General features: G+C 43.0%; 3 protein-coding genes and 1 long non-coding RNA gene across 12 annotated transcripts; 3 read left to right on the top strand and 1 right to left on the bottom strand.

The window, feature by feature from the left end:
* Positions 1 to 32498: 32498 nt before the first annotated feature.
* On the bottom strand, positions 32499 to 48697 carry LOC144261070 (uncharacterized). Of its 3 annotated transcripts, none has more exons than XR_013345136.1 (3): positions 48565 to 48697; positions 33919 to 34112; positions 32499 to 33061 (listed from the first exon to the last, which is right to left on the bottom strand). It is a non-coding gene; the product is annotated as an uncharacterized LOC144261070 (long non-coding RNA). The 3 variants fall into 3 exon arrangements; XR_013345138.1 differs by having other exon boundaries at positions 48513 to 48621; XR_013345137.1 differs by lacking the exon at positions 48565 to 48697 and adding an exon at positions 48287 to 48395.
* On the top strand, positions 48537 to 50166 carry RRS1 (regulator of ribosome synthesis 1). The gene is made up of 2 exons (XM_077810200.1): positions 48537 to 48654; positions 48780 to 50166. The coding sequence occupies exon 2, from the start codon at positions 48832 to 48834 to the stop codon at positions 49882 to 49884; it is 1053 nt and encodes a 350-aa protein (XP_077666326.1). The 5' UTR covers positions 48537 to 48654; positions 48780 to 48831; the 3' UTR covers positions 49885 to 50166.
* A 4275-nt stretch (positions 50167 to 54441) lies between these two features.
* Positions 54442 to 92222, top strand: ADHFE1 (alcohol dehydrogenase iron containing 1). Of its 7 annotated transcripts, XM_077810195.1 has the most exons (15): positions 54442 to 54500; positions 56702 to 56739; positions 60648 to 60691; positions 60870 to 60923; positions 63556 to 63710; positions 65068 to 65264; positions 66617 to 66694; positions 69148 to 69253; positions 70367 to 70519; positions 71751 to 71849; positions 73029 to 73107; positions 73260 to 73356; positions 76031 to 76188; positions 87942 to 88060; positions 92136 to 92222. In XM_077810195.1, the coding sequence occupies exons 1-15, from the start codon at positions 54445 to 54447 to the stop codon at positions 92143 to 92145; spliced, it is 1443 nt and encodes a 480-aa protein (XP_077666321.1). In that variant the 5' UTR covers positions 54442 to 54444; the 3' UTR covers positions 92146 to 92222. The 7 variants fall into 7 exon arrangements, 5 of the variants coding, with proteins under 5 accessions (XP_077666321.1, XP_077666323.1, XP_077666324.1 ...); XM_077810197.1 differs by lacking the exon at positions 69148 to 69253 and having other exon boundaries at positions 70351 to 70519; XM_077810198.1 differs by lacking the exon at positions 71751 to 71849.
* A 150-nt stretch (positions 92223 to 92372) lies between these two features.
* VXN (vexin) lies at positions 92373 to 124365 on the top strand. Its single transcript, XM_077808980.1, has 7 exons — positions 92373 to 92442; positions 100590 to 100762; positions 106812 to 106867; positions 113253 to 113400; positions 116233 to 116294; positions 117566 to 117654; positions 120271 to 124365. The coding sequence occupies exons 2-7, from the start codon at positions 100696 to 100698 to the stop codon at positions 120455 to 120457; spliced, it is 609 nt and encodes a 202-aa protein (XP_077665106.1). The 5' UTR covers positions 92373 to 92442; positions 100590 to 100695; the 3' UTR covers positions 120458 to 124365.
* The last annotated feature ends 19814 nt before the right edge of the window (positions 124366 to 144179 follow it).

Here is a 144179-nt window from a genome sequence, read left to right as displayed (position 1 = left end):
GAATCTGCGAAAGGCGGAAAGGAAATAACCCCAGGGGCGGCATTAACATTGCAGGAGGAGGGGACTTGGGCAGGGGCAGGGGTGGGGGCAGGGGCAGGGGTAAGGCTCTGGGGTTCAGGAGGCAAGCAGCTAAAGGAAAGTGCCTCCTGAGCAGAGTCAAGGGTTAAGGGGTAAGGGAGGGGGCTCCCAATAATGCTAGGCGCTGGCTCCATGGTGGTCTTAGCGGCCATGGCATCAGGTGGTGGACCACCTTCTGCAGGGTGCTCCCCTGGTAAGGCAATTAGGGGGAGGGAGCATGGGGAAAGGGAGGCTGGGGTAAGGTTGCCCAGCTCGAGGCCAGCCGGCAGCATATCATCCCCTCCCTGGGTGACCGGGGTCAAATCTAGGGCCTCAATCTCCGCATACACGGGGGAGAGGCCAGCTCCTGCCACCCTGGGGGCCTCTCCTCTAGGGCCCGCCTCAACGGTCGCCTCGGGGTCCGCGGGGGGTTCGGGTGGTATCCAGGCAGAAGGGGCGTCCTCAGAAGTCTCGGAGGGGAGGGTCTCCCGTGGAGGGGGGATTCTGCCCTCCAATGCCAGTCCGTCTTCCCCTCCCGACACCAGCAGATGGATCTCGCTCGTGGCCGTGGCGGGAAGCTCGATAGCAGTGCCCCCTTTCCTGGTCTTCCGGGGGGCTTCCGTATCAGATGGATGCAGTGGAGCTCGAGCCTTCCGCTTGCCTCGCTTCCCCTGGACTAGGGTCCAGCCCTCCATAGCATCATCTGGGGGCTGGTTAGCCGGGGTCGTGTCGGGGGGCGGAGGCGATGGTTCACGGGTTCGGGGGGGTAGTGGTGAGGCAGCATGAGGGGTGGGGGTTTCTCCTTGGGGCGGGCCCTTTCCTATACCCGGTAATATCCTTGCCACACCCTCCTCCATGGGCTCTGCTGGATTGGTACTAGCAAGGGTGGAACTCCCTTGCTCGTCCGGGCGTTGTAGGGAAGGTATTTCTTGGGCCCGGACGGGAGCAGTGATGGGTCGAGTAGGAGGAGGGTTGGTTTCAGGTGCCGGGCAGCCAGGGTCCTGCCGGGTCTCGGGGGTTTCGGTGCCCCTCCCCCCGGGACAAAGGGCAGTCTCTGCGGACATGCCCCGCTGAACGGCAGAGGTAGCACTGGGCCTCTCCGGTGGAGTAAAAGACCCGATAGCGGGCTCCCTGGTAGGGGACTAGAAAAGACCCCTCGAGTGCCTCTTCGTCACACGCCCCTGCTGGTGGTAGAAGCTGCACTCGCCGGCGGAACAAAAAAATGTGACGGAGGGTGGGGTCTTTGCAGCCCAACGGGAGAGGGCTGATGACAGAGACAAGTTTCCCCAGAGTGGAGAGAGCAGGTTACAGGGCAGCATTGGGTAAGAAGGGAGGAACGGAGGTGAGGACGAGGCGAACGCCCAGGTCTTCTAACGGTTCTAGGGGGACAAACACCCCCTCCCACCGTCAGGCCCTTCTCCATCGACTCCTGGGCGGCAGTCTCCGAAGCTAAGAAAAAAACGACCTTCCCATACATCTTGGAGGCCACCACAATAGCATTGGGTCCTACCACCTTCGCCAACGCCTGCACGTATGTCTCCACATGGGGCGAGGCGGGCACCAGGAGGCAACGGACACCGTGCCTCCTGGTCAAGGTGGGGAAGGGGTCCTGGCCGCTGGTGATGGTAGCGGAGGCAGTGGGTGGGCGAGATGACGAGGTGGCAAGCAGGGGGGAGCCTGCCACCGCCCGGGCATACGTCCTGGGGGCCGGGGGAGGGACGTTCGCAGAGCTGGTGGAGGGAACAGCGGGGGGGGCGCCACGGTCGATGACAAGGCCACAGCGGTGGGGGCAGCCCCTGCCATGGAGGGCCTAGTGGTTTTAGTGGGGCCCTTTCCTTTCTTCCCACCCTGGCCTTTTCGGCCAGCTGGGGGGGGTTCCTAGAATCTGTGGGGGCGGTGGATGTAGCAGTGGCAGTAATCGCCCCGGTGCCTCCTGCTGCCGGTGCCCCAGCGGGGGCGGTGGCAGGAGTTTTGACAGTGGTGGTGGTGGGGGGGGCTCAGGGGTTGAGTGTGGGGGAGGTGGGGGAGGAACAACTGATATTGGTAGAGGGGCCTCGCCCCTCTCATTCCCCGCCATTGTGAGCAGGGAGAGACGGGGAGACACTGGAAGGAGGAAAGGGGAGGGGAAGCAGATTAACCGCTCCTCCCTGCTGGGCTGCAGGCGGGGGGCGGGTACCAAATGGGTTGGACTGGAAGCGGGGAAAAACAGGAATCGGGGTCCGGTGATAGGGGCAAGCTGTGGGATAAACAGTCCGGGGAGGGGGTGTGGACCCACGCACGTTTGTCCAAAGAGTCTCGTTTGGTCGGCTGTTATGTCCGGTCCGAAAGGCAAAGTTCAAAGCAAACAGCTGGATCCAAGGCAGATGGCAGGTTGCCAGCAGGGACGGACGGCGGGGGGGCCGTGACAGTTGTAATAATGTTGCGGGGGAGGCACCGATGGATCGGGGGGCAGCTCCATGCCACACCTCCTGTGCCGCCACAAACGCAATTAAGCCACAGTCAAACTCCCCCCCACGAGAGTATAATTCAAAAAATTACTCAGTCTTACGGCCCCCTCCACGATGATTTGTAGCTTCCCTAGGTGATTTCTTCTGTTTGCTATCTTCTTCTTCTCCAGCTGTGTTGGCTGTGTTCCAAGGCTTTCGGCAGGCCGAGAAAAATTACAGAAATAAGCTGACAGCAAAATGGCTGGGTCTGGGGGCTTCCACTCCCCCCTCCGGATAGCAGGTCGGCAATCTTCCCCCCCTCCTCCGGGGGTTTCAGCTAAGGCAAATAGCTGCACCCGGGAACAGGCGTGGTGGTGGGGGTGCTGGCGGTACGTTGGCAGCTGACCAGCACTCAGCAACAGCAAAGAAATAGCAGAAAGACGAAACGAAACAAAAAAGCGTCTGGCCCGGTCGGAGGGGGGAACTAAGGCAGGTGCAAAAAGTAAGAAAAATCCAGGCCAGGGGGCTTTAGGAAAGAATAGAAAGCAGATAGCTGAGGAGCAAGCAAAGGACGTTCTGTTTCCCAACAGGGAAGGCTCCAGAACAATCAGGAACCTTCTGGAGACAATTAAGACAGGCTGATTAGAACACCTGCAGCCAATCAAGAAGCTGCTAGAATCAATTAAGGCAGGCTAATCAGGGCATCTGGGTTTTAAAAAGGAGCTCACTTCAGTTTGTGGTGTGCGTGTGAGGAGCTGGGAACAAGAGGCCCTAGGAGCTGAGAGTGTGGACTTTTGGAGGACTGAGGTGTACAAGCATTATCAGACACCAGGAGGAAGGTCCTATGGTGAGGATAAAGAAGGTGTTGGGAGGAGACCATGGGGAAGTAGCCCAGGGAGTTGTAGCTGTCGCACAGCCGTTCCAGGAGGCACTCTAGACAGCTGCATTCCACAGGGCCCTGGGCTGGAACCCAGAGTAGAGGGTGGGCCCGGGTTCCCCCCAAATCCTCCCAACTCCTGGTCAGACACAGGAGGAGTCGACCTGGACTGTGGGCTCAGAAAAACGGCCAATCTGAGGGCTGCCGTGAAGCTCCAAGGTGAGCAAATCCACCAATAAGTGCAAGACCCACCCAAGGTAGAGGAGGAACTTTGTCACACTATCTAAAGGTTTATTAACTAGGAAGAAGAAATAAGTTATTTACGGGTTAAAGCAAGGAAACATATATACAAACAAATGAGTTATCTAAATCCTAAGTAACAGAGTTGTAATGATCTGTTAATTCAAAGGTTCCTTCAGGGTAGATCTAGGGGTAGCCCCTGGGGATCTCTACCTTGGTTTAGAGTCTCTGGCCCTGTCAAAGTTCAAACTACAAAAAGAGATGGAAAAATTTCCTATGACTTTGTTTTATTTCCTTTCTTCGGCTTCCAAGTCCACAGAACAAGCTTCCTTCTACATAGCATTTCTAAGGTGCAATGGGGCCATTGACTAATCCATTGTGTTGCAATGTTCCTTCATGGCCCATGTGATTTTGACAGCCCTTCTGGTTGGGTGGTGATGGATGATTCCCATGTCTGGGCTCACAAGTTCAGAGCAAACATTTTCAAAGTTATAAAGCAAAACTTACATATTTTCTTATAGCATGGAATACAGACATTGGAAGTGAGACTGATACGTGCAGCAACGTATAAACATTTCATAGTCTAAATGCTAAATACATTCTTGTAAGACTAATACCTATTTTGAGCAAAACTAACATAACACAGGTGATCTGGTCTGGTCTCCAGCTATGAGTTTGTCAGTTCTTAGCTAATGCCTGTCACTTGGGCTAGAGCTGGCATCTGGCCTGCCAGTGGCACAATCAGAGTCCCTACCCATTTTTGACTGAACTGCAATGCTTCTTTGCTGCGACTTGACCAATTAAGCAAAATAAATCTTGACCAACAAAGCACAATTGTTTTTTATACTTATAACCCCCACCAGGCTAGTCTTTTTGTGGAAATATTCAGACGTCATGGGCATATTGTTGAAGAAATATAAGTCTGAAACCATCTCTGGATGAGAATTGCAAAGATCATTCATAGGAGGCAAATAGCCTCGTGTGAGACATGGGAGAAATAGACACTACAGGATCTGAGCACTTCCAAGTATTTTAGAGAGTTTGATGGATCTTTTCCCATCCTCTGATTAATAGCACAAGCTATTTAATCTCTAAGCAGTTTGCTTGAGGAAGCTTTGATTTGAAAAATGAGACAAGTGCTGTCACTGATAGGAAATTAGGTGATAAAAGAGAGCACATTTAAATGGCTCTTAAATATTCATAATTAGGACTGTCAAATTACTCCACTGTCCCCTCTCTCTTCTGCCGCTCTCCCCAAACTTCCTGTCAGGAATAATGAAAACCACAAAACCAGGGATGTGACAGTGCTAATACATTTCAGAAACAAGAGTAGCAGGACAAACAGATTTTTCTGATCTAGGCCACACCATGGACATGATCACCTAGGCAGACTCCAGATGCATCTGGTAATTAACTTGCTACCGTATGGGGTTTTTTTTAATACTGTGCCTACATATGAGATTCTGGTCCTGTCGTCACGTCCTCTCTTCCTGTAAATCACAGTCCAACAAACTTCTTGTCAAGCTGACTTTTTTTTTTCTCCTAAAACTAGATCCCAAGATGTTTTTACTCTGGCTTGTTTAAAAAAAATTTTTCTTTTAAACAATGTAACTATACATATAAAATATGATGTGTTATGCTATTTAATAACAATAGTGATAACTTATATTTATGTATCTCCTTTTATGCTAAAGCATATTACAGCCCGTAGGAACATTGGGGCAATGACCTACTCAGAAAAATGAGGGAATAAAATTAGAGTAAAACTCCTTTACCTTCATCCCCTTTCTCTCTGCCAGTCACAGCCGCAAATTTAACAGAATAGCTCTTTTAATTTAACAGACTACCTCCACCATTACTCCATTGGTCTAGACTGTACCATTCACATTGCAGTAAGTGTCTCCCAAGCTGCAGGACTTCATTGACCTGCCTGGCAACCACAGCAAAGCACTGTGGGAATGTCTACACCGCAGTTAGATACCTGTGGATGGCCTGTTCCAGCTGACTTATGCTCATAGGACTCAGGGTAAGGAGCTGCTTAATTGTAGTGTAGGTGTTTTGGCTTGGGCTGGAAACTGGGTTCTAGGACCCTACAAGATTAAAGGGTCCCACAGCTTAGTCTGAGCTCCAAGAGCCCAAGTGAGCTAGCAGGGGCCAGGCGCATGTGTCTAATGGCATAGTTAACATACCCTGAGTGTCCCTTTCAGGATTGCACCTACTTGAGAGCCTGGTCTCAAGCACATTGAAATTTTTAGGGCACTTTGCATGGACTTCAGTGGGCTTGGATTGGCTCTTAATGAGCACATGTGCAGCAAAGGCAAGTTACAGTTCTTCACCTAAATCTGTACCTCCAGCTGTTTCTAAATGTGAACTGAGGTATTAGGCCTGTTTCAAACACCTCTGAAATGCAGCCTCCTTTGGGGTGAAACAAAACAGTTACTTACCAGTACATAGCAACACTACACAGCAGTTTTGGTAGAGGAACTTGTGACAGTCTGCACCCTTATATTCATCCTTTTTAAAAGACCATGATAAATTTTGTATAAAGTATGCCTTGTGAGATATCATTTGAAAATTCATAATTTACTAAACACTATTGTCTGGGTAAAATGTGTATCAATATTGTATGTAAAGTTATAAGATTCTACTGTATAATATTACTGTAACATGCTCCAAGTTTAGAAAAGCAGGCACAAACCAGTTCCTCAGCCAGGTATCAACAAAGTCAAGTGGAGCATCACCTAGCTATTCTTCAGCTGGAAGAAGGGTTTAAGCAAGAACTTTACGTATTGACAATAGAAGAGTTGGGGGTTCCTGTGTAAACAGACTGGCTGTCACCTGAAACCTAGCTGGAGATAATCCACAAGGAGGAGAGAGTGGTATGAGAATAAAGAACATGCACAACACAAATTACTCTCTACTCCACTTCTCTCTGCTTATGGCAGCAACAGCACCTGAAGAAACATTGAACTGGGGGAGGGGTCCTGGTCTGGAGGTTCCAGCCAATAAAGACTGTAAAGAACAAATGGTGAGAAAAACCTTTGTTTGAATCTGTTTTGGCTTGCAAAGTTTGATATCAGTCTGTTTACTTTTATTTTCTTTGTAATGAAATCTAACTTTTATGCCTCATTACTTGGAATAACTTAAAATCTGTCTTTCTGTAGTTAATAAACTTGTTTTATTGTTTCATCTAAACCAGTGTGTTTGGATTGAAGTGTTTGGGAACCTCCATTTGAGATAAAGTTTGTGCACATCATGTTTCCATTCATAAAATGATGCACTTTATATGAGCTTGCATCGTCTAGTAGAGAGCTGGGCAGTGCAAGATACATTTCTGGGGGAAAGTCTGGTACTGGGAGTTTGCTGGTGTCGCCCTGTATGTAATTCATGAATGGATGGCCGGAGCATTCATTGTAATTCAGCTGGTAGTGATTTTGCATGCTAGAAGCTGTGTGGGAATTGACCAGGAGTGGTTGCTCTCATCGCAAAGCAGTGTAAAAGGCACCCCACATTGAAAATTGAGGGGACACAGCTCTTCAACAGTCCAGGTTAGGCTAGCAAGGAGCCAGATGGCAGGTTAAAACCTTCCTGGCAAAGAGGTTCTATCAGAACTTTAGTGAAATCAAACCATCTCTGCGAAACATTTCAATTTCCGCTAATTGGCAAAGTCCAACAAAATGGTGTTTCATCAGAATTTTTCCTACCAGCTCTAGCTATGGCTGCTGGACTAGTGGTCCTGACCTATGTGTAATGGGTGACATGACAGACTAAAAGACTGTGGTCTCTTCTAGGGAACCAAGTATATGGAACTCAAGCTGTCAGCCAGCCACTCAAATGGGAAGAGAGGTTTCTTCCGTGGAAGAGAATGCATAGTGAATGTGGGCTGTACATTTATTTGCAAATGCAAGTGGGTTAACTGCATACACTAACAGATATCTGCACATGCAATGAACCAGTTGGGAAAAATAGATGCAGGTGCCTCTATGTACATTTTTGGCATTTGGCCCTCATCCTCTATTCTTGAAAGTTTACCTCTAGTAGCCCAATCCAGTGTTTTCATTGAATGCAATGGGAAAACTCCCTTTGCTTTCAATAGGAGTAAGATTGGAGTCCATAGTGTTTTCTGTTCCAACAATAGCATAGATTCCATAGTTCACTGGACTGAATGACACTGTATTGTTTGCAACTCTCTTTACAATCCTATACAATTTACTTGTAGGACTAAAAATACTCAGAGTAGTGAAAAGGGCTGCAAGTAAAAAGAAGAATGGACTTTATAACTGAACATGTTGGATCACTGTCTTTTCTCATCCCCTCCTATCCTTTCACAAGCAGTGAGTGCACTGTACAACATCTCTGGCATATTTATGATTTTATGTTATATGGCTTCATTTGTGCCTTAATTTGTTGTTTTTTATAGCTCAATGCTAACAAATAGACTTGAACACGTACTATAAAAGAATTCTGTGAATATTCATTTGAATTTTTAAACAAATTTGACCATGTTAATTCTCCTTCTGGGATCACTTCCCATAGATCATCTAGTGAATGAGTTGAATTGGAAGGAATGTTCATGGAATCAGTGAATTTTAAACTATTGTAGGATATTCACAAAGGTGAATTTCAAATTTGAAATTGAGTATTTGCACCAGAAATTTGATTCTAAGGATATGTCTACACTGCAAGAAAACACCAGCAGTTGGCCCAGGTCAGCTGACTCAGGCTCATGGAGCTATAAAATTGCAGTGCAGATGTTTGGACTCAGGCTGGAGCCTGGGCTCCGGGACGCCCCTCCCACAGGGAGTTTCAGAGCCCAGGCTCCAGCTTGAGCCAGAACATCTACACTGCAATTTTATAGTCATGCAACCCAAGCCCTGCAAGCCCAAGTCACCTGACCTGGGCCAGCTGAGGGTGTTTTACTGCAGGGTAGCTCTAACACTGACCGATCCCAGTCTGCAGCAGCCAATATCAAATCTGGAACCTTTTGGAGCTTATACGTGAGCTAAAAGGCACCTGTCTCTTAGCTAAGGCTGTAGCAGGCTCATCAGTTTCTAGCTGCTCTAGCCACCACTAGAGAGGACAGAGTGCCACTCTCAGTAGACATGGGTTATACAGACATAGGCTATTCATATTTCTCCAATCATGAAACACAGCTATCACGTGGCCCAATCAGACCAGATTAAATTTTGAATATGAAATACAATGAATTTTTTACAAACAAGCTTCAGAGCAAGAATTATTCAAAAAATAATTTCAAACAACAGATCTTTTTCTGCCCATGAATTGAAACTAAAGAAGGTATGAATGGCCATACTGTGTCAGACCAATGGTCCATCTAGCCCAGTACCACATGCTTTAGAGGGAATGAACAGAACAGGGTAATTGAGTGATCCATCCCCTGGTATCTGCTCCCAGCTGCTACCAGGCAGAGGTTTAGGGACACCCAGAGCATGGGGTTATATCCCTGACCAACTTGGTTAGTAGCCAGTGATGGACCTATCCTTCATGAATTTCTCGTTCTTTTTTTTAACCCTGTTATACTTTAGGCCTTCACAACATCCCCTGACAACGAATGCCACAGGTTGGCTGTGTGTTGTGTGAAGAAGTACTTCCTTATATTTGTTTTAAACCTGCTGCCTATTAATTTCATTAGGTGTCTGCTGGTTCTTGTGTTTATGGAAAGGGGTAAAGAACACTTCCTTGTTCAATTTCTCCACACCGTGATCTTGTAGACCTCTATCGTATCCCACTTAGTTGTCTCTTTTCTAACCTGAACTGTCCCAGTCTTTTTATCTCTCTTCATATGGAAGCTATTCCATACCGCTAATCATTTTTGTTGCCATTCTCTCTACCTTTTCCAATTCGTCATATAAAGTATTTTTTACCAATTATTTGCTCTATCTTTTAACAAACTTGTGGGCAAAGTTCTTCTAATTTGAGTTCTGCTGTAACATGGACAGAAAAAATAAAAGTAAAGTATAAAATGAAAATAATAAACTTGTTTTTGGAGCAATTACATTTTTCTGAAAACAAGTCTGGAATAAAAGACAATGTTACTCAATTTCAACTATTGTGTGATTTGAAATTTAGACATAAGACAGTTTACAGAGGGCTGGTCCCCTCCTTCCCATGCTGTGCTGCCCAGTGCAATAGTAGTGCCTAACCATCCAGTTTTGAACCTTTCAGGAGGGAGGGATAGCTCAGTGGTTTGAGCATTAGCCTGCTAAACCCAGGGTTGTGAGTTCAATCCTTGAGGGGGCCATTTAGGGATCTGGGCCAAAAATTGGGGATTGGTCCTGCTTTGAGCAGTGGGTTGGACTAGATGACCTCCTGAGGTCCCTTCCAACCCTGATATTCTATGAAATAATTTAAAAATATATATATCAACAAAATACTAGGGCTTTTGGAACATTGTCTGCTTTTATAGAGATACTTCCCATTAACTGCCCATAAGGATTTTTTTTTGTACTAAAAATTTTTATTCCACCCTGACAGTAAGCCTTAAGGAAGAAAATCAGAAATTCACAAATCACTTATATATTACTTACTAACTACACTATGCAGCTCTTAGAGTTTATTAACATAATTTTACTCTGATAGCATTAGAACAGCCCAGTACTTGTATAACTGCTAGCTGCATAGATTATTTAACGAGACATGACACATGAAGGACCAAATAATATGCTAATTAATGCTTGTTGAAAAGTAAGTGTTGTTGTGACCTTTTTCAACACAGTATGAACAGGGTCTGAGAAAAGTTATTTGAATGCACCAGGATGGCTACAGAGGGCCTGATCCTTACAAACCTTTACTTACATGAGCAGTGCCATTCATACAATGAGGTCTATGGCCCAGATCCTCAGCAGGTGTAAATTGGTGTAGCACCAATGGTGCTATGCCAGTTTTTACTTACTGAGGCTCTGACCCTACATTTGTGCACAATGAGATTAACCACCTGAGTAAGATTTTGCAGCATCAGACCCTTTATCCTTAATCTCAGAATTTCCAAAAAGAATAGCTTTATTTTATTTATTCTTTTGGGATCTTGATGAAAAAGTGCAGTTGGGATACCCTGTTGGAAAAAACAAAATGGGAAAAATCTTGGAACTAGTGCACACAGTTAAGCCTGGTCTGCACTAGAAAAGGAGGTTGTTTGACAGATCTTACTTAAAGAGTAGTCATCAATGGTTCGCTGTCAAACTGGAAAGGTGTTATCTAGTGAATCACACAGGTGTCAGTCCGGGGTCCAGTATTAGTCAATATTTTCATTAATGACTTGGATAATGGTGTAGAATCTGATTATAAATTTCACAGATGACATCAAGCTGGGAGGGCTTGCAAGCACTTTGTAGGATGAGATTAGAATTCACAAGACCTTGATGAATCGGTCTGAATGCAACAAGATGAAATTCAGTAAACATACATGCAAATGACTTCACTTAGAAAGAAACATTCAAACGAACAACTACAAAATGGGGAATAACTGGCTATGCAGTAGTACTGCTGAAAAGGACCTGGGGGTTATAGTGGATCACAAATTGAATAGAAGTCAACAATGTGATGCAGTTGCAAAAATGACCAATATCATTCAGGGTGTATTAACAGGAATGTTGTATGTAAGACACAGGAGGTAATTATCCTGCTCTACTTGGCACTGGTGAGGACTCAGCTGGAGTATTGTGTCCAACTCTGGACACCAGACTCTAGGAAAGCTGCGGACAAACTGGAGAGAGTCCAAAGGAAAGCAACAAAAATGAAAAAAGATTTAGAAAACCTGACTTATGAGAAAAGGTTTTAAAAAACTGAGTATGTTTAGTTTTGAGAAAAGAAGACTGAAGGGGGACCTGATAAGTCTTCAAATATGTTAAGGGCTATTATAAAGAGGACTGTGACCAATTGTTCTCCATGTCCACTGAAGATAGGGCAAGAAGTAATGGGCTTAATCTGCAACAAGGGAGATTTAGGTTAGATATTAGGGAAAACTTTCTAACTATAACGGTAGTATACTCTGGAATAGGCTTCCACAGGAGACTGTGGAATCCCCATCACTGAAGATTTTTAAGAACAGGTAGGACAAACACCTGTCAGAGATGGTCTAGGTTATATGATCCTGCCTCAGTGTAGGGGGTTGGACTTGATTTCTCAAGGTTACTTATAGCCCTACATTTCTGGGATTCTATAATTCTGCTGTCTGTCTGCATGAAAGTATGGGACAACTGTTAAACTAAACAAAGCGCAGGAGAAGGAGTTGCTCAGTCTTCACACATTGACAGCTGTTTTACTAAGTATATCACATCCTGTTCTTCCAAAAATCTGAACTACTGTGCTCTTTGAATTTTGTTTCCCAGATAGCGACTATCCCATCATGCTTTTGAAAAAGAAACTAATTTAAGTTTAAGAAATTATAAAGAAAGTGTAGTGGGCTTGTGGCAATTGTCTGTATTTCCAACTCACACGATTTTATTGTGAGTTCAGTGGATTTACTCCTTATTTACATTAGTCTAAATGAGATTAGAATCATGCCCTAAACACCAGTTGGGGAAAAAAAGCAGAGAAAGTTTAAAGCTAAAGGACCCTGATTCTCATTTTTAAAAGGCCACTTTACATCTCTATGACTATGTAAAAAGGACCTTTAAGTGAGCATGAATGTAATTTATAACTGCCAGAGAGGTGTAAATGCCGTTTGTGTAAATGAGAATTAACAGTGAAATGTGTTTTCATCCTCAGGACCTGAATAAAGATTGATTTGATTCTCTTCTCACACCAGTGTAAATCAGAAATAACGCCACTGAAATGAGTAGAATTACACTGAGGTAAAACTGGTGTGACCAGAGAATCAAGCCCAGATTGTTCCACATTCATGCATAGCACAATATTTTTCTATTAATTATACTTATCATAATTATTACTGTATAGAACAAGAGCAGGCTTTCCAACTGTATTAAAGAACTATCTTGAGTCTCAATAGTGCATAAATTAATTTATTAAGTAAGCATTTCCCAATAGAGGACTTTAAATATTTTATAATCTGAGTGCAGGGTAGAGTATCATCACATTAGCAAGCTATCAACAATGATGCTACAGGTTAACAAAAGTGCGTCAAACTCATGACCAAGAAGAACTCAAAAGGCTCCCAGTGACATGCCTGGCTTCCATTATCAGGCATAATGCTCCTAATGATTCATTGATCAAATTTTCTCTATTCATCAAAAGTGTCATGAGTTTAAAAGGTTTCACAAACCCATGGGAGATTTTTTTCTAACAGCTCCATTTGACAGCTGACCTTTAATCTTTATTTCACATTAATGAGATATTATTTTAACAAAGAGAATTCAGATGCATTTTTCAGAATGTAATTTTCAAAGAATCCTCCATCCACAGTATAACAGTTAGCAGCTTAAACATACACTAACATTAACCACAGTCCTGTGAATGCCTTGACTGTTAAAAATCTCTGCTCATCTTGAGAGTTCCTAAAACATCAAAGCCGAGAGTTCCAAAGACTCTGCTTTCTAGTGCATGTGGCCTGTTGCATGTTCCAGCAGGGGAGCAGCATGCTTGTGCATTTCAGAACAGACATTTAGTGCTGCTCAAGTCCCCTTGTGCCTTTCTGAGTGCTGATCATTCCAAGATGGTGGGACTAGTGTTTTCAAAAGCACTGAGAGGCCCCCTCAGCAAGCTGCTCTTGACCAGTAGTCACAGAGACCCTACTATGCCAGGGTGCAAGCTAAGCCACTTACACACCAGCCATGCACTGTGTGCTCTCTGTGCAACACACATGAGGGAACCCCATTCCAAACCGATTTTAAAAGAAACCCAAACGTGTAGGAGAACATAAATGTGAGAGAAAGATTCAGAGACTGTTGAGCACAGAGGCAAACAAAGTAAATAATAGCTAAGGGGCTTGGGACCTATGACAGTGCTCCAATAAGGGTACAGTACAAACACTACAGTAATCCCAGACCTACCAGAATGGTCATAACAAGGGCATTTTGCCTTCTTAAAGTAAGATCCAAATGTTTGCACTGGACTGGTGGTAAATTACAATACGTTCCAGAAAGATTAACAAACTATTCCTGGCATGTTGTATGTTCCACAGCATTACCATGAGATGTAGAATGCACTTACCTGTGACTGACATTAATAACGTAATGAACTCTGATAGTCAAGGGGACGAGTAAGAAGAAGAGCAAGAACAAAACCCAGGTGGCAGAACATGAACAACAGACAGCTGTCCCAAGCCCCAGAACCATCAAGAGCAGATTGACAGCCAGCAACTGTGTAGGTAAGCAGTAAAAGAGGAAAGAAAATTATTAAACCTATCAAAAGCCTGGAATTGTTAAAAAAAGGATGTTGCAGATTCTGCAAACACCCTTGGGACACTGCTATTGACATAAATTGAGTTCCTTTTGGTTTATGCCAAATTAAGTGATGTCAGAATAGCCATAATGTGTTTTAAAAGCACTCCAGGGCTTGAACTGGTTCTGCAAACACTAAAATTCTCTAGCGTAGACCAGGTTTTATCAATAAAATCACTGGCCTTAAAAACAAAGTACTAGAAGTTCAATGGGAAATGGGAAAATAATAAAGCATATTGGTTTAAACAAATGAACATTTGTATTGTTTACATTTTAATGTATGTTTTACAGTGTACTTTTGCTATGGCTAAGCAGTATTGTATCCCAATTTGTCAAAACCTGATATTTTACAGTCCCAGAAACGTATATGCATCTGTTATCAGCTTGATATTTTGAAATTATATTAAATTATAAATTTAAAGCAGCCCTGAAATAAGATGGAAGGTCCCTCTCATGGATCAGTAACTGGTTAAAAGACAGAAAACAAAGGGTAGGAATAAATGGTGAGTTTTCAGAATGAAGAGAGATAAGGTGACCAAACGTTCCGTTTTGGCTGGGAGAGTCCCTTTTTTAAGCCCTGTCCCTGCTGTCCCAAATTTTTTTTTTCAAAGGGAGGCATTTATCCCGTTTGTTCTTGGTCACTTGATCACTTGGAAAGAGCAAATGGGACAAATGCCCACTGTTGTCAAAAAAAGTTGGGTGTGGTGTGGAGGAATGTGGTGGGGACAGCGAGGTTCCAGCGACCGGCCGACAGCCTCCTGAGGGCACCCCCTCAGGGTTCCAGCCACTGGCCGACAGCCTCCTGAGGGAGTCCCCACAGGGTTCCAGCAACAGGCTGACAGTGTCCTGAGTGGTTCTAGCCATGGGCTGTAGCCACGGGCAACAGTCTCATGAGCGGGGACCTCTGGCAAGCAGCTGTGTCCTGTTTTCTCTTTGGGAAATATGGTACCCTAGAGAGAGGTAAATAGTGGTGTCCCCCAGGAGTCTGTACTGGGACCAGTACTGTTCAACATATTCATTAATGATCTAGAAAAAGGGGTAAACAGTGAGGTAGCAAAGTTTGCAGATGATACAAAATTATTCAAGATATTTAGTCCAAAACTGACTGCAAAGAATTACAAAGAGATCCCATAAAATTGGGAGACTGGGCAACAAAATGGTAGATGAAATGCAATGTTGATAAATTGAAAGTAATGCACATTGGAAAACATAATCCCAACTATACATATACAATAATGGGGTCTAAATTAGCTGTTACCACTCAAGAAAAAGATCTTGGAGTCATTGGGATAGTTCTCTGAAAACATCCGCTCAATGAGCAGCAGCAGTCAAAAAAGCAAACAGAATGTTAGGAACCATTAGGAAAGGGATAGATAAGAAGACAGAAAATATCAGAATGCCACTATATAAATCCATGGAATGCCCACACCTTGAATACTGCAAGCAGTTCTGGTTGCCTCATCTCAAAAAAAGATATATATATATATATATATATATATATATATAAATGGAAAAGGTACAGAGAAGGGCAACAAAAATTGTTAAGAGTATGGAATAGCTTCCATATCAGGAGAAATTAAAAAGACTGGGACTTTTCAGCTTAGAAAAGAGATGACTAAGGGAGGATATGATAGAGGCCTATGAATCATGAATGGTGTGGAAAAGGCGAATAAGGAAGTGTTATTTACTCCTTCACATAACACAAGAACCCAATGAAATTAATAGGCAGCCGATTTAAAACAAACAAAAGGAAGTATTTCTTCACACAATGCACAGTCAACCTGTGGAACTTGTTGCTAGGGCATGTTGTGAAGGCCAAAACTATAACTGGGTTCCAAAAAGAATTAGATAAGTTCACGGAGGATAGGTCCATCAATGGCTATTAGCCAAGATGGTCAGGGATGCAACCCCATGCTCTGGGTGTCCCTAAACTCTGACTGCCAGAAGCTGGGAGTGGATGGATCACTCCATAATTGGCTTGTTGTGTTAATTCCCTCTGAAGCACCTGGCATTGGTGACTGTCAGAAGACAGGATACTGGCCTAGATGGGCCATTGCTCTGACCCAGTATGGCCATTCTTATGTTCCTATGTTTTTATACTATGATACAGCAGAACTTATGTGACAAACTCATTAAAACAAATAGGACATTTGCATAATCTTACACATATGGGTACAGTAGCAAGAAAATTAATGACCATCATACCGATTTCCTCTTGGCATAAACATTTCAAGAACTTTTCTATAGTTCCAATAAGCCAGAGTCAAATAAAGGCTACAACAACTGAAAATGCATTTAGGAGGTGGAGGGTTTAGTCTATCTGCAGGGCAACTGGTCAAAAATTTTGAGACAGAATAGTTTTCCATGAGCAAGAAAATGCTGATTTGACAACATCAAAATATATATATATAAATAAAGTCAAAATGAAACATTTCAACAAGGTGCTTTGACACTAGTGAAATTAAATATTTCAAAATTTTTGTTTTGTGCTAAATTTCAAAATTTTGACTTATCATTTTGATAAGTGACAAAAGCAAATGTGAAATGTCAAAATTTCCCACAAACAGAAATTCTGAGTTTCAGCCAGCTCCGATCTGCAAATTTTAGAAGAATAATTATGGGAAACCCAATAACAAGGGAAAATGTACTAAGAAGAAAGACCTTGCCATTGCAGGACCCACAAAAGAGGCTACTTGTAACTTTGACTTCAATGGGATAACACAAGGGACAAATATGGCCCATGAAGTTTACACCACTGTGATACAGACACACCTTGGCAAAGGATCACCTACTGTTTGTAAACAGCTCTCACCTCAGGCCTAACAAACTCATTACACTGAACACATATCTTTCAGGGTCTTTATCAATAGGGGATAGCATGTGAGATGTCAACAGAAAGCTCGTAACTTGTCAAGACTCATAATAATTGTGAAATGTACAAAAGGGTCATATGCAAGGAACCAAGTATGCTTTATGAACTTCAAGTAAAAAGTTAAGATTAGTCACCAAGATGTTTTGATTATGGCCCACTTGGGCAAGAGGGAGTTGTCAACCCATGCTGGCTGGCTGGTGATGAAATTAAAGGCTTAATTGTTTAGCCTTGTGCAAACTAAGACTTTGAATGGGAAAACCATCAGAGATGACAAACAGTCGAAATCACTTAAGAAGAAACTTTGATGAGTGGTTCCATGCTGTCTGTGAATGGAAACAAATGACTGTTTTCAGTATAACAGAGTATGGGAAAGGACACTCTGGATCCATTCACTGAGGAAACCCCTTCAGGAGCAGGGAGGCATTCATGAACATCTGGATCCAGGTTTGGCTGGCCAGCCAGCCTGCTCTGCAATAGACTGAGCTTTTTAAAGGGAAAATCTACTTTATTAAATAGGAAAGGTAGCTATTAATACATGTAGACACAGGTTTGCGTTTTATGTTTTGTTTTGTATTGTAACCACTTGTTTCCACCACTCTCTGATTTCTAGTTAAACCTGTATTCTTACTTAAATAAACCTTTTATTAATTATTATTATTATTATTATAAGTGCTCACAAGTACTGTGGGGTTTACAGGAGTGGTGGTTTAAGGTAAAACTGGTAACCTGGGGTACACTGCACCTTTGACATCTAGGCTGAAGATCAGATCCAAGGTATGGGGATTGGACTAAAGATGACCTGTGAAAATCCTAGGTGGCAAATGAAGAGATGAGTTTTGGGACTTTTGCATCTGTGGCCTTGCCTACGTGTATGTTGAAATCTCCCAGGACAAGAAGCCGAGAAGGTGGGAGTGAGCTCCTTTAACAATAATTTAGTCTGTGGTGGTCTGTGAGTGAGTGTAAAATCTATGTTAGCATTGACTTTGGTTTCTTTTGTCAACTGAATTAATTTGAATGAACTTGAACCTGAGGCACCTCTTTTGGATTTGATGTTTGCAGAGAAGATGAATGCAATGCCACCTGCCTTCTTGGCCTGTCTGGGTCTGTGATGTAGCATGCACCCTGTGGGATCAAGATGGGCTAGCACGGGATTTGCAGTGTCTACCAGCCAGGTCTCAATGAGGCAGATTCTATCAGGTTCTTCATAGCTGATGAGGTCATGTATGGTTCAGAAGTGATTGTTGGCTGTCTGGCTGATGTGTGATGTCACATTCCTTATGGGGAAGAAGAAGAGAATATGAATAGGGGAGGATGACTTACTTATGATGTCACAAATCCAAACTTTTCATTCCATAGTTAGCACTCCAGTAATCATCTCACAGTTGCTCGTTAAGCAGAGAGGGACATGAATTCTACCACTTTGCCAATGGGTTTCATGGATATTAGCTGACCTCAAAGGAATTCTGAGTCCATTTTAGTCTCTGCAGGGAATTGTGCTGTTGTGGACAGACACTCTTCTGCCCTTTTCCCCTCTTAAATGTGCCCCTTTCTTTCCAATCTCTCTCTTCCAGTCCTGTCTTTTCCCCTTCTGTCTTTCATCCCATTCCATTCTCCTCAACCAGCCAATTCCAGTCTCCACTTTTCAGGCTTCTCAGCCCAAACCCAGTCTTCTTGCTCAGCAAGTATCGTCTGACCTCTCCAGACTTCCCCCTCCCAAACCCAGGCTCCTTGTCCAGCCATTTCCAGTCCCCACCCTCTCCTGGCTCCTCCAATCAGTCTCTCTTCCCCACCCTGGTTTTCATTTACCTCCTCCCACACATGTTCCCCATACCCACTCCCTTCCAGTCCCAATCACCCTCTCCTGGTTCCTCATCCAATCTCAGAGTCCTCCTTCCTCCCCTCCAGATACCTGTCCCAGTCTCTTAGCCCAACAAATCCCAGTTTCCCCCTGGCACCCTAACTCCTCATCAAATCTGCCTCCTCTCACCAATGCCCTGAAGCCCATTGGTTCTCTGTCTCAATTGCCCCTTTGGCTCCTAATCCTATCTCTGTGTTACCCCCTAAGTGCTCTTTCACAGTACTCCCTGTCTCCCCAGCCTGTCCCAGCCTCCACACACCCCAACTCCCAGTCCCATATTCCTTCTCTCCCACCAGCCTTCAATCTCAGTCTCCTTCCCTCTTGTCCTTGTACCAATCTACCCCTCCCCATACACAGAGGTTCTGTTCTTGTCCCCACATCATTGAATGAGGCAGCTTCCTCCTCCGTGCTGCCTGGGCCCAGCAGAGGAGTCATTGAGGGCACAGGAAAGACAGGCTCCTAGCTTTCAGTTCAGGTGCCTTTACCCTGGCACAGCCCACAGATGCAAGTGCAGGAAATGTCCTGCTCAGACCCAGCCTGGAGCCTGCCCAGTGTGGACAGAATCTTTGGAGATTTTACCTGCAAAAGCCAAAGAAGTCTCTACTGAGCATGTGCAAATGGTGATTTTTTTTTTCAGAGACTGAATTTGGGCAGATTTTCATGGAGATGGCAAAAAAAAAGGCACATCCCTGATATCCTCTGCTACCTTTCAAGTCCCTGGTCCCAAACATCAGGGCACTAGAGGAGTTCAAAGAAAATGCAACCCCAATTCAGGAGAGGTGGAAGCTCCCTAAAAGTGTGGCGGGGGCCACTAGTGCCTGATCCGAGCCTCGCCCCCACACCACCCCTTCCCCTGGGACCCTGCCCCTGCGCTGCCCCATCTCCCCTCACCTTCACCCTGCCCCTTCTCCCAAGGCCCCACCCCCACACTGCCTCTACCCCCCAAGACCCTGCCCCCCATCACTCACCCTTACAGCCAGTAAAAAGTGGGAGATGGAGCCATGGCCTCCTCGTCCCCCCCATTCTGGCACCCCTGTCCCAGTTCACACGACAGTTGACAGGGCCCCAATTCAGGAGGGCACAGAGGCATATGCTTAATTACAAGCATGTGTTTAAATCTGTTGACTTTTGTGAGTTTGCCTGAATCCAGGCCTAACGGCTGCAGGTGCTCAGCACCTTTGAAAATCAGGCAAGGGGGGGCTTGATCTAGGGTTGGCAACTTTCTAATGACACAAAACCCAACAACCTTGCCCCGCCCCTTCTCCGAGGCCCCGCCCCACTCACTCCATCCCCCCTCCCTCCATCACTTGCTCTCCCCCACCCTCACTCACTCACTCATTTTCACCAGGCTGGGGAGGGTCCCTTTTCCACCGGGTATTCTGGCTGAAAACTGGACACCTGGCAACCTGCCCTTAAGCACATACCTAGCCTTAATCTTTGAAGTCACTTAGATTGCTCACGGGCTTAAAGTTAGGCCTGTGCTTGGCATTCTTACAATTAAGGCCGAAGACAACAATTATTTTTCCAGTCAGTTCAGTGGGAGCTGGAGGTAAAACAGAGCTGAGGACAAGGTATTACTGGTTCCTTTAGTTAGCACCAGCCTAGCTTTAGTCATCTTTTATCTTTGCATCAAAAGCCCCAGATTCCCTCCTGGCAGACCATATGGAGAACGGCACCAAATGAGAATGCTCTCGTCATAAATATAAAGGGAAGGCTAACCACCTTTAAATCCCTCCTGGCCAGAAGAAAAAACCCTTTCACCTGTAAAGGGTTAAGAAGCTAAAGATAACCTCGCTGGCACCTGACCAAAATGACCAATAAGGAGACAAGATACTTTCAAAGCTGGAGGGGGGGGGAAACAAAGGGTTCTCTCTGTGTGTCTGTGTGTGTCTTTTGCCAGGACCAGAGCAGGAATGCAGGTCAGAACTCCTGTAAAGGATTAATAAGCAATCTAGTTAGATATGCATTAGATTCTGTTTTGTTTAAATGGCTGATAAAATAAGCTGTGCTGGATGGAATGTATATTCTGGTTTTTGTGTCTTTTTGTAACTTAAGGTTTTGCCTAGAGGGATTCTCTATGTTTTGAATCTGATTACCCTGTAAGGTATTTACCATCCTGATTTTACAGAGGTGATTCTTTTACTTTTTCTTCAATTAAAATTCTTCTTTTAAGAACCTGATTGCTTTTTCCTTATTCTTAAGATCCAAGGGTTTGGGTCTGTGTTCACCTGTGCAAATTGGTGAGGATATTTATCAAGCCTTCCCCAGGAAAGGGGGTGTAGGGCTTGGGGGGATTTTGGGGGGGAAAGATGTTTCCAAGTGGGCTCTTTCCCGGTTATATTTTGTTAGATGCTTGGTGGTGGCAGCAATAAAGCCCAGGAACAAAAGATAAAATAGTTTGTACCTTGGGGAAGTTTTAACCCAAGCTGGTAAAATAAGCTTAGGGGGTTTTTCATGAAGGTCCCCACATCTGTACCCTAGAGTTCAGAGTGGGGAAGGAACCTTGACAGCTCTCGTTTACTCTGAAGTGAAACCCGGCGTAACTACACTCACTTTACTGGGGCTATCCTAGGTACTGGTGTACCTGAAAGCAATATTTGACTCCTGGATCCCATGGGGCAAAGGCTATATCATGCCATTCATTTTTAGGCAGAACTCCTATGCTGATGGGAACTTCTACTTAAAAATTGGTGTTATAATACGGCCCTGGGAAGAGGGCAGAATGAAAGATTTAGGGCAGCTTATTCTGGGACTTGAATATCTCAGACATTTGCATGGAGGGACAGGTTTGTAATAATTTAGTTGAATTTTACAGAATGATAATAAAGAAAATCAAATAAACATCTTGGGCTTTGGTCTGCTCAATTACATCTACATATTTCTATGTCATGAAACACATAATCAGAGTTTCCAAAAGAGACGGATCAAGGCCTTGATTCATTAAGGCATGTAAGCATGTGCTTAACTGTAAACATGTAAATAATCTCTTTGAAATCAAAGGGATTACCCACCTGCTTAAAGTTAAGCATATGCATACGTACCTTGCTGAATGTGGGCCTTAATGGGAAAGCACAGGCTTACAAACATGTTTCCTTAAAAATTTACACTCTACAGCACTATGTTTAATATGATAGGTGGACATCAAATGTGAATGTATAAAACAATACTATAAATTGTTTCCAATGAACCTCAAATTGCAGTGTTCAAGTTTGTAGTGTAGATAAAAATTTCATCTGATGCCTGTGCCTATACAAGCATACATACAGCAGTTCTTTCCTATGAAGCACTGAGGAAAGCTGTTGAATCCATTAAGATTACAAACATGGATCAGTAAATTTCCAATCTGAAACTAAGGTTTTTAGCAAATAAGAAATTGATAGTATCCATTTATTTTTCTCTTTACTCGGGCTATGTCTACACTATGAAATTAGGTCGAATTTATAGAAGTCGGTTTTGGAGAAAGCATTTTTATACAGTCGATTGTGTGCATCCCCACACAAATGTTCTAAGTGCATTTAGTCAGCATTTAGTTGGCGGAGTGCGTCCACAGTACCAAGGCAACCGTCGGCTTCCGGAGCGTTGCACTGTGGGTAGCTATCCCACAGTTCCCGCAGTCTCCGCCGCCCATTGGAATTCTGGATAGAAATCCCAATGCCTGATGGGGCAAAAACATTGTTGCGGGTGGTTCTCAGTACATGTTGTCAGCCCCCCCTCCCCCTTGAAAGCAACAGCAGACAATCATTTTGCGCCTTTTTTCCTGGGTTACCCATGCAGACACCATACCACGGCAAGCATGGAGCCCACTCAGCTCACAGTCACCATATGTCTCCTGGGTGCTGGCAGATGCGGTACTGCATTGCCACACAGCAGCAGTCCATTGCCTTTTGGCAGCAGACAGTGCAGTATGACTGGTAGCCATCGTCGCCATACTCCAGGGTGCTCTTTTAGCCGACCTCAGTGAGGTCAGCCAGGGGCGCCTGGGCAAACATGGGAGTGACTCAGCCAGGTCATTTTCCTTTTAAGTTTCGTCTCATGGCGATTCAGTCCTGTCGGCAGTCCTACTGCACCGTCTTCTAATGAGCAGCCAGGAGACGACGATGGCCAGCAGTCATACTGCACCGTCTGCTGCCAGCAAGATGTATAAAGATAGATGAAGTGGACCAAAACAAGAAATAGACCAGATTTGTTTTGTATTCATTTTCTCCTCCCTCCCTCCATGAAATCAACCGCCTGCTAAACCCAGGGTTTTGAGTTCTACCCTTGAGGGGGCCATTCTGTTTCTCCTTAATATAAAGCCACCCCCTTTGTTGATTTTAATTCCCTTTAAGCCAACCCTGTAAACCATGTTGTCAGTCGCCACTTCCTCCGTCAGACCAATGGCAGACAATCATTTCGCGCCTTTTTTCAGCGCAGATGCCATAGCACTGGGAACATGGAGCCCACTGAGATCACCATGGCAATTATGAGCACAATAAATACTGCACGCATTATCCAGCAGGATATGCAGAACCATAACCTGCAAGAAAAGAGAAACCAGGCGAGGAGGAGGCAACTGCAGCGCGGTGATGAGAGCGATGAGGACATGGACATAGACGTCTCACAAAGTACGGGCCCCTGCAATGTGCACATCATGGTGTTAATTGGGCAGGTTCATGGCGTGGAACGCCAATTCTGGGGCCCGGGAAACAAGCACAGAGTGGTGGGACCGCCCCCTCCCCCCCCCGCCCAGATTCACTCTACTTTCCTGTAAGCTAAGCACCCTCCCCTTCGCCCTTGATCACTGCTTGCAGAGGCAATAAAGTCATTGTTGCTTCACATTCATGCATTCTTTATTTATTCATCACACAAATAGGGGGATAACTGCCAAGGTAGCTCAGGAGGGGTGGGGGAGGAGGGAAGGACAAGGCCACACAGCACTTTAAAACTAAAACTTATTGAATGCCAGCCTTCTGTTGCTTGGGCAATCCTCTGGGGTGGAGTGGCTGGGTGGCCGGAGGCCCCCCCACTGTTTTCTTGGGCGTCTGGGTGAGGAGGCTATGGAACTTGGGGAGGAGGGCGGTTGGTTACACAGGGGCTGTACGGCGGTCTGTGCTCCTGCTGCCTTTCCTGCAGCTCAGCCATATGCTGGAGCATATGAGTTTGATCCTCCTGCAGCCTGAGCATTGACTCCTGCCTTCTTTCAGCAAGCTGACGCCACCCTACCATCTTCAGCCCGCCACCTCTCCTTGCGGTCATATTGTGTTTTCCTGCACTCTGAGATTGTCTGCCTCCATGTATTTTGCTGTGCTCCGTCAGTGTAGGAGGACAGCATGAGGTCAGAGAACATTTCATCACGAGTGCAGTTTTTTTCGCCTTCTAATCTTCGCTAGCCTCTGAGAAGGAGAAACATATGCAGCTGGTGGAGGAAAAAAAAGGAAGAGTGGTAGTTAAAAAGACACTTTTTATAGAACAATGGGTACACTCTTTTACGGTAAACCTTGCTTTCATTACAAGGTCACATTTTGCCTCTTATTGAGGGTATGCCGGTTTGGTGTGAGAGATCACTCACGCAGGGCCGGGCAGCAGAATTCACCTTTCAGGCAGCCATGGTAAGCCCCAGTCTTTTCGCTTCTTTAACCTTCATAACATGTGGGAATGGTTTCAAACAGCAGCACCCTCATTTCCCATACGAAGTAGCCGTTGGGTTGGCCATTTAAAATGTGTTGGCCATTTAAAAGGAGGGGCTGCGGTTTCCGGGTTCACGTGCAGCAGAAACCCAACTAACCCTGCCCCACACACACACACCCAATTCTCTCGGATGATGGTTTCACCCCTCCCCCCACTACATGGTTAACAGTGGGGAAGATTTCTGTACAGCCATAGGCAAACAGCTCAGCAGGAATGGCCACCTCTGAATGTCCACTTACTAAAAAAAACGTATTTCAACCAGGTGACCATGAATGATATCACTCTCCTGAGGGTAACACAGAGAGATAAAGAACGGATGTTGTTTGAATGCCAGCAAACACTGGAACCATACGCTACAATGCTTTGTTCTGCAATGATTCCCGACTATGTGCTACTGGCCTGGCGTGGTAAAGTGTCCTACCATGGAGGACAGAATAAGGCTGCCCTCCCCAGAAACCTTTTGCAAAGGCTTTGGGAGTACATCCAGGAGAGCTTTATAGATATGTCCCTGGAGGATTTCCACTCCATCCCCAGACATGTTAACAGACTTTTCCAGTAGCTGTACTGGCCACAAATGCCAGGGAAAATTAATCATTAAACATGCTTTCTTTTAAACCATGTATAATATTTACAAAGGTACACTCACCAGAGGTCCCTTCTCCACCTTCAGGGTCCGGGAGCCCGGCTTGGGTGGGTTCGGTGGGTACTGGCTCCAGGATAAACAGATCCTGGCTGTTGGGGAAATCGGTTTCTTCACTTTCTTGCTGTGAGCTATCTACAACCTCCTCATCATCATCATCTTCCTTGCCCCCAAAACCCGCTTCCGTGTTGCCTCCCACTCCTTGGAAGGAGTAGCACAGCGTTGGGGTAGTGGTGGCTGCACCCCCTAGAATGGCATGCAGCTCATCATAGAAGCAGCATGTCTGAAGCTCTGACGCCGAGCAGCCGTTTGCCTCTCTGGTTTTTTGGTAGGCTTGCCTGAGCTCCTTAATTTTCACATGGCACTGCTGCAGGTCCCTGTTATAGCCTCTGTCCTTCATGCCATTGGAGATTTTTTCAAATATTTTGGCATTTCGTCTTTTGGAACGGAGTTCTGATAGCACAGATTCGTCCCCCATACAGCGATCAGATCCCGTACCTCCCGTTCGGTCCATGCTGGAGCTTTTTGGCGATTCTGGGACTGCATGGTCTCCTGTGATGATGAGCTCTGCATGGTGACCTGTGCAGGTGAGCTCGCTACGCTGGCCAAACAGGAAGTGAGATTCAAAAGTTCACGGGCCTTTTCCTGTCTACTTGGCCAGTGCATCTGAGTTGAGAGTGCTGTCCAGAGCGGTCACAACTGAGCACTCTGGGACAGCTCCCGGAGGCCAATACCGTCGAATTGCGTCCACAGTACCCCAAATTCGACCCAGCAAGGCCGATTTCAGCGCTAATCCCCTCATTGGGGTGGAGTAAAGAAATTGATTTTAGGAGCCCTTTATGTCGAAAAAAAAGGCTTTGTCATGTGGACGGGTGCAGGGTTAAATCGAGATAACGCTGCTAAATTCAACCTAAATTCATAGTGTAGACCAGGCCTAAGCTGCTTGAGTTTAGAGGATTAATTTAGAAGACCGGGTTATTTTCCCATCAGAATAACCTGTAGTGTGAATAAAACTGCATCCCAAGATTTCAGAATATCCACAACTGCTCCCATACCAACCATGGCTTTTTTTCCCACAGCACTAATCAGCGAAAACATAATGAGAATGTTCTCTAGTTAGGGCTGTTTTGCACAGCTTGAGTAAATTGGAATGAAGGAAACGCTGCAATCATCAAACCGTTCATTTTTAGGAGATGTTGTTCTCCCCCTCCTCCCCTACTGATCCTTTCCAACTCTTGTATAAAGTACTTTTCCATTTAGGGTCCCTTTTCCTTTCCTATATTCTCTATGCCTGGACACTTTTGTGGTGTCATTGATGGTAGCATGAGAAATACAGAAAATCAAGGATTTACCAGGTAAGTAAAAACAACTGCCTTCCATCTATAGCTCTATCCGCACTATGTGTACAACCAGGGCTTTGTACAGGGGTTCTCAAACTGGGGGGTTGGGACCCCTCAGGGGATCACGACATTATTACACGGGGTGGTCGCGAGCTGCCAGCCTCCACCCCAAACCCCGCTTTGCAGCCAGCATTTATAATGGTGTTAAATATATTAAAAAGTGTTTTTAATTTATAAGGGGGGGTCACACTCAGAGGCATGCTGTGTGAAAGGGCTCACCGGTACAAAAGTTTGAGAACCACTGGCTTTGTAACTAGTTTGTGACCCTCTCATCTGATCTGATTGCAATTGTGTCAGAGTGCTGAGACCGAACCTTTGAACCAGCACTCCGGTCACTGTAAATCCAATTATTCCCCCAGAGAAGGCCTGACTGAGGGAAAGAGTGGCTAATTATTAGATCAGCCTGGGTTGGGGACAGCTAAGGAGCTAATTAGGCCATTAGCTGCACTAATAAAAAAGGAGCATGGGAAGGAGGGAAGAAGAAGAGAGATAAAGGCCAGCAGGACCACAGTGAAGGGAGAGATCTTTCCTCTCTTATGATTGCATAACACTGGAAATAAGAATTTCTGCACAGGACTGTAAGAGGGTGGTGGTTGATAAAATACTACGGGTATGTCTACACTACGAAATTAGGTCGAATTTATAGAAGTCAATTTTTTAGAAATTGATTTTATACAGTCGATTGTGTGTGTCCCCACTTAAGACCATTAAGTCGGCAGAGTGTGTCCACAGTACCGAGGCTAGCGTTGACTTCCGGAGCGTTGCACTCTGGGTAGCTATCCCACAGTTCCCATAGTCTCCGCCGCCCATTGGAATTCTGGGTTGAGATCCCAATGCCTGATGGGGCAAAAACATTGTCGCGGGTGGTTCTCGGTACATGTCGTCAGGTGCCCCCTCCTCCCTCCCTCCGTGAAAGCAACAGCAGACAATCGTTTCGCGCATTATTTCCTGGGTTACCCGTGCAGACACCATGCCACGGCAAGCATGGAGCCCGCTCAGCTCACCGTCACCATACGTGTCCTGGGTGCTGGCAGACATGGTACTGCATTGCCACACAGCAGCAGCTCATTGCCTTGTGGCAGCACACGGTGCAGTATGAGTGGTAGCCATCGTCGTCTTGTTGTCTCCTGGGTGCTCTTGGCCGACCTCGGTGAGGTCGGTCGAGGGTGCCTGGGCAGACATGGGTGCTCCTGGCAGACCTCGGTGAGATCTGTCAGGGGCGCCTGGACATAAATAGGAGTGACTCTAGGTCATTCTCTTCTTAAGTTTAGTCTCGTGGAGATTCAGTCTGCCTGGAAACGATGACAGCTACAGTCGTACTGCACCGTCTGCTGGCAAGCACCCAGGAGATGATGACGGCTAGCAGTCGTACTGCACCATCTGCTGCCAGCCTACCCCTTGCTCCCCGCACCCTCCCTCTGTGAAAGTAACGGCCAACAATAGTTTTGCGCCTTTTTCCATGCTGGAGCCATATTGCTGTCAGCATCATCATCCCCCCTCCACTTCCGCTGCCCCTCTGCTCTCCTGCTATCCTGCAGACGCCATACCACGGCAAGCATGGAGCCCACTCAGATCACCGCGGCAGTTCTGAGCATTGTAAACACCATGCATGTTATCCGCAGTATATGCAGTACCAGAACCTGCAAAAGCAGGGGAGGAGGCGACGGCAGCACAGTGACGAGAGTGATGAGAACATGGATACAGACTTCTCTCAAAGTCCGGGCCCCAGCAATTTGAACATCATGGTGGTAATGGGGCAGGTTCATGTCATGGAATGCCAATTCTGGGCCTGGGAAACAAGCACAGACTGGTGGGACCACATTGTGTTGCAGGTCTGGGATGATTCCCAGTGGCTGCGAAATTTTTGCATGCGTAAGGGCACTTTCATGGACCTTTGTGACTTGCTTTCCCCTGCCCTGAAGTGCAAGAAAACCAAGATGAGAGCAGCCCTCACAGTTCACAAGCGAGTGGTAATAGCCCTGTGGAAGCTTGCAACACCAGACAGCTACCAGTCAGTTGGGAATCAATTTGGAGTGGTTTCAGAGTAACAGCCGTGTTAGTCTGTATTCACAAAAAGAAAAGGAGTACTTGTGGCACCTTAGACACTAACCAATTTATTTGAGCATAAGCTTTCGTGAGCTACAGCTCACTTCATCGGATGCATACTGTGGAAACTGCAGAAGACATTATATACACAGAGACCATGAAACAATACCTCCTCCCACCCCACTCTCCTGCTGGTAATAGCTTATCTAAAGTGATTATTCTCCTTACAATGTGTATGATAATCAAGTTGGGCCATTTCCAGCACAAATCCAGGTTTTCTCACCCTCCGCCCCCCTCCCCCACAAACTCACTCTCCTGCTGGTAATAGCCCATCCAAAGTGACCACTCTCTTTACAATGTGTATGATAATCAAAGTGGGCCATTTCCAGCACAAATCCAGGTCTTCTCACCCCCCACCCACCTTTTTCCAAAAACCACACACACAAACTCACTCTCCTGCTGGTAATAGCTTATCCAAAGTGACCACTCTCCTTACAATGTGTATGAAAATCAAGGTGGGCCATTTCCAGCACAAATCCAGGTTTTCTCACCCCCCACCCCCATACACACACAAACTCACTCTCCTGCTGGTAATAGTTCATCCAAAGTGACCATTCTCCTACAATGTGCATGATAATCAAGGTGGGCCATTTCCCGTACAAATCCAGGTTTTCTCACCCCCCCCCCCCACACACACACACACACACAAACTCACTCTCCTGCTGGTAATAGCTCATCCAAACTGACCACTCTCCTTACAATGTGTATGATAATCAAGGTGGGCCATTTCCAGCATAAATCCAGGGTTTAACAAGAACGTCTGGGGGGGGAGGGTAGGAAAAAACAAGGGGAAATAGGTTACCTTGCATAATGACTTAGCCACTCCCAGTCTCTATTTAAGCCTAAATTAATAGTATCCAATTTGCAAATGAATTCCAATTCAGCAGTTTCTCACCGGAGTCTGGATTTGAAGTTTTTCTGTTTTAAGATAGCAACCTTCATGTCTGTAATTGCATGACCAGAGAGATTGAAGTATTCTCCGACTGGTTTATGAATGTTATAATTCTTGACATCTGATTTGTGTCCATTTATTCTTTTACGTAGAGACTGTCTAGTCTGACCAATGTACATGGCAGAGGGGCATTGCTGGCACATGATGGCATATATCACATTGGTGGATGTGCAGGTGAACGAGCCTCTGATAGTGTGGCTGATGTTATTAGGCCCTGTGATGGTGTCCCCTGAATAGATATGTGGGCACAGTTGGCAACGGGCTTTGTTGCAAGGATAGGTTCCTGGGTTAGTGGTTCTGTTGTGCGGTATGTGGTTGTTTGTGAGTATTTGCTTCAGGTTGGGGGGCTGTCTGTAAGCAAGGACTGGCCTGTCTCCCAAGATTTGTGAGAGTGTTGGGTCATCCTTCAGGATAGGTTGTAGATCCTTAATAATGCGTTGGAGGGGTTTTAGTTGGGGGCTGAAGGTGATGGCTAGTGGCATTCTGTTATTTTCTTTGTTAGGCCTGTCCTATAATAGGTGACTTCTGGGAACTCTTCTGGCTCTATCAATCTGTTTCTTCACTTCCGCAGGTGGGTATTGTAGTTGTAAGAATGCTTGATAGAGATCTTGTAGGTGTTTGTCTCTGTCTGAGGGGTTGGAGCAAATGCGGTTGTATCGCAGAGCTTGGCTGTAGACGATGGATCGTGTGGTGTGGCCAGGGTGAAAGCTGGAGGCATGTAGGTAGGAATAGCGGACAGTAGGTTTCCGGTATAGGGTGGTGTTTATGTGACCATTGTTTATTAGCACTGTAGTGTCCAGGAAGTGGATCTCTTGTGTGGACTGGACCAGGCTGAGGTTGATGGTGGGATGGAAATTGTTGAAATCATGGTGGAATTCCTCAAGGGCTTCTTTTCCATGGGTCCAGATGATGAAGATGTCATCAATATAGCGCAAGTAGAGTAGGGGCGTTAGGGGACGAGAGCTGAGGAAGCGTTGTACTAAATCAGCCATAAAAATGTTGGCATACTGTGGGGCCATGCGGGTACCCATAGCAGTGCCGCTGATTTGAAGGTATACATTGTCCCCAAATGTAAAATAGTTATGGGTAAGGACAAAGTCACAAAGTTCAGCCACCAGGTTAGCCGTGACATTATCGGGGATAGTGTTCTTGACGGCTAGTAGTCCATCTTTGTGTGGAATGTTGGTGTAGAGGGCTTCTACATCCATAGTGGCCAGGATGGTGTTATCAGGAAGATCACCATTGGTCAAACTGGACAGTCTCTACGTAAAAGAATAAATGGACACAAATCAGATGTCAAGAATTATAACATTCATAAACCAGTCGGAGAACACTTCAATCTCTCTGGTCACGCAATTACAGACATGAAGGTCGCTATCTTAAAACAAAAAAACTTCAAATCCAGACTCCAGCAAGAAACTGCTGAATTGGAATTCATTTGCAAATTGGATACTATTAATTTAGGCTTAAATAGAGACTGGGAGTGGCTAAGTCGTTATGCAAGGTAGCCTATTTCCCCTTGTTTTTTCCTACCCCCCCCCCAAACGTTCTGGTTAAACTTGGATTTATGCTGGAAATGGCCCACCTTGATTATCATGCACATTGTAGGGAGAGTGGTCACTTTGGATGAACTATTACCAGCAGGAGAGTGAGTCTGTGTGTCTATGGGGGTGGGTGGTGAGAAAACCTGGATTTGTGCTGGAAATGGCCCACCTTGATTTTTATACACATTGTAAGGAGAGTGGTCACTTCGGCTAAGCTATTACCAGCAGGAGAGTGAGTTTGTGTGTGTGGTTTTTGGAAAAGGGGGGGGGGGGTGAGAAAACCTGGATTTGTGCTGGAAATGGCCCACCTTGATTATCATACACATTGTAAAGAGAGTGGTCACTTTAGATAAGCTATTACCAGCAGGAGAGTGGGGTGGGAGGAGGTATTGTTTCATGGTCTCTGTGTATATAATGTCTTCTGCAGTTTCCACAGTATGCATCTGATGAAGTGAGCTGTAGCTCACGAAAGCTTATGCTCAGATAAATTGGTTAGTCTCTAAGGTGCCACAAGTACTCCTTTTCAGTTTGGTGTGGGCAAATCTACTGTGGGGGCTGCTGTGATCCAAGTTGCCAACGCAATCACTGAGCTGCTGCTATCAAGGGTAGTGACCCTGGGAAATGTGCAGGTCATAGTGGATGGCTTTGCTGCAATGGGATTCCCTAACTGTGGTGGGGCCATAGACGGAACCCATATCCCTCTCTTGGCACCGGAGCACCTTGGCAGTGAGTACATAAACCGCAAGGGGTTCTTTTCAATGGTGCTGCAAGCACTGGTGGATCACAAGGGACGTTTCACCAACATCAACGTGGGATGGCCGGGAAAGGTGCATGACGCTCGCATCTTCAGGAACTCTGGACTGTTTCAACAGCTGAAGCAATGGACTTTCTTCCCAGACCAGAAAATAATCGTTGGGGATGTTGAAATGCCTGTAGTTATCCTTGGGGACCCAGCCTACCCCTTGTTCCCATGGCTCATGAAGCCATACACAGGCAGCCTGGACAGTATTCAGGAGCTGTTCAACTACAGGCTGAGCAAGTGCAGAATGGTGGTAGAATGTGCATTTGGATGTTTAAAAGCGCCCTGGTGCAGTTTACTGACTCGGTTAGACCTCAGTGAAACAAATATTCCCATTGTTATTACTGCTTGCTGTGCTCTCCACAATATCTGTGAGATTAAGGGAGAGACGTTTATGGCGGGGTCAGAGGTTGAGGTAAACCGCCTGGCCGCTGATTACATGCAGCCAGACACCAGGGTGGTTAGAAAGTACAGGAGGGCGCGGTGAGCATCAGAGAGGCTTTGAAAACCAGTTTCACGACTGGCCAGTCTACAGTGTAAAAGTTTTATTTGCTTCTCCTTGATGAAAACCTGACCCCTTGGTTCACTCTACTTCCCAGTAAGCTAAGCACCCTCCCCTCCCTCCTTCGATCACCGCTTGCATAGGCAATAAAGTCATTGTTGTTTCAAATTCATGTATTCTTTATTAATTCATCACACAAATAGGGGGATAACTGCCAAGGTAGCTCGGGAGGGGTGGGGGAGGAGGGAAGGACAAGGCCACACTGCACTTTAAAACTTATTTCTGTTGCTTGGGCAATCCTCTGGGGTAGAGTTCTTGGGTGTCCAGAGGCCCCCCCACCGCGTTCTTGGGTGTCTGGGTGAGGATGCTATGGAACTTGGGGAGGAGGGCGGTTGGTTACACAGGGGCTGTAGCAGTGGTCTGTGCTCCTGCCTTTCCTGCACCTGAACCATACGCCAGAGCATATCAGTTTGATCCTCCAGTAGCCTCAGCATTGCCTCCTGCCTTCTGTCAGCAAGCTGACGCCACCTGTCATCTTCAACCCGCTACCTATCATCTTCAACCCGCCACCTGTCCTCGCATTCATATTGTGCTTTCTTGGACTCTGACATCGCTTGCCTCCACGCATTCTGCTGGGATATTTCAGTGTGGGAGGACTGCATGAGCTCAGAGAACATTTAATCGTGAGTGCGGTTTTTTTGCCTTCTAATCTTCGCTAGCCTCTGGGATGGAGATGATAGTGTGAGCGTTGAAACATTTGCAGCTGTGGGAGGGAAAAAAAGGGAGAGTAGTAGTTAAAAAGACACATTTTAGAAAACAACGGGTAGACTCTTTCACGGTGAACCTTGCTGTTAACATTACATAGCACATGTGCTTTTGGTACAAGGTTGCATTTTGCGTCTTATATTGAGGGTCTGCCGGTTTGGTGTGAGAGATCAAACACGCAGGGGCGGGCAACAGAATTCGGCTTGCAGGCAGCCATGGTAAGCCCCAGTCTTTTGGCTTCGTTAACCTTCATAACATGTGGGAATGATTTCAAACAGCAGCACCCTCATTTCCCATACCAAGCAGCCGTTGGGTTGGCCATTTAAAATTTAAAAGGAGGGGCTGCGGTTTTCGGGTTAACGTGCAGCACAAACCCAACTAAACCCCCCTCCACACACCTAATTCTCTGTGATGATCGCTTCATCCCTCCTCCCACCACGTGGCTAACAGCGGGGAAGATTTCTGTTCAACCACAGGCACACAGCCCAGCAGTAACGGCCACCCCCCCACACACCCAATTCTCTGGGATGATCGCTTCACCTCTCCCCCCACCGCGTGGATAACAGCGGGGAATATTTCTTTTCAGCCACAGGCACACAGCCCAGCAGGAATGGCCACCTCTGAATGTCCCCTTAATAAAATTACCCTATTTCAACCAGGTGATCATGAGGAGTGACCATCCAGGATAGCTTTATGGAGATGTCCCTGGAGGATTTCTGCTCCATCCCCAGACACGTTAACAGACTTTTTCAGTAGCTATACTGGCCGTGAATGCACCCCAAGTCTTCAGGGCAAATTAATCATTAAACACACTTGCTTTTAAACCATGTATTATATTTACAAAGGTACACTCACCAGAGATCCCTTCTCCGCCTGGCGGGTCCAGGAGCCCACCTTGGGTGGGTTCGGGGGGTACTGGCTTCAGGTCCAGGGTGAGAAACAGTTCCTGGCTCTCGGGGAAAATGGTTTCTCCGCTTGCTTGCTGTGCGCTATCTTCAACCTCCTCCTCCTCCTCATCATCATCTTCCTCGTACCCAAAATGTGCATTCCTGTTGAGAGATAATTCATTGACGAAGTCAAAACACAGGGGTGGAGTAGTGGTGGCTGCACCCCCTAGAATGGCATGCAGCTCATCATAGAAGCAGCATGTCTGAAGCTCTGACCCCGAGCAGCCGTTTGCCTCTCTGGTTTTTTGGTAGGCTTGCCTGAGCTCCTTAAGTTTCACGTGGCACTGCTGCGGGTCCCTGTTGTAGCCTCTGTCCTTCATGCCCTTGGAGATTTTTTTCAAATGTTTGGGCATTTCGTCTTTTGGAATGGAGTTCTGATAGCACGGATTCGTCTCCCCATACAGCAATCAGATCCCATACCTCCTTTTCAGTCCATGCTGGAGCTCTTTTGCAATTCTGGGACTCCATCATGGTCACCTCTGCTGAGGAGATCTGCACTCACCTGCAGCTTGCCACACTGGCCAAACAGGAAATGAGATTCAAAAGTTTGCGGGCCTTTTCATGTCTACCTGGCCACTGCATCTGACTTGAGAGCGCTGTCCAGAGCAGTCACAATGGAGCACTCTGGGATAACTCCCGGAGGCCAATACTGTCAAATTGCAACCACACTACCCCAAATTCAACCCAGCAAGGTCAATTTCAGCGCTAATCCACTCGTTGGGAGAGGAGTACAGAAATCGATTTTAAGAGCCCTTTAAGTCTAAAAAAATGGCTTCGTCATGTGGATGGGTGCAGGGTTAAATCGATCGGGCACTACTAAATTTGACCTAAACTCATAGTGTAGACCAGGGCTAATAAAGAACACAGCGGTACTGGGGTGGTGAGAGCAATTTATACGAGAAGATAGGAGCAGAGGGCCATGCCCCATCACAGCAACAAAAGTGATTGCGTCATAAGCTTAATTCACAACTCAATCATATTTCAGATGTATTGGTGGATCCACACTTACCACATGACTAACCATGTTCGTATCAGTGCTTTCTGGAAAAATCTGGGCAACTATTGTATAGTGCCTTAGCAGAGAAATCCCTGCAGAAATGCAGGGCCACCTGTATGTTGGGCAACACACTCTTGGATGCTCTTCCGCACAGAGAGCTGGGAGGCAGGAGAACCAGCCCATCCAGTGCATTTGGTAATGACACTTTTTATTCCTGTTCTGCCTTTTATCCAAGAATCTTGAAGTGTTTTACAAACATGAACTAGTTCATTAAGCTTCTGTGCAGTATTATAGCTATTCTATAGCTTGGTAAACCAACGCATGGAGAGGCTAAGCAACTTGCCCAAGATTTCCCAGCAAGTCAGTGCAAGTGATGATAATAGAACCCAGGTTCCCAAACACCTGGGTCAATACCCTATTGAGTTAATTAGGTGACATGCACAGCCAAGTGCTCACTGGGGGATGGAGGGAGATGGATGGGCATAAGATACAGGAGTGGATAAGTAGTGAGGGACTGAGTTGTGAAGGGCCTTGTACACGTGTAAGCAGAGTCTGAATGAGCTCTCCCCTGACATCTAGTGGTGAGCTGTGGAAAAGGAATTCAGGAGTTGGTCTTGTTTGCATGGGCACACCCACCCTGCCTAGGTGCTCAGCATGATGGGATTACTTGTCCAAATGATCACTTGTGGCTGGTGTTGGACAGAGGTGAAAGTAAGCTGGTACAGTCCAGTCTGGCGTGCCGGTAAGAGCTGGTACACAGCTGACCATACCGGCAGCGGCCGAGAGCCTTGGGACAGGGCAGGGCTGCCAATGGGGGCGAGCGAGAGCCAAAAGGGGCAGTGCTTTAGTGTCAACTGCATACGGGCCAGTACCGGCTTCTTACCAGCACACTGTACCAGCCCACACTGGCATACTTTCACCCCAGGAAAAGGATATTGCCCAACTTACTTGGGGGTGGGTCTTTTGCTCATAGTTTATGTTTATGAACCCTAGTTGCAGTGTTTTCCCAAATTAATGCTGAGTTACTCCCCTCCTTTTATTAAAAGCTTTTGCTACACTCAGACTCTGTGCTTGTGAGAGGGAAAGTATTGCCTCTTAGAGGCGCCCAGGGGATGGTGTGTAATTGTCCCAGGTCACTGGGTGGGGGCTCGAGCCAGGTTTGTGATGTATTTTTGAAAAGGAACCCCTAGATACTGAACCCGGCCCTTGTTGCTGCCAACTCTGACTGGCAGAAGGGTTACATGTGAGGACATGAAAATTGAACTGAACACATTGAGGGAGGGATTAAAAGGCAGGAAGGAGTTACAGGATCAGAATGACTGGCTAAGAAGGGTATCTTAGAAGCAGTATTTTGGATGGACCTGATGGGGACAAGGTGGCTGTTGAGAGGGCCCGAGAGAAGAATGTTGCAGTAGTTAAGAGGAGATGGCAAGGAAGAGAAGTTTAGCTATATGGATAGAGAGAAAAGGCCAGATTTTGCAAAAATTATGGAGGTACAAGCAGGAGGTTTGGACATAGCCTAGCTGAGGAAGTTCAGAGGCACAGCTTGAGCAGAGTATTTAGGCATGTTCTAAATCCTTCTCTCTTCAGCAAAGAAGTTAAATACATGCTTAACATTAAGCACATGAGGAAGTGCTTTGCTGAATGGAGATGGATTAGAGATTCAAGGTCTAATAGAGGGCAGAGGGGTAGAGTGTTGACATTCAGGTTATAAACCTGAGTGACTGGAAGATGGTATTATGGACAGAATGAAGGCGCTGTGGTTTTTGACACCTTGAAGATGGAGTTGGTTGTGTTTGTTAAGAAGGAAATATACAGCTGGGTGTTACTGAAGTACTGCTGGTAGGAGAGCCCATGGCATCTCGCAACCTCTCCCAGCGGGCTCAGATGGAAATTGAAAATAATAGGTCTCTGCATGAATTATAGGTGAGGGTCCCGGGGGGCGGAGGCAGGGAGGACCCATCACCAATTGCTGTGTCCTGTCTGTGAAGAATGAATGGAGTCATTGTAATGCTGAGCAATCAGCTCCAACTGTATCCTCAGGAGCTATTGTATTTGTATTCAATGCTGTTGAAAGCTACAAAGAGATTGTATATTACGTATTTATTTATGTATTATTTGTATTGCTATAGCAACCAGGAACTTTAGTCATGGACCCCCTGGTGCTTATGTGTACAATAAGCTGCTGTACAAACACAGAATAAAAAGGCAGTGGCATGTAGGGTATGTGTAGCTACATGCCATGGTGAAAAGCCTGTTGCATCCACACCGTGGTACAAACCTGCCTGTGTCAGTGATAGGCTCTGGCATGAAATGATAAACTGCAATATACTGTTCAGCCACTAAGTGGCACTGTGTATAAAAATACATTATTTAAAGCTAACCTTAGCCAGGGCAGAGCATTAAAGGATTTTATAATGAACACATCTGGTGTGTATAAGCAAGCTTTGTAGCCAGTCCATATCTGGTACAGAAGTACATGGCAGCTTCCTGCTGCTAGAGCTTTTTACTGTGCTGGAGCCTTTTCCAACTGTTGGAAAAAGGCTCCAGCAATGGGGAGGTAGTGGGACACCACATTGATTAAAGTGGCCATCTCAACAGGGAGGCGGGGCTTGGGTAAGTAGAGAGCCCTATAGGGTATGTACTTGGATACATATTCACAGGCTTCAGGTGTGTCTTACTTGCCTAAGCTGTACCTCACCATCTACATTGCTATTTATACATGTATTGTGGGGGACTATCTGAGTATGTACTCTACATGCCACCGGAAGAACCATGCACTGTGGACGTACCTTCTGCCTCCCACAGTCCCCTACTTGTATTGCTCCTTTCACCACTACTCACTGCTTGTGCTTCCTGCCCCTGGACTGAATGAGTCGGTAACTGAGTGAAATGGCTAGAATCCCAATTTCTGAAGCACCAATATATAGCACTTCAGAGACTGAGGTTTTAGTCCATTTTACTGTACTGCCAGCACACTCAGAATGGAGCAGCAGATGAGTACAACGCAAGACGCAAAGGCATGCTACAGGGGAAACATGGAATAAGTACTACTTTGTAGAATAGCTGATGTTGTTATGGCAGAGTCGGGGAGCTGGTTGTTGAGATCAAAGAGTCACCCTTTAAACAGGAAAGCAGAGCACTGAATGCTGATCAGAACAGAGAGTTCCCTGCCGCTTTGAGTGCTGTTAGGTGGCTGTGCAATTTAAAATCAAATAACTTATGTGTTAACACAAACTCTGCTTGTGTTAATGTGGAGAACAACATATGTACTTGGTACCAGAGTGTACAACTGTTCGTAAATGACTCTCATCTTCCATGAGTCACTTGCAGTTGTGTGTGAATGGAAACCCTGCTTGTCTGCTGCCTAATAGCCTGGATTAAACATATAAAGTGCTGCAATACTGTGTGTGAAAAGGTTTAAGCCAAGAGGTTTTTTTCCTTTCATTGATAATTGTCAACAAAAAACAGGTTAGCGAGACCCATGAAGTGACTGTAACTGATGTAATTGAAACATCACATTGGTAACATAGCACTTAGTATCTTTTACATGGACACCTACAGGGTACATTATCAAAGTAGCGTGTGGGAGGTACACTCACACATACGAACATTTTGCTATTTGTGAGCAGGACTTGTGCATGTATTTCCCTGCATGATCACACTGCCTTGAAAGTGTATTCAGTAATTCTGTTTGCAGGGATAGTTTAAATATAAAATAATAACTATAACCTAGCTCTTAGATAGCTTTTCATCAGTAGATCGCAAAATGCTTCACAATCTTTTAATGTATTTATCCTCACAACACTCCCTGTGAAGTAGGGAAGTATTATTATCCTCATTTTTTACAGACCATACTGAGGACCAAATTCTGAACTTACTTATATCCTCTGCAACTAAATCTCTGCAAAATTTGGCCCCAAATGTATTTTGTTGTTTGTGCTGATTTAGGACCTAGTTCTACAGTCCTTTCTCAGGCAAAATCATCATCCAAATAGCAATTGCCCACATTTTTTTGCCTATCAATGTATTTGTATTTTGAGGTTATGGTGGACAGGAAAGGTATCATCTGAAGCCAAATTCATTATTATTATTTATTTGGATTACATTAGCATCTACAGGTGATAGGACCTTACAATGTAGTAAATTAGGATATTTTTGCTACGTAGGACAGAATTTGGCCCACAGATTTCAGCACTTAATCTAGATCCAGATGAGCAAATAATTTTTATAAAGTCTGTCATATAAACGAATCCTTAAAAGTAAACTTTTACTTCAAGCAATATTGAATTAAAATCATAAATCAGTAAAGAGGAATGATTTGTAGAAATATTTCAAGGGCCCCTTTTCTGCTATTTTACCAAATTACTGGTACACTGAGCTTTCCTGAAAAAAATACTTAATACTATTCTCAGAGCAGGCTTAAGAATTGGTTGAATCATCTTGTAACTATATCTACTGCCATCCAGAGGTAACTGCCAAAAGTTTGGAGAGTAAATCTAAGTTAATGGAGTGTCATCAGAGGGGGAAAAAGAATGAACATGAATATTATTATTTATACCAAGAAAAGCCCTATTGTATAGTAACCTTCAAGTTGTAACACAATCCAACAGAAGGAAAGAAATTCATGATTAAGCTATATAATCCCTTCCTTCTCTTCCTCTTTGAGGATAAACATTTTAAAACACAGGAAAACAGATGCTGACATCTTATCATCTTATCCCTTCTTGACCATCGACCCTTGACCTGATCTTGGAGGGTCTATAGTTTTGGGTAAAATAATGATGGAATTATTGTATCTGTAACAGCAAGTAGAAGATTAAAAAGTTATTAAAAAATATGCCTCGGGTATAGGTCTTAAGTATTAAGGCTTTACAGTGAGGCCTAGAAGTTAGTAATATGTATCTTGTGATAGTTTAGCAATGCACTTTGTGATAAATAGGTAAACCATGAACAGATGGTAGCAGAAGGTTTCTGCAATAAGAGCTAACCACACTGACATATCGAAACTACTGGGAAAGGGCCCAATGCAAATGATTGGACTGGCAGTTGGAAATGGAATTATAGTCAATGGGAATAACACATATGGACAACCAGAACCCTAAAATTGGTCTCCTGGAATTCCAAATATAAATAGGGACTCACACTTGATCAAATATGGTCCTAGATGCATGTGGATGGAATGGAAAAAGGTGTATAAAAGGTTGTCAAGACCATCCCCAGCTGGAACATTGGGGTGATAACAGTGGCATGCTGTGGCATTTTTAGTCAAGTAGTGGTATAGCCTATGCGGCATGATCTCGCACTACGCCGTTTTGTTTGGGGAGTGGATGGTATAGTCCCGCAGGCACAGCCTGCACTGAGGCATGTCATCCATGCCTGGCATACACCAATGGTAAGCCACTGGGAGATAAGAAGGCAGAAGCCTGGACTGTCACCTCCACCTATGATGCACTCTCCACTTACTTTATTTCATCTTCACTGGCTTCCCACAGCTTGTAAGCATGTCAACATTGGGGAATTTCTTTATCTTACACCAGCCTAAGCTGTAAGCATGCACAGTGCAATGCTGGGGGCTAAAAGGTGCTTTACAATACCTACATGTTCCTGAACTTCTCTTGCTTTTCTATAGTTTCTTGTATCTAAGTATTAAATAAAAACTTCTTGTCTCTATGTGTGTTTTCACTAGTCTCATAATTAATATCTTACATAGCTGGAAGAGTTACATACCTGTGACTGGTGCACTTTGCTCCCTAGATTAATCCCTGGCTACAACCTAGATGTTGTAGCTCATTTGGAGTTCAGTCCAGTGCAATGCTGAATGCTTCCTACAAGATGCTGAGCATCCTCAATTCCCATTAAAAACCATGGGAGCTGGGGGCATTCAGTATTTCCCAAGATCGGGGCCATGGCGGACCAAACTTTCAAATATGGATGTCTAAGGCAGGGTAGCCAATTCTGCATGTGCATTTTCATTTCAACATCTAGATTCTCAATCTAGTGTAGATGCCTAATTGCCAAATGGGTGCCCAAATCTAAAAACTGGACTTGATATGTGAAATCAGGCTAGAATTTTCAAAGGGACCTAAAGGAGTCAGTTGCCCAACTCCAAATGACTTTCAATGAGAATTGGGTGCCTTACCCCATTAGGTCTGTTGAAAATCCCAGCCTCAGTGACTAGGAAACCACTGCAATACATCCGTATAACATTGTGTGTTTTACAAACTATGATTACACTTTTCATATCTATAGCACTTTCCACCTATCTCATCTGTCTAATTTTGTATGTCTGTGTCTATCTTTGGGTTTTGTACAGGTGTCCAGATATATATCATGGTGATGAGTGAGTAAAAACCTATAAACCAGAATCACCATAGCATCCAAATACTGCCTGAAGATCCCAAAACACTTAGCAAACAATAACAAAGTAAGCTGCACAACACTCTGTGAAGTAGCAATTATTATCCATATGGTATAGATGGAGAAACTCAAGCAGAGAAAGGCCAAATTTTGTAAAGTGTCCATTAATTTTGAGGGCCTCCAATTTTGGGGTGCCCAGTTTGAGATACCAAGGCCTGATTTTCATAAGTGCTGAGTACTTACAACTCCAACTTGCAACTGTCCTCCAGACAGTAGGAGCTATGAGTGCTCGGCGCCTCTGAAAATTAGATCTAGGTTTCTAAAGCTGGGCCCCCAAAATCTGAGACACCTAAAAATAATAGGTACCTTTGAAATTTTCTGCCTAAATAACTTTCCCAAGAAGCAACGTGAGATTAGAATCCACATCTCAGAACTGCCATTTCCATGCTTCAACCACAAGATTATCTGTCCCTCTTTTATAAGAAGCCAGATTCTTCCCTTGGATATGGAGGCCTCTTACACACTTTAAGGGGAGCTATATGTTCATTTTTATGTTATGACCTTAACATTAAAGTGTGGTTGTGGTTAAAAAATGACCATCTCTAAAAATCACATTTCATTGTTTTATATTTTCCCAGGCCGTCATCAATGACTTCCACTCTCCAATTTTTTTTGGTTCACATATCCAGTCAAGCAGTCCAGTCTTTCCAACAGCCATGATTACACTCACATCCTGCTATCACGAAAATTAACTTTTTTCCTGTCTGCATCATCACTGTTAAAACCAATAAAGATTCTGGAGTCAGAGATTTAATAGCTAGCAATTTAGTTGATAATACTTGAATACAGCTTGCTCTTCAGTTACATTATACAGGTTCTTCAGTGCTCGCAGCATTAAAAGTTTGGTTTTGTCAGTAAATTAAGCAGATATATATCCCACACAGAGAGAGCAGGTATGTGCAGTACTAAGGAATCACTATACAAAAATGTATACAGAGGGTGAAATCTGACACCATCATAGCCCCACTGAAGTCAGAGGAAGTTTTGCTATGATTTAACAAATGTTCATTATGTAAAAGATTCAAACAGTTCCTTCAGAGTCTTTATGTAAATACATACATACATATGTAAAAATTGTATTATTACCAAACTATGGGGTGTATTATTTCCACAAAAGATAGTTACAAAACTTTTAGACCTATTTGTGCCACAACTTCAAAGCTCCATATAATGTGCTGGGCATGTAATTTCTTTTTAAATAGAAAAAGGCCTTGTTAAAGGGTCTACAAGTTACCACAAGTGCTTATGATCGTTTCTGTATAATTATGTATTCAGAGACTTACAATTGAACCAGTTCTTTGGTTTTGTCAAAGAAACACAGTACAAACCAGAGGGAGGATGAAAAAGAGGGTGTGAAGGTCACCTTTGCACCCCTGAGCTGTGTGCCAGGTCTGCTCCCCGGCATAAGTTACATTGGCTGCCAACAATCACAGGGGACTGAAATAGGGTTGCCAACCCTCCAGGATCGGCCTGGAGTCTCCTGGAATCTGCATCCATCACCTGGTGACTATTGAAAGCAATCCAGGAGATTTTAATAGGATATTTTAAGAAAATGACATTACATGTTGAGAAAAAAAATCTCCTGGAATAGTTTCAGTCAGAATTGGCAACCCTAGGCTGAAATGATTGTCAGAGGTGTGTGAGACATAGGGAAGCTCGAGCAATAGCCTTGTTTCTCCAGCAATGGAATCATACCAGAGTTAAACTGCTGTAATGAAATGGATAAGCAAGCTTATCGACTTCACTAGATACTGCTCAGAGTAGATAGGTGTGCTGGAATTAAATCCTAAATAGGACTTACCAAAACTGCAGTTTTTGCCTTCAGGATTTCATTTGAATTTTTTTTCCAAACTGATTCTTGCTACCATTCCAAAAAGTAAGCCAAATGCATTGTCATGCTTTCAGTGCTCTGTGCTGTTCCAGCAATACAAAACCATAAACTCGATTAGGTCTATGGCTGCTTTGTGTCATTGGAGCAGAACAAAACAAAGTGTGCCCCTGAATCTGCTCCGATGTTTAATACTTTACAGCATTAGTAAAACAGATGAAAATAAAACATGGCAATGGAACTTTCTTATGCAGGACACAGGTGTAAATATTTCCATTTCTCAAATAGTGCCCACAAGCCTTCAAAAAGATGAGAACAACTCTCTTTAAAGTCTCTTGAATCTGTAATTTTGGCTGAAAACATCAGTTGTCCAGGGAAGTGAACAAAATGTAATATGCAATATAGTGCCTTCTTGTGGTAACTAAAAAAATTGTCCAGAGAGGCGTTGATCTGTTTTTTAAACACCCAGAGCATTTCCTATGTCCATGGTTTTCCTACTTAAGGATAAGATTTTGTCATGGTTATTTTTAGTAAAAGTCATGGACAGATCACGAGCAATAAACAAAAATTCAAGGAGCCTGTGACCTGTCCGTGACTTTACTAAAAATAACCATGGGGGGGAGGGCTAGGTGAGGGAGAGAGGGGTGAATGGAGTCCCATGCGGAGGGGCGGGGGACTAACAGGCCACGTCCCGGCTCCTGCAACCGCAGCGGAGGGCACAGCTACCCACTCCAGAGCTGGCCGCAGTTGCGGGACAGGGGTGTGCAGCAGACATGCCAAACCTGCAGAAAAAATGCAGGAATTGGGCTTGGTTTTGGCTTAATTGGCTTGTGAGTTGCTTGTTGGCTAGTTTTTGGCTCGTAGCTTGTTGCTGGTTTGGCTTGTAGCTTGTTGCTTCTTTTTTTTGATTGGCTCTCGGCAAGCAGGTGGAAGGGGTGGAAAGTGGGACAAGGGGCAAGCAGAGGCAAAGGTGGGAAAGAGTCAGGGATGCACAGCAGGCCCACCACAGTCCCCGACCGCACACCTGGGGGCTCTAGTCACATAGAGTGTTGGGGTTCTTAGGGATTGACTTGTCTTGTTTTGAAATGGGATTAGCTTGATTTTTGGCTTATTGTGAAAGTTGGGGAGCTTATTTACTGCATGAAAGTTGGCAACTGTTGTGTGCGGGTGCCCCTGCCAAGCCCCTGCCACAGTCGGAAGGGGGGGTTCATGGCCCTGGGAAGCTGCAAGGGGGGCGCATGACTCATGGGGCAAGGACGCGTATCCCCAGCTGCAGCCCTTGCCGCAAGCCGCGGGGTAGGAGTTGCAGATTTCTGGTTCCAGCCCCAGTTTCAGGGCAGGGGTGCACAGTCCCGCCTCAAGCCCCAGCTTCAACCCCTTACAGCTGAAGCCAAAGAAGTCATGGAGGTCTGGTAAAGTCATGGAATCTATGACTGCCATGACCTTCGTGACTAAATCGTAGCCTTACTCATACTTGATATGTGAGCTGCAGTCAGCTGGTACATGGGTTGATTTAAAAAGAAAGAAAACTCTATCATAACTTTCAGAGTAACAGCCGTGTTAGTCTGTATTCGCAAAAAGAAAAGGAGTACTTGTGGCACCTTAAATTGGTTAGTCTCTAAGGTGCCACAAGTACTCCTTTTCTATCATAACTACATCATGCCTCTAATAATTTGCATTGCCTATCTTCTGTTTCTTCTATATATTTTCTGAGAACATAGGATAAAAACTCTGTTCTTCAGTAGCAGCGTGTAGGCACTTCCATTATCCTCTACTCACTTTCACAGCAGCAAGACAGAAAGGTGGACAAGAGAGACAAATATGAACTACCTGTCACCAGTCTGAACAACTGCATGCCAGTAGCGGTTATTTTAAAAGATTAAGGAGACTGACCAGGCACTGCCTTTTAATATGAGCAGAGCAGTTTCCTCTAATCTACAAAAAGAAGTGCGTGTGGTGTTTCATGTGTTTGTAGTTCATGTGTAACCTGATTTATTTTCCATGTTCCTTCCCTCGCCCTCCCCATCCTCATTTTGGATCCTGCCATAGATTCTAGGTCCAAAGTCTGCTCTCAGTTACACAATTGCAATGGAATCTTACTTATATAACTCAGAAGAATTTGGCCCTAAGTAAATATGGGCCCACCCACCTGGATAAATTGATAATGTTTTTGCTGTGATACACGGAATTAACGTGTTAAAAATTAAATAAGTGAAGACTTGGTAATTTTAGGTATCTTTAGACAGAAATATTTTGATGCGTATGTGACGCTGGGTCAGTCCTAGCAGACCAGATGCTGTCCTCAGGGAAGCATGCGACAGACACAGTTGCAGCTATAACAGCACACCTGCGTGTGTACTATTGTAGGGTTGCCGAGTGTCCAGGAATTAAAGATTAATCTTTAATTAAAGATTATGTCATGTGATGAACAGGGGCGGCGAGCTGTATGGGCCCGGGGTGCCTGTGCTCCAGCAAATTCAGGACCCTGGGAGCCCAGCTCCACCAATCTTTGGGGCTGGGTCACTCCCCCGGCCCCACCGCATGCCTCCACCAGAGCGTCCCCCGGCCCCGCTTGCTGCCACCGCACACCTCCCCGGAGTGTCTGTGCCTCACCTGTGCCCTGGACAGTGGGTGGCTGCCCCCTGCAGCTCCATGCTGCACTCCCTCACCAGCCGCTCCTGCTAAGGGAGCAGCACTGGCAACAGGCTGACTACTGCGCCTGCAGAGGAAGGAGGGGAGGAGGCGCAACGGCATGGCAGCCCCCTGCAGGCGACTCTGAGAGGGCTTATCCAGTCTGGACCTCCTGAGCAGCAGCCTGGGGCTTGGGTGAGTGTCATGCCGGGGGGAGAAGAGGGGCTCCTCCCCCAGAGCTCGCTGCTTCCAGCAGGGAGAGGGCTGGGAGGAGTCCTCCTCTCCAGCCCCAGTCTCAGGGCAGTCTTGCCTGCTGCACCCCAAAGTTTGAACTCCTCATCCCCAGCCCAGCCCCAGCCAGAGCCCTCACCTCTCGCGACCCCAACCCTCTGCCCCAGCCCTGAGCCCCCTCCTGCACTGTGAACCCCTCATCCCTGGCCCCACCCCGCAGCCCTACCCCTGAGCCCCTCCCACACCCCAAACCCCTCATCCCCAGCCCCACCCCAGAGCCCTCATCCCCCCCCCACAAACCCCAACCCTCTGCCCCAGCCCTGAGCCCCCTCCTGCACTGTGAACCCCTCATCCCTGGCCCCACCCCGCAGCCCTACCCCTGAGCCCCTCCCACACCCCAAACCCCTCATCCCCAGCTCCACCCCAGAGCCCTCACCCCCCCCCCACAAACCCCAACCCTCTGCCCCAGCCCTGAGCCCCCTCCTGCACTGTGAATCTGTCATCCCCAGGCCCATTCTTTGCTTAGGAGTTGGCATTTCTTTCCTTTATTCTTTATACGTGGATCTTAGGGGTGCATTGCTGTGAGTGCTAGACTGTCTGACTTGTAGGCCTTGTTTGCACTGGGCTATTTTACACCAATATAGCTGCATTTGTGCAAGCCCCTGGGGTAGACAATCCATGCCCAGTTAACCATGATTTGTGTTGGCACACTTTGTCTCAGTGTAAAACCCCAGTGTGGACAAGCCCTTAGTAAGGTGATAACTCCACTTTATCTAAAAAATAAGTTTTATAAAAGCAAACCCTTAAGACCCACAGAAAAATGTTCCCCCTGTTATTCTTTTAAATTCCATTGAAAACACTGGTTTTACAGCAAGGACAAATTTCCATCTAGTGTTCGCAACCCAAACGTTACAGCACTGAGAAATTGAAAGCGCCTTAATTGATTTTCATTGTCCAAGATAAGAGATGCGCAGACTGTGAGAGAATCATAAATAGGTAAAGAAATACTTGTTTACAATATATTGCTTTCAGGCTGGCCACATTCCCGATAATAGAGTTTCGCATTTACCACTCTGTGTATAATAATGAAGATTCACCCTTTTAGATTCCTTCCATCTTGGTTACTAGGCTGAAATATTTGTATAATAGTTAAAACAACAAATCCAGTTAAATCAGTGTACATTCCCAGTACTAATACTCTGCACAGCCATGTCAATAATTCAGTTCTGCCTGCCCTCCAGCCTGGGTGAGGAAAGGAATGTCTTACCCTTCATCTCCAGCCCCACCCCAGAGCCCTCACCCTCACACACCCCAACCCTCTGCCCCAGCCCTGAGCCCCCTCCTGCACCATAAATCCCCCATCCCTATCCCCACCCCACAGCCCTCACCACCACACTCCAACCCTCTGCCTGAGTCCCTCCCAAACCCCTCACCCCAAGCCAGAGTCCTCATCCCCCCACACCCCAACCCTCTGCCCTATCCTGAGCCTCCTCGCACACTCCAAACCCCTCAGCCCCACCCCATTAATTTTGTGTAATAATAATCGGCAATGGATAAATTCTTAATAAAGTTACCCAGCAAAAAAGAACAAAAGGGTAATTCATCAAGTGATGGCCTGAGTTCAAAACCCGGCTTGCAAACTGAAGTTATACTAAAGAAAGATGTGGCAAATCTAAAAGATAAGAAAAGGAGATTTCATGAATCTTGGCTATCAAGATTTACATGGTTGGAGTACAACAGCGAATTAGACAGCTTTTTGCTTTTGAGGGTTATTGATCCAAGAGTGCTTGGTTGTTTCCATATTCAAAAATATTAATATAGTTAGTCGGTATGCTGCTACTCTGAAACCTATTAACATAGTTGATATTCTTGGTTAAATATTTTTTCTTACGATAGTGATATTGTGCAATATCGGGAAACTGTTAAACACTTACTGTTTCCAGTCCATTTTTACGTTATTTAAAAAAATATATATCACTTACAAGACAGGGGGGCGGGACTTGGACCCCTTCTGGGCACCACCAAAAATCATACAAACTTGCTGCCATTGCTGATGAAACCTCCAGGAACAAACCCTACCGAGCATAGGGGACACACCAAGGCAGAACAGGGGGGCTGTGGCTCCCCTATCCCCAGGCCTACAAAATGACATTTCCAAGCAGAGCTCACCGGCAGTCTACGGCCACCCCACTTTTCTCAGCACTCTTAGCAGCCACCACAAAGGGGGGTTGGGGCTTGGTCTCCCCTTCACCCAGTAGGAGCCAGTATGGCCCAGGGAGACTACAGGAGCCAGCATGCAAAGCTCTACCAGCTTCCCAGGCTGCGGCTGCGCAGATTGTGCATCCCGTGACGCGCTGCTTTACTAGGCCGAACCCTTAAGGACTACAGGGCCCACCTGGCATCCAGAATAGGCAGTCGAACAACAAATCCCAGCAGGCAATACACACCATTGGCCTCAGTAGCTGGCCGTAGAGCACGACAGCTCCCAGGGGGCAGCGCGGCACCGTGACGCCCGCGGTTAGGCAAAGCAAGAAACGGTGCGTTCTGGGAGTTGTTGTTCTGGGTAGAGAGTGTGTCGCCATTACGGGCGCGCCCATTGGTCCAGACGCACATCCGGTGCGCCCACGCCAGCCGGAAACGAACCTTTTAACCTTTCTTCCAGGCCGGTGAAGCTTGCCGCACGTGGGGAGCGGTTGGCCGGGTGTCTCGCGGCCATGGCGGCGCTGTGCCTGGAGGAGTTGCTGGCTCGCGCGGAGCAGCGCGAGGCGGAGCCGCACCGGAGTGTCGCGGTGCAGAAGGAGCTGGAGCTGGAGTTCGACCTGGGGAACCTGCTGGCGCTGGACCGGAACCCGCCGCCCTCGGTGCCGCGGGCCCAGCGCGAGAGCCGGCTGTGCTCGCTGGCCCGGGACAACACGCAGCTGCTGGTGGCCCAGCTGTGGGGGCTGCCGGCGGGGCGCGCCGAGGGGGCGACGGGCCCGCTGGTGGCGCAGCTGCCCGAACCCTCCTACCGCCTGCCCCGGGAGAAGCCCTTGCCGCGGCCCCGGCCGCCCACCCGCTGGGAGCAGTTCGCCCGGCTGAAGGGCATCCGGCGGCGGAAGCGCACGTCGCTGGTGTGGGACGAGGCGGCCAAGCAGTGGCGGCGGCGCTGGGGCTACGAGCGGGCCGGCGGGGACCCCGCCCGGGACTGGCTCATCGAGGTGCCGGCCGGCGCCGACCCCCACGAGGACCAGTTCGCCAAGCGGCTCCGCGACAAGCGCGAGAAGGTGGCGCGCAACGAGTTCAACCGCCTCCGCAACATCGCCCGGGGCGCCCTGCCCGGCCGCGGCCTCCACCCCACCGGCCACCAGAGCCGCGCCGAGCTGGGCCGCGCCACGCAAGTGGCCCGCGTTTCCACCGCCTCCCTGGGCCGCTTCCAGCCCCGGCTGCCCAAGGAGCCGGCCGCGCCCCCGCCCAGGGGCGGCAAGAAGCGGCACTTCCAGCCGCTGCTCGGTGACCTGGCGGCCGAGAGGAGCCGGCAGCTGGAGCTGCTGCGGGGCCTGGGCAGCAAGAAGCCGCCGCTCGACCTGACCCGCGCCGTCAACAAGCAGCTGCGCGAGGAGGACGCTCAGGCGGCCGCGGGCAAGGGCAAGAAGCGCGGGCAGCGGGGCAAGCGGGGCCGGCAGCGCCCGGGAGGCGGCAAGGGGCCGGCGGGCGGCAAAGGCAAGAAGGGCGGGGCCCCGCGGCGGCGGCAGCAGCAGCAGCGCCTGGCGGGCAGAAAGAGGAGCTGAGCCGGTCGCAGGACTCCTCCTGCCGGACACTGAGCCCGGAGGGACTCGGGGGCTGCCCCGGCCCGTGGGGACGCTGAGCTTGGAGGGAGGTCTCCGGGGAGCTCGCGGGACACTGAGCTGCAGCAGCTGCCTCCATCCGTTCCAAGGGGCTGCACGGGACTGACTTGTGCACTCTGTAGCCGCTAAGGATCCGCGGGGCTTGTTCCCCTGGCCTAGGGGTGTTCCAGGCTGGGGGCGCCCCTTCCCGCCCACCTATTTATCAATAAAACCTGCCTTTGTCTAGCTGTCTGCTCGTCAGTGAGGGGGGGGGTGTACCTTAATGTCATGAGGGAGAGATGGGACTGGGACAGGAGCCCCTGATGACCTGCAGCAGTTCAGCTGGGGTCCTTTACAAGTATAAAACATGTAGCTGTATTGTGTGCTCGTGGCACAACGGGTAGTGCTGCGTATACCAAGAGGATTGGGCTCTGCTCTGCAGAGAGTAAACCGGTATATCACCCAGCTAGATGGAAGTGGCATTCCAATAAGACAAGATAAAAGTTCATCTCCACTTCCCTTCCCCAACTGGTAGGATTTGGATAAGAAGGGGTCTAACCTATATTTAAAATAACAGGTGTACTGCCATTCTGTGGTCTTGACTGAAAGGCAGTGCTTCCCCTCTCTCTGATTTGGACTGTGTAGAAGTTAAACATCTTCACCTAGCTGAAGAGCTCACTCGCAAGCTCTCTCTCTCAGTCTGGAGAAATGTGGGCAATATTTCAAAGAAAAGGAGGACTTGTGGCACCTTAGAGACTAAGATTTATTTGAGCATAAGTGTTCGTGAGCTACAGCTCACTTCAACGGATGCATTCAGTGGGATTCATCCGATGAAGTGAGCTGTAGCTCACAAAAGCTTATGCTCAAATAAATTTTAGTCTCTAAGGTGCCACAAAGTACTCCTTTTCTTTTTGCGAATACAGACTAACACGGCTGCTACTCTGAAACCTATCAATATTTCAAAGGTGATCTGCCAAAAAAAAATTTTTAACTGCATAAAACATTCTCTGGCACTCCTTATCTTAATGTGTATGGGGATTTTACTGTTTTAGCCTTTTTAGAAATAGCAGAAATATTCATCTGATTTCTGTGGAAGGGCTGTAGAAGGTCTTGGATAGTTGTGACATTTAACACCTTTATAAGTTGAAAGGGTGAATCTGTGAACAAAAGCAACTCTTTATCCTGAATGTTCACTAGCCTTTTAAGTTCCATAGCTTTTTACCAAACTGACTATAAATATTTCCCCTCAACTTTCACTCTTGACACTTTACCATTAGTCTTTGAGTTCTGATGGTAGAGGCATTTTAGAGGTTTTTTTTAAGACAGAAATCCTTTTGAAAACCCAGCATGTTGTCTCCTTTATCACAGAGATAAAAATGTACAAGCCCACTGTCTTTTTCTTTTGAAAGTAGAGATGGGCCTGAACCAAAATCTTCAGATCAGTGTTTGCTGTGTGAACTCTGTAGCCCTGGTTTGCTACTAAAACTGAACACAAAGTTATGGCCTTATTAACAGGTTCAGCTACCTGTAGGGAACTATTTTCTGGTGTGTGGGGAGAGACTAGAATTAAGTAATATATTTTAATGTTTAAATGAGGTAATAGGAATTCTAGTTCCCACAACTCCTTTGTTTCCACATGGAATGTTACTTGCTAGTTTTATGAATTTGCTCTTTAATTGAAAAATCAAGTAAAAGCTCATACTGGACGGGTTTACATACTTCAAAATATTAACACTATCTGAAAAAGTTGTTACTCCTAAGATTACAGATTCTCAGTTCACGTGCTTTGGACACAAGCCAGTCAGAAGTTGCTAAGAAACGCTGGGTCTATGTAAAAGTAATGTGGGTGAGGAAAAGAGAGAGTGGGGTTGGAGGGAGCTGAAGTATTGGGATGGGGGTTGGATGACGCTGAGACCTGAAGGCTTGAGTAATGGAGTATCTACTGCATGTAACTCATGTAAACATCACATATACTCATTGGTTTTGCTTTAAGTACCATTATTTTGCTGTCAAGTGGTTGGAACTGAGAGTATCACTACTTTCCAACTTGCCACCTTTTATAGAGCTCATTTGGACAAAGCTATGCAGGACAACAGGTGAGTCAGCACTTGCAGCCATTTAAAAGGCACAACTGTTTCAAACCCAGGTTTAAACTCTAGTCCAGTGGTTCTCAACCAGGGATATGTGCAGAGGTCTTCCAAGGGGTACAACTCATCTAAATATTTGCCTAGTTTTACAGCAAGCTACATAAAAAGCACTAGTGAAGTCAGTAAAAAGTAAAATTTCATACAGACATTGATTTGTTCAAACTGCTCTATATACTATACACTGAAATGTAAGTACAATGTGTATATTCCAATTCATTTATTTTATAATATGGTAAAAATGAGAAAGTAAGGAATTTTTCAGTCATAGTGTGCTGTGACACTTTTGTTTTTATGTCTGATTTTTGTAACCAAATAGCTCTTAAATGAGGTGAAACTTGGGGGTACGCAAGGCAAATCAGACTCCTGAAGTGGGTACAGTCGTCTGGAAAGGTTCAGAACCACTGCTCTGGTGTCTTTGAATTTGATAGGATATGCTACCAGGGTTGCACAACAGCCAGAATGCTACAGTTCTTCTTTGAGAGTCACAAGAATTTTGGAGAGATGATATAGCCATTAATTATTAGCATTGTGGAGCTTAAACGTTCAGGATCTAGCTCTCCGAGAGGCTATACTGGGAAAAGATAAGGAGTGGGCCCCTCCAGGGCTGCTGCTAGTTGTGAAAACTGGAGTGTTTAAAAGATTTCAGAAATAAATGAAGTATTAAGATCTCTTTTTTTCCCCCTACGGAAGATTTTTTTGGCTGAAAGCCTTTAATGCTCCTAATTAAAAGACCTGTTTGATTACTGATATAATGATGAGATTGTGATATTAAAATGGAGGTACCTTTTTGAACAAATGCTCTTATAAGAGGTACAACGCCACTCACTTTTTTTTCTGATATCAGTCTTTAACAGATAATGACTTTAAAAAAAAGGTTATATTTCTGTAACCAACAATGCAACCATATGTACATTATTTTGGGATATCATGTTTTGTTTCTGCAAGGGAATGGAGGGGATATCCAAACCCTAATTGGGTCTAATGTAATGTCTCCATTTGCCCTCTCCCCATTCTACTTTTATAAGTATCTCTCAGTATGAGACCCCTTTGCTTTCTAGAATGCAGAGTACCAGTTGGATTCTGAAAGATACAATACATCTATTTAAAAAAAAATTGTAGGCCCTGGCACCTGGACTAACCAAACTGATGTGTGCTAATTTTAATATTAATATATTGCATTTCTGTGATGCCTTTATTTCTGAAGTACACTCACATTTTGTCTAAGGATCACTCTTCGCTTACTGTCCCCATTGAAATACCACCCATGGTTTTGAAAATTAGTCCATATTTGGAACTAAGGAATTGGCAGTCTTACTGTTCAGGTCAGTCTCCCAAACTGGGAGATTGCTATTTGTCTCACATTGGCTTTTAAATTTTGACTCTGACTAATCTCTTATGGAAGGAAGAGATGCCTATTTTTTAAAAACTGCTTTCTGCCTCATTGCAGTCTAAGGCTTCAAGTCTGCATATGTATGTGCATGTGCTAAATGGAAGTCAATAGAACTAATGCAGGTAGAGTTATGGATGTCCTTCAAGAAAAGGAATACTTGTGGCACCTTAGAGACTAACAGATTTTCAGTTTCTGCAGGATTGGGGCCCATTTTTGGTAATTGGAGTTTGTATAGGTAGGTTTTAGAGGGGAAAAATCAAAACTTTAATTACAGCATCACCAGGTGCTTCCTCATTAGGAAATGAACAATGAGTGAGACAGAGGTATGCAGGAAAAACTAGGGGGGAGAGACTGTTTTGGGGGAGAGATTTTTCTCAGATAAGGGCTGTCCATAAATTACTTAATACATTTTTGGTAGCTTCAGGACCCCTCCCATCCTTCTGTAACATTGAAACAAAATTTAAGGACCTATCCACTACTGAAAGTGACTTATAGTCTTATAACACTGTAAACTTGTTGAAATTATGTAAGTACCCTATTCTGCTAGGGGTGAACAAGCCAGTAGTAAACACCAGTGGTTTTCAACCTCTGGGCTGCGGACACATGAGGGACTGCAGCCTTAAGATTTCCAAAGGGCTCTGCACTTCTATTTGAAATTTTTTTTAGGGGGCCACAAATGAGAAAAGGCTGAAAACCATTGGTATACCCAAATACCTATTGATTCAGTGATTCGGATCTCTGCCTTAGTTCAAATGGACCAAGTAGCCAGAGGCGGGCGTTCAAAGCGATCAGCTAGCCCCTCTGTCCCTGGAGCAGACTTCTGTCATGTGGCGGCTAGATCCAGCGGGGTAGGGGAGAGAGTTTAGCAAAAACTTGCAGTCCGCCCCCTCGCTCCCTCCCATGCGTGCTGTGTACAGCTGAGCTGCTGCCGCTCGCTTTCCCAGCAGGCCCTGCTGGTGCCCTGCCATTCCCCCGGCAGCCGCCGCGATGGCAGGAGGACGGGAGAGAGTCGCTCACTTGCTGAGGCAGCTGCAGCGCGCAGCGTGAGTGTTTGCTTCTGTGCACCAGCTTCTAGTGTGCCCCTGACCCCTAGGCCTGCCGGGCTTGGTTAAAGGTGGGAGGGTATGTGACATGAGATGTGGCTGATCAGTCAACTTTGGCAGCCTCTGTAGTAAGGGGTGTCCTTGCAAGACAACAAATTTGTTGACAACAAGAGAATGTCCTTGCAAGCAACAAATTTCATAGATCTGCAAGCTCCACAGAGGCAGGACTATGTCTGCAACTTAGAAACTTGTACCTTTTGTAGTGTATTTTCTGGGAGCAGAGTGACTGCAGAGGAGAAGATGCCCATCCCCATCCCACCCCCACTTCCAGCAAACCGTGTCTGCCTTCTCTGTCCAGCATTGGGAAATGACTAACCCCCCGGCTGCCTTTTCCCTTTACACCCAGGGCCGGCGCCAGGCACCAGCATGCCGAGCAGGTGCTTGGGGCGGCCGTTAGAAAGGGGCAGCAGTTCCTCGGCAGCCTTTCTGTTTTGCCCGCTGCGGTGGCAAATCGGCAGCAGTTTCTTCGTTTTGCCGTCGGCGGCAGCAGGTTTTTTTCACTGCTTGGGGTAGCAAAAACTGTAGAGCCAGCCCTGTTTCCACCTCTTGCTGTAAAGGGGCAGGAGCAGGAACGCCTGCTGCAGTGAAGGAAGAAAGTCCCTTTCACTGTGTGTAATGGTGCTCTCAATTGACAGAACTAGTCTTGCTGTTTAATCCACATCTGCATCATATCGCTCATCCACCTCAAAATCTTGTGCTCAGGCCTTGCTGCTGACATTAGCCTGTGCACTGCATGTGTCAAAGCAGCAAAATGTAGGGGTGTCAAAATCACCTGAAGAAATACTTTCTCAAAAAAGCCAGGGCAACCAAATCTAGTCTTACTTCTGTCCATTTTGACTGCCTCTCAGTAGTCTAAGCATGGATTTGGGCCAAAGTACATAAGAACGGCCATACTGAGTCAGACCAAAGGTCCATCTAGCCCAGTATCCTGTCTTCTGACAGTGGCAAACAGCTGCTTCAGAGGGAATGAACAGAACAAGTAATCATCAAGTGATCCATCTCTTGTCACCCATTCCCAACTTCTGGCAAGCATAGGGTAGGGACAGCATCCCTGCCCATCCTGGCTAATAGCCAGCCTCCTCAGTGCAGATTATCCAACCTCTATGTACCACGGGTTGCATGTTTCTTAAGACCATGTATTTGATCTGGAGAAGGGCAAGTAACTCAATATTGGACATACTGTGATTTTTTTTTTTTTAAATGCAGTAGCAGTGAAATGGTAAGTGATAGCTGAAACCATATATTTCCCAGTTGTCTGCATCACAAAAACCATAATCTCTAATTGACACTGGCATTGATAGTCTCAGTATATTGTTGGCCACTGTTGGAGTGATTATTTTAATGCTGAGGGGACATCAGTATATTGTCTAATCGTTAGAGCACCTAGAGCTTTGGAAAGGTATCTTTTCATCATTTTAAATCTTCAGATAGGGGATACTCTACTCGTCCCCAGAACTAGCAGCAGGAACTTGCTCAACACAGTACTCTGACCTAACTGTGCCTTGTGGCTGGTCCACAGCAGCCTGACAGAAGTGTTGGGCTTGCTCCAGACCCATCTCCTTAGGGCTCCATCAGCACAACACAGGAAGCTTTTTGCTTAATGCAACTTTCATGCTATTACCATCACATCTCCCTCACCCTCCAGTGGAGCAATTCTTCTTCCCTGGGATCCCCTCCCCCCTAGTAATCTGCCTATTTAGCCTCTTCTGTGGCCTCCATCACTGTGTACTCTGAACGCCTTGACTATATTAATTCATCTTCACAGCACCCCTGTGAGGTAGGGAAGTGTTATCTCTACTTTACGGATGTTCTCTGGTGTTTCCATAGGCACCTATTCTCTTAGTGCAATTTAAGCAATAGATGGTTTGAGGAACTAATTAATTTAAACTGCACCAAAATCAGACCTAAGCCGTACTCAGGCACATTTAAATTAGGATCTAACAATTCAGCATTTGAGTAATAAAGAAACATTGTTACCTATGTGGAACACTAGATGGCAGTCCCTGTTAGTGACAATTCTTGTGAGATATGGTGGCAAGATAAATTACTTATAAGACATGACCATTGCTCTTAGAAGTAGACTTGTTAGTTTTGCTTTCCTATTTCTTTTTGAAATAAACATTTCTTTTTCATTTAATTAGGTGCCGGTGTCCAGCTCATTCCCACACTTACTCTCAAGGTAAGATTATCCTTAATGTGTGTGTCCCAAATGATTCTGCATTTTCTCTTTTTTTCACATTCAGGCTTGCATTCAATAAAAATTACAACAAAGGTAGGGCAAAGTGATAATAAATATAGTATACTTAGAAAGTGTATGTAATCGATACCAAACAGCAGTAAAAACTATTTTAATTAGAGATGTCAAACAATTTTTAAAAATCACAATTAATCATGAGATTAAAAATAGTTGTAATTAATCTCATTGTTAAACAATGAGTGCCAATTTAAATTCATTGTAAATATATTGGATGTTTTTCTACATTTTCAAATATATTGATTTCAGTTACAACACAGAATACAAAGTGTACAGTGCTCATTTTATATTATTTTGTATTACAAATGTTTGCACCGTAAAAAGATAAACAATAGTATTTTTTTAATTCACCTCATACAAGCACGGTAGTGCAATCTTTATTGTGAAAGTAGAATTTACAAATGTTTGAATTTTATTTTATTTTTTACATAACACCACTCAAAAACAAAACAATATACAACTTTAGAGCCTACAAGTCGAAGCATGAAGGGGCATATGAATACTTAGCATATCTGGCATTTAAATACCTTGCAAAGTTGGCTACAACCTAAATTCCCTCTAAGCTGCATGGCCACGCAGCAGGATATCAAGGGCCACGCAGGCTGAATGAGGAGCCCCTTGTCCAGCCCAGCCCCGCTGGAGCTGCCATGGCTGGGGAGAGATGCCCCGGCCCCAAGCTGCTGCAGCAAGAGAGGGCTGGGGGGAGTCCCCTCTCCCTGCCGCAGCCCCGGGGCAGCCTGCACCCCAAACTCCTGGTCCCATCCCAGAGCCCGCACGCCCAGCCAGAGCCCATCACCCCCACACTCTAACTCTCTGCCCTAACCCTGAGCCCCCTCCTGCACCCCAAACCCCTTATCCCCGGCCCCACCCCAGAGCCTGCACTCCCAGCCGGAGCCCTCACATGCCCCCCCACACACCTCTGCCCTAGCCCTGAGCCCCCACCCACACTCCGATCCCCTCAGCCCCTCTCTCGCCACACATCACCTAGTTCTGGGGACAAGTAGAGGATCCCCATATTGGGGCACATAACCAAATTCATTCTGCACGTGGACGTAAAAAATTAGAGGAAACACTGCCTACAACAGTACCTGTTCTCACTTTCAGGTGATATTGTAAATAAGAAGGAGGGTAGCATTATCTCATGTAAATGTAAACAAACTTGTTTGAGTGATTGGCTGAACAAGAAGTAGGACTGAGTGGACTTGTATGAGGTGAATCGAAAAATATTTGTATTCTGTGTTGTAATTAAAAATGTAGGAAAAACATCCAAAAATATTTATAATAAATTTAAATTGGCATTCTATTATTGTTTAACAGTGCGATTAAAACTGCAATTAATCGTGACCTTTTTAACCTAGTTATTTTGATTTGCGTTAATTGCATGCATTAACTGCGATTACTTTACAGCCCTAATTTTAATATGAAATGGGATATTTTTCCCCGATAATGTATAAAGGAACATTATAAACATTGTCGGATGCATACCGTGGAAACTGCAGCAGACTTTATATATACACAGAGAATATGAAACAATTGTTTCATATTCTCTGTGTATATATAAAGTCTGCTGCAGTTTCCACAGTATGCATCCGATGAAGTGAGCTGTAGCTCACGAAAGCTCATGCTCAAATAAATTGGTTAGTCTCTAAGGTGCCACAAGTACTCCTTTTCTTATTATAAACATTATTATTATTACAGCTATATATATATATATATATATATATAGTATAAGTATTAAATCTGCTTTCATCATTTTTATGTATGAAATGTCCTTTCATTATCATTGAATACATCCTGTAAGTTTGTTTTTAAAATGCTGGAAATATGCCAAGAGACTGGAATAGACTTGGCTTATAAATAGAAGTTAAACCTATAGCCTAAATTTTCATAAAGTGATTTTGGATGGCTCGATTTAGAGCTAGGGTCAAGGGTTAGGTAACTCAAGCTGGGTTCTCAAAAATTGAGCCATTCAAAATCATTAGTCACTTATGAAAAGTTGAACCTGCAAGCCTTTACCTTTTAATCTCTAGTGTTAGGCCTTGTTGATCTTGCAATCAGATTCAGTAGAGCAGGCCCTTGTGCCATGGAGTTGCACATGGAAAGTGCTTTTCCAGATACGCCTAGTTGCAGGACTGGGGGCTCTAGAAACTAAACAAACTTATGGGTCATACACTAACTGAAAATAGTGGAATCTGATTATATTTAATACTTACACAATTCACTTCAGTCAGAGATCTCAAAGAGCTTTACAAAGATGCATAGATCCATCACCATTTTGCAGATGAGGAAACTGAAGAACCAAGAGGGTAAACTTATTTGCCCAACATCACACAGCAAGAAAATGGGAGAGCTGGAAGAAGATCTGAGTTCTCCTGACTACCTGTTTGGTGCCCTATTGAGTTACTTCAAGACAGGTCTTAGTGAAAGTGAAGCCTACATGATGTAGGAATCCCACCTGTATACTACACAGCAAAAATTGATGATACAGGGTAGCAAGGCTATTATCCATTCTATAGATCTCTAAAAAGTGGGGAATGACTTAATAGCAACTTCTGTCTGGAAAATGTCTGTGTTTTATGCCAGTGTTCTGCAGAAGCAATACAGTTTTTATGGCACAATAAAGTCCTTAACGGAAGTTAAGCTGTACCAAAGAATACAGCAGCACAACTTCTATTTTACCATCAAAAGGAAATGGATATAAGGGGCTTGGACTTGTCCTCAGACTGACAAATTAATTACTGAAACTGCAACAGACTCCAACACGAGGAAAGGTCAAACGTGTATATTACTGCCCCTCGCCAGGCTGAACGAACTGATTGTAGCAGGCCTGAGCTTGAATACAGCGCACATAAAGGGATCCTAATGTTTGTGGTGTTCTTGCGGATCAGCACTCCAATGCAACGCAAAGCACTTGTAGGCTCATTATGATGGCTTCATTCATTGGATCTGAATCCAAATAGTAAGTTTCCACTTTGTACCATACATATGGAGTGACTTGATCTTTTGCTGGGAGGGCAAACTATTTTATCTTGTTTTGGTTTTTGTCTCTCTGATATTCTCTTTATTCAATTTTGTGGCAAACTTGTGAGTATGGAAAGCTTTCCATAGCTTGTATGAGAAAGATTTGGGAATGGGGAGATGAGATGACGGAACGTGTAGGATTTCTGTACTAGTTCAGAGCAAGGGGCCATTGTAAATCCTGACACCCATCTTTCTTCAGTCTCTTGTGTACAAAGAGTGCCTTTTACCCATATATGTGTTGTGTTATATGTAATGAGTATTGCCCTGGAGTCCAATGTATACCTATCTCCTAGATCTGGATATAACCATATTGTTATGGAATCTAAGTAATGTGCAAATACTCAAGTCTGTATTATCATTAAAATAAATCTTTCATCTTTTTAGATTCTTAGCAAATATTTTAGCTATAAACACATGCAAAATTAAACTTATTCAGAGTATGTAAGAATAAAGAACTAACTTAAAAAAAAATCCACTCATTCAATTGTCAACATCTATCAAACTAGCACAGTTCATAACCTAAACTAGCATGTCAATGGACTACTTATATGGACAGGTTTGCAGGATCAGCAGTGGTCTAAGCCAGTGTTCAGCATGAATAAGGGTTGCAAAATCAGGCTCAAAACAAGGAAATCCCAACCAAAAATGGAGATATAAAGTCAAACAAGGAGCAATATGTAAACACATTTTTTTTAAAAAATCTCACTTTAAAGCCAGGGGAGTTGCTTAGCTGAAACTGTTGAAAATTGTAATAAAGATTTATTTTACATATCAAATTTCCTGCTAACTCTATTATTTAACTTCCATTCCAGCTCCTGAACATGCTGCTTTGAGGAGAACAGACTATGCTTTTGAGGTAGATTTAATAAATGAGTTTATTTCCGTTTAGAGAGAAGATTTAGTATGTTATATAACTTTAAGTATGGCCTTTTAAAAAAGATATTTTAATTATTAAAAAAGTATATTCACAATTGAAGAAATTGTTCTGTGTAGTTATTTTTTCTAACAGAACTATTCTTTAATTTTTTTTGTAGATGGCCGTGTCAAATATCAGATACGGAGAAGGCGTTACTAAAGAAGTAGGCATGGTAAGCTCTTATCTGGTACATCTTTCATCTATGAAATGTTACTTACCAGTAACTGACATTAATTTTAGCTGTATTACAGAAATGTTTGTATCATACATCAAGTTTAAGAGACTTAAGGCTAAATATCCTGTATATGGAATGAAAATATACCTTTTTTGTAACACAAATAGCTATAATGTGAGTTACACATGCTAATATGTAGTAGTAAATACAAGTTTGGTGGTATCATTAATTATTATTTGTCTTGCTGTAGCGCCTAGATAATGGTGTTGAAACTTTCATTCTAAACCATTATACTCTGTTCTTCATTATTAAAAAGAAAAAAACATTTTTGGGCTGAAAATTCCCAGTCTTCATTCAGCCTGAGTGAAATTTTGGAAACCTTTTAAAACCAATAAATAGGAGATTTTCAAATATTTCTGAGCTTTTCAGACCTAGAGAAAAATATATTTTAATATAAAAAATGTAGCACATTCATTTCTCCGGTTAGGTATTTATGAAGCTATTTGAATATACAATGTGCCTGTGAAAAAGGAACCTAAAGGTAAAGACCTTGAGACCATACTAAACATTGCATACTAAGTGTGTATACCCTCTACAGTGTATGGAGTCCCTGCTCAGGGTAAGCCTGCTGAATACACTTTCCCTACAACAATTCTCTTGAACTTTTCAGTTTGCAACCTGCAGAAGATTTTACATAATCTTAAAGTTAATGGTGTGTCAAACTCAAATAATAAAAGATGTATAAACACATTGTGGATGGGATCAATGATGGGAATTGGTATCAGCTGCACTTGCAGGGACAGGGGATAGATGTTGGAAACAGGACAACAAGAGTACTGTCAGTGACAGAAAAAGCCAGATTCACCTGTAGCACAGTATGTAGCCTTACCTTTCCTTTTAGATACAGAGCAATATTTCTATTTGCCCCAGATTAGATTCCTTAAAAATAAGAATTAGGATTAGGGCTCTGTTATGCTAGGTGTAGTATATACTTGTAGTGAGAGACATTCCCTACTCCAAAAAGTTTAGAGTCTAATAGAGAAGACAGACACAGTGGTGGAAAAAGGAAGTGATACCAAGTGGTTTTATAGATGAAAAACCAAGGCTTAGATATAATGGGCCTGATTCTTTGTTGCCTTGCACCACATACAGTCATTTGCACTAGTGCAAAATGGTTGTAAAATACCATCAAATCAGAATAGTAGCATTTTACATCAACTTTGCACTGGTTGTCAGGCAATTGAATTGACTTGCCCAGTGTCACACAGGAAGTCTCGACAAGAGACTGAGAATTAACTCAGGTCTCCTGAATCCCATCTCAGCCTTAACTTCAAGACCTCAGTCACTTAAGACCTAAGCTGATGTTCATGGAAGTGAATGGGAGACTTTCCATTCACTTTATTGGACATTGGTTGAGGCCCTTAATTTTTGTTCACCTTGAGCTCTGATCCTGTGCCATTGAAGTCAGGGCTCCCCACCCCCAGCCTTGCTATCAAAGGTGTAGGATGAGTCAAGTATCATGATTAACTTCTTGTGTTTTGCACCGTCTTTGTTATCAGGTTCTGCAGTTATTACCCCCTTCTTGGCACTTATGCATTGCCAGTTTTAATTTCAATGTAAACATTGTAAATGAAATTGTTTTGTACGTAGCAAGAATAACGGTTAAATATAGCTGCTGTCATTGGACAATAGTATTGAGGACTGAATACCAGGATCACTAAAAACTTCAGAATTTATGTAGGTAGAATTCTATAGCAATAATTGTTGTAGTAAAGGGTGATCTGGTATTCTATCTTCACATTCTTTCCAAACGCTTATTTTTTTAGAAAAAAATATTTTTAAAAATTGCATACAGTGAGCTATATTTTATCAATGCAGTGTTAAATTTTTCGGATTTTAATTTTGCAGAATTAAGGAAAGTCAAGCGTTTGTCTTCATAGCAACCTTAACTTGGCCCCCTTGCAAGTATGTGTTGTAATAGGATCTTCAAATATATTATTGCACAATGCTGAGCAATGTGCCATACTTCTTCACTAATGCTGCAATGCAAAGTTACTGCCATATAGGAGACCTAGCTTCAATTCATAGACCCAGATGATATAGTCCACTTCATTCACATTATGTCAGAAAAATTAGCTTTTACAGTTAGGTACGTACTCCTCTTATTCTGGGCTTTAGTACTTGGTTTATAGGCATTCTTTGAAAATCTAGGCTAGATAAATTCTCTAGTATTGCCCTCTTAGATTTCCTGGGCTGTGTAAATAAATGCAATTGTAAAATACTTTTTGAAATCTAAGATGCATTTTTTTTCTATAAACTTGACTACCACCTATATGGCTTTGGCTTGCTGTCTATTCACTCATGGGGGCAGCTACTAGTGTACTTCCAGTATCTTGCATGTGTCCTCAATTCTACATGCTTGAGTTATGTTTTAAACTACACCTTTTTCTATAACCCTATATGCATATGTGAAACATTTTATTTTACTGTATCGATGTTATATACATTTGTGATGAAAGACCTTATTGCAAATTTTAGTATTTTGTATCAAATAATTCAGTTTAATTGGATTGCGATTTAAATATTGTAGTTTAAGATTTCAGACTTTGTTTTTTAATTGATATTGTAGGATCTGCAGAATCTGGGTGCTAGAAAAGTTTGTGTGATGACAGATAAGAATCTCTGCCAGCTCCCTCCAGTAAAAGCAGTATTGAATTCCTTGACAAAAAATAGAATCACTTTTCAAATGTATGATGATGTCCGGGTGGAGCCAACGGATCAGAGGTACTGTTTCTTTTATATGCTTCCGAAAACTTATATTCTCAGAATATCTATTTAGGCTCTTATACCCATCACTATAGTATCTTTTGGTGCATCAGTATTGCAAAAAAGAACCCGCAGCAGTGAGTCTCAGAGCCAAGGTGAACTGACAGAAGCTCATGGGTTTCATGCTGCAGGGCTAAAAATAGCAGTGTAGACATTCGGGCTGGAGCCCGGGCTCTGAAACCTGTGGAGAAGGGAGGGTCTCGGAGCCTGGGCTCTGAGACTTGCTGCTGCTGCATTTTTTTTTTTTCTTCCGTGTATACATAACCCATAGTGCCTCTGATTTGTCAATGACACGTACATTGATCTTAAGAACATAAGAATGGCCATACTGGGTCAGACCAAAGGTCCATCCAGCCCAGTATCCTGTCTGCTGACAGTGGCCAATGCCAGGTGCCCCAGAGGGAGTGAACCTAACAGGTAATGATCAAGTGATCTCTCTCCTGCCATCCATCTCCACCCTCTGACAAACAGGGGCTAGGGACACCATTTCTTACCCATCCTGGCCAGTAGCCATTAATGGACTTAACCTCCATGAATTGATCCAGTTCTCTTTTAAACCTTGTTATAGTCCTAGCCTTCACAACCTCCTCAGGCAAGGAGTTCCACAGGTTGACTGTGTGCTGTGTGAAGAATTTCCTTTTATTAATTTTAAACCTGTGACCCATTAATTTTATTTGGTGGCCCCTAGTTCTTATATTATGGGAACAAGTAAATAACTTTTCCTTATTCACTTTCTCCATACCACTCATGATTTTATATACCTCTATCATATCCCCTCCCTTAGTCTCCTCTTTTCCAAGCTGAAAAGTCCTAGCCTCTTTAATCTCTCCTCATATGTGACTCGTTCCAAACCCCTAATAATTTTAGTTGCCCTTTTCTGAACCTTTTCTAATGCCAGTATTTCTTTTTTGAAATGAGGGGACCACATCTGTACGCAGTATTCAAGATGTGGGCGTACCATGGATTTATATAAGGGCAATAAGATATTCTCCATCTTATTCTCTATCCCTTTTTTTAATGATTCCTAAAATCCTGTTTGCTTTTTTGACTGCCTCTGCACACTGCATGGATGTCTTCCGAGAACTATCCGCGATGACTCCAAGATCTTTCTCCTGATTAGTTGTAGCTAAATTAGCCCCCATCATATTGTATGTATAGCTGGGGTTATTTTTTCCAATGTGCATTACTTTATATTTATCCACATTAAATTTCATTTGCCATTTTGTTGCCCAATCACCGTGAATCTTAACACATAGCTTAACAGTAAAGTTTGCAAATTGCATGATTAATGACAAAATCTTCTCTTCCTTCTAAGTTTCATGGATGCCATCACATTTGCTAAAAAGGGAGAGTTTGATGCCTATGTTGCCGTGGGCGGTGGCTCTGTAATAGACACTTGTAAAGCTGCCAACCTGTATGCATCCAGTCCTGAATCAGATTTCTTAGATTACGTCAATGCTCCCATTGGAAATGGAAAGTCTGTTACTGTGCCTCTCAAGCCATTCATTGCAGGTAAAGAAGCAGAAGTGTAGTGTTTTTGTTTGTTTTTTTCTTCCTTCAAGGCTCTGTGTAAGTTCTTCCTCTTGAAATAAGTTTACCTTTGACCGTTTAACCCTCCCCTTGGGCCTGCTTCTGCTCTAGTTGAATTCAATTGAAGTTTGATTTAAGTTGGAATGGGATCTTGTTCTTCGTCACCAGCTGCTCTTCTTTGAGTTAAGTTATTTTACTCCTCTGGGGGGGTCAGAGGATAAAATGACTACTTCTGTCTGATCCATTGGACCTAGATCTATTAACTGGTTCTGATATACGATACCAAAGTACATCATGATGGGAGCTATATAAGTATAAAATACTCTGATCTGTACACCCCACTATTAACTATATAATCCTTATGCTATCAGGAATGCATTTTATTGCTTATGTAATTGGACGGTGTTTTCTTTCCTTTTTCGATCACTGTTTTTTTAATGGTACAGTATATCAGAATTTTATTAGCATTGACCTACCTAGTCCCAAATACGATAACTGGCGATACATTTATCTAACCAGTTAATTATCTATTATATCCAGATTTTAGGGCTTGATCCAAAGCCCATTCAAGTTATGGAAGAACTCTCGTTGACTTTAATGGGCTTTGAATCCGCTCTTAGTAATTTACGCATTTCTTTGTTCATACCACCTTTATTATCTTCCATTTAAAACAGCTCTCCCTTTCTTTCACACTTATAAAACCATGTACAATTGATCCCACGAGGTGGATGATTAACAAAGAATGATGATTAGTAAAGTTTAAAAGCTGCTTTGATATAGAACCCAAGGCAGATTAAGCCCAAATCATCATTGTTCCAGCTTCCAAATGCAAAGAGAGCTGCTTTTATTAACAAAATGTGCATTTGCTTCCGCCAATGATGAATACAGCCTGGTTTAAGGTTGGATGCGCAGCAGCAGATGTTAATGGCCATTTAAAAGGTCGGCAGCATCCCTTGTCTTGCTATGCCTTTGTACAGCACATAGCACTATGGGGCCACAATAGTCTTTATGGCTTTGGGTGTTACCACATTACAAATATGTAATAATCCTGGACTTGTGCCTATGCTAGAAAAGCCCTTTCTAAAGTTGATAAAAGAATGCTGTGCTATTCTTTATATAACATTGTGCTTTGTTTTATGCTAAGTTTAAACTTAAAATACTACCTTCGAGTGCATGTTCCTACTCCTGGGATGCGCCCATTGTGCTATCAGCTGCACTGTCAGCAAATCCAAAGAGTGTGACCGTGCAGAGTCCATCTCCAAGAACTCTGCTGACAGGTGAGTAACGCTTATTCTTTTGTTGCATTATTACAATTGTCTGTTCTTCTTTTTAAGTTCCCACAACAGCTGGAACTGGAAGTGAAACCACTGGCATTGCCATTTTTGACTACAAAGAACTAAAAGTAAAAACTGGTAAGACTTTTTGTCTATTACTTATCTAGATTCTTTTCCAAACTTGCATCATTTCCCTCTGCTATAAGATAAAGAAACACCTTCTGCAATTTCAGCTCTCATGTCACTGTATTCAACAGCTACAGACAAATCTCAGCAGATTAAAGCTTTCTCTCTTGAATGAAATTTTAAAGCATGTTAGCAGTGAAATGCGCATTATAATGCAGCAGATCGTGATTTGAAGGCATAATGGGAAAGTAAAATCTTTAAAGTGAAACATGTTAAGTGCACAGGACATTTCTGCTTATATTTGGGTTCAGCCAACTGTTCCTTATTTCTTTCTTTTTTTTTTTTTTTTTTTTGGTCTTTCTGTTTTTAAGACCCCCTAGTTCTTTGTTTGTATAATTGGGTCCAAATGTTTGTTTTCCTGACTTCTCTGGACCTATGCCTGCAAAAGAAAGGAACACTGTCTATTCCTTTGACCTTGTCATCCCTGGAAATAGGATTAAGGCTAAAATGTCATCTTTAAACTTTATAGTTTTTCTTAGAGACTAACCAATTTATTTGAGCCTAAGCTTTCGTGAGCTACAGCTCACTTCATCGGATGCATACTGTGGAAAGTGTAGAAGATCTTATTATATACACACAAAGCATGAAAAAGCTCACGAAAGCTTATGCTCAAATAAATTGGTTAGTCTCTAAGGCGCCACAAGTTCTCCTTTTCTTTTTGCGAATACAGACTAACACGCCTGTTACTCTGAAACCTGTCATAGTTTTTCTGAGGTTTTGCAGTGGTCTTTTAACATTGGGTGGCTTTTATGTACCATGTGTGCTGCTATATATATGGGGCCCAACAGGGCAGATTAAGGAGTTTTAACTCAGATTAGTTGTGATTTCAATCAGTCTAAAGCATGTAAGTATTATTATTAGCATGTCTAAAGAGCCATCACCAAAGTATCAAGACACAGATACCAAATGCAGCAAAACATCAATTCATTCTAGAAAATGAACCAAATATTCCTTCTGCTTGTCTGATGGCTGCTTACTTGTGAGCAGTTAAGTTAAAGATCGGTGTGATTCCATAATCACTTTGACAGTGCAGCTGCTGGGGCATTATGGAGGGTTTCCAGCTGAGAGGCAAAGGGTTGCCCCAGGGAATTCAGTCCAGGCAAGAGTCACCTCTCATGCACGCTCTATGCGGCAGGAAACATTCTAGTCTCCTGTATGGCAGACCCCTTAAGCTCACAGAAAAACTGAGTTTCCAGTTGATAACCATCCTGTGCCCTCAGATTTTTATTTGTGCATGCAAAGTCAGCTGGATTGGGGGTGGGGGGAGGGGGCTTGTAACTCTGAACAAAGCCAATAAATGAGATACATCAGAAATAAAGGCAAAGTTTCCACATTAGCTGGAGAAGGTAAAGGGGTTCTAATAAGCAGATTGTCAAAGATTGGGATGTAGGTGGTCAGGTCCAGTGGTCAGAGTCTGAATTGGGAGCCAGGGGTTGGAGTTGAAGACAGTCAGGAGTCTGGCCAAGGGTCGGAGTCATTACTTGTGGGTGGGGCCCAGAAGCAGAGATCTGGAAAAAGGCAGGAGGGCAGGATTCAGGTGGGAGGGCAGGGTCCAATGTAGCAGCCAGCCAGGGATTCACTTAGTTGCTCAGACAACATCTTGGACCTCCTTCTGGATTAAATAGTGAGTTTGAGCCAATCATAAAAGGACAGATGTCTCCTCCACTCGGGTCCACCAGCCCACATTCCCCTCTGGTACCAGTGAGCTGCTGGGTGTTGGCTGCGGACCCAGGTTCGAGACCTGCAATCCCTGTATAGGTATGCAGAAACTATTGGTAAATCAGCATCTGAATTATTTTCCACTAAGTCTGATTCCTTCCAAACTAAAGTCAATTTCTGTTTCTACTGGTTGACAGTCTCCTCCTTTTCCTATGCTGGGATGGAAAAATGGATCACTGTAGGGCTGAGCAGATCATTCAATTTCTGTGTCCTTTCAGTCTTTGTATTTTCACCCTTTCTGCTGAGTCTGCCATTGAGGGGTCCCATTTTTGTGATGTAGAAACCTGGGACAAGATGAAGAGCATAAGCTCATTTCACTTGAGGGCCCTGATCAGCCAGCATTTAGTAACACCCTTCAGCAACCAACCTTCCTAGGATGGATTTGAATAGTTTAGATGTGAAAAACCTATCCCATTACCTGCATGATTCACTCCCCCAGAAATATTGTCTTTAAGACTGACAAAGTGAATATTTTTGCAGAATCTTGGTCAGTTTTCTCAATAGAATTTGGAGGAATATGCATTTCAGGCTCTCCCTTTTCTTCTCTCTTATCTTTAATGGCAATCATGTGTGTTGAGACTATAACTTTTCTTTTACAATTTGAGGATTAAGGCTTTCTCTTTTCTGTGTTGTTTAGTGACAACAATCCTTTTTATTAACACAGTTTTATAATTCACATGTTCTAGGCATTGCTTCTAGAGCCATTAAGCCCACATTGGGTATGATTGATCCTTTGCATACGCTCCATATGCCAGAGCGAGTAGTAGCCAACAGTGGCTTTGATGTGCTTTGGTAAGTAGTCTATGTGGAGTGCTGGATTTGGGGGGGTCATTTTAACTTAGAAAAACAAATATTTTAGAGGGAGAAAAACACCATTTTCCCTGAAGTGTCCATTTTCAGTCTGTCTCAATCCCACCTTCCTATTTCTTCAATGCACCATTCCCTTCAGTCCTTCTGACCCCTTTTGAAACAAATCAAAGTGCCTCAATTTAAATGTACATTCGATGCATGGGCCGAAATACCAACTATCAGAAGCGTGAATCTTTGAGGCCAGCTATGAAGGTTTAAATGCTTTGCTGGAGCGGACACAACACATGGCAAACCTAATTTAGGCTGTCTGACAGTCATCGGCTTCTCATGAGCAGAGACTAGAATAGCAGAGACTTTAGAGGTCAGGACTGAAGCACATTGACAAAGCTTTTTGTGAAAGTCTGTGAGGTGCAGAGCGCTGCAGAGAAGATCTCAATCTTCCTCAACTCACAAAACTGGCCCAGTTTGCATTATAGCTGCTCCAAACCAGTGCTTTTAGTACGTTGCTTAGCACAAAAATCCTTCAAAGTTTTGAAAGTCACATTGAAACAATCATAGATTAAGGATTTTAACTGCATAAGATATGCAGAAGATTGGATTCATTGATACGGCTGCTTGTTTATGCAGAGACACCTTCAGGAGATGTTAAAATAGGATGACAAATGTATTGAAAGTTGTATTTGTTGTATTTCTCAAACTATTCGCTGACTCTAGCGTATGGAAAAATTCATTATTTTTAATGGAGTTTAGTTATTAAGTTCTAAATGGGTTGGCTACGCTTTTCTATTGGTTAAAAATGTAAATAATTCTTACATTTCATGACTGCCATACCTAGGACACTTGTCCATCCAGTATTCTTGAATATCATTCTTCCAGTTTTTTAAGGTGAAAACCTTTAAAAGAAGGTAGATTTTTATGTTTATAGTCCTGGAGTCTTTAAATCTCTCCTGTCCTGTTAGAAGGGAATGCCCCTTTTGCATGAGCTTCATGTTGTTCAATGGAACTGAGCTTGTAAAATGCCAAATCCCTTGCAGGACAGACTGTGTATAGGAGAAAAATGGAACCCTTCCGTTTTCAAGTATTTCTTTCTTTTAGTCACGCACTAGAAGCGTACACCGCTCTTCCTTACAAGATGCGCAGTCCCTGCCCTTCAAATCCAATCAACCGGCCTGCTTACCAAGGCAGCAACCCTATCAGTGATGTCTGGGCTGTCCATGCACTGCGCATTGTGGCAAAGTATTTGAAAAGGTAATGTATGTCTAGCAACCTTTCACCTTGATAAGTTTGATCATGAACACCTGGCAGGCAGGATGCTGGTGAGGACCTGAGTGCTAGACTCTGAGGGTACGTCTAGACAGCAAATTAAAACCCATGGCTGGCCTGTGCCAGCTGACTCAGGATTTCAGGGTACAGGGCTGTTTCACTGCTGTGTGGATGTTTGGGCTCAGCTGGAGCCCGAGCTCTGGGACCTTGTAGGTCCCAGAGCTCGGGTTGCAGCCCAAGCCTGGAAGTCTACACAGCAATGAAACATCCCTGCAACCTAAGCCCCGCAAATCCAAGTCAGCTGGCATGGGCCAGCCACGGGTTTTTCTTTGCTGTGTAGACATACCGTGAGATGAGGTGAATCACTGTATTAGGACATCATTTTCTATCCTAGACCCTGACTTTGTCCTCAGCAAGGCAGAAAATGTCCAGTAAAATTGGAACTAGGTTAGATTGAGCAAAGTTGATCTTCAGGGGTGACTTTCTAAAGCAATGCATGAGGATTTAGTTGAGAATCCCCAATGTGTAGTCATAAGTTGCACAGCTAAATCCTAGAGCAATGTACCTCTGAATATTCACCTTTCCATACCAACCTTAAACAGAACACAATATAAGGTAACACATCTACTGCTATCATCTGTCTATATGGCTTTCAATATAGTGAAAGAACATTTATACAAAATACTATGTAAGTACATCAAGTAAACGTTCACCTGTGAGGTGTTAAAATTATATGTTTGTTTGAAAGTAGCTCATTTAGGGTATAGCCCAAATGGAGAGGCTTTTGTTAACTTCAGTGGGAGATGAAGATCTAGTCCGTGAGTAACTTTCAGCTGTTCGGTGTTTTATAAAAGGCTTTTATAGTACATAGTTATCCGGATATCCTATTTATTATACCTTTAGGGTGGAAGTTGCCCTTGAGTCCCTCTGCCCCCCGCCCAGGGACGTGGTGCCGGCCACTTCTGAGAACAGCACGGGACCTGCAGCACCACTGAGGGCAGTCCCGCAGGCCAGATCCAAAGCCCTGAGGGGCCGGACCCATCCTGCGGGCCATAGTTTGCCCACCCCTGTTCTATCTGATTCTTTTCCCAGCTCTTTTTCCATTTTTATTTTAGTTCAGATTGTATTACTCACCCCCCCAAATGAGCGTTTTCACCTCTCTCCTGAGTGTGTCAATGCAGCTGTGGATTTCTTAGTGCTCAATGTTTGTGCACAGAGCTGTCAGAATGCCAGGTGATCATGAAGCAAGGGCTAACATGCACCTAGCAAGTGCTTTTGCTGGCATCGGCTTTGGAAATGCTGGTGTTCATCTTTGGTGAGTAGAGGATGTGTGTCAGCCCCTTTCTAAAACCCTGTTTCTTTAGTGTTTGTTTCAAATTGCCAAGGAATCTTTCAGACAAGTAGTCCCTGATCTAGTGATGTGATAAGATACTTTGGGCCAGATTGTTGTACTCTTCTTCATGTGAAAGAGTCCCTTATGTCATGAGTTATCCTACCGAAGTTGATGGGACCCTTTGTGGAGTATGGTACTTCTTGCTGTCATAAGGATAACACAGTTTCTAGAACCAAAATTTGGCCTACTTTACCTTGCTTGTAGGCACAGGTTGCATAATATTTTTTTCTTTAAAAATAAATAAAAAATAAAAAAAATCAAATGTCAGTGTCCACTCTTCTAAAAATAAATAACACGTTTAACTCTCTGTTGTGGAGCCCTGTACTCAGCACCAATAACACCTATAACACCAAGCTAGTGAACATACCCAGAGGAAAGATCTTCTGCCTTTCCTGAATCAAGGCCACATGCAATAAAACTTGTTCCTGGGTTAATTGTTTCTCAGGCTAAAATGAGCTATAATTAACATTTTTGTGGATTAAGTGATGCCCATTGAAATAAGCTAATGACTGTCGCATCTTCAGTTCAGTAAAGTACAGATTAATGTTCCCATTGAGCTCAGTGGCACTACTCCCATGCTCATCGTGTGCTTAATGTGTTGAATCAAGGCCTAGGCCCAAAATTCTTTGAAAAATCATTGCAACTTATAAATATTCATCTATTCCAGACTCGACTCTGCACTCCTTTGGTTTGATCACTTAAAATCCCCTTTGTAAATAAACCTCCAAAACTTTCCCTTAAGCACTGTTAGCATGATAAGAAACTCCCAGATTTTGATAGTAAGGTGAAGAATGTCTGAGGTACTTTGGGCCAACCCCATTACCCCAGTATCTGAACACTTCACAGTCTTTTAATGTGTGAGATAGAGAAGTGCTGTGATCTCCTGTTTATAGATAAGGACCTGAGGCACAGAGCAACTAAGGGCAAGATTTTTGAAGTGTTCCCATTGGCTTCAGTGGGTCTTAGGCTCCTAAATGCATTTAAAAATCTGCCCCTCAGTGACTTGGTCAAGGTCACCCAGGAAGTGTTACAGAGCAAGAAATTGAACGGAGGTCTCCCAGATCCCAGGCTAGTTCCCTGACCACTTCCTTTCTTCTCCAGCCATGGAATGTCTTACCCTATTTCTGGCTTGGTGAAGAGTTACAAAGCAAAGGATTATAATGTTGATCATCCTCTGGTGGTAAGAACTGATTATTTTCATTTTCCTACAGTTATTCCTCGCTCTTGTACTTATCTTACATTAACAAGCTTTAAATTACCTTGGCCTAACAAACTTATTGTAGCAGCAGTGAGAAGTCTAGTTAATGTGCACTGTGTTTTGTTTTTCTCCAGCCACATGGTCTTTCTGTGGTACTCACCTCCCCAGCAGTATTTACTTTCACAGCAGAGATGTGCCCTGAACGGCACTTGGAGGCTGCAGAGATACTGGGTATGAATCTCTCTTCATAAAACCTACTGGTACAACCTACTGCTACCATGGTCCTAATGGGGGCCATAAAATCTACTGCTACCAGGGTCCCAATGGGGACCAGCTATGATCATTCAATTAGGGTGAACTGCAAAGAATAGGACAGCCAAACCCCAAAAAGCTGGTGTATATTCCAATACTTAGATTTACCAAACCAGCATAAAACAGCTTCTTTATTACCTTACTGGTTACTCAGAAGTCCAAACAACGTAGTTCCCTTAAAGTGATCCAGCCTGAGGCTTCCCAACAAGGTACCTAAGTCAAATATGATGAAGATTCCTGAAAATCTTATTTCATCATATAAAAGAAAAGGAACGTACACATTTAAGTACACTTACATCTGCATTTGCTAAAAGGAAGTGATTTATAAAACAAATAAAATTAAACACTTGCAAGCAGGAAACGTTGAAAGAGGAAATATTTTCTTACACAGTGGATAATTAACTTGTACGACTCATTGCCACAAAATATCCAGAGACTAAGAGCTTGGTAGGTTTCAAGAAAAGATTAGCCCTTTAGATGGATTGGGAGAATGTCTATACTTACTTTAAAAAGGATATATACAACATTAGAAGGGATTTAGACCCTTCTGCTTCAGAACATATGCCACCCATTGACTCGTGGAGTTAGAAAGAAACTTCCCCTATTGACAGATGATTCTGTAATTGCTGGATATGGGGTTTCTTGCACCTTCCTCCAAAGCAATTGTTGTTGGCCACACTCAGAGATACTGGACTAGATGGACAAATTGTCTGATTACCTATTGCAATTCCTACATCCCTATAAGAAGCCCTTCAATAGTAACCTCTAACTCAAATGGTAATACTCTGAATGACACATTGGCTGAGAAAATACTAAAAATATATATGCTAGATGGCCAGCCCAGAGTATCTGGAGAATTAGAACTTTGGTTCCTTTATTTTAAGGCTAACTAGTCAAACAGCATCTCCTCTAGTTTTGCTGTATAAGTTGCTGCTAAAAAGCATTGCAATTCTTAGTTACATTTGACTTCCTCAATGGAAATTCAATTGGTTACTGTCTGCTTTGCTGTTATATAAAAGGATTCTGTATAAAATGTATCAAGTGTGTATAAATTAACTCATCTTGGGTATTTACTTTGGGACCATAATTCAGTGTCCAAGTGACTGCAGTAGCTGCTTCAAATACTTTAGGTTGTCAAACACTATGCCTTGCGGTAAAGTAGTAACAAACGGCTATGTTTATGTATATGTACAACTGCAGATTTGAGTACAGCCAAATAAAAGCTTAAGGCCTCTCCTAATGGAAAAAGGGATGTGTGGCCGTAGATTTATTGCAGTAAAGGAAATATAAGTGCAGCCCGAAGAGTGATGCATTATTTAGGTTAGCAGAAGGCCAGTCACTGGAACAATAATAAGTTTTTCATCACTTTTTAGTCTGGCTTTTCAGACCACCTCTTCCTTTCCTCATTCTTTTCTTTCCTTTCCTCCTCTTTTGCTACTATCAGATCATTCCCTGAAGCTCTTATATTCTAACTGCCCTTTATACTGCAACACAGAGAATGGACATTGACTGCGTGGCAGTCATTCCATTAGCATGAAACTTCATACGAGACTCCCTCATGCTTTGTCACCTAATCTCTTCTAGCTGCTGCCATCTTGCTACTTGATACCAAACATCTAAGCCCCCTGAAATGAGTTTGTTGTCCTCCCATTAACTTTAAACTGTTTTGACAGTTGCACTGAGTTCTTAGAAAACCAGAGTGTTTTTTCTTGTAGTTGTTTCACATTTACTCATTTTTCAGTAAACTGCATGAGACAAGTTCAGTTCTGGTGGAATGAATTTGGCCCAATTGGTTAAAAATAAAACTTGGGGTGTTTTTCTTGCCTTTATGCATGTACATATTTCCCATTTCTAATGGAGCTATGGACACACAGGGAGGGAGGATGAATAGCCCTTTATATAAGAAACTTCTGTAGCTTTTCCATAAAAGCTGACTTTCACCTCCTTTCCACAGCGTTCCTAGGACTATAATTCCTCATCTTCTATCTAATCTACCTATTTATTCTAATCTATATTATTATATCATACTAACCAATATATAATGCAAGCACCTGAGCTCCACCCATAGAGGGCCACACACACGCACTTGTCCACTGTTTGAATGCTTGTCAACATAAAATTGAGAAGGGGAAGGGAATCATTAGTCACTGGTTTGCACATCCTCTAGATGTCAGCAAACTCAAGGCTTTGAAAAAATTAGCGTATGGCACTTTGTCCCTAAAAATAAATATTATGGCTATCCACAGACAGTGATCTGCTTTAACTTCCTTTCCAATACTGCTTCCAGCAATTAGTCTGACTGAAAAGTGCTTTTCCAGGCAAGCACAGTGGGGAAGGAAGTTAACTTGACATGGCAGTTAGTCTTTCTAGCAGCAGTGAACTTACCTCTCCTGATTTTGTTTTATTTCATCTCTACAAACTAGTCTAACTGAAAAATGAAGATAGAGATTCCCCTTTTTTATTTGGGGTTGCCTTTAGCAAGTAGGCTGTTATGTGTGGATATATGCCGCTGCTATTATGATTACATTAAATCCAGAACAGCTTCCTCCTCTCTCTCTCTCCACTCTACAGTCAAGGCTTTGTCTTATTTTAGGAGCTGACATCCGCACTGCCAAAATCAAAGATGCTGGGCTTATTTTGGCAGACACACTCCGGAAATTCTTATTTGATCTGAATGTTGATGATGGCTTAGCTGCAATTGGTTATTCTAAAGCAGATATCCCTGCTTTAGTCAGAGGCACTCTCCCTCAGGTAAGACAGAAAGCACAGGCGATTTTTCTTAAAAAGCAAACTTTTAAAATATTTTCTTTTAAAATAAATGTTTCTTTTAGCAGTTTTAAATGGAGAGAATGCTAGATAAAGTCAGTTCTCTTTTCCTAGTACAGTTTGGGTTTTTCCTTGCAGTGAGATAGTGTATATGTTGTTTGGCCTTCATCTGTCATCCATTCATCTTCAAAAGGAAAGGCTAATTATTAGAGCTGGTCAAATCTTCCAACATGCACATTTTTTCAGGTGGGAAAAGGAACATGTTTTTGCAGGGGTTTTTTTGTGAAAAATGTTCCCATTTTTTCATCTAGCTGTCCTAATTATACAGGCAGGTAAGGTTCTATCTGATGCTTTTGTAAGACTGCTATGTGCTAAGAATGATTAAACTTGCTTTGCATTAGGTTTTCCCTACCAAGGAGTTTCAGTACTCTTCTAGATGGCTTTGTTCCACTGCCCTCCATCTGAATTTGAACTAATGTCTTCCTTCAATGAAACAACATACACTTGTAATACCATTTACGTTTTTATACTCTCAAACATTTCAAAGATGAACTGAAATTAGAGGAAAATTCATTAATCTCCAAGTAAATGAGAAAATATTATGAAGGTTTGTCATGCTGAAAAAAATTAAAAATTTTCACTTTTTTTATAACCTCTATAAACCTCAAAGCATGTTACAAAAGAAGATATCCTCATTCCCATTTTACAAGAAGGGAAGTGACTTGATCAAGGTGTCACTCTGATTAGTGGCAACATTTGCAATAAAACCGAGGTCTCTTGCTCCCAATCTGATGCTTTACCAAATGTGTGCGACAGGACTTTTTGACCGTTTTTGTTGATAAATATGTTGGTCCTCTTAATAATCTGTAAAAAGTAATATTTTATAAACACAACATCCCAAAGAGGTATTTTTGTTGTTGCTTTGCTGAGGTTCACCTGTGGCTTGGGGTTTTTTCTCATCTGTAACTGATTATTAATTCAGAAGCCCAACTTAATTTACTGTCCTTTTACAACAGCAGTAATTAGTGATTGCATGTATAATGAGGCGAGCTAGTGTGTTTTCAAACCCTGATTTAGTATATAAAGTATAATGTAGTCCAAATTCATTTGCTGCTGCCTGTGTAATACGTTACCCACAAGCGGATTTCAAACAGTCAACTCTTTGATATTTTTTCTTTTGATCCAGCCATCAGTTTTTTTTGGAACACCAACACCACCTATTAATATTTGCAAAACACCCTGGTGCAGATTGAGACCACAAATAAACAAACACTGCCAAGTGTACTACCATCATAAAATGCATGCTGTAGAGAAATAAAATGAACAGATTTTAGTCAGCCAGTTTGGAGGTTTGAAACCTCCAAAGCATAAATGTTTACACTTGAAATAATCTGTTGAAAATGATCCTGCTTACAACACAGCAAGGAAATCTGGAGAAGTTTGTTCCATGGGCCAAATAATGGCTGGTCCTGTGTGGGTGTTCTGGTTTAGGTGGTGGGTAGGGTGGATTTGAAAGGAGAGGTCAGAAAGGACCTATTCCCTAACCCCACCTCTCCTCCATGTAAACATACAAGAGGCAGCCATAATTTGGCTGCAACCATTGATGAGCACAAGGGGTGTGGATGACTATACCTGGCACCAAAATTTACCAACCAATTTACTAAGAGGCAGACCCACTGTTCCATTCTCTGTGTACTGGCCATATCACCAACGCTGTGTTAAGGGAATGCAAGCTGCATCTATTTAAAGGTATAGTAAAAGCTTCTATTCATTGCACTCTATCCAAAGCCATTGTGAACATTGTGGCCCTTTACAGTTGTCATGTCTCCAGTCATTTGCTTGGACAGGTGTTCTTAGCCCATCTGTGCGCTCCACTGACTGGCAGGAAAATTGGTCTGATAACACCATTGAGCACCTTAAATAACTATTTTTTTTTTTAGTGTTAAACTAGTTTTAAACCTTTGTAGAACCTGAGTTTTTGTCCTAAGTAATGTGAAGCCTTTTTTTAAACACTGCGTGAGGCGGGTTATCTTTTTCTCTGTACTGTAGCTGTTCTCTGCATAACCTGGGAGGAAATCTCATGAAGCTGTTGAATGTGTGAGAGTAGAAATATTGATTTTAACCAGCTATCATAATGACAGAAACTTTGTTTTTCCCACTGGACTCTGAGTGTGTGTTTATAAATAACGTAAACTGAAATACACTTGTTAAAATAACTGATTAAAGTACAGTTGGTGATGCATTAGCCTTGTTTCTTTGATTAAATACATGCTTTACTGGTTTGCAAAATTCTGTGCAATCTATAGTGTGGATTTCAGTCATTAATGCTGAGTAACGTGTGACATTCTACTGTATATTCAACACTGTTTATTTTGCAAAAAGCCTTATGTAATCCAATTTTACTTTAATCTTTCAGGAAAGAGTGACTAAACTATCACCTCGTCCTCAGACGGAAGAAGAGCTATCTGCCCTGTTTGAGGCATCCATGAAACTTTATTAGTTTAAATATTTTACATGTTCTTTAATGATTAAAAACTAACATGAAGGTAATTTCCCACAGACATGGTCTAAACCAGTTCAGATAAGGAAGGAAGATGTACCTCTTATGCTTGTATTTCACTATCCACTACTAAAAGGTCAGATAATTCATGTTCAGTTCAACACTGTTTTGTGATTATGGGGCTGATTGTGTAATCAAAGGGACTACTCTTGTAAAGGTTGTTGGCTCAGATCTTAAGCTTTGCAGAGAGCTCTTGAGAGCTGGACAAAAAATGGAGAGCTCTTTGTCTCTTGAGAGCTGGACAAAAAATGGAGATAATTTGTCATGGAAATTTTTTTGAAAATGTTCAGGGGATGAATTTATCTTGTATTTTAATTTTCTATGACTATTTTTGTCTAAAAAACCCTAAAACTATAAACTGTGTAGGAAAAACAGGCCACTCTTCCTCAGGCAATATTCTCAAACACAAAATTTGAACCTGCTCAATTCAGAAGGTTCACCTTATGATTTTTTTTACCTTCTCATTTAATTTGGAGCCTGATGTAAAGATCATGGGTAAAAAAAATATAACTTTTTTTAACAAGTCTGGAAAAGGCTTCCCAAAAGTTTTTTGTTTCACTATTTATTTTTAAAGTGATTTGCCAGGCATTTTTGTCTTTTCATTCAGAAGTTATGCATGAGAATAAGTTTGCTTGTTCCGACAGGGTAGCTAACTGGTTACCTGTCAACTGAGAAAGCGAACAGGCAGAAGGGGGATAAAATTCAAATGTAAGTATTAAAGTCTTTCCTGGATTTTTCATCCTCTCTTGAGCCCCTTTGGGGTAGTGAGTTTTGCTGCCTACGTAGCGTAGCATTTGCTGCTTCACACAGCAGTCTTATACAGAGAATATTGGAAAACAGGAACATTATTTTGAAGAGATTTTTAAAGTTGTTACTGTTTTGTGGCATTTTAAATTAACCCATTTACTGGTTTTCACAAAAACTATGACTTTAGTATTGCTATTTTAATCTACTTTATCAAACTTTTTATCAAATTTTTATTTATTGAAAGCCATGTTTTCTTACAGAAAGCAGAAAAATATCAATAATTTTGAAAACAATTTTGATAAAAATAGCAATTAAAAATGTTGCCAAAAAATTTTTCTCACAAAATAGAAAATTTTGGTACTGGTGACATTTGGCAGAAAGTTTTTCCAAAAAAGGTTAGTTTTCAAAAAAATTTTAAACAAAAAATATCAACCAGTCTAAAATGTTTCTCTGTACTAGACAGGGCTTTAATGTCCTGGCATATTCAGAGTTTGCTGCAGCAAACTCTGAAAGTTGGCACGTCTGTATCACAGAACAAAAGAGAGAACAGGAAGTGTTTTAATTGAAAATTATTCTATTAGGCACAGATTTCATTGGCATTGTACTGCAACACCGGCAGCAGTATACACAATACTCATACTGTATTCATTTAAAAACAAATTCTGATGTCTTTTAAATTCTGTTCTGGCACCAATTTCATGCAGTGGCCACAGCACAAGTTCAATGTAGGAAAAGCATAACATGCTAGTTAGTTCCTTTACTCAGTTACTTTTACTCTTTGCCTCATTATGATTCTGTTCTGCAGCCACTTCACATGCAACTCTTCCACTGAAGTAGAGGAAGGATGTCTTGTACATTTATGACTATTAATCTTGGCTCAATAAGTCTGATGCCTTCCAACCACATGTTAGGACCTTATGATGGAAGTATATTGGCTGTGGGGTTTTTAGGTCCCTTTAGTGCTTGGATGGGTAGCGATGGGAGGCTGAAGGTCCTCTGCCTTTCCACTGAATAGGTACAGCATGGGCAGTGGTTATACAGACAGATCTGCCAATATCCCTCAGCCTGTTCTGAGAAGCTAATTCATTTTCCCTGTCATTCCATATCCATTACCTCCTTCATTCTAGTGCAAATGCCAACAAGAGCTTCAATTGTGAAAGCTGGTTTCACAATATGTGGATTTTATTTTCTATATTACAGTAAGTTATCTCAACAAAGACTCACCCCACCCTTAACGTTGTGTTGTATCTTTTATATATAATTTCTGTTCTCCCTCTGTGAAGTTTCATCTTTGTGCAATAGCAATGGTATGGTGCACTGAGGAGACAATTGTTGTGGGAATCTATTTTCTAGCCAGATATTTTGGGTTTGGAGGGGATGTAGCTTCTTCCAGTTGAACAGCGGATGAGTTTATTAGGTATGTTGTTTCTCATGAGTGCTTTGATGGATAAAAAGGAAAGGGGGTCTTTCACTCTAGCATGGTTCTTATTTTGCATTTATATTGGTATGCAAGTAAATAGTAGAATAGCTTCACTACTAATAGTACTTTACACTTACATATAACCCCTTGCATTAAAGGAACTCAAAGCAATTTACTAACATTCGTGAATTAAGCCTCACAACAGCCCGGGAGGTGAGCTAATATTATTACCCCTATTGTATAGATGAGGAGACTGAGGAACAGAGCAATTAAGTGACTTGTCTAAGGTCACACAGGAAGCTTGTGGCAGAGTCAGAAACATAACCCAAGTCTCCTGACACCTAGTCTTACGCATTATCTGTAAGACCATCCTTCTACTACTAATTATTAGCCAGTGCTGAAAACTGTGTGAGAAGAATCAAGAGAGATGAATCCATCCCATTCAAATAGTAACAGTTTGACAGTGCTAGTGGTGGTTAAATCCAGAATGGGATCTGGGGTACAAGTATAATTTACTGGCAGTTTTATCTGCCACTGAGTTAGAGGTTTTTAATGTAATAAAATACACTATTCCATACCTGAAGTCCACATTTTCAAACATGTGCACATATCTTTGTGCAGGTCCAGTTTGTACTCCTGAATATGGGACTTGTGCATGTGTGGTTACAACTCGTGAACACCCATTGGTTGAGCATGTGTAGAGAATCTGAGCCACTTGTTCTTCTGATTTATAAAAATGTTAACGCCTCAAACACTAAAGCCTTTCATAATGTATCTTATATAGTTTGGATAGTGCCTTTGGGAGCTATTGCAATACAAACAAGTAATGATGTGTTTCCTACAAATATAAGCTTGTGAAAATGTTTGAGAACTGTGTTTTAACTGTCGTGTTAACTTGAATCTTGAAATGTAATTGTGAATCCAAACCATTCAGAGGAAATAAGCGTTCATTAGCTTCACTGGGCAGTATGGTTATTCCTGATTAGATGCTTACTCAATGAGCTGACAGTATGTTGACAAACCATTGCATTATGGATAATTGAAACGAATGTCCAATTTACAAAAATAAAGAGCATCCTATCTACTGCACTGTCTGAATATTTAAAAAAATCTCATTGAATATTCAATATATAGAGTTTAAGTCCTATTATAAATGGTTACAAAATCAGCATATTTTGAATGTCATATTGTTAGCAGTAGAGCTTGATTGATGTTTACATGGATTCAATGACTTTCTTATGGATAGTTTACATTTAAATCACAGAGTATGTTGAGGATCTAGTTTAAAAACAAGTCCAACACCCAAAGCAGCAAAGGAGTCAAAAATAGATTGAAAAATATTTTATTTAAAAACGCTTAACACAGATTAATCTTTGGCAACTTTTTTGTCTTCTGTTGGTAGCTCATGTGGAAAACACAGGGCAAAATCTAAGGTCAGTTAGCAAATGCACTTAGGGCAAGTCTACACTACAGTGCTTCATTGGCACAGCTATAGTGTGTCTGGTGAAGACGTGTCAAGGTTCCTTCCCCACTCTGAACGCTAGGGTACAGATGTGGGGACCTGCATGAAAACCTCCTAAGCTTACTTTTACTAGCTTAGGTTAAAACTTCCCCAAGGTACAAACTATTTTACCTTTTGCCCTTGGACTTTCGCTGCCACCACCAAATGTCTAACACTGGTTATTGGGAAAGAGTTCGCTTGGAAACGTCTCCCCCCTCCTCCCCCCCCAAAAAATCCTCCCAAATCTTAACCCCCTTTTCCTGGGGAAGGTTTGATAAAAATCCTCACCAATTTGCATAGGTGACCACAGACCCAAACCCTTGGATCTTAAGAACAATGAAAAAGCATTCAGTTTCTTAAAAGAAGAATTTTAATAGCAGAAAAAGTAGAAAGAATCACCTCTGTAAAATCAGGATGGTAAATACCTTAGGTGGTAATTAGATTCAAAACATAGAGAATCCCTCTAGGCAAAACCTTAAGTTACAAAAAGACACAGAAACTGGAATATCCATTCCATTCAGCACAGCTTACTTTCTCAGCCATTTAAAAAAAACAGAATCTAACGCATATCTAGCTAGATTACTTACTAAGTTCTAAGACTCCATTCCTGTTCTGTCCCCAGCAAAAGCATCACAGACAGACACAGACCCTTTGTTTCTCCCCCCCTCCAGCTTTGAAAGTATCTTGTCTCCTCATTGGTCATTTTGGTCAGGTGCCAGCGAGGTTATCTTAGCTTCTTAATCCTTTACAGGTGAAAGGGTTTTTCCTCTGGCCAGGAGGGATTTTAAAGGTGTTTACCCTTCCCTTTATATTTATGACAACATGCTATGATGAGAGAGTACTCTCCTGTCAGCATAATTACTCCTCCTGGGCGAGAAGCATAAGCTATGTTGATGGGAGGGCGTCTCCCACTGACATAGTGCTGGTGTAGACAGCGCAAAACTTGCATCACTTGGGGGAGGGGGCTTTTTCACACCCCTGAGCGAGAAGTTAAATTGACGTAAGCGGTAGCGTAGACCTGCGCTTAGTCACCACAGCATATTTACTTTAATGGGGACTGTTAGCATCTGGCCTGGTGCTGAGTCATTTCTCACATTCCGCAGATCTGAAAAACAAAGGAAGGGGCAGATGTTAATTATAAGACACATAGCAAGGCTAAGTAACCACTCCCCCAACTAAATCTATGTACATCCCCATTGTGCTCCAGCAGTTATGTATATCATCGCCATCCCCCTCGTTTCTCCTGCCCAACGAGCAATAAAACCACTGGGGCCTTGCTACGTTAGGTGGGGCAGGAGGCAGGAACAACTTGCTGCAGGATACTGAAGAACCAAAAGGTATGTCTTCCTAATGGACTCAGCCCATTCCTGGCTCCTAGAGGGAAGTAAACTTAGGTCAGCTACAAAACAAAGCAAACAAAGGCAGAAAACAAATGGCAAAAACATAAACTTACAAACACTATTGAATGAATAAAAGAAAATCAAATCAAACTCCTTAACTCCTCAAGCACTGACAGGCTCTGGCAGCGGTTCAAGAGGAGATGGGTCCCTTTCTGCCATGACGTGCGCTGACAGCGTGCGGAGGGAGCAGTATATGTCCTCTACCCTTTCTGCTGCATACCCAGATGCTTGTACAGGACAGATGCATTTGAAGCATCCCTTAATACAACCCATAAAATATGGTTAGGTGCAAACAGATATTGTATACTTCATAGGCACTATGCACCTGCTTGCATGCTTGATTTTGCAATCTGAACACTCTTTTTAACTTTGTAAAATGTGATTATAACTAATATTGGTTCTGGTCTGCAGGTGACTATCCTGTCTGTGAAACAGAGCTTTTATGGAACCTGACATTTGCTAAGCCATCTTCTATTTTTATGATGTATTTAGTTAACCTATTTGTATGGTGCCTCTCTCTAAGCATCTAAGCCCCATTCAGTACAAAGCAATACTAGTTAAAAATCCTAATGTTGGACTTACAAATGAATTGTGCCTGAGGTAACACTGTCCAATAGTAGGCCCTAAGTCAGGACCTGTTTGGGGCTGCACTTAAGCATGTGCTTACAGTTAAGCAAAGTAATGCTGTCCTGAATAGGGATGTACTTAAGAAAATGCCTAGAGGCTTTCCTGACTCAGGACTGTACATTTTTAAGGAGAAGATTCTATTAAACTAAAACTATCAAACCTGAATCAGGGGGCACTCGATAGTTTCCATTACCACATCTCCCCATCCCCCGCTCTTTATTTTCCCAAATCACCCTGACTGAGGCTGGACGCTTTCAAAGTGAAGTTGCTGGCAGAAATGCTTTTTTTTAATTAAGTTTGAGCAAAGTCCATTCTACAATTTTTGAATCATGGGGCAGAGAACAAATGCAGCTGTCCCATAAGGGACATATGATTAGGTAATATTAACCATGCTATTTTAAAAATAGAGCTATAGCAAAAACTTCTGAAAGATGAAATTAAGCAAGGACATAGGCCTTGCTCAGGGCTAGTCCAGTCACTTGATTTTGGTAAAAAGGTTTAAAAATAAAATGAAAAAAATGATGAACAACTGAAAAATCCCTTATGAGCTTTTGTGATTTTTAGGAAAGCCAGATGACACTCTGCCCCTTTGCCATGTCACTGCACGTGCTCTTGCGAAGAAACTAATTCCACTGTGGCAGGAACAGAGTCTGCTGCTGCAGGGACGCTTAGTGGGAATGAGATTGACACTCTCTGAATATTTGGCTCCAGACAATCTGGCCTCAATTTGCACTTGCAATTTTTGCAGACTATTCCCTAAGAATGCATATGTTGTACAGTGATTCATTTAGACTCACTTTGCTCACACAAAAGTTTGTGTGTGCCTATTTTATCACTTATGTGCCAGGGTATGCAGTGGATCCTCCCACACAGTTGTGCATGTGACTAAGAAGAAGCCACGTTTTGAAAACTTTGTCCTAAATGTCCCAATGAAACACAAGACCATTTTTAAAAAACTGCAATAACAGGAGAAAAACTGCAGTTGGCTAGAAACAAACGTTTCCTGTCAATTTTCTCTATTCTGTATGTTCTAAACTTCCATTAAAAAAAAAAATCCTGTTGTAATGGCCATCACAATATAAACTGGTAAAAAAATTTTTACAGCCAAATTATAACAATAAAAAAGCTAAGAGCCAATCTTCCATGATCCCATTCATCTCAATGTTGTGTTAATTTCAAAGTCTAAATGGAATCATTTTCAGACTAATAGGAGAGAGAGTCAAAAAATATTATTCAAAACTTTTTGAGGAAAAATTACCTTTTTCAATTTTCATAGAAATCTGAGGAGCAGTGTCAACATTTTGTATCTTTTTGGAGGGGAAAAATGAAAAAAAGATTGTTTTCAAAAATGGAAGCTGAAAAAAATTGGTTTTGTTTTCTCAAAAAATGGGAATTTTTATTTAAGAATCTCAAAATATACTTATCTTCTGACCAACTCTAAATGGAATATTAGAGAGCTGCAGGTTTTTCCCATTCTTTCGCTAAATGTGGAAATTAAAGGCAAAAACTGTTCATGCAACATTAAGGTTGCACAGTTAAAAATAAATTGAAAAAAAATTGGAAAGTGCAAAAGTTAAAGTTCCAGGAGCAGGGTTCATGCGGGTACATTGTAAAGACATAGCGCCTGATTCTGCTCTCAGTTACACTGGTGCAAATGTATTAAGGCCTTGTATTAACTTCCATTGAAATCAATAGAGTTACACCAGTGTAACAGACCTATGTCATAGTTCTGTTCCTGTTTTCTGGTTAAAGGTTTAGCTTAATACAATATTTTTGAGTCATAAAATATATATTGGAATATAAACAGAATATGCAGTACAGATTGGAACCTTAACTTTTACACTCTGACCTTTGGTAATTTTCATTTAGCCACCTACATGATGTATCAGTTATAGTTTTGTGCTTTTAGTAGGATGCTTTATATAAATGTTTGACCATAAAGCTGTAAATTACCGCAGCTATTTAACACCGAGATGCTGATTTACATCTGCAATCAAATGGATAACACATTTAAAAGATTGATTGTCAAAGGCCCCAATACATTGCTGCACCATTATGCGGTGGTGTCACTTGTTTCTATGCAATTAAAAGACGCCATTGTGTGGCATTGTTAATGTTGCTGTGGACACAGCTGTAGGGGGTTTACTCTTTGTGTAGACTTTATTATCTCTTCTCAAATGAAAGCTGGACAAAGAATAAATCATCACTGAAAATATGGATGTATGTTTTAAATAGATATTAGGCAAAAAGCTGCTTTTTCTTCCATAAAAACAAAATGACAACATATAGCAAATTTTGCTTTTCTGATCTTTTTCACCTTAGGAAAGATTAATGCTTGTTTAGATTAGAAATCCTACCCTAGCCAAGGGACTGGATGCACTAGTAATGACAAACAAAGCTGTTTTTCACCCCAAGGTCACTAGCACAGATCCTATCTAGGTCTCCAATGACCACCATGGCTTCTGAGTAGCCTATGTGCAGTGGGTTGGTGATCTTAGTCCAGTTCCCAGCAGACAGGACTCTGTATCATAAACGCGGTCTTCACATTTGGTGCCCTTATGGCTAGTCTAGGAGAGAGGTCAAGGAATAAATGGGTACAGAGACTGAACTTCCTTCCTTCTACACCATTAAAACCAATGGAATTATGCCATTGTCTTCAATGGAAACAGGGTCACTCTCCCTTTGAGGTAGTCTGTTGTAATAAATGGAGCCTAGGAGGCCTACTTTAATTATTAGCCTAACCCATGAAAGGTGGGTAAAGGTTTATGAATGGTCGCAGTGAACTGTGTTATAAAATTGTGTAAGGAAAAGATGTAAGAAGACTGACCTCATTTAAAGGGTTTATTAATACCACTCAAGGATTGTGTTAAGACTATGACTGGTAAACAGAGGAGTAGGGGACCAGAAATTAATGGACCAAAATTGGTGCTTCAGAAATTAGGCCTAATTGATGAGCAAAATAATGAGAGGATGGACCATTCCACACATTGCCCTTTTTGGGCACCCTGATGGAAGAGACTTTGGGAAAGACAAAAAAACCTTTTTACCAACACTTCAGGTAGAATTGTTATAGTGACATCAGACCTTGCTACTCCAGTGGGGATGCTTGGACATCATTACTGCACCAGCACGAACGCCAGCCAGATACATAAGGGATCCTGCTCTGTCTTCCCCTCCCTGGTGTGCTCTTTTCCATTCCCGCACTAACTTCCTCCTGTCCAATCTCTCTCTCTCTTGGCTTTTGTGCTGCACAGCACCAGCATGGTGAGATGAGACAGCCCATCCAGCTCTGCTCAGCCTGAGAAGGACTAGTGAAGGAGAAGGACCTGACCAAACTAACCAGAGAAACATGGCTCTCATGGCTCTTCTTCCAGCCTAAAACATCTGTCTGTGACTGACCAGCCACCCCAACAAAAACTGGATTTCCTCCATCCTTACTATCATATCTCTTATCTCCCATCTCTCTGTCTGTTTTATCTAAAGCAGGAACATCAGAACATAAGAAAGGCCATACTGCGTCAGATCAGAGGTCCATCTAGCCAAGTATCCTGTCTTCCAACAGTGGCCAATGCCCAGTGCTTCAGAGGGAATGAACAGAACAGGTAATCACCAAGTGATCCATCCCCTGTCGCCCATTCCCAGCTTCTGGCAAACAGAGGCTAGGGACACCATCCCTGCCCATCCTGGCTAATAGTCATCAATGAACCTATCCTCCATGAACTTATCTAGTTCCTTTTTGAACCCTGTCATAGTCTTGGCCTTCACAACATCCTCTGGCAAGGAGTTCCACAGGTTGACTGTGTGTTATGTGAAGAAATACTTCCTTTTGTTGGTTTTAAACCTGCTATTAATTTTATTTAGTAACCCCTCATTCTTGTGTTATGAGAAGGAGTAAATAACACTTCATTATTTACTTTCTCCACGCCAGTCATGATTTTATAGAACTCTATCATATCCCCACTTAGTTGTCTCTTTTCCAAGCTGAAAAGTCTGTCTTTTTAATCTCTCCTCATATGGAAGCTGTTCCATACTCCTAATCAGTTTTGTTGCCCTTTTCTGTACCTTTTCCAATTCCAATATATCTTTTTTCACATGGGGTGACCAGATCTGCATGCAGTGTTCAAGATGTGGGTGTACCATGGATTTATATAGAGGCAATATGATATTTTCTGTCTTATTATCTATCCCTTTCCTAATGATTCCCAACATTCTGTTCGCTTTTTTGACTGTCACTGCACATTGAGTGAATGTTTTCAGAGAACTATCCACATAACTCCAAGATCTCTTTCTTGAGGGATAACAGCTAATTTAGACCCCATTATTGTATATGTATAGTTGGGATTATGTTTTCAATTTGCATTACTTTGCATTTATCAACATTGAATTTCATCTGCCATTTTGTTGCCCAGTCACCCAGTTTTGTGAAATCCCTTTGTAACTCTTTGCAGTCTGCTTTGGAGTTAACTATCTTGAGTAATTTTGTATCATCTGCATATTTTTCCACCTCACTATTTACCCCATTTTCCAGATCATTTATGAATATGCAAAGCATGGGCTTAAATTGTAGCAAGGGAGGTTTCGGTTGGACATTAGGAAAAATTTCCTAACGGTCAGGGTAGTTAAGCACTGCAATAAATTGCCTAAGGAAGTTATGAAATCTCCATCATTGGAGATTTTTAAGAGCAGGTTAGACAAACACCTGTCAGGAATGGTCTAGATTATACATAGTCCTGCCATGAGTGCAGGGGACTGGACTAGATGACCTCTCAAGGTCCCTTCCATTTCTATGATTCTATGTTAAACAGTACTGGTCCTAGTGCTGACCCCTGTGGGACACCAGTATTTACCTCTCTCTCTCCATTCTGAAAACTGACCATTTATTCCTATCTTTTAACCAGTTACTGAGCCATGAGAAGACCTTACCTCTTATCCCATGACAGCTTATTTTGCTTAAGAGCCTTTGGTGAGGGACCTTGTCAAAGGCTTTCTGAATACCTAAGTACGCTATATCCACTCGATCACTCTTGTCCACATGCTTGTTGATCCCCTCAAAGAATTCTAATAGATTGATGAGGCATGATTTCCCATGCAAAATTTTGATTTTTCCATTACAAAAACCATGTTGACTTTTCCCCAACAAATCATGTTCATCCAGGTGTCTGATAATTCTGTTCTTTACTATAGTTTCAACCAATTTGCCTGATACTGAAGTCAGGCTTACCGGCCTGTAATTGCCAGGATCGCCTCTGGAGCCTTTTAAAAAAATTGGCATCACATTAGCTATTCTCCAGTCATCTGGTACCGAAGCTGATTTGAATGATGGTTACAGACTACAGTTAGTAGTTTTGCAATTTCACATCTGAGTTTCTTCAGAACTCTTGGGTGAATGCCATCCGGTCCTGATGACTTATTACTGTTTAATTTATCAATTTGTTCCAGTCAGGAAAATGACTCAGAATTGAACAACAGAACTCACCCTTTTTTCCTCACCAAGAACTGTTTGACTGAATAAGAGACTATAACGAATATTCACCATCTCCAAAAAGGGACTTTGTTAGGTATTGATTGATTGTTTTGTATAATCACTCAATTTCAGCTTCAGTGCTCTTTGCTTCATTTTGATTCCTCTCCTTTTGTGAGTTTCAATCAATACATTTCTAACCTTTGACATGAATTTCCTAATGTGTTTGCCGTGGTACTATGCAGACTGATGTCTCTGTATACCAAACCTTGTTTGTCTTTGTTTGATATAGGACAGTGACAGCATCTCATTAACACATTTGACTCTGTGTGACTTTATTCCAGCTAAATTAAAGCAACAGGTCCTTCCATAGTGTGATGGAAGCATAAGTATAAATCTGTGTTTGTTCTGTGGATAAACAGAGAAATTTCTATTCAGTTCTTTTAACATCCTCAACATCCTAGTAGCTGAGCACCTTCCAGAAATGCACAAAGTAACCTGACTAGCATTTCTCACATGTGATTCTTTCTCTCATGTCTCCCTTTTTCTCTCCAAAGGGAAAATTTAGTGCACATTTTTTAAAAAACTATTTTATGTGGCCTGTGCTGTGTGTGTGTTGATGTTTGAAGGCAAGGTCAAAGAAATGGCTTTGCATTTTGATTGGAAAATGATGAGTTTGAGGCGGTTCTTAGATCATGTGAGAGCTCATTCCACCATCTTAGACTTGCCCCCCAAGGTCACTTTCTGGTGCTGTCAATCTGGCACATTTCATAAGCACTCCTTTTATATATAATGTATAAGCCCTACCCTTGTGATGTAATTAACAAGGCTATATACAATGATGCAATTGACAAAATATAGCACTAACAGTAAGTGAGATATTTTCAAAGCAAGGTGAGCATGTACTTGCATGTGCATAACATGCATGCGAATATCTGATATACAAATGAGGCATTTGTACAATCAAGTAGTATGCACACACAGATATGTGAGGAATTTTCACAGCTTGAGTGTCTGACCCTAAATATTTAATATGTATCCAAGGGTTCGAAGGGTTTGGTAATAATGGTGGTGAAGCCAGGAGCAATTTACTGATCTGTACCAAATAGTTTTCTTTTATTACCTGATACAGCACCAATTAATGTCGAGGGCAAAACTCTCCTTGACTGCAATGGTGCAAGATTAAACCTTTAGTGATGCTTCTTCTGCAAGAAGAGAGAATCCATTTGGCATTGGTGCATGCAAGTTAAACCACCCATCCCGCTGTTTGGCTGTTGACTCGCAGTGCACTGACCAAGCATTTTCAGTGTTCACCCAAGTTATTGACATGGTTGTTTCATGTCTGTTTGCATGATTAGGAATGTTTTGCTACAGTTTACTTTCATTTAATTTGGATCACAGTTGACAGGTGTAAAATAGTTGCAGTAGGGTTTACAGAGTAACTGACTGGATTACCACAGGGGGGAAAATAAGGATGAGCATTTTAAGTTTAATGATGAATGGGTCAGAAGAAAATGATAAGTAAGGATCATCAGCTCCTTGTAAATCAATAATCTTGGGGGCTAGGAGATTTGAAAGGGACTGACTCACACCCAGATTATGATCTTGGAAATCCTCCTTGGTATGTATTTGCAGCATTAACAAATCTTTCTCTGAGGAGATTTACTTTAATCAGATTCCTAGAAACAAATCACATACTTAAAGTAGTAAGATCTTTGACACCTTTATTGGCAGTATCAGGAGAGAGGCTAATGACTGAATCAGCGAAGAAATCAAATAACCATCTCAGTCCTTTCAGAACAGAGTGTAGGTTCACTAACATCAATGGGAATTCCCCCAAGGTTGATGGCAGTATGTTGTATGGCATTTACATACAAACTATGCAAAAACTACCATAAGAGGCTAACGTTCCAAAGACAAGGAGATTCTCCACCAATCTGTCTTAAATTCAGCCAGTTGTGCCTAGGTATTGCAGGGGTTTGATAACACTGTGTGATCTCCCATAGCATCTGTGTTGCACTATTCAGACACCACAATTAAGGACAGAATGGTGGCCTTAGTAGGAAACTCTCTTTTGTACATGTAATGCATCTCGCCAGAGTAGGTATTTTATAACGTGCCTGTTACTGTGGTATCTAAGTGCTGACGCCAATGGTTAGTGACATTCTCAGTGGTATTTTTCACACCCTTGTATTAAATTTGTCTCATTTTAACAGTAGAACATAAACAAAAGGGGAAAACAGGCTTTGAAGTCCTACAAAGACACAGTTCTTGATCCTGCATGGCATTGTGCGGCATGCAGCTGCAACAGGAGGACATGCATGGGCACAAATAAGGTGACGTGGTAGGTGCAGGCAGCCAAGTGGCAGGAAGTATCAGTTCCATTGTTTATTTTCTATAGTTAGCTTTTTATTTATACTATGCTAAAATGTATGCCTGTTCCCTTATTTGCAGCTGTGCAGGGCAGGAAAGAGGCAGTCGCATGTGGACACATTTGAGGAAATATGGACGTGTGTGATCCAAGTGAGACACTTAGAAGAAGGGGGTAAATTGGCAGCAGGCTCACTGATGTGGGATTTAGGTTCCCTAGCGCTTCCCACTCCTTGCTGCATGCAGCCCTCCTCTCCTGATATGTACAGCATCATATCCTCAGTATGGGCTGACGGGGACGGAAAAGGTTGGACCACAACGTGGTGAAGCTGAGCTCCCTTCCAAGTCATTCTACCCTGTGGGAAGGGGAGACTGGACAGCCAGGTAGACGGGAGGCCCATGAGAATGGCCTCTCCTCTGTACTCCCAACATATCTGCTCATCCCAAAGGCCACATGCCCATCCTCCAGCACGTGGCTGTGGAATCCTGCACTCTAAGGGGAAGGCAGCCAGGGCAGTCAGTAAGTTCAAAGCTGGCGCGGTTTCAGTTCATGTTGCATCATCTTTTGGGTTTGTCTATGGGAGAGCAATATGTGGCCTTTAGTAATCTTTGCCTGGGTAGCCACGCGGTGCATTTTACAGCCGTGTGGTACGGGGCCCAATATGTCGTCATGCCAAATAGCTCCAACTGCACAGATGCAGGAACCTCATTTCCAACTGTCCTAAAAAATGGTGCCATCCACATTATGAGCCAATACTCAATGTTATTTAAGCTTTGGTAAAGCAGAATAGTGCAAAAAAAGTGTCCAGTAGGTGCCAAAATTATCCTGATTTCCTGCTGACTGGGAAAAAGAAGTTACTGGATCAATAGAGATCGAGCTGTTTTAAAAAAATGACAAAACAAGTCTAGAAGATTTAATGAGCATTTGTTTTCCAACAGCATTGTACTGGATTGTTAGTACAGTATTAGTTGAATGTATCACACTTTTTGGTGATTTTTTTTAAATGCCTTTAGTCAGTTATCAGTGCAGGCCCTGATCCTGCAAGGTTTTCATGTACAAAACTCCTCGGGATTTCTGCTCACAGGGGCATGCAGGACTGGAGTCCTAGCTTTGCTAAAACTAACTCGAAACTCAATGATGTGGACGTTGCTGGGATGGATTATTAGGAATCTGAACCTGCAGTTACATAGCGCTTCTTACAATGAGTAATCATATGGACTTCTTCGTACAGGTTTTGCATGATTGGGACTATAATTTGTAAACGCATTGATTAGCTGTTTATACCTCTTTCTTTCTTAGGTGATCCAACCAGTGGCTTTTCTCTAGAACCCTGCAATATCTTTATGTAACTATTGTGTCTGATGCTCTGAAGCTTTTGTTGGGATTCTGTTTGCATTTTCTTTGTATTTCAATTTGAATTTTCCTTTAAAATCGTAGCTTTTCTGCCCTATCCTGCCCGGCTTCTTGTTGCCGACTAGGAAGTTCAGAATGGTTTTAAAATTTCTAAATAACTTTCTTACTCACATTTGGGGAAAGACCCATAACACCTGCAAATTTAAATACTCACTTTATAAACCTGTCATATACTCACAAATCTTTAAGTTGGGAGGCTTTCCTTATAATTTTGAAAGGCTTTCTTGTAAGCCATTATAGGCATAAGATAAGACTGTTTTTCAGCTTCTTACTTTTTTTTAGCATGTTCATTTATCTAGAGAAAGAAGCAGACTGTCAGACTAGCACTGACTCATTAGTAAGTGGTATTGGCTAGCGTCTTTTCCCACATCCATCTATGCTATTATTCTTGCACCATGCACTTGTTACTATTTTTCTTTTTGTTACTGTTGGGCACGTTTCAATAGACAATAGATGACACTTAACTGTTCTTTTCCAGCAAAAAACCCAGCACTGACATTGCACCTTTGGCCTACAGCGATGTGTTTTAGAAATTCTGTGCAAACAGCATACATATGTAGTTTTGTCCCAGTTTATTTTTAAGTGGTTAATTGTGCATACATTTGAGTTCACGCCCATTCCAAAAATACTTGTGGTTTATCCTTATCATACTGCCAAGTTAACAGTAAGAAATAGGCTCAGGTGGCTCAGTAGGGATAAGATTTACCTGTTATGCAACAGAGTATATGCTCTAATGAGAACAATAAGGTTATAGACTTGAGATGGTAACAGCTCCCATCCACATAGGCCCGGAAACCCTGAGCCCACCCCTGAAGCCAATGGGATATTTGCCATTGACTTCACTGGGAGCAAGATTAGGTGTTGAGTTTGTTAGAGAGGTGCTAGCATGTTTTGTGAAGCCAGCATAAATAGGGCCTGAAGATTTCTGATGTTTCAGTGTCTTTAATTCACTAATGGATTTCATTTTTTTTTTTTCAATAGTGAGATTTTTTTAAATTGATTCCCTTCCAAGTAATTAACAATGACCCATTCAACAGGACAGATCTCCCTCCTCTGCCTAAAAAAGGGATCCGGACAGTGTCAATTCCACAGAGAAGTCCCCTTGCTGCTCAGTATGGTTTGTGAGAGTGTGACAATGGCATGATTTTGACAGTGTCTGTGACACTGGAGAAATGTCTAGTTCTGACTGCCTGAGGCTGATTGACTCTTCACTCCAATCGCCACCCTCTCAGTCTCTTCACCTCCGCCTCACTTCACACCTGCCCCTCTCACCCTCCTCTTCTCCCCGGCCCTGTCCCCATCTGCTGCCTTCCCTTCAATGTCGCTTCTCCCTTCATTTTTCTTTCCAGTTAGCTGATCCCCTCCACCTGCACCTCCAAAAGGAGATGGTAATCACGGAATTAACATAACATTTGTTGCCATCACATCGTTCACTCTGCTTGTGTTAAGTCCCTTACCCCCTGTGTCTGTCTTGTCTACTTAGCTTGTCAACTCTTTGGGGCAGGGACAGTCTGCTACTCTGTGTTTGGTTGGTCCTTAGGTATGGTCAACATAAACATGATCAATGGTATGAACGTGCCTCCTTTGAGAGAGGTGGAATTGGAGATCTTAAAGTGTGGCCAGTGTGACTGTAAAAATGGTACCGTCTTACTTGGCAGATCTGCCCCTGGTGTGAATTCAGCATCCTAGTTACTCACTTTAATGACCCTTCCCCCCAAAAACACATTTGTCATGCTTTTCAGAAATGGTCACCCTGCAGCATCAACACAGCTAAGAGAGCATGAGCTGGGTTCTGTCCCTGCTTGTGTGTCTCCAACAGAATGGTTTGCTAAGGTCAAATCAATTACCCCTGTGAAAACCCACTGAAGACAATGGAGCTGCACTGGTGTCACAGCGGGCAGACCTGTAAGACAATGAGATTGCTCAGGTATTCAGGGCTTACTATGGCCTGCAGAATCATTTTTACTCACAAAGGAAGACCCTCCCTGGAGTGTTAGAGGCCAGAATGAGCTTGCAAGGGAGTGAAAAAAAAGCCTCTCCTTATTTGTAAACTGTGCCCATGTTACATGGAACTAGTAAGACACACTGGACATGGAGCTATTCAGTGCCTTGTGTAGAATCACGCTCTCCGCCCCGCTGTGCTGAAGGGGCCAGAAACCATAGCGGGAGGGGAGGCAAACTGTTCAGGACGAATATAAACCTGTATAAATCAGCTGTTTTTAAAGATTTTGTAAAAAAAAATCAAAATCAGCCTTTCAACTGTAGAGTTTTATGATGTTTATATCCCCCTCCACCCAAAGTAAAGCACTTTGCCCATCCTTAGCCTGTGTACAAGGCTGTAGTCCAAAGAACTCTGAGGCCTGTCTGATCTAGAGAGGGTTGTGAGCTCCATACCTTCCCTCATTCCCCCATTGCCAGCACCTCTGGTAATCAAATCACATGATAAGGCTTGTGCCACCACTGAATGTCACAGTGGCTATCTTTTGATGTTGCTGGGTATTAAGATGTTGGGTGGGCAGAGATCCAACACAATTATTGACACTTAAGCCCTGCACACTGGCCTCCCAATTGAACTTTGAGTCTTCAGTCAAGGAAGACGCATTATAAGCCAATGGTAGCAGACCCACCCATAATCAATTTATTATGTTAATAATATATTATAGTTATTGTGACACTGCCTGTAGTGACTCCGGAGTGTGAGTACCAGCCTCAGGGCAGACTGTTAGGAAGCAGGGCACAAATCCCCAATTGTTTTTGAGATCTATACTTGGATTTTGCCAACTAGTTATCAAGTGTAAACTCCTCAAGTACTATAATTTGACTATAACTATAGCTTTCACATGGAGTCATACACAGTCCCTTTAGGTACTCCAATCTATCTCACCATCCCAGTGAGCTTACCTTTGTGGTATATGGTCTCTGACACCAGGAATCACAGTAATATTCAGAAAAAAGAAAAGGAGGACTTGTGGCACCTTAGAGACTAACAAATTTATTTGAGCATAAGCTTTTGTGAGCTACAGCTTACTCCCATTCTCAAAGTACCAGTCACTTATCCCAGGGCAATTGCACCTTAAACCTCACACCAAGGACAATGCTTATAGCCAGTCCTATACTAAAATATATAAAGATGTATTAATTAGGAAAAGGAAATGAGTTATTTACAAGGTTAAAGCAGGTAACTACATATACACAAATGAGTTACAAACATAAGTTTCAAAAGGTAAAGGAAGCTTCTATAATCAGCAAGCTCTACATGTCCTGTAGGCCTAACCCAAGCTAAGCAGCTGGGGATCTCTTGCTTATGCCACTTTGCTCCCCCAAGTCCAAGTAACTTAGAGATAGCAAGTTCCTTTTGTCTGGGATTTTTATCCCCCTCCTGCCATGTGCTCTGAGCAGAAAACTCAGCTGATAGGAGGAGTCCACTTGCATGACTCATGGAGAGGAAAGCAGAGCAACAAAAATATTTTGTCCTCTTGTTGATGATACATAGGGAAATTCCAGCTGCAAGGTCCCACAATAGTTGATCTGGGACAGATGGACCTTTCCTTTTGGGAACGGTGTAACACTTTCTGTTGAAGATCAACCTTTCACACTAACTAATGTCTTTCTCCTGTCTAGTGATTTATAGTCTCAGAGGTTCACAGCACTCAAATATTACCTCACAATATGGGATACAAATGTTATAAGTGACATTAACACACGCAGCAACTCAGAAGTATGCAATAAAGTCTAAACTTCAATCACATTATCATCATTCTAATACCTGTTTTGACAATACTAACACAGAGGTGAGTCAGACAGATTTCAGCTGTGTATTTGTCAGTGTTCACCTGAGCCATGGGGACCTTGGCGTGAGCTGGCACATAGTCTGCCAGCCAGCAGCACAGTTAGCAATGGGCAAAAAACAGAACCTTGTTTTCTAGACTTTTGAATTTGGGAGATACAAATTCATATCCCTGCATCTGAACTTGTCCCTACAAGATGGGTTCCAGGCCAAATCCAGAACTAGAAGAGACCTGTTTTCTAGTTCTGGTCAATTAATTCTTGTGAGATTGCCACCCAATTTTGCAGAAAGCCTGAGAGTTCAATGGAACTATGTGCAGAATAAGGCAAACTCGGTGTGAGTAAGGACAGAAGAATCAGGCCCTTAATACATAATTATATATTGTGTGTTTTACTGGAGCCCCGAGGAGCCCTAGTTATGGACCGGACCTCATTGTGCTAGGTGCTGTACACACACACAGAACAAAATGACGATCCCTGCCCCATGGAGCTTACCGATCTTGTTTTTTAAAAATCATAGTTACAAATATCCTTCCTAAGGTCCCAGTGTCTGGTTACCAATAGGAAGAATAGCATTTATTGTAACATTTTGAGAAGAATCAGTATTCTGCATCTAGACCTAAAAACCACCCGGAGTGACCTATTCTATTGGGTAGTCATACAGAGTCCTATGACATTATTCTACCAACAGACGTCTAATGTTCATGTAGTAAGTGTGAGCAATTTTTTCCTGACATTTAATTTACTGTGGCTTTTTTCATTTAAGGACCTCAAAGCAGCTGATAAACATCAGTCAAGCTTTGCAATATCCTTGTGGCATAGGTTGTATCCTACCTAGTTTATAGCTAGAAAAACTGAGGCACAGAGAGGTGATTTGCCCAAGATCAGCAAGACTTAGGAGTAGAATCTGTAAACCCTGACTACCATTCCTCAGCTCTGGAGGCCACATTAGACGCTGGGTATACCCAATGCTTGGTCCTCTTTTTATGGGAGTGGAGGAAAATGAAGCAGAAGGCTCATTTTCTGAACTGGGTGAAATCGATCCCAATGCAGAGATCCAGCACAAGGCCTATGCACTTGTTAAGGCTCACTTGTACTGTATTGTGTGATCTTAGGTGGTGCATAGACCTTGTGCTGGTTTTTCGCACAGGGGTAACTGTTATCCACTGTGTACAAAATCTCTTATAGGACTGGATGTTCAGAGCTGCCTGCTCAAGACCCAGGCTATAAAGCCTTATGCCAACATGTAACCAGCTTTTTGTTCTTAAATTTGACATTTTGTTTCCACCTCCAAGCCCAGGGGGAAACAGTGAAATGCCAATCATTGGTTTTATTTTAAAATACAACAAAAGCCAAATTACATCTGTGATTTTAAAAAACAATCAAACCAAAAAAACTAAATCTCAAGTATATTTCCAAATTAGAAAAACATTTAATGGCTAAAACCTGGAAGCATCTCCTCTCCTAAGCCTCCTAAAATCTGCAGGTTAAAAAAAGGCTAAATTTGTTCTTGCTTTCCATTTTTGTCTACAGTTCAGTGTTCGGTTTGCTTATTTTTCTATCCTTTTAAAAAGCTTTAAATCCCCACTGCATAACCTCCTCTGCGGCTGAAAGGATGGTGCGCTGATCTTTTGATTGGTGGGTAACGGATTTGGTTTGATTGCTTGACACAAGAACAATAGAAAGATAAACAATTCCATTTGTGGCCGTGAAATTCCCCATCTGTTGAGTGTGTCCCTGTTCGGAGAGAGCCAGGCAGAGACAGATGAACACGCCAGCCGAGCCTGATGTTAATGACATCAGTCGTACAAGCAGAACATGTGGCACAATAAATCAAAAACTAATTGAACTTTTGGTTGATTATTTTGCCATCCTGCTGATCATTTTAAACACTCCAACATTTTCTGTAACAATGGATTGCCTAATAGCTTTGCTTCCCTGAAACAGCAGGAAACTGCCCTGGAAGGTAACAAGTGATGCCAGCTTGTTCTTCGTCCTCTTATGAAACCCCTAAAGCTGAAACAGTTCTTGGTCCAGGATTATAAATGGTTAAATATTGCAGGGGGGGGGTGTTAAAGAAAAAAGATTGCATTAAAATGACAGTGACAGCCAGTATTTCTCTTGCACCTGTCATCTGGGGATGTCAACAATGGATGTTAGACTAGGTGGGCGAGGTAATATATTTTATTGGACCAATTCTGTTGGTGAGAGAAAGAAGTTTTCAAGCTTAGGAAGAGCTCCGCATACAAAAATGGATTGTTAACAATTCTAGCAGAGGGCTAGCTTAACTTCTGTGTCAATTACATTTGCATGCTGGTAGTGAATGTGCCTCCCAATGGACTGATATAATAGAAGCACAATAATTAGGGGTAACTATTACACGAGTTATGTGAGTGCTCTAGTAAATCTATCCAAGGCATTTCTAATACACCCATCACATGCAGTATCTAGGGCCAAAATTTTCAACTATAGGTGCCTAAATCTGAATTTACACACCCAAAAATTTTTCAGAGCTGTCGAAGAGCCACAACTTCTTTTGATTTCAATGCGGGCTCAGCACCTTTGGAAATTAGACATTTGTTAAGGTGCCTAAATATAGATTTAGGTTCCCAACTTTTGGCACCCATGTTTGAAAATTTTGGTCAAGATACCAAGGATCTAGGCACTATCGTCTGTACATATGCAATTATAGAAACTTTGAAGTACTACATACTTTTCTTACTACATGTGTCAACTACTGGATTCCCATTATATGGAGAGACTTAAAAATGTAAAAGAATATATAACATTAAACCTAAGAATAATCATAAAAAGAATGCCTAGCAGTAGCTTTGCAAAGAGCAGATATCCAATTTGATAATTCACCAGCTGTACAAAACAGCCCCAACTTGCTTACATTACTAACCACTTTTATTCCTGAGGCTTTGGCAAACCGTATAGGAAGAAGGACACACAAAATAAAATGTGGCAAAGGCTTAAGTAACAGCTAAATTAAATCTTTGCATTAATAGAATTCATAGAAAGACAGATGGTAGTAGAAAATGTTGCAATTAAGAATATGGAATGAGATGAGATCACAGCATCAGTCTGTCTTTTGTAGACCTGGACAATGATCACAGAGCCAGATTGGATTAGTGAAACCTATTTACCAGAAGTTCAGAGCAGTTGCATGAAGCCGATAGGCAGTCAGAAGAGAGAGGTGAAAAATGCACCAGATTTACAGCTGCAGCGATGAAAATTTAGAAGTTTTCACCACTGTGATTTCATCCAAATGTGAGTACATGTTAAAGCAGAGTAACAGACAGTGCTGTCGTTTATCTAAAATGTTTTACCAGTAAAGAAATCCTTTCAAGTGATAAACTCATCTCTTTGTGCTACTGTATTGTACTTGCACTTCTGTGTTCTCTAGTTGTTCTGAAGCTAATGGATGCAGATGCCTGGACAATGTCGACGTGAAATATTTCCACAGGAAAAAATGTGAGATGAATGTTCTTGATGCCATGTGATTTTGTTTATATTCTGAATAGGTGATCAATAAGGCATAGCTCAAAACAGTAGGGCTGATTTATGACATAGAAAATAACAATGTAATTCCATGAAGAATTATTCGCTCACCAGAACTGGCTATATATTGAGCAAGTGTCTGCTGGATCAATAAGGGGAACATTTCCAAAATCATGTCCTAGGAATGAATGTGTATTAACATGAATTACATCTGGTGATTTGAAGAATAAATACCAGACAAAACACAGTATCCATTTGATTGAACAACATAGTTTAAACTCAGTAACTGCTTATACCAAAAGAAGCCAGATAAAAGCATGAAAAACTATTTTTGGGGTGGGGAAGGGGGACAGATCTAATCTGCACTTGCAAGCTGTAAACGTAGGCACTCTGCTGCTTATTTCCACAACATGAATAGACGCACTGATGTGGCCAGCATTGTAACTGTTTTCATCTGTTAAATTCTGCGATTCATTCACATAAACATCCTTTTAGCAGGCAAATTACAGAAGCATGTTTCTGCTAGAATTTATATCCCGTCAAGAAAAATATGTTCACAATGGTCTCTCCACCATTTTCACTGCTGTCGTATTCCTGTGCAAGTGGGTCACTAATGTCTAGCTTCATGATTCACTCATACTTCAATGGCTATTCAAGTAGCTATATGTTTGCCAGTGCTGTGACTTCCCTTTCATGCAGTTCCTTTCCTCAGCTCATGTAGGCTGATTGCTGCTTACATTGGCAGAACACACGCAATGATTTGGCCAGTGGCTCACAAATAAGCTGAAATGAGCAAGGTTATTATCATTACACATGTTTATCAGGCACTCACCAAGGAGTATCTGGGCATCAGCAACATAATTCAAATAACAAAACATTTCCCCAAATTAGAGAAAATATGGAAACTCAACACTACCCTGCACTGTTCAGTAAAACATTAAATAGGTTAACTGCCCTGAGAGACATGGGTAATTTTTCTATCAGTTAAACTTTTCTGCCCCCATCTTTAATTAAGTGTTTTGTTTGTAAGGCATCAGTGAATTTAGTCATCACTTACCCAGTGAAATCTAGGCTTGCGTGTGGGGTTTTTTGTTTGTTCATTTCATTGGACACCTCTGGGCTCAAAAACGAGTCATAGCTTATTTATATCATTAATGGAAAATCCCCTCCACTCTGTTCAGTTGGTTTTGTCCCCCTCTTGCACTGTTTTCAAATATAAACCTCACCAGGCAAAAGGTTGTAGGGATGCCTATGAATTCCTTCCCACTTCATGAACTTGGCAAAACTGGAGCCATAACCGCTTAATGGCATGTGTATTATTTTAACTGATGCTTATACAGCCCCCTCCCGCAGCTGAGCACTGTGTCACATTTTATACTTACCTGTAACTATTTCTTACATTGGGGGTACATGCTCAGTGTAGTGAGCCAAGTGAGCAAGCACCATGTGTTATAGTGAGGCAGTATTGTCTAGAGTTTAGAGCATGGACCTGGAAGTCAGGGTCCTGCCTTTGCTACTGTCTTGCTGTATAACCATGGAAACATAATACAGGCCAAAATTTTTGAACTTGGGTTGCTAAAGTTAGACACCTAAATCCATATTAAGACATCTAAATAGTGGCCTGATTTTCTGTGGCAGCTGCAGGTCCTCTGCACCTCTAAAATTAGGCCACTTATTTAAGGGCCTAAATATGAGTCTAGGTGCCCAACATTAGGCACTCAAGTTTGAAAGCTTTGATCTTAACTTCACTATGCCTCAGTTTCCCTCTCTGTAAACTCTGCATGGTCAGACACATTCATCTCTGCAAAGCCCTTTCAGACTATTGGATGAAAAACTCTGTGTAAGAGCAAAGTATTATTAATGGGAGATGAGCGTCCAATATTAACGATACCTCATAGTAGTATAGAGAGAGCCAGAATCATTGCATTAAATGATTCATTAGTCAAATTATAATACCTAGAGTTAACACATCTTCAAAGCGCCTTACAAATGTTAATTTGTGTTGGTAACCCCTGAATTTGAATGATCCCAAGAACTCAAAGTAAAACTCAACTGGAGATTAAGAGTTACACCTGATTTTGCAACAAACCATCCAAAACTGCAGGCTTCATTTGGTTTTGACCAGAGTTTAAGCCGGAACAGAAACGCTTGCCCCAAAACCTCCTCAAACTACAGCAAAACAGATTTAGATTAAAGTTTAGGAAAAACTTCCTAACTGTAAAAACAGTTGGACAATGGAACAGACTGCCTAGGGAGGTTGTGGAAGCTCCTTCATTTGAGGTTTTCAAAAGGAGGCTGGATCGCCATCTGTCTTGGACAGCTTAGACACAACAAATTCTGCATCTTGACAGGGAGTTAGACTCGCCGAATCTTGCAGGCTCATATAACCCTATGACTCCCCCAGTCTCAAAGTTTGGATCTGGATTCAGATCTGGATCTGAACTTCGCAGCTGCAACCTGCCACCTGTCTCTGTAATGGACCTGAACCAGAACACCAAATCCTGCACATCTGAATGATGTAGAAATGATTAATTATTCCTAATTACTGCACAACACTCAAATGTGTGCTAGGCACTTTACAGCACAGGGAGTAAGACCGGGGCCAAACCTGGCCCAGGGAATTTACAATCTAGCTTTAAAGATACAAAGAAAGGCAACAAGTCACAAGAAGGGGATGGGGAGAGGAAACACAAGACCACACAGTTATTCAGCTTAAATATACTGTTGTGCTGGAGGATGTTGGTGGCTACCAGCAAGCACGTCGTTGATCTATGGGCAAGCAAAGCCCTAACTGAAGCAGATGGGTATGCTAGCTGCCTTCCATTCTGCCTAAATGGAAGAAGCAATTGAGCTCCTTTACGCACTAATATAGCTGAAAGTATAGAAGCCACTACCCACAGCACTGGCCACATGGAACTCCTGAGTACAAAATAACTCAGGGAGAATAAGAGGGGTTTCTCTGGGAATGGATGGCAAAAACACAAGGGCATTGACTGGATTGCAGGTTTGTGCATCAGTGGCAGAAGCAAGCAGCAGTGAGAGAAGCATGGGGTAGCATGGCTCCGAGATGAAGCCAAGAAAGAGAGTTTCTTTTGGACAGAGTGCTGGCTGAACAGGCAGGCTTAGAATTGTAAGCAAGGACACTGCCTGCTGTTCCTTGTTTCCACTGTGTTCAGGGAAACAGGACTTGTCTATGTTTTTTGCAAATAAAAGGGATTGCAGCAAAGAAATCGCTCTCGTACTATCAGTTTTCTCTCTGAACAGAAACAATACAGCTAGACCCAGAATAGTAGTTAACCGCTCAAGCCAAAGGGGCAATAATGTATATATCTTCATAGCTTAATAAAAAGTCATTAATATTGTGATGGGATCCCTGGGGTACAACCTGGAACGGAGGTACCGCCTGGGCTTTCACAATGCTTTGCTAGTGACAAGCAGCAAACCCCACCAGGAGCTGTGATCACTCAGCACAACAGCAGGTGGAGCCCCACACCCAGCTAGATTGCATAAAAACACCCAAAGCCTCTCATGAATCACAAGCAGAAAGGCATCAGCCAATTCCCCCCAGCTCCCTGACTTTTCACCCCTGAGCTGTACCATTCTGCCCTGGTCAGAAGCCTGACCAGTGTAAGTTTATATCCCAGCCCATCCCTCCTTCAATGTGGAGAGGACACACACAAGCCTTTGTAACTGAGCTGAGAATTCCCTAGCACTTCAAGCAAAATACACTGTTTTAGGTAAATATAAAATAGGTTTATTAACTACAGAAAGATAGATTTTAAGTGATTATAAATGGTAGGCATAAAAGCACAGAGATGTTACCAAAGAAAATAAAAATAAGTGCACAATCTAAATCTTAAACCTTATTACACCAGGCAGTATTTAGATCAAGCAATGTTCTCACCCCCTGGATGTTACCGTCCTTAATGCACAGACTTGCCCCTGAAGCCTGGACCAGTCTTCTCTGATGATCTTTGTCTTCTTGGCATCCCGGTTGTGTCCAGCATAGGTGCGGGAAGAGAAAGGCTAAGACATGATGCTACTGTCCCTTGTTTTATACCCTTGGCCCATGTGCCTGGCAGACACTAGCCCAGGCATGTTCTGGTGGACTTTGAGTCACAGTGATCAAGCAACCCCCAAGTCACAGTAATCAAGCCATTCCCATTGTGTGGTGCTTGGATAGTTGAGTTGATTAATGGGTGGTAAACACGCATCTGGGCAGGGAGCCTTTGCATGCCACTATCAAACTTACAACATGTTTCAGTAACAACCATACAGCACAATCTCATAACTTTATACACACTAATGATAGACATATTTGGACAGAACAGTGGGTTTCAGCAGATCATGACTTTGCATATGATACCTTACATGGCATGCTTTGTACAAAATATCACAACCATATATGAATGATGAATATGGGGGTTACAAGGCATCATTCTGGAGGTAGAGTGTGTCACAAATATGTTCCATCAGCACAGCTAGATTACCTGGCTCTGAAGTCCACCGTTCAAACCTACCTCTCGTCTCCATATAAAACTATAAACTGGCCCATGTTTACTTGAGTCTGGGCCTAGGCCCTCTCCAAAAATGTCTTTAGCTTGGGCTGTGTCAGTTGGGTAATGAAACCAGGTAAAGTTTGAAAGGAACTATTCACACAGCTCTAATGAATGAGAACTTCACAATATGGCAGCTACACAGTGACCCTAAAATCTGAGAGGGATGGTTTTTTTTCAGGCAATGTCCCCTCTTGCTTTTATTTCCCAATTAGAAGAAAGCAAGAGGTTGTGTTTCCTCTGCAGAGGTCACTTGAATTGAAGGTCTTCCCCTGGGTGGCATTTGATGCAAGTAAAAGCATTGTAGATTTTGAGAGCCACATTACCCCGTTTCCTCCTTGAAGAAAATCAGCTTCATTTGGAGACTTAGTTAGAAGCTCCATCTACTACTATAGAGCCTTTGCATCTGCTTCCTAAGTTTCATGAGTAAAAGGAATGTGCACAAACTATTTTCAAGTGCATATTTCACCTAACATCACTGCTACAGCCTTGCCAATCCCAATTTAAAAAAATCATGACATTGGCTTAAAAATAGTTACATGAGATATTACTAATGCCACCTTTTGGGTTCTTTTTATTTATCTTCTAGTTTTTGAGTCTTTTGGGTGCATTGTTGCCACATTTTTTCCAGCTTCTCTCCTGAATTACAAGAGCTAGAAATTTACATTTTTTTTAAAGGAAAGCCAAGAATCTCATGTAATTACATTGCGTTTCAAGACAATCACAAATATTGTCATCAAACAGCCATCAAAACACAATTCCTATGTTGCCAGCTATGCCTGATACCCCATTGTTCTTTCAGTGGAACAAGAAACTTATCCTAGCACTGCACACTATTGTAGGCAGAGTGAAGGTGTAACCCACACTCCTCCTGCGTGTGGTGTTCTGTCCCATCTAGTGGCTCTGAGACCACTTAGAGAGAGAGAATAATGAGTCTGCTCTCCAGCTTTCACTAAGAGTCATATGGCTTGTAGCTCATGCACTAAGCTCCAGAGGCCCCAGGTTTGATCCTGCCCGCCAACGTCCGCGGGCTGTTGGTGTTACAAAGACACAGCATCAGAGCTGGTAATGACATTTCAAATAAATTGTGCTTGCCTTTTTGATGATCTCATAACAAATTACACCAACCTGAGATTTTCCAGTTTCTATTGCTAATCAACAAAATCCTAAATAATTTATAATATACATCCATGTCTGAAGCTGTCATCTCTCGTGTCAACCACTATTGGACTTTGATTGTGTTTCTTTCCTTCTCTTTGCAGCATGTAGTCCAGCTAGAAGAAAAGCCAAAAGCACGCAACACATCCGAACAAAGAGAGTAAGAAAAATATCCATTTTTTTGTATTCAAGTTGACTTAACTTCTCCTTGAAAATCTCATAAATGGGAAAGCAGACCTTTCCAGGTCAGGGCATGGGGAGCATAGAACTGAAATGGCGTCTGGAGCTGGGGAAAACTTTTAGAACATTTCTGGAAAATTGCAGGTATTTAGAAAAAGGTTTTTTGAACTCTTCAAAAAGATTTGTTTTTCAAGCAAAATTATTCAAAATTAATTTAAAACATTATAACAAAATTAATGACTTAATATCTTGTCAGAAAATGATTGTCTGAAGGAGCTGGGAGGGTAGTTCACCTCAGGAACCAGCCTGTGACTCCCTCTGAGACTTACAGTCTGGTACTTCCCCCTTGATCCAGGGTGATGCAATCTGTGCCAGCCCTTTTTGCTAGCACAGCTTGTTTTTCCCTCTGTGCCAGTTCTGGACCATTAGTTCGTGCACTGAGAGCATTGACTTGTGCATTGGGGGTTGGAGCCAAGGCTGTGCCCACTCCCCCACTCCTGATTACCTCACTCCTCACCCAACTGCTAAAGAGAGCAACAGTCTGACAGCAAAAAGAAAAGGAGTACTTGTGGCACCTTAGAGACTAACCAATTTATTTGAGCATGAGCTTTCGTGAGCTACAGCTCACTTCATCAGATGCATACCGTGGAAACTGCAGCAGACTTTATATATACACAGAGAATATGAAACAATACCTCCTCCCACCCCACTGTCCTGCTGGTAATAGCTTATCTAAAGTAATCGTCAGGTTAGGCCATTTCCAACACAAATCCAGGTTTTCTCACCCTCCACCCCCCCCACACAAATTCACGGAGAGTGAATTTGTGTGGGGGGGTGGAGGGTGAGAAAACCTGGATTTGTGTTGGAAATGGCCTAACCTGACGATTACTTTAGATAAGCTATTACCAGCAGGACAGTGGGGTGGGAGGAGGTATTGTTTCATATTCTCTGTGTATATATAAAGTCTGCTGCAGTTTCCACGGTATGCATCTGATGAAGTGAGCTGTAGCTCACGAAAGCTCATGCTCAAATAAATTGGTTAGTCTCTAAGGTGCCACAAGTACTCCTTTTCTTTTTGCGAATACAGACTAACACGGCTGTTACTCTGAAGTCTGACAGCAGTTGATCCTCCCCCCCGCCACACACACACACACACAAAAGCTCCACCAATCCGGATAGCCCATGCAAGGAAGTAGTGGGGTTCCTTATACCTTTTGACTTCCTTGTGTGGGCGTGAAGGAGAGCTAACAAGTGAACCCAAAGGAGTCCGAGCAGTTAGTTATTAAACTTTTTAACTTTTCAAAAGCTTAAATAGTGAGCTTGTGCAGATGTGTGATCCTGTCCTCATCCTCACTTCTCCTTTCCCTCCTACTGTTTATTACACTCATTTGTTGCAGCTTTCCCTTAATTAGCCTGTAAATTCTTCACGGCAGGGACTGTGTCTACTTATGTGTCCGTACAGCTCCTGTGGGCCCCAATCCTGAGTGCATCTTCTCCGCACTGCTGCAGTGGAAATAACATAAGTGTTAGACTTAGCCCCTGTGAAAGGCCATTTGGCAGGCTCGGATACTCTGGCTCAGCTATTTGGGCCTGGCTTTCTTGTCTTAGGGCCCCCTTTTCCCTCCCTTGCCCTGCCAAAATCCATCTAGCCAGGTCATAATGCCCTCCAAGACCCTTTATTGCTTTCTTTCTTGCTCTTTGACAGTTCTGCCTCATCTTTCTCTCATTCTATCTAGACCCCTCTTTATCAGCTTTGAGACTTTGTCTGGAAGGTACTTGTGCTTGCCACAGACCTGTTTCTTCTGCAGAGCTCCTACATAGAAATCTCTCACCACCATCTTCCATTGTCACAGACATTCTTCTCCAGTTCCCCGGCTGCTCCCTCCCTTCTGGATTATTCTCTCACTCTGTGCTCCAGAGTCAGCAGGCTCCACTCTCTACTTCCCTACCTCTGCTGTGTCTCATACCTATCAATGGACTGAAAACACCATCACACTACATTCCTTCCAATCCCAGTGCTTATTTTTGGTTGCTCAGTCAGCCCATTGCATTCATAGATCTTAATGGGAAGGTCTTAAATGGAACATGAACCTCAAAAAGATTAGTCCCAGCAGAAAGTTTACACTCAAGGTGTTTGAATGAGTAAAAACATTCTCAAACATTCATTCCTACAATCCTAAATCATAATTTAAAATGGCCAGAAAAATGGAATCTCAACTCCATGGGAAATTCAGAGATTTCAAAATTTGGTTTTGTCCTAAATCAGGACAAAAAAATTGAAATCTCAGAATTTGTCAAGAAACAAAATATTGTGACATACTGCATTTGGACTTTACCATTTCATTTGAACTTCATTGTTTTGACTAATATACAATATTAAAGTTGAAATGCTAAAGTCAAAACAAAATACATCTAAATTAGTTTAAACCTGATTAAAATGAAATGTTTAGGTAATCGCCTGTTGAAATTTTTGACAAAATCAAGACATTCCTGCAAAACATTTTGATTTTACCAAATCAGCATTTTCTGACAGAAAACTTTTTACCAGCTCTAGTCATAATCCTGTTCAGCTATTTTTATCCTTTAGCATAATCATTATAATCTCATTATACCTTTATCGCTACTATTAGGCAGTGACTTCTGCAACATTTAATTTGAGCTGTGTGTGCCTGTCTTGTCACTTTTTAAAAGAAATCTTGTACATATTTATAGTTTCTTTTTCTTCCACTCCTAGAGAATAATCCTCTTGATTGTCCTCTTTTGTCAGTGTTGATGATCCCGTGTTTACAATCAGAGCACCACAGCACAAGGATAGTCTATGCACTGAAAATAAGGACATAAACTGGGCTTTCAAAAATAACTAACTAACCACACAAACCTTGTAATTGTTGATTTCCATGCTTCAGTTTAGCGCAGCTGACTAATGTGTAATCATCCAATAGCATTGCACGTGCTGGAAAATACGAGCCTTTGAGGATATTTGTGATGGTCAACTTTTCTTCCATACAAAGAAAAGGAGTAGTTATATTTTTTTCATTTGTACATCTGCCTACTGTTAGCATTGTAGCTCTGCCTGGGTGGCATGAGGTCTTCTACCCTGGTAATCTGAGTGGATGCACAAATTTAATCCCAGACAAGAGCAAAAATAGCAAGCAATCTGGAAACCTGCCAGGTTCTTTCATAGCAGCAGCACTGGAGCATGCCAGTGTTGTATTAAGTGATTTATACATTCATGTGACTGACCTTGTGAGGTAACCTCAGTCACTTTAAAATTAATCCTTTCCAAGAGGGCAATCATGGAAATTAACAAAAAGACTCATGATTTAAAAATTCAAATGTTCCCTCAATATGCTCATTTTTGACCTTCCTACATTTTCACTATAGGACACCCCTCATCTGTTCCTCCCATTCTCCCTTCTTCCTCCCCCAAAATGTTGACTGGAATTATCTTGATTGAATACCGAAAAATAGTCTTGATTGAAACTGACATTTGATTACATAGCAAAAAAAGTGGCAAATATTGCTGTACACTCTAGCACTTCCACTGCTAAAATTAGTGCCTAGTCTGCCCAGTGACAAGAACGTAGCTCATAAAATATGACATTTTTCCATTGACTGCATAATTCTTTAGAGGCTAAGCTACAAAATCACAATCAAAGTCATGTAATTAATTGCTTCACCTTTGTTTGTTTGCTTGGATCTTTGGAATGGGAATGCTGTTTGTTCATTCCAAGAGTGTTTTTGTGTGTTGTTGCTATAGCCCGCACATTATTGTGCGACACGCCTCAATCCTACCTTGCCCATTTTTTCATACTGGTTCCAAGCTCATTTTAACACCGGCGCTACGAGACAGCACCACTGTGTACTGCCTCACTGCTGTTAAACCATAACTACCAGTTGTTGAACTCAGTAACAGAAGTCGGTGAAAATTGGCCTCTGAATTCAGGAGCATGGGAACAGGGTAACCCAGTAAAGCATAGTAAAAACAGTAATCAAATATTTAGAGAGAAGCTTAGTAATGCTACTTGATGTGGATGGTTCTGCCAATAATTGGCAATTCACCTGAATAACTTCAAAACCCACATAGCTTTTGATTTACTGTTACATCTAGCAAAGAAAAGTGATTTCAAAATAATCTATGTGATTTACCCAACATGTTCCTGATGACCTAAACCAGTGTCAAATCTTGTTTAGATCTAAACTGGGCTGCAACAGGTTTGGTTTCCTGGCCTACCTACATCTTGACTTCTTATAGTAACACGTTGGGTAGTCCCAGTCATGATGAAATTACGCATTAGGAGATAAGGAACTGTGAAAATGTACTGCTATTAGTTAGATGTAGCAAACAAATGTATGCGTATGTGGGAATGTTCAGTAGAGGGTTATGCTGTTACATTTGAGTTAGTGTGACAGAAATGTTATAATTTATTGCTATGGTTCCTCATGCCTGAAGGCTTCTTGTCCCTAATATAACTAGAAATCTTAAAAAACATAGGTAACAGGGCTAAATAAATACATCCTACGATTAGCACAGAGTTGAAAACAAACCACTTACCCACGTACACATGGAAGCCTGAAATTTACAAGGCACAGGTGTACCGCTGGGCCTACACAAAGCTTTCCTGAAGTCAGTGAGGCTCTGTGCAGATGCAGCAATCCACCTGCATGTCATAAATTGCATAAATCAGAACCTATCACATATTCTTTCTTGCCCTCACAACTAGCATCATACTTACCAAAGACACCCTCTCAAGGCCAACTTCAAAGCAAAGGAACTGAAGTTCCTCCAGTCTGACAAAAGGGTGTGACATCCTCTGTCATACATCAAGGGGGAGAGCAATCCACTCCCTACCCTGTCCCCAGGGCCAGGAAGAAAAGATGGGCTTTGCAGAGTGCCCTAAAATTAATACATCTGGCCTCTGGCAGAGCAAGGAGGAAAGCAAAATCCCATAGTTGAGGATCTTAATGGAGAATGTCCTGCCAGCAGCAGCTTCATCCAATTGATAATGGTGCAGTCTGAGTGTCTCTGCTGACCAAATTATGGCAGCGTGTGATGGGCCTCCAATAACCAGGTTCCAAACCATCCAGGGTTTTGTTACAGCTTGGATTGCATGCACCTTAGTAACAGCTGATGCAGATCCTCAAGAGTGTGGATAATGTGCTCCTATCATCAAACTCCACTTAATATGTGGGCACCACATTTGGGAGTTTGCAGAGTGTGAGTAGCTGCTACAGGGGGACTGGGAGATTGCAGTAGCTACAGGAGGGCCAGTAGTGACTGCCTGAGCAGCAGCAAGAGGCCTACGGCTATTGGCATCCTTGGAATCAGGGCTTAAATGCAGCTGGAGCTGTCCAGAAGAGGGAGGTAAATATTTTCAAATGCCTGGGGGAAGCAGAGTACCAGTTTCAGGGGCTCTGCAGGGCCTCATGGGGGAACCCCGGGACCCCAACCTCCAGCACATCCCATGGGGCTGAAGCCTGGAACCCAGGAGCACGCCACGGAGCTGAGGCTCTGAGCACCAGCAGCGCAGTTGAAGCATGAAGCCCCAAATGCGGGGTAGGGGGGGAAATCCGGGAAATAATCTATGAGAATTTAAACCCTCCCTATTCCTTTGCCCGCTGATGCCTTTCTTCTTGCATTCTCTCCTGGTCTTCTGAGAGAGGAAGGCAGAGCTGAGAGTGTGAAGGTCTCCCCGCATGCGACCATTCTGCCTCACATAGGCAGCGCGGCCATCCCAGAGAGAACCTAAGGTGCAGGGGCCAGTGGTGCAATGGCTAATGTGTCTGACTATGGCTAGGGAGAGTGCAGGCTTGTGGTGTGTGCCTTCACCCCTCTTGTGGCAGCCCAGCTTTTGAGCTCCCCTTTGACCTCTTGCAAGCAAAAGCAAGCTCATTGTGCTCTTCAAGGGGCCACTAAAGCAAGCAGCCACATGCACACCCCTGCAGTCTGTGGAGAGGATGCTCCGAGCACGAAGACGAACCGGGAAGAAGACTGCCCCAGGTACAAGACTACGGAGAATTATATCCACAGTGTTTCAAGTTGGGCATCCAAAAACCACCGTTTTCAAAATCGGTTGTCACTTTTTAAATGTTCACTTTAGCCCTTGAGATAAATACGGGAAGATGCACATACATATTGCAACTGCAAAGAGAATGCAGGTCATTTTCCAACATGTTTATCATTCCTCATGCTCACACTTCAAAATCAAAATATTCCCCTTTCATTTATGGGGAAACAGGCTGAAGGACTAAATGCAACAGAACCAGTGATAGAGATTCCAATGTAATGACTTGAATGCCTTACATTCATACATAGCTCCAATGAAGGACGTTTGTAATTGGATAGTTTTGTCTCTTTCCTGTAGGTGGTAGCAGTGTCTGATTATCAGCCCTACAGGACAGAGGATTTGCTTCCAAGCCAAGGCGATCTCACCCAAGTCCTGTACAAAGATGCGGTGCAGAACTTTGGCTGCTTGCAGAATGAACAGGAAAGGTTCTGTCCCACCAAGCACAGTAAGTCCTCGGCTTTGACTTCATTACGCTGCCATCTCTGTGCTGATTGCTCAGAACATCATTTGATGTTGCAGCCTTCTAGTTTCATGAAGTTTTCATTAAAATGGGTATCTCAAAAAAATTCAATGCCAAAAAATGAAAAATTCTACAAAATTCTGCATATTTATCTGTCACAATAACACAATGTAAACATGCCAGTTGATACGTATTTTGAAATAAATTACCAAAATAATACAAACAGCTATGTCTATAACAATACAGACAACAAAAAAGATTCAGAAAATGTTTTTTGACAAATAGATTCCTTACTAGGCATATTAATAGAGAACTCTGAGTAATCATTAATTTAAGCTACAGTACAGAAATGTATTTCCCGCACCAATCAAGAGCACTGCAAAGGCTTCAGGGAGTCAGGGATGATGGAGGAGCATGTGTCCTTGCACCCCCACTCACCCACCCCTCCTCCACCCATCCTCACATGTCCCTGCACCTCCTTCCCCCATCTCCATGTGGCCCTGCACCGCCACTCTGGTACCTCTCCCGCCAACCCCATGTGGCCCTGCTCCCCCACTCAGCCTCCACCCATCTGGCCCGCCAACTAGCCCTTCTGAACCCCATATTGTGACCACCTAGCAGCCCCATGTGACCCACACTGTCCATCCCCCCATATCCTGTGCCTCCTGACCTGGCCCCATGGCCAGAGTACTGTGAGGAAGGCAGCCTCTTCTCTTCCCTATCCACAGCTGGTGCTGGCCCATGAGCAGTTGCTCTCTGTTCTGGTGCCACAATGGCCCCTGCTGGGTGAAAGGCATAACCACAGTACCTTTCTCGCAGAATGTATTTTCTGCGGAAAAAAAATCTGCACAGCACATGAATTCTGTGCATGTGCAGTGGCGCAGAATTCCTCCAGAAGTACAAAGCAGGTCAGCTGTTTCTGAGAATACATTTTTTTGCCAATGTTAAAAAAATTCTTGCAACTCTTTTTTTGTACCGCTTATGCTTTATAGCAGTCATGAAACTTGGCAGGGAGGTGGCCTTTGTGTCATGAAAGTGCCTTTAGCCCGCCCATGACAATCCACCCAAATTTGGCCAAGTTCTAAGCCTTTGAAAAAACACAGTTCACACATGATCAGTAGAGACTTCTTAGATTTCACTGAGCCTGCTCAAGCCTGACAGGGGTTCACATGCACTGTGACCATCCCCACAGTGACTGAGCATGCTCCAGCCCAGAGCTACTGGGGCTCAGAAGGACTTACCTTGTAACAGGTGCTTCAGGCCTAGATGAGGCCAAACACTCAAACTGATAGCAGGGAGCCTTTCTCTCCTGTAGTCTCAGTGAGCCTCAGTTTGAAGGAGCCGGCATCTGATTTGAATGAAGAAGACACAAAAGCTGGGCCAGTAAGGAGGGAAAGGAATAGATTGGAACAAGGAGTCTGGGGAGACTGGGACTAAAGGTGGAGAGAAACTGACTGGTATTGGCTGGGCAAGGAGAGTAGGAGCTGGAGAGGGGGTGGGGCGGGGAGGCAGGAACTAGGAGCCAATTATGGGGAAAGGGGAGGCTGGGACTGGTTGGGCAAGGACACTGGAACTGGGAGCCACTGAGGCAAATGATGGGGAACTGAGAGCCAGTTGGTTGGGAGTTTGGAAACACAGACAGGATGAGTAGCTCAAGAGGAGATCAACTGTGACTGACTGGGCAAGGAGACTCGGACTAGGAACCAATGAAGGGGGGAATGAGCCAGATCTGACAAGGAGCTGGAGTGTGGGGAAAGAATTGGGAGTGGCTGGGCAAAGAGACTGGGACTAGGAGCCAGAGACACAGATTAGATGAGGAGTCTGAGGAGTGAGACTAGGACTGGGGGACAGTGAGGGCGAGGGTGAGGGAGAAATCAAACAAGGAGCCAGGAGAGGGGTACTAGGATTGGCAGGCAGGGAGAGTGGGACTGGTATGAGAAGCCTGAGGAATGGAAACTGGGACTGGGTAGGTGAGGGGAATGAGACTGGAGTCAGGGATGGGAAAAGAGTCAGGACTAGGAGAGGGGCAGGTTGGAGGGTATGGAGCAGACCGGGACAAGCTTGTGGGAAATAGGCAGAAGTGTCTGTGTCCACCATAACACACTCCCCTCCAGAGCCTGGAATGGAACTCAAGATTCCTGAGTCTCACCATTCCTCTGCTATCAACAAATATCTGCACTCTCATACCCCCCTAGATCTGGTCCACACAGAGGATGACAAGCTACTACTGCTATCAGTTGCGCCATAGCTCAGATGGAGGAGATCCAACCCTGCTGATGAACCACATAGGGGTCAATATGATGCAATATGATGGAATCTCTGTTTTTAATATTTGCTTTGAAAAATAAATCTAGAAAAATACACACACAAAAACAATGTTAAAAGAACATTATTAAGGTAGCAAAGTGAAGCTCTCAAAAGTATGGAAATGCCTGAATTGAGGGAGGTAGGGGGAGATGCTCTTTGCAGCTTCCTTTTTTGCCCCCACACAAGGCCATGCACAATGAAGCATGGAGTAAGGACCTGAAGGCTTGGTCCAATGTTAATAGCTGAAGTTACCATTTCAAAAGCCAAAGAATGGGAGATTGAGTGATTTTGCCCTACCGCATTGCAAGTCTACTTAAAAAATTCCAAGTTCTCCCATTCCTATATAACAAAAGGTAGTCAGCCCTTTTGTGATATAGATCTTTGTAATTGGCCATAGTCAAATCCAATAGGACTATAACTCTAATTACTGGATCTTTCCACATAATCTTTTAATTACATAAAGTCCAGGAGAATAATTACCAATAATAGCATCTTAATTATGCGTTGCAGTGGGAATTTCTGAACAAGAGTCATCAAAATCCTGTGATAATCAGCCGGATGGAAAATCTTCTGTAAGTAAAATTCAGTAAGACCAGCTACCTGTATGTGATGTGCTTTAACTAGTAGATGAAATTCAATGCTGCTAAGTGCAAACTAATGCAAACTGGAAAAAATAATCCTAACTAGATATATAATGAGTTCTAAAATGCCTGTTACAACCAGAGAAAGTGATCTTGGAGTCACTGTGGATAGCTCGCTGAAAAACTTCTGCTCAAAGCGCAGCAGCAGTCAAAAAGGCTAAGACTATGTTAGTAACTATTAGGAAAGGGATAAAAAATAAGATAGAAAATATGATAACTGCACTGTATTCACGGTGTGGGCATATCATGGATTTATACTATGTCCAGTTCTGGTCGCCCTATCTCAAAAAGGATATAGTGGAACTGGAAAAGGTTCAGAGGAGGGAAACAAAGAGGATCAAGGCTATGGAACAACTTCCATATGAGGAGAGACTAAAAAAGATTTGAGCTGTTCATCTTAGAAAAGAGATATGGTAGAAATCTATAAAATCATGAATGGTGTGAAAAAAGTGAATAGAGAATTTACTCTTTCGCCCAATACAAAATTCACGTCACCTACTTGCATTTAAACTGGTCAAATTGGACTAGATTCGCAAAAGCAATTTCTGACATTTTTAATGATTGCTTCTTGGAACAACCCTAGAAAACACAAAAAGGAAGATCTAGTCTTCTCAGTTTAATCCTATGTGACACATATAAATTGGTTCAAGAAAAGTGGAGCCACTAAGTAATAGTGACCACAGTGAATTAAGTCCAACATCCTCAGGAAAACTAGCCATTCTAGTTGTAGCCTGAAGTAGCGGTAGTAATAATATCTCGCTCTTATCTAGCCCTTTTCATCAGTAGGTCTCCAGGTGCTTCACAAAGGAGGTCAGGATCATTATCCCCACTTTACAGACACAGTCAGGGCCCAATATGGAGTTGCACCCACTAATAGCAGGTGAGTAGTTGCCCCTCAGTACCGAAGAAATGATTTACCAAAAAAGCAGTGAAACCTACCGGGTTTTTTAGGTGTCAGTCTCACAACCCTTGTTCACACGAGTGATCCTTGCTCACAAGAGCACCTCCATTGAAGTGACTATTCACATTAGTAAGGATTATTTTGTGGTTAAGGGTTCAGTGATCAGGCCCTTAATTTGCTCTCCCTTTCAGCAATTTATGGTATTTTTAAAAATCTTTCCCCTTAAGTCCCCAAGTAACCTGCAGTCCCCATTCATTAAAGAAATGTGTAAAAGTTTCTTAATGACCTTTTTCTTCCCTAGCAACCTTCAGCATTCCCAGTCACCCATATCACAGTGAAACGGGCTGCAGTCACAGAGCCAGCTACACAGGACAGTGCTTCTGCAGAAGTGTAAGTCCCCTTTCGATACATCCACCCACTCCTAGTGCAGTTCTGCCTGGGACTTCAAGGCTCTGTCTGTAAGGAAAAACAGCAGGTGGCCCAGACTGTAGGTCATCAATTCACACACACATACAAAAAGTCAGTTTCAAATTACCCATGATTGGAGTAATAAACCTCAATGGTCTATAGTAGATGAGTAATTAATTTCCAAAATATTTGCCTAAGGTGTTATTTTCTTGATTATGCACTATTAACCTAGGCATTTTAGATCTTAAGGCTATTTAAAGTGTTAGACATATGTCAATTTAATTTCTGTTGCTTAATTAGAAAAAAGTTAGTGATGTCTGAGTAATTATTTATAAACATCTAACTAGTGTGTCATCGTGAGTCCAATTTACTCAAGCCAAGGTCTCCCTTAGAAAGTAAAAGGAATAGACAGGGTCATTACATGTAGATACTGGCCCAAGTTCTGCTCTTGATTACATACTTCAGACCCCTTGATTACACGACTTCAGACTGAAGTCATCTGCAGAATTTAACCCAAAGCACTGAGGCACTATAAAGTGCAGTTTCCTTATATTTCTAAACAGATAATTATATTAAATAGAAAATGGCTCCTATGGGCCAATTGGACACCTCATGTAAATTAATCTGTCAATCGAGTTACACCAGAGATTAATGCAGATAAATGCATTGGTATCTGGAGGCAGTAACAACCAGCCCATATTTATTCTCATCATTATTTAGACATGTCATAGCACTTTACACTCAAATTATATACCTGGGGCCTGCTCCTCTGGTGTATCTCCACTGAAATAGATGGAGCTACACCAGTTTACATCAGCAGAGGATCTGGCCTACGGTGCCTGCTGCAAAGATCTTACAATCTAAGGATGTCACAAACACTACTGGGCCTAGTGCTTACCTGCTTACCACCAGACTTAGGAGTTGTCTACACTGGAGCTGGAGATGTGAATTCGAGCTTGAATAGGCATACCTGTGCTAGCGCTGATCAAGCTAGTGTGCTAAAATAGAAATGAAGCCACGGTGGCACTATAGGTGGGAGGGGTTAGCTGTCCTGAGTATGTACCTACAGTCTTGGACAGGATTTTACTCAGGGCAGTTAACCCCTCCCATCACACACATTGCTAAGACTACTCTTTATTTTTAGCAAGCTAGCTTGATCAGAACTCGTGTGTGTATGTCTACTCGAGCGGGAAATTACACCTCCAGCTCCAACGTAGGCATACCCATAGTTAAGGCTAAGATTTTGTCATGGTTATTTTTTAGTAAAAGTCACGGACAGGTCACAGACAATAAACAAAAATTCAGGGAAGCGGTGACCTGTCTGTGACTTTTGCTGCTGCATGGCTTCCCATGCCACTGTGGTGTGTGGAAGCTGTGAGTTCCCCCCTCCACCCACAACGGCTGGGAGCTGCAGGGTGACCATATTTCCCAAATTGAAAACGGGACATCCCAGCTGCTCGCCTAAGGCATTCCCCTTCCCCTGCACAAGGCTGTCACCCATGGCTGGAATCCCGAGGGCCCCCTCAGGAGTCTGTCACCTGTCACTGGAACCTTGTAGGGGGCCCCTGTCGCTGGAACCCTGCCAGGGCCCCACTGGCTGCCAGCTCCAGAGTCCTGCAGCCCCTGGGGCTGAAACAGAGAATGTCACAGAGGTCTCTGGAAGTCATGGATTCCGTGATTTCCATGACCTCCGTGACATAAACATAGCCTTACCCATAATCCATTGGCTTTAATGGGGAGTAGTAAACACTATACCCATTAGTGTTTTTAGGATTGAGCCGTAATGTAGGATGTGATCCTGCAACCCCAACTCTCACATGAATATTCAAACAAGGAAGTGATAGAATTGAAATAATTGGACTAGATGGGGTAAAGGCCCCACCAGGCATTAGCCTATCAAGATCTTGCTTATGGGTCAGGTGCAGAGCACAGCCCCTGCTCCCTGGATACTTTCACCTTGCAAATAAATGGATGAGGAGGAGGCAGAGAGGGGAAGAGAATGGGCAGAGCCTTGGCTGGGCCTCTCTTCTCACTGATTTGAACAGAAGGCCAGGCACGAGAGGAAAATAAACTGCACTCTTTCCAGAGCTGCAGTCACTTCTCCTGGAGCAAGAGGGGAGAAAAGGAATTGTGGGGCAGACCAGTCACGTGCTGGCCCTTAGCCGGGGCTGTGTCTAGGCTCAGTCTAGCCCATTGGGACTGCTGTCATGAGCAGGGAGGTTTGTGGAATCAAGCCTCTAGACATGACAACAATGAGGTCAAAGAGGAGTCAAAGGAAGAGGTGAGGTTTGCACAAAATACAGTCCAGCTATCACTCTGTTTTGCAGTGTTAGTTTCACTATTTGAATTGTATTTATATTTAATCCATATTTTGCTCACTTGGCACAGAGGGTCAGTGTTAGAGAGAGTCAAAAGAATGGGAGGCTGGAAGAGGGATCTACTTACAACAAATTTAATTACATCCCAGTTTAAGCAGCTCTTTCCCTTATGTTAAAGCAAGGTTATTTCAGCTTGTTTAGTTAGTCATTGAAAATGTGAATGAACCTGGCAAAGGGCCACAAGAGAGAAACATTTTGTGTGTCCTGCTTTGTTCTCTAGCCATAAAAGGCACTCGAGGAAGAACACTGAGCATGACTTAACCCTCGCCCCAGAAGCAGATGCCTCTTTACCTTTGACTGGCAACAACTTGTGCGGAACACCTGGCATCCTGAGAAAAATGTGGATGAAGCACAAGAAGAAATCAGAATATCTGGGGGCAACAAACAGTGCCTTTGAGGCTGACTGACAAGCCTCAGCTTTGCTATTGCAGGATGAATATTCCTTTAGCAAGGGCAGAATGCTTTAGGATTTCCCTAGGGATGAATGTAACTCTGTTGATGAATATCTGAAGGCATACCATTACTTGTGCTATTCAGAGCATTTGCCTATCCTGGAAAGATGGAAGGATAATGGAGAAAAAAGGTGAATGTGAGCTAATTCAACAGCCATATTTTATTGGAATATTTCTGATACCAATACAGTTGTAACAGATTCCACCTTTGATTTGCTAATGCTAAAGCTACTGTTGACTCATTCACCATTGTACTTGTTCTATCCTAATTAACTTAGATTCACAAAGACAAAAGCCTACAACAAGCTTTGTATATTCCTATGAGACCTCAAATCAACTACAATGTGCCATTAAAGCCAAGTCCGGCTATTCATTTTGTACCACTGCCACCACTGAATTCAGGCCCACCCCAATGTCATTTTCTCTGAGGTACAGGAGTTAAAAACCAAACCTTAAATCGCGTACACTTTGCTGATGGACATGCCCCAATACATTTTTATTCACTTTTGATGTTTATGAGACAGGAGTAAACAAAGGGAGGGCGAGACAGAACTGAGGTTATTTAAGTACTTAACTCTCACTGATTTCAATGGGAGTTAGGCACCTACAAATACCTTTGAGGCTCTGGGCCTGAGTGACTTCCAGGTGCACATTTACTGAAACTCTGATCCATGACAAATGATCAGTCTATTAAAATTTCCTGTCCAGATCAAACTGTACCAACAATGGAACATCAGATGCAGACACTTTGTTCTGAAGAACCTGCTCAAGTGCTAGGTATAACTGTAATATGTAACTTGTGCTACAGAAAATTTCACCATGTGCATGAGATGCTAGGAGGCAAGAAAGGATGTATAGATTGCACAACTGGACTACTCACTAAAGTAGGTTTGCTCTCAAGAGGCCTGATCCTATAAGCCAGTGTTTCTCACCCTTTTTGATACCAGGGACCGGCTTCCTGCCTTTCTAAACTGCATCAAGGAGATCACAGGAACCAGTGCCAGTCCATGTACCAGTTGTTGGAAACACTGCTATTAGCTAATGACTTTAATGGGATTGCGCAAATGGAGGAAAATTGCTGCCTCTGCATTTCTCTCAGTTTAGGAGCTACCGACCTTGTTTCCTTTTCTCTTTTCCAGAGGAAAATATGAAAAAATTGAAAGAATGACAAATCCTGAGCCCAATCTTGCAGCCCTAAATCACATTAATATTCCTGTTGGTTATTGCAGGATCAAGTCCTTCATTTGCCAGAATGAAGATATTTAAATTTGTCCCAGTGCAGGACTCCAACATGAATTTGTCTGACACGCACCACCCTTTGAACAAAATGAACACCTACAAAGATGAGCTTTTGCATCTCAATCTTAATGCTCTAAAACTTACTTTTAAATAAAAAGTTGTACGAATGTATTCATAACTCTACACTTTAAAAAACATTTCTACAAGCATCTCTTGTGAGGCAAGATCAAGGCAGCCTAGAGTCTCAGAATCAGAAAGTGATAAAAAGATGATGTCGAATGCCAGCAATATGTGATCAGACTATTCCTAATAAAGGAAATGTGACAGCTGAAAAGTAAGACACACATCCCCATTTGCATTTGTTAGAAGAAAAATGTCCTCAGTTCTTTAAATCTTTGAATGACTCCTACAGCCAGAGGCTAAAATAAGGTGGTGCAGGGGACTGTGCAACTCCCCTTCTCTGCCTTGAGCTAGCATCTCTTCCCCATCCCACCGCACCCTACCCCACTCCTCAGCTAATGTGGTAAGAGCGCCCCATTCTTTTTAGGGCCATCCAACCTAGAGGGTACCAATATACAGGTCAAGTTACTAAGCCATCAGCAAACGGGTCAAATCCATCACAACTATTGTCTTTAAGAAGATTGTGTGAGAGACATGAAGCAGCTTGAAAGTGCTTGTTAAAAACGGTCTCTCGAGGTGTTTCCTTTTCAGCAGATAGACAGATCCCTCTCCAGGATCTTATATCAAGCTTTAACAGTGAGAAACTAGACCTTCATAATGTACCTCTGCTATCCAGTGCACCTGGCCTTCGTCACGGCTGCGTCCTTTAGAAAGAGGTGCAGAATTGCTCTAGAAAACTTTGAAAATCGTTGTTTAGAAACAATTCAGCCTAATATGTCATTATATTTCCTGCATTTCTCTTTGCTTTTTCTTTCTTACTAAAAGCAAAATGCTCTCTGGTCCAGGATCCACACATGGACTCAGTCCAGAAGAGTGGATCCCCCACATGGGAAAGAAGCAGATTTCTCTGCATGCTCCATGTAAGATGTGAAGAGACCCTGTAGCCCTGCCTCAAAAGGTCCAGACTCTGCCCATGTTTTCTGCTGAAATAGGATAGTAGCCGGGTGTTAAAAGGATGGGTTGCCAGTCAGTGCACTGGGAGAAGGCATCCGATGCTGAATGAGAGGAGACGTCTCCAGTGCTGATGTCTGTGGCTGAACATTGCTGCTAAGCAACTTATTCACAGAAAGACCTACAGCAGTTTATGCTATAGAAGTTCTGTAAACCAGAGAGGAGCATCCTCACTGGAGTATTGTAGCAGTGGCCCTAGCCTCTGAGCCATACCCTTAATGCCTGTACTTGGGGCAGTGCGGGAGTTATATCATGGGCCATGGCTGTGGAGGAGCAGAGCTATTGCCAATAGCTCAGGAAAGCTGAGTGCAGTCTCTCCTCCACATCTTTCATACAGCAGGGGATGCCATTAGCACTTAGGCTTAAGGAGATTTGTATGAAAACAAGTTTTATTCTGCAAAGGCACATCCACTTTATAAAGCATCTAGTACATGGGGAGTGCTGCACACCTAAACTGCAATACTCATGGGCATTATAACCCACCTGAAGTCAAAATCCTCTGTGACAACACTTGGTCTCAGTCTAAAAGAAAGATAAGGATGGTTTCTGCTAAGGAAGAGAAAAGAGGAGCAAATTAATATTTTAACACAATTATACTCTTCTAGGGACTGATCAGATGATCACCCTCCAATCCTGTTGACCTCAGTGGGAGTTGAGGGGGCTCAGCACTTTGCAGAATCAAGCCATTAAAATGCAAATACCCTGAGAAATAAAAGACGATGAAAGAGAAACAACGATAACTTATTCTGGAAACAGAACTATTGCCACTAGAACTGTTTCCCAAGTTTTTCCACAAGGCACCAGCAGCTCTGCAATGATTTCCCCATCACGCCACTTCATACAATGACCTAAGCTGTGCACATGGAAGCACTATCATAGGCCGCACTTCAGCAAACATACACATGCTTAATTGTATTCACAGAGCTCAACAAGACCACTCGGCTGCATAAAGTTAAGCATGTGCATACGTATTTGCAGGATCTATGTCTATGAGCTCCCTTTTTTTGATCTAGTCTCTTTAGATTGATCCAAAGATAACAACAAAAACCACCTGACTAGTAATGATAGACTAACAGGACATGGGGAAACAGAGAGGGCTAATGCTTGTGATGCTTGCATATCTGGTAACCTGATCCATACAGCTCCATTAAGTTAGCCCCTAGGCCAAGGCATCAAACATGTGTCTATTGAAAGGTCTATTTTTTAGCATTTGTTTCTGTTAAATAATAGCTTTAAACAGTATGCGAAGAGGGGGATGGGGGAGAAGAGATAATACATGCTCTACCTAACAGTCACTGTATCTGAAATGTGTTGTATTTATGTTCTCTCTTAATTTGTAACTGCAATCTGTGTGACAGTGGGAGACTGACAAACAGTGTAAGTTATTTAATTTGTACTCCAAAAGGTACTGTGGTGATTTCTTGTATCGTAGCAAGTATCTATTTTATTGATTGAAATAAAGTATGTCCTCTTCATACAAAATAAAGCAAATAGGTAGCAAATGGCAGCATGTGGGTCTTGATTATTTTAAAAAAAATTGGACACCTTTCATGGAAAATATAGGCAATTCTTGTGGTACCTTAGATCAGGGGTTCTCAAACTGTGGGTCGGAACCCCGAAGTAGGTCGTGACCCCATTTTAATGGTGTCACCAAGGTTGGTGTTGGCTCTAGGTCCCAGCAAGTCTGAAGCCCAAGTCCAAGCCCCACTGCCCAGGGGTAAGGGTACATGCCCCCGGCCCACAGCAGAAGCTCTTGGGCTTCAGCTTTGCACCCCCTCCCCCACCCCACCCCGCCTAGGATAGTGGTCTTCGGTCCCCCCTCCTGGGGTCATGTAGTTAATTTTGTTGTCAGAAGAAGGTCACAGTGCAATGAAGTTTGAGAACGGCTGCTTTAGATGCATTAGCAGCTAACAGTACAGGACCCAGATTTGTATTTCCTTTATAGGGGAAAGGCTGGCTTTGATGGTGTAGCCCCATGTACTTGAACAATGGCATTGTTTAGTAATAAAAATAATAATTCTGTTCTTAGCGATTGCTGGATGAAGGGTGCTAAGTGCTTTACAAAAATTAATTAATTTAGCCTCATAATGCCCTTGTGAGATAAGTATTATCCTCTCCATTCAGTAGATGAGGAAAACCAAGGCAAAGATTTCCCAGTGTCCCACAAAGACTGTGGCAGAGTGTAGAACGCCTGGTTCTGTGCCTTAACCTTAATAAAGCATAACAAGCTGTGCTGAACCACAAAACAATCTGTGGCCGCAATCCTACAGTCAGATCCACCAGCATGGATATCTTATGGAGACGGGGGTCCCATGCTAATAGCTTTGACTGCAGGACTGGTGCTTTAGGATGTAACAAAGAGAATGAAAACCTCTGTTTTTTTACATCATCTCACAACTTGGACTTTCTGAGTAAATTCAGCATGACCTGCCCCATCTTTCAGACTAGCTCCCTTTATCCCAGACAGCTTCAGTTAAAACTTATTTTCATTAGCAGTGCTTCAAAGATTAGCAGAGCCTTAGGACAATATGTGCAGTGTCTACATTTAGAATGACTTAGCTGGAATTTTCTCTGAATGAATCATTCAGGCCAGAGGTTTCAATTTTTCCAGGACATTTGGCTTTTGCTAGGAATTCAGTCGACTACATAAATTTTCAGTTTGCTAACAATACCAGCATGTGTGCAGCACAACATATGAATTTCCAATATATGTTACAGATGGACAATATGCAGAAAAAAGATTAAAACGCCCAAGTACATCGGCTTCGGTGCACTAATACAGGAGATTATAAAGCAGGAAGAAAAATGTATGGTGCTATTTTGCCCAGCAATTGAAAGTCAATATATTTTTTTCATTTTCAGGGAACTGGGGCCTAGTTTTTCATCACTACTTCAAAATATTTAACTTTGAAAATGGGCAATTGCTCATGAAAATTTGCATAACTTATTTGCATTTCACTGCTGAAATAACATCCCAGCTTTGCTAGCGATATAGTTTATCTCAACATTTTTGTCCACAAGCATTAGCTTGAATAAAATCTTAAAATTTGCTTGCCTGCCTATCTTTCCCTTTTATGTTCATTTTATGACTACTCTAGTGAATGAGTAGTCATAACCGGCGTGTTCACAGAAACAGCACTGTTTTGGGAAATAGTGACAAATAGGTGCAGAAAGTTAATTTTTAACTCAAACATCTGTACCAAAACTCTCATTTCCAACAGTCACACTCAGCCAGTAAAAAACCAGCTATACCACCACCTGACCTATGAGACACTATGTGTCCAGACAATATGAACAGAGCTCAGATTTCCTATATCAAATACTTGCACAAAGAGCTACTTGTGAACACTCTACAGACTAAGTATTATATGTAAAAAATATAATAAAGTCCAATGACATTTGAGAAAATCAAACTTTTTGTGGCCAGTCCAAAACTAAAAGAAAGAAGCTAAATTAATATAATAGATTATTCATTACAAATTATAGGATAAGGTTCAGCTATTAGGCTTGAACACTGCTTGAACCTTGCTTGAACGCTGACTCCTATTTAAATGAATGGGCATCTCATTAAAATGAGGATCTAAAATTGGAGGGTGGGGGAGACCACCAACCACCCTGTAAAGTTAACAGAGTGACACAAACTCACAAAACCAAGGGAGCCACAGCTGATCTTATAAACAGAGCAGTTCAGCACTATACACTATCAGATGGCAGCCCATGTGAAAGCAGTTGACTGTTTCTTGTCTGTTCTCAGGGGATAGGTTGTCTTAGTCACAAAACACAACATCACTGTTAGTACCTTTGTTGGTAGGCCCAGCACACTGATCAAGAACTGAAGGCTTGATTTGAAGCCCTCTGAACTCAGTGGAGACTGTCAGGCCCTGTCAGATACTGAATGTTCTCGAACCTCAATTGTACATTCACCTGCAAGTTCTGCCTAAGTACTTTGTCCCCACTTTATTTTTAGACTAACATTTTCCTGCTTCCTAGTCACATTTTGTATCACAGTGAAATGGCAAAGGGCAACACTCGCCCGATGCCTCCCTTTTTTAGGTTGTGCACTGAACTGTGTAATAGAAAAAAGGTGCACAAGACAATAGCAAGCGCACAAATACCCCATCTCACATAAGGAGCTGTGCACTTTTTAAATGTAGTGAGCCTCAAAGGAAACGTCACTTGCTTAGTTGAGTGTAACTAAGCGGAGAGTTGATATTTCACAAACAAAACAGCCCTCAAGGCATTTCCTGCTGGCCTCTTGTGCCAGTGAAAGCAAGGTAGACCTCAGGAACCAATGACATCATTGTCAAACCAGTTGTCCTAGTAACAAGAGTCACTAAACATACAATAAATGCTTCGTAAAACACTGTCTTGTTGAGCTTGGCAGTTTAGGACTAATTTTGGTGCATTTTTATTTTATTGTTAAACTATTATGTAGCATTCAGAGTAACAGCTGTGTTAGTCTGTATTCGCAAAAAAGGAAAGGAGTACTTGTGGCACCTTAGAGACTCAAATAAATTGGTTAGTCTCTAAGGTGCCACAAGTACTCCTTTTCTTATTATGTAGCAGCATGCCAGCTCTGCGATAGTTAAGGTGAAGACCAACTTTCTGTTTAAAGTTTGACTCTGTGCTCTAAAATCTGCATGGTCAGAGTGCCTTGAAGTTTTGTGTGCCTCATGGAGTTGGAGGGGTTGGTCATTGATTCAAATTTTGAGCCATTTGAACAATGGGTTCCCAAGATCCCCCCACCCCACCACCCAAAACAGCTTTTTTTTTTTTTTTGTGCACAGATAGAGACAAAACCCAGGCTAAGCTCACCATCCCAGCATCTCAAATGCTTGCACAGTACCCCCAAAAGAGTGTCTGCCCCTTTGGAAGAACTCCAAGTACGATGTTTTTTTAGCCAAAAAGTTTGGATCTCCAGAAAGGTGTGCTGCCCTGTACCTCTAAGGTGCCCACACCCAATGCGTTACACTGTGCATGTGCAGAGAGACCTGCTAAGTGGGGGCAGGGGTGCTCAACCCAGACACTGAGAGTTCAAATCTAACCAAAGGCAGAAATTTGACATTAAAAAAAGGCATCTTACCCCATCTGCCTCTGTCAAAGGGGGAATTTTAGCTGGGGGCAGTGTAATGTGAGTTTAGCAGAATATTCAGAAGGCTCTCAAAGTATTTTTGAAAAAAAATTAATTGCACATGCAAATGTTCACTGAGAAGGGAAGGTGATTAGGGCTGGTAGAGTTGGTGGGAATAGGTGAGCAGAGTTTGAGGTATAGCGAGGGGAAATCAGTGAACCAGAATTGAAGAGTTGGAAATCAAGCCTACTTGGTGGACAAAATAATGAGGGGGTGGGTTATTCCAGCCACCACTCCCTGTTGGAGTTCTCAGAAAGAGACTTTGGGGGGAAATTAATGAATAGGGTCACAGACAGTGACTGACTGAAAGACAGGAGAACAGAAAGGCGCAAGATTCACCATCATGGCTGCTACCCCACCATCTCTTGGGACCTGGGATCCACTGAAACACTGTTGGGCTTTGGTCATCCTGATCCTGCTGAGAGATGGTCTGACCAACCTACAGCAGAGAGAGGGAGCCAGATGACATCGCTACCTCTATCAGTTCAGGATATATCCCAAACACCATCTGGGGTCAGGTGGGAGACTGTCACACATGCATACATCCTGGTCTGTCCTTTTCCTTCCATACCTTATTACTTCTTTTTGTTATCCCTTTCCTTTTGCTTGCCTAATAATAGCCTGTCTTAACCGGCCAAGACTACAGATTTTGCAACAATGCTGGGAGCCTGTGACCAAAATGGCAGCTAAAAGCAATGACCTGAACAGCCCAATGCTGGGTACAACTTTGCCAGGTCATGGAGTGCTACTAAGATTGTGTGCCATGCTTGTTTTTATTCATGAGTTTGGTTGCACATGAGAGTCAATATCAGAGACAGAAGGTGCATTGCTTCCCCTAGCTTGTGTGTTTATCTTGTTTTGTCTTCTAGGAAAGGGGTTCTAGGGCTGTTGATTAATCGCAGTTAACTCACACGATTAACTAAAAAAAAAATAATCGCAATTAATCACAGTTTTAATCTCACTGTTAAACAATAGAATACCAACTGAAATTTAGTAAATATTTTGGATGTTTTTCAACATTTTAAAATATATTTATTTCAACTACAACATAGAATACGAAGTGTACAGTGCTCACTTTATATTATTTTTATTACAAATATTTACACTGTAAAAATGATAAAAGAAATAGTATTTTTCAGTTCACCTCATACAAGTACCATAGTGCAATCTCTTTATGGTAAAAGCGCAATTTACAAATGTAGATTTTTTTTGTTACATAACTGCACCCAAAAATAAAACAATGTAAAACTTTAGAGCCTACAAGTCCACTCAGTCTTACTTCTTGTGCAGCCAATCACTAAGAGAAACAAGTTTGTTTACATTAAGGGGAGATAATGCTGCCCGCTTCTTGTTTACAGTGTCACCTAAATGTGAGAACAGACATTTGCATGACACGTTGCAGCTAGCATTGCAAGGTATTTACGTATCAGATATGTCAAACATTCATATGACCCTTCATGTTTTGGCCACCATTTCAGAGGACACGCTTCCATGCTGATGATGCTTGTTAAAAAATAATGTGTTAATTATATTTGTGACTGAACTCCGTGGGGGAGAACTGTATGCCTCCTGCTCTGTGTTTTACCTGCATTCTGCCATATATTTCATGTTATAGCTGTCTCGGATGATGACCCAAGATGTTGCTCATTTTAAGAACACTTTCACTGCAGATTTGACAAAATGCAAAGAAAGTACTAATATGAGAGTTCTAAAGATAGCTACAGCACTCGACCCAAGATTTAAGAATCTGAAGTGCCTTCTAAAATCTGAGAGGGACAGGGTGTGAAAGTCTTAAAAGAGCACCACTCCAATGTGGAAACTGCAGAACTCGAATCACCAAAAAAGAAAATCAACCTTCTGCTGGTGACATCTGACTCAGGTGATGAAAATGAACATGCATTGGTCTGCACTGCTTTGGTTTGTTATCGAGAAGAACCCGTCATCAGCATGGGCACATGTCCTCTGGAATGGTGCTTGAAGCATGATGGGACATACGAATCTTTAGCACATCTGGCACATAAATATCTTGCAACGCCAGCTACAGTGGTGCCATGAGAACACCTGTTCTCACTTTCAGGTGACATTGTAAACAAGAAGCGGGCAGCATTATCTCCTGCAAATGTAGACAAACTTGTCTGTCTGAGCGATTGGCTGAACAAGAAGTAGGACTTAGTGGACTTGTAGGCTCTAAAGTTTTACATTGTTTTGTTTTTGAATGCAGTTATTTTTGTACATAACTCTACATTTGTAAGTTCAACTTTCATGATAAAGAGATTGCACTACAGTACTTGTATTAAATGAATTGAAAAATACTATTTTATTTTTACATTGCAAATATTTATAATAAAAAATAAATACACAGTGAGCACTGTACACTTTGTATTTCATGTTGTAATTGAAATCAATACATCTGAAAATGTGGAAAACATCCAAAAATATGTATATAAATGGTATTCTGTTATTGTTCAACAGCGCGATTAATCGAGATTATTTTTTTAAATTGCTTGACAGCAATAGTTTGAACTTTAGCAACAGCAACAACGGCTCACACCCATCTCAACTAAGGCCATGTATACACTACAGTTAAGTGGACTTAAGTTACGTCAATGATCATAAGCCGCTTTAATTACATCGGCTGTGCATATCCACCCAACGCTCCTTGTATTGGTGGAGCATGTCCACAGTCAGTGCCCTTGCAACGACAGAGAAAGTGTTGCATCATGGGTAGCTACCCTACTATACAACTTACCACCTTCTACGGCTGGGATCTCTGGGAACGGATCACCGTGCATCATGGAGGCATGCTCACAATCCCATGATTCAGTTCTTTCCATCCATTCATGACTTCATTTCATGACATTTTTCAACAGCCCTTGTTAACTGTGTGCCTGCCATCTCTTCCTGAAAGCATGGATCCTGAACTTCTGACCAATCTGGTGATGAGCATTATAAACACAACCCAGCTGGTTGTGCAGTATTTCATGAATTGCGAATCAGAAAGTGAATCAGTGGCACCTGCCCTGCTGTATGCCATGGAAAGAAACAATTCAAGATTGCAGTTGGCACTCACAGAGCAGCTGCACACGGTGGACCGATGGCACCTGCAGGGCCGTCCCTAGCTATTCTGGGGCCCTATGCAGCCGGGGGGGCTCCAGGCCTCTGCGGGGAGAGGAGGGGCCTGACCCCAGTCCTCCACAGCGGGGGGGGTGGTCTCCAGGCCTCTGTGGGGAGGCAGGACTGGCTTGGGAGGCAGGGGAAAGAACCCCCCCAGCACTCACCGGTGACATGGCTGGGTCTGGGTCACTGCACTTCCCACTGCCAGTGAGTGCAGGCCCAGCCCTGCTGCAGAGCTCAGGGGAGTGGGGGAGGAGCAGGGGCAGGGGCCCTGGGGACAAGCCAGAGCAGGGGCTGGAGCAGCACACAGCTGCACAGGGCACCAGGAAATTTGGTACCCCAAATTTCCTGGTGCTCTACACAGCTGCGTACTTTGCATATGGGTAAGGATGGCCCTGGGCACGGGAAACAAGCATTGAGTGATGGGATTGCATCGTGATGCATGTATGGGATGACAAGCAGTGGCTCCAGAACTTTTGGATGTGCAAATCCACCTTTCTGGAACTGTGTGTGGAACTCGCTCCAGCACTGCAAGGACACCAGAGTGGGAGCTGCCTTCACTGTGGAAAAGTGAGTGGCAATCTCTGTGAGGTAGCTGACAACTCCAGACTCCTAGTGGTCAGTCATGAATCAGTTTGGAGTTGAAAAGTCCACAGGGGGGAAGGAGGTGAAGGTCTGTGGTGATGCAAGTGTGCAGGGCCATTAATCGCCTCCTGCTATGAAGGACTGTGACTTTCAGTAATGTGCAGGAAACACTTGATGGCTTTTAAGCAATGGGATTCCCTAACTGGGCGGGGGGGGGGGGGAGGGCGATAGGCAGAACTCATATCCCAATTTTGGCCCCAGGCCATCTTGCGATGGAGTATATCAACTGGAAGGGCTACTTCTCTATGGTCTTGCATACACTGGTGGATCACCTGGGCCGGTTCACTGACATCAATGTCGGTTGGTCAGGGAAGATGTATGACACACACATCTTTAGGAACACTGGCCTGTATAGAAAGCTGCAAGCAGGGACTTTCTTTCTGGATCAGAAGATTCAAATGGAGGATGTGGAAATGTCAATTGTGATCCTGGGAACCCAGCCTACCCCTTGCTCTCGTGGCCTATGAAGCCCTTACGCCGGAAACCTAGATAGCAGCAATGAGTGCTTCAACAACAGGCTCAGCAGGTGCCAAATGACCGTTGAATGTGCCTTTGGCCGATTAAAAGGTCACTGGTGCTGCCTTTTTGGCAGATTAGACCTCAGTGAGAAAAAAAACATTCTGATGGTCATTGCAGCCTGCTGTGCTCTACATAACATTTGCGAACCAAAGTGGGGAAAGCTTCCCCAGGGGTAGAGCACTGAGGTAGATCAGCTGGCTACTGATTTTGAGCAGTCAGATACCAGGGCCATTAGAGAGATACAGCAGGTGGCTATTTGAATAAGGGAGGCTTTGAAGGAGCATTTTGACCATGATTCCCAGTAACGTGTGTTTATGTGATACTTTCAGCCAGGCAATGTTTGCTTGTAGCCTTGAATTATCCCAGTAACACTCACTTCCTGAGCATTAATAGTACCGAGCAAATATTCCTGCCTTGAGCCACTGTATTTGAATGTTAGCACTGATGGACGTATGTATGACATAAATAAAGACTTATTTATTTTATTTCAAAGACTTAACTATAGGACAAAATACAAAAATTTTGACAAACAGAGAACGTGGTAATGAAGAACAGTCTCTTGGTTATGGCTCTCAGAGCTGCGTGTAACTCCAGCTTTCATTGTGAAACCAGTCACTAAGGGAGGAGTGCACAGGGTACTGTGCGGGAACTGGGAACATGAGAGGAATGTGGTGGGGGAGTTTGGGAAGGGCATGGAACGAGTTCTGTATTGGCTGCAGGGGGAGTCGAGCACGGATGTAATGAGAGACTTGAGCATCTCTGTCTGGCCCTCTAGTAGCTTTATCATCCATTTCTGCCCCTGCCCTTTCCAAGCTATCCAGCCTGAGTCTTTCATTAAATTGTCTCCCTCCATGCTCCTGTTTCACTATATGCTACATCTGTTGACTGCAGCACTGAGCGAACCATATCCTCCTTACTCCTCCTGGTTCACTGCCTTATCTGATGGAGGCACTCCGCCAGTGTCCTCAAGGACACATCTGCAGAAGCCAAAGAAACAATGAACGGAGACAGTATTGTGAGTTTGCTCACAGCCATAAATCACAAAAGTTAGACACCTCTTTCTCACTGTGCCTTGGCTAGCACACAGCTTGGCAAGAGTCTGAAAAATGGTGAGTAGGGAATGGGTAAGAAGGGACAAAGGTTCTGGGTGGCTTGCAAAGAGGGTCACTCACTACAAGTGACTAGGGAGACTATTCTGAATATTGGTACCCTTTTCCACAGGCTGGGGTAATCAAACCCAATCTCACTCCTGAGGGTAACCCAGGATGCAAGGGTGGCGTGGCAAAGTTTCCTACAGTGCGGGGAGAAACAAGGCAGCTCTGCCAAGGAACCTTCAACAGAGGATTGCAGAACATCTACAGGAAAGTTTCCTAGAGATTTCTATGGAGGATTCTCAGAACCTCCCGGTGTACATTAAACTTTTCGGCCGGGCACCCACCCACTGTGTAACTGCATAGCCTATTTGTTAATTTCTGTCCCTTATCCCTCCTCTACCATATAACAAAGTATATGAGAACTCAATCTCCTCTCATCCTGAAGTATTAAATGTGTGCTTACCAGAGGTTATGTCCCCTGCTTCAGGCATGCCAAAGCTGGAGAGCAGGGACTGGCTAGATCACTCTGGACTCAAAAAGAGATCCTGACTCGCTGTGCCACCAGACGACCCTGTTGTGTGTTCCACATCCTCCTCCAACTCCACTTCCTCATCTATCACTTCATCTTCATCTGGCCACTGCCTCCAGTCTCCCCGAAGTATCCACAGGGTTCTAGGTGGTTGAGGTGGGGTCACCACAGAGGATGGCGTGCAGCTCCTTGTAGAAGCAGCATGTCTTCAGTACTGCACCAGAGTGATGGTTGGCCTCCCTTGCCTTCTGGTACGCCTGCCTCAGCTCCTTGGTCTTAGCACAGCAGTGCTGCGTGTCCGTTTTGTGCCCTTTCTGCTGCATGCCATGAGCAATCAGCCCACAGGTATCAAAGTTCCTACGGCTGGAATGAAGCTGTGACTGCACAGCCTCCTCTCTCCACAGACCCAGCAGATCCAGTAGCTCCGGTGTACTCTATGCAGGAGCACGTCTACTGTGGAAAACCAGGAAGATGCAGTGTGAACTGTGCACACCAAGCAAACAGGAAAAGGAATTTCAAAAATTATGTCGCTTTCGTCGACAAAACAGTGGAGGGGCACATGCCTGTGTACCTTCAGGGCAGCGGAGTTTAAACTGCTGACCAGAGTGGTCATGATGGGCATTAAGGAACACCTCCTGGAGGCCCATTAGGGTAACATAAGCAAGCACAATGCGTGCACTGACTCTGCGTGAATCGACTTTGTTTCAAAAAGCTCTATGCCTCTCATCGAGATGGTTTTAGTTTGTTAGTGTAGCAGGCAAGTTAAATCAGCTGGAGAAGCATTGCAGCATGTACACCTCCACTGTTTTGTCAACAAAAGCAACATAACCAGGTGACAAGTGTTTTTATACATCAATACCTGTCAGGTGCCTCACTGGATTCTGGGAAAACCTGAACAGGTACCCCTTGTACCTCAGCAAGGGATAGAGTTCTATGGGTCATGCGCACATGGCAAAATCAGGAGCATGTGTAGCAATGCACTGTGGGATATCCTACTGTACAGAACACTGGGAGGAAGGAGGACTGGCCAACCTGGTTACATAAGCACTGCTATGCAGCCTGTCAACAACGTAAACCAACAGATCTCTGGGCAAGGACAACATAGTCAGCTGCCAGAGTTACTACTATCTGTGTGAGGGATCAGAAGCCAAAGTTAGTACCAATTATGCCACTAACTGGTTACAACCTTGGTTAAAACTGAGTGTAGGCAGAGATCAGGCTTCCAAAGTCCTATCCTCCCATGCACAGGGCCCGCTGCAAAATCTGAGAAGGATTCTCTGTGATTGTTGAGCATCTGGTACAGATATAATACATAGTGTATGGCATATCTCTTCCCCCAACCTAAGGAAATCATTCCTGACCCTGTATGTTACGCCTCCACCTACAACCAAGGAAAGCAAAATAATTGTCTGTCATTTACTTTAATATCCTTGGGAAACAATCCCCAAAATGGACTTGGTGCTCAACCTGTGAAGAGGAGGTACATCAAAAGCTTGGGATGTTTTTGCTATGGAAAATCTCACATCACACATATTAGCTACAAGCTAGGTCCTACCTTCATTCAACTCAGTGGGAGCTTTAGATACACAAGGGACACAGGATCAGGCCCTAAATAGAATCAAACCAGAATTGTATTACCTTAATACTTTAATGTCTTCCCCATAGAATATTTTTCTGTTTCTTCTTGATATTGTTCTAGTATTTAGCCTGGGGAAACACGGGGCAAGACTCACTGAGTCTGGGGCTGGAAAGAATATTTCACACCTCCCAGTGCAGGTCCAGCTTCTTGTGTTGAAAGGGAGATTCACCCTTAAAGAGGGTAGGTCGCAGTCCCCTTTTCTTATAAGTCAAATACAGGCAGCTCCAGTACACAGTGTACAACTTCTCCCCTAAGCCAGGCTTTCGCTGTATGGACTGTTCTAACAGCACATGGGGATTTGCAGAGTCTAATTTTGTGACTGCTGAGACAATGATCACCTCTGCAAGATCCTGTGGCATTTTTAAATTAAATTTATCTGAAAACTGTGTGTCTTTCTGATAACTGTTTAAAAATGAGGGCCCCACAACTGCACAACATGGTCACAAAACTGGTAATCTGAGCAGTATAGCAAGTGTATTATACCTCAGATGACATGTCCTTTTCTGACTTTTTTGTAACCAAAAGAAATAGGACAAACATCTACTGTACCCAGAGGAGGTGTGCATTATGTGCTCTATGTGCATAGCAAAACAGCTATACCCTGCTTGGCATATGACTCCCAGTAGCTGTTCAGTTTACACTTCAGTCCTCCTAGGAGATTAGAAGCACAAGCCAATAATCCGGTTGGTTTCTGTGCCTGATGCTAGTTTTCTAAAAGCATCTAGAGATCCCATCATCTACATTCATCTCCATCACGGGAGAAAGGTCCGGTGAATACGGTAACTGGTGAGTGGTAATAGCATCAAGAGCCTCAATAAGAAGCTCTATTTCCTCTTAACAGGAAGCAGCAAAATATGCAATGCACACACTTGTCATGTGCAAACATGCAGAACAGTTTCTAGTCCAATTTGCATACCAACCACAGCAGCTGTCTGGGACATATCAAAGCTCCTTCTACAGACCCCCTTATCTTTACCTCAGAAATATGAGAGTTAAAAATACTTAACTGTAGCTGATGGTTTCACGCATCATTGCCTTGATGAGCAATGCCAATGTCTCTTTTAATTAGAAACGAAACCTCTTTTCTAATTTGTTTCTCTCTTAGCAGCACTGACATACCTGCTGTGAACAATGCTCAAGAGCCTTCAGGCTTCTTTTTCATTCTTTTTGCGATTTCACTGTTGTGTGTCTAAGGTTGGGAATGAATCATTCTGATCTGAAAACCCTGAAAGGTGTTAGAAACCTTGCTGAGGGAGTATTGAATATTTACAACGTCCAAATACCTACTTAAAGATCTGTTTGGTTTCAGAGTAGCAGCCGTGTTAGTCTGTCTTCGCAAAAAGAAAAGGAGGACTTGCGGCACCTTAGCGACTAACCAATTTATTTGAGCATGAGCTTTCGGGAGCTACAGCTCACTTCATCGGATGCATACTGTGGAAACTGCAGAATACCTCCTCCCACCCCACTCTCCTGCTGGTAACAGCTTATCTAAAGTGATCATCAAGTTGGGCCATTTCCAGATCTGTTTGTGACTAAACAGTAGGCGGCACTCTGAGCCACAACGTAACCAGTGCCTCAACCCTGGGGGCACTGTACTGCTATCGGATGAGATACAAAACAGAGTTGGTCATTAAAGATCCCATGAGGCTGTTTGTAAGGAGGGGTAATAACCTCAGTCAAAATTCCAACTTGGGTAATTACATCCTTATGTACTTAGCTAAATTCCCCTTTTGCTTTAACTAGACATGGTATTCTTATTCACTTTCCGCTCCTAAATTGTGGGTTAATGTTGCTGGTACCATTATGCTGGCTGTCACGTTGCACTCCAGAGGTGGCTGCAGTTTGTTAATCTGTAAAGCTCTTTGAGGCTTGCAAAAAAAGACAGTGTATATCTCAAACAAATAACCGCTCACAGATGTCACTTTCCGTGAATAGCTAATGCATCTGCCTAACAATTGAATGAGACAACACTAGGTTACTGTTTGAATTCCTGAGAACTTTCTTCCTAATCTTAGCAAAGCACTTTGGATTCTAGTATACTAGAATTTCAGTCTGATCACTTAATTTTTTTAAAGATTTAGGTACTAATAAATATAAATCAAATTCCAAGGATCTGACTGAGCCGGTACAAAGTGAAAGATGTACCAGCAGCTTTCTGGTGGCTCCCATTGTTGCATGCACAAATTACATTTTAATTAAAAAAAAAAACAAAACGAAGTTTTTAGCCCTTATGTTTGTGAAGAACCTTCCAAATGTGACCATATAATGAGCTGTCTCATATTGAGTCTGCAAATAGACAGAAATAATGGGCCATATTCCACCAGGAAACATCAGGGCCCCCAGTGGCAAGTTAGACCTCCCCATGCAAGCAAAAGTAAATCTAGCCCAAAATCTTTTAGAGGTTTGAACTGCCCTCATTCATAACAAATGAACATTAGGACTCAGTCAACACTTAACAGTGCACATGTCAACACTGTTAAGTTCTTAACTACTGTCAATTTTTGAAGCAATATTCAAGTACTTTCAGTGGAGTTGGGGTTTTGTGGCACAGCTTCAACAGAGCTGGACTTCCGTCACTCTCCCAGTATTTGATCCACAAAGAATACCCTGCTTGCTAATCCACTAATCAGTTTTTTTAAGTCAAGATTGGGTGTCTTTCTGAAAGACATGCTGTAGCTCTAACAGAAGCGATGGGTGACGTGGCCGAAATTATTGGGCGAGGTTCTCTGGCCCATGTTATGATCGTCTAGTCTGACCCCCTGCATAATGGCCCCTTCTGGACAGAGAAATCTATTAGTCATTGAACAATCAGGGTGACAGCAATTAGAGACCTCTCCCTAGGGCCCCATGGATGGAAAGGAAACTCCAGCAGGTGGTACTTTAATATGTCGTGATAACTTTCCATACACCACTAAGAGACACAACAAGAAATAGACTAAGGGACACAACAAGAAATAAAGTTAAATCTCCTTGAAAGAGCACAAGGCGTGCATCAGCCTGTAATCGGGCTGCAGCAATTACAAGAAAGAAATTGCTGACACCTCTGCAAACAGAGATTTTTGACATTTAAAAAGTACAGTACACAGAAAGCGAAAGAAACAGGTTCATGCCCATTACGAAATGGAACACTGATCCTAAAATCCTCCCCTTATGGGCTCATAATAACTTATGAAATGCTAAGCAGGGAAAGTTGTCCCTGTCTTTTCTCATTAATCAGGCTGTGGGCCTCCCCGGTTTTTCTTCTGTGAAAGGCAAGCCTTGGATTGATCCCTCTGCAACATGCTTGACAGCAAAACTGCAGAAAGAAATTAACTTTGCTGTGTTTGTTTTCTGTTCATAAATAAAACCAAACAGAAAACTGGCAGGACTTCAAAGCCTTCATTAGTATCCAATCTGCCTATAAGCAAACTCATTTAACGGGGAAAATCTGCCGGTAGGCAGGAGTTTTACTGGACAGAGCACAACAGAATCAGATACTGGACTCAAGAGAGAAAATATGCTTCATGGGCTTCCCTCCAACATTTTAAAAATTATCCAAGTAACTCTTATAAGTGCCGCCTTACACTGAATAACCCTGTGTGATGAAATGCCTTATTCATAATCACAAAGCAAAGCCTGGCATTAATATTTTACTGATACAAGTAACCCATGATTATCTAAATGTAGAAGTAAACTGAAAGAATTTTTTTATCGGTCAGACCCATGTTCAAGATTCTGGGCCCGATCCTGATGGGCATCTGAGCACCACTGAATCCACTTGAGGAGGGGAAAGCAGGTTTTAAAAAAGAAAAAAGAAAAAGAAAAAGGTTGGCTTCCCACTCTTCCTCCCTATCATGGGGGTAACTGTAGCTACTTTCGCCCCCAGTTCATGTTGGAGTACTCTTAGTGCGGCTCTAACTTGTACCAAAAGTAACTGTCATGTTCACAAAGACATTATCTACTCTATCCAGAGCTTCTCCCATCCACACATGCCCACTTTGGTGAGAAAGGAAGGGCAGAGGCCAGAAGCAGATGGTGTAAAGCTGGCTCCATTGTTTGTAGGTCACCAGGGCATTCTCCTGTTCAAAGGGAATCACCAGTGCTTTGTTAGGGCAGCTTTCCGTCACCTTTGCACTTCAGGAGAAACACAAAGGGGATGAAGTGGGGACCAAGGACCTGGTTCTCTGTGTTTTTGAGCCTAAAGGCCCAATCCTGCAGGCCCTCCATCCAGAGTTGCCCCTGACTTTAATGCCCACAAAGAGAGGACCTACAGCAACAGGTGCTTACTTTCAAGGCATCCAGGCAGCTCCATTCCTAACAGGGCATTAGCTGTTGGTGAGTATCTCGACCCTTGCACTCAGGTCTAGACAGTGACTTCCAAAGAGTTTGTTTTAAGTGTGTTCATCATTTTTAGTGTCTCCGGTTAGTGATGTATCTTATGTAGCTTTCAATATTGATTTTTAAAGCATTTCAGTCCACCACTGCACTCCCTAGAAGTTCAGCCATGGTTTAGAGAGCTCAGTCTTAATCTGGACTCCAATGTGTATTTTGCCTAAGCTGCATAAGGAGTCAGGGATAGCACCCTTTGTCCTCATCTGAACTCTGAAAAATGGTGAACAATAACTTTCATGTGGTCCTAGCCCTTCCTCTGTATGTCTTTATCTGACCCACAACATTGTATCTGCTAGAAAAGCAACAGTCTGGCTATATACGGATTAAATAGTCAAATTAAGCATGACAAAAGGGCAAAATTGCTTTTTGGCTTTTCAGTATGAACATATGTTATCGGGCTTCACATTCATTTATTCTACACACACTGGTTACATGCACTTCAATGTCATCAGAGGGAAGTAGAACTCAAGATCTTCTGTTTAAAACCTAGAATAACCGTACACTTGGCCAAAAAGAGAATTTATTAGAGACTTGTCTGTCCTTCAGAAGGCCAGTCTCTAGACAGCCACATCATCACCAATCCCAGAGCAGGCCTCACATTCCCTCAGTCGAGGGCAAAAAGAAAAGGAGGACTTGTGGCACCTTAGAGACTAACCAATTTATTTGAGCATGAGCTTTCGTGAGCTACAGCTCACTTCATCGGATGCATACCGTGGAAACTGCAGCAGACTTTATATATACACAGAGAATATGAAACAATACCTCCTCCCACCCCACTGTCCTGCTGGTAATAGCTTATCTAAAGTGATCAACAGGTTAGGCCATTTCCAGCACAAATCCAGGTTTTCTCACCCTCCACCCCCCCACACAAATTCACTCTCCTGCTGGTGATAGCCCATCCAAAGTGACAACTCTTTACACAATGTGCATGATAATCAAGTTAGGCCATTTCCTGCACAAATCCAGGTTCTCTCAGTCCCTCACCCCCCTCCAAAAACCCACCCCCATACACACACAAACTCACTCTCCTGCTGGTAATAGCTCATCCAAACTGACCACTCTCCAAGTTTAAATCCAAGTTAAACCAGAACATCGGGTGGGGGGTACTCCTTTTCTTTTTGCGAATACAGACTAACACGGCTGTTACTCTGAAATCAGTCGAGGGCAGTGAAACATAGCTAGGGCAGTACTTCTGCCATTTAACATTCAGCCCACTGCCCTTCCTAAATGCTGTATCAACACTCCTGACTCTTTCTGGTCTCTCTCTGCTGTTCTTTGCAAGCTATGGGCTCTGCTGTACATTTAGTTAGCTCAGCTAACCTTCTGCCCAGCATAACCAAATTGCATCATTATGGCATCTAGTGATCAGGAACAGCATCAGGGCATTTCAACAATAGCTAGAGAAATTGAACCCTCTCCCTCACCCAGAATGAAAATGCCAACAGATTGGTCAGATTTGCCCCAGGTTGCAGCCAAATCCAAAAATCTCCTGGAGTGCTACTAGCATTTAGTTGAAATGCATCCTTTCCTACTTTCCTTTGGTCACCCTGGCACCAGACAAGCCTCTCTTGAACCTGTCTGGGGGAAAGAAAGACAAGAAGGGTGATTCAAATGGCACAAGCTGCAAAGAAGAATCTTATCTGCTGTGGTAAATTGCACTGAGGAACAGAAAACATAAGCCAGGGGAGCTGAAAGGGGAATAGAGAGAGAAAGGACCCATGGGAGAGACCACAGCAAATCTGTGAAGGAGTCTAAAAACAAGCAGGGCAGTTTGAACTGGATGGGAGGCCCTGAGAGTGGTTGAGGATCTTTTGCCAGTGTGAAAAGGGGAGCAGCAGCCCTCTAAATATACTGGTAGTTGGAAAGTTGGAATTTGGGGTAGGCAATAGAGAAGGGCATAAACAACAGGAGTACTTGTGGTACCTTAGAGGCTAACAAATTTATTAGAGTATAAGCTTTCATGGGCTACAGACCACTTCATTGGATGCATAGAATGGAACATATAGTAAGAAGAAATACATATACATACAGAGAAGGTGGAAGTTGCCATACAAACTGTAAGAGGCTAATTAATTGAGATGAGCTATTATCATCAGGAGAAAAAAAAACTTTTGTAGTAATAATCAAGATGGCCCATTTAGACAGTTGACAAGAAGGTGTGAGGATACTTAACATGGGGAAATAGATTCAATATGTGTAATGTCCCAGCCACTCCCAGTCTCTATTCAAACCCAAGTTAATGGTATCTAGTTTGCATATTCATTCAAGCTCAGCAGTTTCTCATTGGAGTCTGTTTTTGAAGCTTTTCTGTTGCAAAATTGCCACCCTTAAATCTTTTACTGAGTAGCCAGAGAGGTTGAAGTGTTCTCCTACTGGTTTTTGAATGTTATGATTCCTGATGTCAGATTTGTGTCCATTTATTCTTTTGCGTAGAGAATGTCTGGTTTGGCCAATGTACATGGCAGAGGGGCATTGCTGGCAGATGATGGCATATATCACATTGGTAGATGTGCAGGTGAACAAGCCCCTGATGGCGTGGCTAATGTGATTAGGTCCTCTGATGGTGTCACCCGAATAAATATGTGGACAGAGTTGGCATCAGGCTTTGTTGCAAGGATAGGTTCCTGGGTTCCTGTTTTTGTTGTGTGGTGTGTGGTTGCTGGAGAGTATTTGCTTCAGGTTGGGGGGTTGTCTGTAAGCAAGAACTGGTCTGTGTCCCAAGATCTGTGAGAGTGAGGGATCATTTTTCAGGATAGGTTGTAAAACTTTGATGATGCGTTGGAGAGGTTTTATTTGGGGGCTGAAGGTGACAGCCAGTGGTGTTCTGTTATTTTCTTTGTTGGGCCTGTCCTGTAGTAGGTGACTTCTGGGTACTCTGGCTCTGTCAACCTGTTTTTTCACTTCAGCAGGTGGGCATTGTACTTTTAAGAATGCTTGTAGGTGTTTGTCTCTGTCTGAGGGGTTGGAGCAAATGCGTTTGTATCTTAGAGCTTGGCTGTAGACAATGGATCGTGTGGTATGCCCTGGATGGAAGCTGGAGGCATGTAGGTAAGTAAGGGCATAGTAAGAGATGAGGTGAGAGGAGAGGAAGTCATGACTAAGTTGCTAAGGCAGCAAAAGATACAAGCAGTGATACAGAGATGGCAATCGGTGCAGCAGAATTACAGAGGAGAATCCAGAATCAACAGTAACACCAAGGGGAGGGAGCAGGGGAAGAGAAGTTCCTGTGACTGGTGCTTTCAAAAGCTCTCCACTGAGACAGCTCTAAAGCAAGGCTGGGAATTTAAATTCAAGATTTTTATCTTGAAGTCAAATAAAGACAAGCAAAGAAAGTGAAATGTAACTACCCCCGGCCTCTTGGGAGGTGGCAGAGAGCAGTGGCTGCAGGGATGATTGCACTTTAGTTTCACTCAGATATCACCGGGACTACTTGGCAAGCCTCACAGCCAGTGCAGGCAGCCTGGGTGAAGTCATTCAGAAAGCCCCACTCCAGCCGTCAGTGGAAATGCCACTTAATCTCTATGGCAGCATTTCTGGAACGAATCAATGCCCGGGCCCTCAGCTCCCCCCACCCAACTTTAACCCTTAAAAATAAAACACTGATTTTCACTTGCATCAAACCAAAATGCAGCTTTCCTCCCCGCTCCCAATTCTGGCAGGGCAGAGGGAGATGGAGGGGAGAGAACTGCCTTCCAATGAGGCAGTCATGGGAGAGCAACAAGTCTAGCAAATCACCGGGAGAATTCAATTTGATTCTGTGGAATAAAGGTTCGTTCCTTTCGAGATGGTCTGAGGTCATTTGTTTTAAAATTCAGTTCACCTGCCTTGCAGCTGTCATATTGCTCAGGCAACTCAATAGCCGACACAGCCGCCTTCATGGTCAGTGGAGACTCAGAGAGAGCAGGAGAGAGGATGTCTTGCATGGCTGAGGTTCAGGAAAGGATTTGTGGTGTTCATGTTAAGGAACTAAACTAGAGTAAGCTAATGCAATGGGATAACTTCCATTCCATTTATTAAACAGTACCACAAAAACAACAATCAATACACATGAAATGTTTTCCCAGTTGGGACAGTTAATGCAATCTAGCAAAATCTTACTCAGAGATGGGTCTGAATAAAACCGAACCCCTAATCCAAACACTTTCTAGTGTTTGGATATGGAGCCTGAAATAAACTGGCCTAGTAAAAAATTGCCAAGTCCCCTGAACATTGGGGGATTCTGTATTCAGATTCAGCTGCAAACTTCATGGCCTCTCTGTATAATG

The sequence above is a fragment of the Eretmochelys imbricata genome, chromosome 2, assembly GCF_965152235.1.
Source record: "Eretmochelys imbricata isolate rEreImb1 chromosome 2, rEreImb1.hap1, whole genome shotgun sequence".
NCBI classification, from domain to species: Eukaryota; Metazoa; Chordata; order Testudines; family Cheloniidae; genus Eretmochelys; species Eretmochelys imbricata.
The sequence above is the reverse complement of the archived record's forward strand: the minus strand, read 5'-3'. Positions and strand labels throughout refer to the sequence as shown.

Bases quoted from the DNA above. Each gene is read 5' to 3' on its own strand.
- VXN (XM_077808980.1), top strand. From the start codon at position 100,696: ATGCACCAGATTTACAGCTGCAGCGATGAAAATTTAGAAGTTTTCACC. The intron at 113,401-116,232 runs GTAAGTCCTCGG...TATGCGTTGCAG, and splicing joins GTTCTGTCCCACCAAGCACA to TGGGAATTTCTGAACAAGAG. The intron at 116,295-117,565 runs GTAAGTAAAATT...TTTCTTCCCTAG, and splicing joins AGCCGGATGGAAAATCTTCT to CAACCTTCAGCATTCCCAGT.
- RRS1 (XM_077810200.1), top strand. From the start codon at position 48,832: ATGGCGGCGCTGTGCCTGGAGGAGTTGCTGGCTCGCGCGGAGCAGCGC.
- ADHFE1 (XM_077810195.1), top strand. From the start codon at position 54,445: ATGGCAGGAGGACGGGAGAGAGTCGCTCACTTGCTGAGGCAGCTGCAG. The intron at 54,501-56,701 runs GTGAGTGTTTGC...TCATTTAATTAG, and splicing joins AGGCAGCTGCAGCGCGCAGC to GTGCCGGTGTCCAGCTCATT. The intron at 60,924-63,555 runs GTAAGCTCTTAT...TTGATATTGTAG, and splicing joins TTACTAAAGAAGTAGGCATG to GATCTGCAGAATCTGGGTGC.